Raw genomic sequence first — 139,043 nt, forward strand, 5'->3', positions numbered from 1 at the left:
AACTGTGCTTAATTTTGAGATGGGAATTATGAACTGGAGTAGGAGTGAAGAAGGATTTTAAGATGTTACTCCATAAACTTTTATACTGTATGAAACTTTCCGGGCAGGGTAGGGGAGAGGCTGGAATGTCAATCTGTATCTCTGAAGGAAAGTTGAAATGACTGAACTTTAAAGAGCTGCTAGTCATAAACAACACTTCTGGCACTTTGTGCCATCCAGACTGCAGGTTTTAAAAGATTTTTTTAATGATAATTTTATATATGAGCTATCAGTGTAGAATGATAATGTTGCAATATTGCTTCATAATCTGTTTTAAGTCAGTTAGCCTTACCATAGCAAAGTTCAGCTACCAATTTATTATGCTTTTGTTTACTTTCTCTAACCTTCCTTTTGTTTGAGAATTTGTAAGTACTTGATTCATCAGGACTTTATTATGTTGTGTTAATATAACCAGAGATTTTTTAAATAAATACTTAACAAAGAAAAGATGAACAAATGAGTACACTACTGGGAGGGGCTTATGTTATAAATACTGTGTTTAAATAAAAGCCTGAATTCTTCCTATAACTCCTGATGAGTCCACAAGAATTTAATAATTATTTTAGGGAAGGAATTTACCCTGAACTTTGTGTGAATGCTAAACTATAATTTAAGTTGCCTTCAGTTTTACAGAGTAGACATTATAAATGTTAAAAAAAAAAAAGAGGAAGAGGCAATTTTAAAACCATACAACAAGATTGTTTCTCAAACCACAATGTTGTGCAATTACCTTTAATTTTTTGCGTTTTTTTTGAAAGAAGTGTTGAGGACTCAAAGATAATGTGAAGGCAAGGTCACAAGTTTCTCAAGTAACGTATTTAGGGGAATTTGTTCTCTAAAGTGTTTTAAAGTAAAAAACCTATATATATTTAAATTACAAATGACCCTCTGTACTAGTTGGAGTCATAATCCTTTAAGTCATCACAGGATCTCATTTCTGGCCCCATTTTTTCACTGGCTTCTAATGACTGCTACATAAGATGACACAAAATTCAAAGTAACAAAACATAGCAAAAATATGTATACATTTAGGGAAACTCTCCAACATGGGAGGCACCTGATGAGAAAGAGAGCTGAGTTTGAGGAGCCATTAGGAGCCATTAGGTTTAACTTAAAACAAAAACAAAACCAAAAACACAAAATTAGGCGATAGGCTTCTTTTGCAATGTCCAGAGTGCCTAGTACAGCATTTGGCTTCACAAAAGACTCAGTAAGTACTTGTTGACTTCAGAAAAACTTACTCTGATATGTATCCTTAGAGACATTTTTCCCAGCCCTGATTCCCTGAGGTTCATGTAAAAATAGAACATGACCAAAATGTGAGGCAGAAAAGATTCTGGAAATATTCAGTACTGGGTCATGCTTTTTCACCCTCTCTACCAGTACTCACAGGATAGTTACATACATGGAATTGCAATTTCCCACTTTGTAATTTTTCACTAACATTCCTACAAACAAATAATCAGTTTAGGCATTTAAGTTTTATATTTGGATGTAAGAGTTTCTCACTTAGTAGTGCTTCCTTACAAAATAGTACTCTAGAGAGTCTGGGATCTGAAATTCAATCTCTACTAATATTAATAAGCAACAATTTTCAAAAGACTTTTTTTGTGTGTGGCAATGTGGGATCTTAGTTCCTGGATCAGTGATCAACTTGTGCCCTTGCATTGGAAGGATGGAGTCTTAAACACTGGACTGCCAGGAAAGTCTTCAGAAGATTTCTTTAGACATAGTTCTGTATATTCTCTACAAAAAAAAATACAGAATAATAATCACACTGATTTAGAGAATATTTTACTCATTCATTATTTGAAGATCTGACTCTTTAAAGGTTTTTAGCTTGAGTAAACACAATTTTCTTTCAGAATAGAACAAAGCACCATTTATTTATTTACTTATTTTGTTTCCAAGGCACTAGTATTTATATTTGTATAGCACTGTGGTTCAGAGATTGTGCTCTGTCAGACAACTCCCTTGTTTGAAACCCTGCTCACTGTGCTGTGAATTCAATTATCTCTACCTCAGTTTCCTTATTTCTAAAAAGGGGATAGTTAAATCTATCCTTAGAAGGTTATTGTCAGGATTATGTTACTATGCCTCTGACACAAACTAAATGCTATAAAAGTGTGTATTAAATTTTGACTGAGATACAAGAAAAAATGGCTCCAGTTTCCAAAGAGTTTGAAATCTTAAACTGACTTGCACTAGTATAACTAAGTGCTAAGTTAAGAGATAAAAATCTCTATGTTCAGAAGGAACACAGAGAAGGAAGAAATTTGCAACTAAAGTCCTTGGAGGGGATTTAATGGAGGAGTAGAACCTGTACTATTGGCTTTGAAGAATGAGTAAAGATTAAAAACTTAGGACCATGTTAGAATAGAAGCAAACTTTTTTTTTTTTTTAATTTGAGGATTTCTTGGCACTCATTTATATGAAACTATTTTGATTATTTTAAGCTGCTTAATTTCTTTATAAATGATAACACATAATCTAATTGGAGAAAATCCAATTAAATGTTAGGTACTTAATTACAGTTCCTTCAGATCTGAAGAACATGCTAATTTACTAGATACTAATGACTTTTCGGGCTTCCCTGGTGGCTCAGAGGTTAAAGCGTCTGCCTGCAATGCGGGAGACCCTAATGACTTTTCAGCATGGATATGCCTTTCTTTATTCATCTTTATGGAAAACTTGTATCTTTTCTACACCTAAAGAAAGTATAACTGACTGATCTGCTAGCACCAGACTTCACATCCGAATTACAGATGTTCAAAATCAATGAAGATATTGCTGCAAAGTTCTATTTAGCGTTTAGTTGGCAGTAACATATTACGATGGAGAAGGTAATGGCACCCACTCCAGTACTCTTGCCTGGAAAATCCTATGGACGGAGGAGCCTGGTAGGCTGCAGTCCATGGCGTTGCTAACAGTTGGGCACGACAGAGTGACTTCACTTTCACTTTTCACTTTCATGCATTAGAGAAGGAAATGGCAACCCACTCCAGTGTTCTTGCCTGGAGAATCCCAGGGACGGTGGAGCCTGGTGGGCTGCCCTCTATGGGGTCGCACAGAGTCGGACACGACTGAAGCGACTTAGCAGCAGCAGCAGCAGCAGCAGCAGCATATTACAAACCTTCAAAATATACTGTAATTTCCAAAAGGAGACATAGGAACCCAAAGCTAAAAATGACCTCTTAAAACGATTTAGACTGACTTCAGCCTTCTCTGTGTTAAAATCAGGAAACTAAGTCAAATTCTCCCATGGCCCTAAGTAAGCCAGAAAGCTGCACTAATTCTTCCAGGTACCCCTGGGGTACGATTTGATGCTGTTGCCTTCTTAGTCACCAAATCATTTACAAAGTGGGACGATAACATATGTCTTCAAACGTGATTCCTAGGATCAAGCCCATACAAGTTGAGAAACTAGGAAAGGATATTGCCACCACCTCTATCAAAACGCTCCAGCTTTTAAAGAACACACTCTTCCCTATTTACATTCCCCAGTGAGTTTATACAGCTGCCATAACCATCCCGTCCTCCCAAGCTTTTCTGCTATTCGGAGTACACTCATTCTTGTAACTCCTCCCCTCTACAAGTCGTGTTGTGTGCTTCACAGTTTCTGCTCAGCAATATTTACCTGTCGTTTTTCCTATTCCTGCGGGGTCTTGCTACACACATTATCTAATTTAATAAAATAACTGTAGTAGGAAATCAGTATAAAATCAGTATTTTATTGGAAAGTCTATTGCAAAGAGTATTCAAAACATTGAAAACCAAGAACACTATGTCATTCTTGGAGAGTTCTCTTCTAAATGTCAAATTTGATATGTTATTTTACTCCTAGTGAATCATGGGAGGAACAATCAACTTTATAAAGCACCAAAAGGCAATGGGGAGAAGAACAACCTAGGCGAAATTTAGACCTGTTGAAACTTATTTTCAGCTTAGAAATCTATGGTTAATTTGCACAACATGTTCTCAGGCAGAATGACTTCCTAAATTTGAACTTGAAGTTGACACAGAGAGAAGCAATCTGACACCTCTGTTGCAACCAGCCTATTTTCAACAGTCAGAAAAACAAACTCATATAAAACTTATCTCTGAAATTTTGGTAGGGTACCATTGAAAGAATGATGTCACTTTTCCTTTCTTGTGCTTTTAAGATCTATGAGGCTATTTCCTGGAAGATGTGTTCCTTTACTTATCATGAACATGGGCAGGCAAACAGATCTCATAAGATGCTTCAATGTCTGAAAATTTGCAGTTTCTGCTAAGAGCTGGAAATTTCTATTCTAAGTGAAGTCTTGGTAAGCAGCCCTGATAAATGTTTTCTCAATTGATTTAATTACTACTGATTTTCACATTCTGCTTTTGAGTTGAATCCTAAATATTTGACAGTTTTAGAATGTGGAATTCACAACCAGCAAATAAAGAAGCCACCTTTATAAATGTCTCCAACATTTTAAAAAACAGTAATAAGCATTTTGAATTTATACTAAGCACTTGTTCAACAAATTGGGCTGTTGTCTCAATGGAAAGAAGCTTTCTGCTAACTGGATGTCTTGGCTGTATCACTTTTATGATGAAAAATGGTATAGTGTTTTAGGTATCTTTTGCCAAGAAAAGAACTACTGAGTAATGATAAAATGGAATGGACTGTTTGGGAAACAATTCTTTAAAATACTTCTTACAGGGAGTATCCTTTTCATGAATTAACTGGCAAACAAGGAACACACACATCGCTGTGACTGAATAAGTGGCATAATTTTCAAGGTCCAAACAAGAAAATAAAAAAGAGATGAGTGAATATTATGTATTTGATGGTGGTGAACTAGAATGTATTATAAAAATAGTGAATGTATTTTTCATGTGCATATTTTAGCTCCTATCCCAGGAAAGCAGATATCAGCTGAGAATTAGAAGTGCAAGAGATTTATTATGGATAAGGCCTGTGAAAGATAAAGGAGGGAAAACAGAAGTCAGCCTGTGCCGAAGGTCTGACCTTTGAGAGGTGGGAGGGAAGAACTGAGAATCGGATGGGAAGAACTTTGGCTTATGGAGCAGCTCTGAGAAAGTCTTGGTCCTTGTAGTGGAGAGCTGCAACACGAAGACTGCCAACAGAGGAGTTCTGTTTCTGTTACTGAACCAAACAGGTCTGTTCACCTGATGTGCTGCCAATCTACTGACATTGGGTTGTGGTGAAGGAAAGCACAGAGTTTGCTGGAAGGTGCCCTCAGTTCAGTCGTTCAGTCATGGCCGACTGTTTGCAACCCTATGGACCGCGGCACTCCAGGCCTCCCTGTCCATCACCAACTCCCAGAACTTGCTCAAATCCATGTCCATAGAGTCCGTGATGCCATCCAGCAATCTCATCCTCTGTCGTCACCTTCTCCTCCTGCTTTCAATCTTTCCCAGTATCAGGGTCTTTACCAATGAGTCAGTTCTTTGCATCAGGGGCCAAAGTATTGGAGCTTCAGCTTCAGCATCAGTCCTTTCAATGAATATTCAGGACTGATTTCTTTTAGGATTGCCTGGTTTGATCTCCTTGCAGTCCAAGGGACTCTCAAGAGTTTTCTCGAACACCACCGTTCAAAAGTATCAATTCTTCAGAACTCAGCTTTCTGTATGGTCCAACTCTTACACCCACACATGACTACTGGAAAAACCATAGCTTTGACTAGATGGACCTTTGTTGGCTAAGTAATGTCTCTGTTTTTTAATATGCTGTCCAGGTTGGTCATAGCTTTTCTTTCAAGGAGAAGGTGCCCCATATTGAGTCAAATAAGGAGAACAGGCAGCTTAGGCTCAAAAGACAGGAACTACCCTATGGCTTTCAGGGAAGGGTATTTTTTTTTTGGACTGTGCTGAGTCTTTGTTGCAGCTCATGAGTTCTTTGTTGCTGCATGTAGGCTTTTCTTTAGTGCAGGGAGGGGGACTAGGACTTTGTTGCTGCAGTGGCTTTTCTTGTTGTACAGCACAAGTTCCAATAGTTGCAACTCGTGGGCTTCAGAGCACAGGCTCATTAGTTGTGGCACACAGGCTTAGTAGCTCCACTGCATGTGGAATCCTCACCGGTCAGGGATCGAACCCATGTCTCCTGCATTGGTATGTGGATACCATACCAGGGAAGTCCCAGGGATACAATTTAGAAAGAACCTTCTTATTATAAATCTTTGCATTTCTGAATGCCTTTAATCAAAGAACAACTCAAAGTTCCAAAGCATGCTGTTTAAAAAAATTAAACAAAAACAACCTATTATTCTCTATAGCCATATATTTGTGTGATAAGGAGTATTGTGATACTATGTAATCAAAACAAAGTATAAAAATTAATTGGAGGGCTTCCCTGGTGGCTCAGTGGTAAAGAATCCACCTGCCAATGCAGGAGACACAGGTTTGATCCCTGATCTAGGAGGATCCCACATACCACAGAGCAACTAGGCCCTTGTACCACACTACTGAGCCTGTGTTCTAGAGCCCAGGAGTTGCAATTACTGAGCCCAAATTCTGTAACTACTTAAGTCTATTTGCCCTAGAACCCATCCCCTGCAACAAGAGACGCCACCACAGTGAGAAGCCCATGAATGGCAACTAGAGAGTAGCCTCTGCTTGCTGCAACTGGAGCAAAACCTACTCAGCAAGAATGACCTAGTCCAATCAAAAATTTAAAAAATAAAAATAATAATTGGAGGAAAAGACAAATACAAGGGAAATGATTATACATAACTTCTGATTTCCATTTTTCACATTCGTCAAAATGGCTTCATTGTTCCTTTTGATTGACTTGATAAAAGTAAATGTAAATGAGCTTATAAAATAAATGTATGTCAAAATTAAATTTATTCTACGTGAAATATTGACCTAAAATGTGTTTTACAGTTTTAAAATTTGGAGAACACCTCTATTACACTGCAGATTAGAGGGAGGAATTTCTTGGGGGTGGAATAGAGAATAAAAGGGTTTTGAGGAGACAAAATTACTGAAAAATAAGAGGAGCACTCCACGAGGTGACCAGTTTTTTAAAGACTTTCCTTGTTCTTTCCAAGCCATCAGTTGCTGCTACGTCCCATCTTTAATTCAGCTGGATCCTCAGGTGGGTGGGAATTGTAACAGGTGATCTCTTTTGCAATCATCAAATTAATGTTATCAATTCTTTGTGAAATCAAAGGCATATCTTTTTTTTTTTTTTTTAAATACAGACCACTTCATGAATTTGTGTGTCATCCTTGTGCAGAGACCATGCTAATCTTTGCCGTATCATTCCAATTTTAGTACACGTGCTGCTGAAGCATGCAAAAAGGCATATCCTTTTAAGCAATTGCTTCAAAAGATGAAAAAGACTATACAATGAATAGTAAGTCTCTCTTCTTCTGGTCCCTACTTACCCAGGTAATTTTCTGGAGAGAGGACAAAAAGTGAAGACAAAAACACAAACACAACTATATAACCAAAACCTAAGCTATTAGCTTTCTTGGTACATATACAGTAACTACAAACAAAATTTTCATTTAGAAAATTTTTGTTTCTTATTTATTCCTTCAGAGATATTCTATATATTTGAGTATACTCATATACCCATAAATCTTTATCTTCCACATTAATCCTAAACAACAGTACAAAGAACATACTTACATATATATTATTTTAAAAATGTAAGAATATATCTCTAGGATAAATACTTTTGTGCTTTTATTCTATCAAGATTTCTAATGATTTGTTGGGAGCTGTATATTCATACAAAGGAAGCAAGTCTTCAATGTATGACTCCATAGTTTTTCAAAAGTGAAAGTGAAAGTTGCATTCGACTCTTTGCGACCCCATGGGCTGTATAGCCCTTGGAATTCTCCAGGCCAGAATACTGGAGTGGGTAGCCTTTCCCTTCTTCAGGGGATCTTACCGACCTAGGGATCAAACCCAGGTCTCCTGCATTGCAAGCAGATTCTTTACCAGCTGAGCCAAAGTTTATGTTAAAAGTGGACAGGGGATTTCCTGGCAATCCAGTGACTAGGAACTGGTGCTTTCACTGCCTGGTCCAGGTTCGATCCCTGGTCAGGGAACTAAGAAGCCAAGCTGCTGCTGCTGCTGCTGCTGCTAAGTTGCTTCAGTCGACCCTGTGCATGGCCAAAAAAAAAAAAAAAAAAACAAAAAACCTGGGTTGAAATCTCTATATATTGACTTTTCACTTTCTTATTATGAATGTGTGTAGTATAAGGGGAAAAGAGAATTGTATAGATCTTCAATAAGAATTCTTGGTTGAAGTTTCCTTATTTAAAATGATATTTTCCTTTACAGCACAGTGAATTGTGTGTCCTATTAATATAAGGACATACAAAATTTTTACAGTGATGAGGCTTCCCTGGTGGTCCAGTTGTTAAGAATCCACCTTGCAGTGCAAAGTACACTGGTTCGATCCTTGGTCTGGGAAGATTCCACATGCCGTGGAGAAACTGAGCCCGTGCACCACAACTACTGAGCCAACGTGCTGCAGCTGCTGAAGCCTGTGTGCCCAGAGCCTGTGCTCTGCAGGAAGAGAAGTCAGGGCAATGAGAAGCCTGCACGTGACAGCAAAGACAGCCCCTGCTGGCTGCAGCTAGAGAAAGCCCTTGTGCAGCAATGAAGACCCATCACAGCCAAAAATAAAATAAATAAATACTTTTTATAGTGATGAAATAAAATAACACTTTTAATATTTGTTTATTACCTGTGCACATCTCTTTTCTACTTAATATTTGTCACTTTGAGTAATTTGTCTCCTTCCTGAATGCCAGCCTTAACACTTGTTATATCAAGAACTTGAAAGCACCGAAACATAAAGTTTCTGTAAAGTTGGGCCTTTTGTAACATAATTCCCACAGACAGATGCAAAACTGTAATCTAACCCACTATTTCAGGAGTAGAGAGAATACTTCTGTGACATATGATAAGAGTTAAACCCTACTGAACTACAGATGTTTGTGTTGGCATTACAGCAGTTGTGATCTGTAAAATCTTAAAGCAAATTTCTATTGTAGCAAATTAAATAATATGTAAGGAGTTAGGTTAGTTTTGATCCTCTGACTCAAGATTTAAAATTAAAAAAAAAAAACACCTGTTTTCAGTGTTTACAAATTAACTTCCTTTAGCTTTCAGAATATTTTTCATCTTGACAAGAAAAGAATGACAAAAATGTCATGTATTAAATGGTGCCATCTTCCTATGATGCCAGTTTCGGAGAGCTCTTTAAAGAGCATGAACTTTTAGAAAGATGTTTACTATTTGTAAAGAATATAACCCCCAAGAGGTTTTCTGGACTGTTCCCTAATTTGTTGGATCTTTATCAAATTTCCTGCCTCTGCTCATGCACTCACACTTAATTTGTCATAATTCTCCTTTAGAAAAGGCTCATTTTAAGAGAAGCGCAACAACTGTGGTATCTTTGGAACTTATAAATACCTAGTCTGGGATTTCCTTAAGCCTGTCATCTGTTTCCTCATTTCAAAACTTGAAACAGTGTTAGGCTGTGTTTTTAAAATGTTGGGTTTGTTTTGCAAATACAGGAAAAGCAACACTTCCTAATTTGCTTAGATGAGTGCCCATGTAATTTGGAATTATATCAACTCATGTTAAGTACTGCTGTTGTAACAATAGGAATGATCAGGTTTTACGTGCCTGCATACACGTAGAAGCCTTTGTGTGTCTGTTGTATGAGTGTATATAATTAGTGCAATACAGGATTTTAGAGAATCAGTATGAAAGTCAATCCATTCTTTAAATATTGTGAGAGAGACTGAACTAAAGAGAACATACCCAGATCTGCTAAGCATACTTCCTCTCTTTTAGTCATTGATTAGCCTATTTCCCCTAACTGGAAAAGTGACAGTATTCTTCCATTCCTTAAATCCTTGAATTAGAATTCATTAACAACAGCATTTTTTGTGGAGCATGATATTTCCTAAAATTGTGCTTTTAAATGAGTCACATAATTGTTCAGTCTTTTAGATACTTAATAGTTGCTTATATCATTTATATTTTAATTATATTAAAAATTGGATGATAGATCTAGCTCAAAATTCTATTCTATACTGGAATTTCCCTTATAATTTCTGTGATAAATAGTTAATCAGTTTTTTGTTGTTCTGTTAGTTAAGAGAATGTATAGGAAAGCATCTAGTACTGTTTCTGGTACAATTAATTTTTTGCTAAAAATATTTTTTAAGTGAAGAAACTTTACCAGTAGATAATCATGTATTCAAAGGTTATCATAAGGTTATTTTTTTCTCCTGATTGGTTACATACTCTACTGATTATCTGAATAAAATATATTTATTTTTATAAACCCAAACAAAACAGAAAGTTAAAGTGTACTATAATCCCACTTCTCAGTCATAGTTACTATTAACAACAACCCAAAAGACAAATCTACACATAGACATCATCAGATGGTCAATAGCAGAATCAGATAGATTATCTTCTTTGCAGCCAAAGACAGAGAAGCTCTGTACAGTCAACACAAACAACAATTAGGGCTGACTCTGGCTCAGATCATGAGCTCCTTCCTGCAAAATTCACACTTAAATTGAAGAAAGTAGGGAAAACCACTAGGCCATTCAGGTATGACCTAAATCAAATCCCTTACAATTATACAGTGGAAGTGACAAATAGATTCAAGCGATTAGATTTGATAGAGTGCCTGAAGAACTGTGGATGGAGGTTCCTAACAGTGTATAGGAACTAGTGATCAAAACCATCCCCAAGAAAAAGAAATGCCAGAAGGAAAAGTGGTTGTCTGAGGAGGCCTTACAAATAGCCAAGAAAAGAGGAGAAATGAAAGGCAAGGGAGAAAGGGAAAGATATACCCATCTGAATTCAGAGTTCCAAAAAATAGCAAGGAGAGATAAGAAGGGGTTCTTAAATGAACAATGCAAAGCAAGAGAGGAAAACAATAGAATGGGAAAGACGAAAGATGTCTTCAAGAAAATTGGAGATATCAAGGGAATATTCCATGCAAAGATGTGCACAATAATGGACAGAAACAGTAAGAACCTAACTGAAGTAGAAGAGATTAAGAAGAGGTGGCAAGGATACACAGAAGAACTATGTAAAAAAAGGTCTTAATGACCTGGATAACCACAATAGTGTGGTCACTTATCTAGAGCCAGACATCCTGGAATGTGAAGTCAAGTGGGCCTTAGGAAGCATTACTACTAGCAAAACTAGTGAAGGTGATAGAATTCCAGCTGAGCTATTTCAAATCCTAAAAGTTGATGCTGTGAACGTGCCGCACTCAATATGCCAGCAAATTTGGAAAACCCAGTAGTGGCCACAGGGCTGGAAAAGGTCAGTTTTCATTCTAATCCTAAAGAAGGGCAATGTCAAAGAATGTTCAAAACTACCATACAAATGCACTTATTTCACAAGCTAGCAAAATTATACTCAAAATCCTTCAAGCTAGGCTTCAGCAATACATGAACTAACTTCCAGATGTACAAGCTGGATTCAGGAAAGGCAGAGGAACCAGAGATCAAATTGTCAATGTTCATTGGATCATGGAGAAAGCAAGGGAGTTCCAGGAAAACATCTACTTCTGCTTCATTGACTATGGTAAAGTTTTTGACTGTGTGGATCACAACAAACTATGGAAAATTCTTAAAGATATGGGAGTACCAGACCACCTTCCCTGTCTCCAGAGAAACCTGTATGTGGGTCGAGAAGTAAAAGTTAGAACCAAACATAGAACACCAGACTGGTTCAAAATTGGGAAATGAGTATGACAAGGCCGAAACAAGAAACACCTGGAGTAACAGGCAAACTTGGCTTTGGAGTACAGAATGAAGCAGGGCAAAGGCTAATAGAGTTTTGCCAAGAGAACGCACTGGTCATAGCAAACACCCTCTTCCAACAACACAAGAGAAGACTCTACACAATGACATCACCAGATGGTCAATATCAAGATCAGATTGATTATATTCTTTTCAGCCAAAGATGGAGAAGCTCTATACAGTCAGCAAAGCAAGACCGGGAGCTGACTTTGGCTCAGATCATGAACTCCTTATTGCCAAATTCAGACTTAAGTTGAAGAAAGAGGGAAAACCACTAGCTTGCATGGTGGCTCAGATGGTAAAGCATCTGCCTGCAATGTGGGAGACCCAGGTTCAATCCCTGGGTCAGGAAGATTCCCTGGAGAAGGAAATGGGAACCCACTCCAGTACTCTTGCCTAAAAAATTCCATGGACAGAGGAGCCCGTGGGCTACAGTCCATGGGGTCACAAAGAGTCAGACATGACTGAGTGATTTCACACTCACACTCACATTAGGGAAAACCACTAGACCGTTCAGGTATGACCTAAATCAAATCCCTTACGATTATACAGTGGAAGTGAGAAATATATTCAAGGGATTAGATCTGATAGAGAGCCTGAAGAACTATGGACAGAGGTTCATGACATTGTATAGGAGGCAGGGATCAAAATCATTCCCAAGAAATGCAAAGAAATGCAAAAAAGCAAAATGGCTGTCTGAGGAGGCCTTACAAATAGCTGGGAAAAGAAGAGAAGCGAAAAACAAAGGAGAAAAGGAAAGATATAGCCATTGGAATGCAGAGTTCCAAAGAATAGCAAGGAGAGATAAGAAAGCATTCCTTAGTGATCAGTGCAAAGAAATAGAGGAAAACAATAGAATTGGAAAGACTAGAGATCTCTTCAAGAAAATTAGAGATACCAAGGGAACATTTCATTCAAGGATGAGTATAATAAAGGTATGGACCTAACAGAAGCAGAAGATATTAAGAAGAGGTGGTAAGAATACACAGAAGAACTGTACAAAAAAGATCTTTACAACCCAGATAATCATGATGGTATGATCACTCACCTAGAGTCAGACATCCTGCAATCCAAAGTCAAGTGGGCCTTAGGAAGTATCACTACGAACAAGGCTAGTGGAGGTGATGGAATTCCAGTTGAGCTATTTCAAATCCTGAAAGATGATGCTGTGAAAGTGCTGTACTCAATATGCCAGCAAATTTGGAAAACGTAGCAGTGGCCACAGAACTGGAAAAGGTAAGTTTTCATTCCAATCCCAAAGAAAGGCAATGCCAAAGAATGTTCAAACTATCACACAATTACACTCATCTCACATGCTATCAACGTAATGCTCAAAATTCTCCAAGCCAGGCTTCAACAGTATGTGAACCATGAACTTTCAGATGTTCAAGCTGGATTTAGAAAAGGCAGAGGAACCAAAAATCAAATTGCCAACATCCACTGGATCATCGAAAAAGTGAAAAACATCTACTTCTGCTTTATTGACTATGCCAAAGCCTTTGTGTGGATCACAACAAACTGGAAAATTCTGAAAGAGATGGGAATACCAGACCAACGCACCTGCCTCTTGAGAAATCTGTATGAAGGTTAGGAAGCAACAGTTAGAACTGGACATGGAACAACAGACTGGTTCCAAATTGGGAAAGGAGTATGTCAAGGCTGTATATTGTCACCCTGCTTATTTAACTTATATGCATAGGACATCATGCGAAATGCTGGGCTGGATGAAGCACAAGCTGGAATGAAGATTGCCAGGAGAAATATCAATAACCTCAGATATGCAGATGACACCACACTATGGCAGAAAGCAAAGAAGAACTAAAGAGGCTCTTGATAAAAGTGAAAGAGGAGAGTGGAAAAGTTGGCTTAAAGCTCAACATTCAGAAAACTAAGATCATGGCCTCTGGTTCCATCACTTCATGGCAAATAGATGGGGAAACAGTGGAAACAGTGACAGACTTTATTTTTGGGGCTCCAAAATCACTGCAGATGGTGACTGCAGCCAGGAAATTAAAAGACGCTTGCTCCTTGAAAGAAAAGTTATGACTAGACAGCATATGAAAAAGCAGAGACATTACTTTGCCAACAAAGTCTGTCTAGTCAAAGCTATGGTTTTTCCAGTAGTCATGTGTGGGTGTGAGAATTAGACTATAAAGAAAGCTGAGTGCTGAAGAATTGATACTTTTGAACTGTGATGTTGGAGAAGACTCTTGAGAGTCCCTTGGAATGCAAAGAGATCAAACTAGTCAATCCTAAAGGAAATCAGTTCTGAATATTCATTGGAAGGACTGATGCTGAAGCTGAAACTCCCAATACTTTAGCCACCTGATGTGAAGAACGGACTCATTTGAAAAGACTCTGATGCTGAGGAAGATTGAAGGCAGGAGGAGAAGGGGACGACAGAGGATGAGATGGTTGGATGGCATCACTGACTCAATGGATATGAGGTTTAGTAAGTTCTGGGAGTTGGTGATGGACAGGGAGGCCTGGTGTGCTGCAGTCCATGGGGTCGCAAACAGCTGGACACGACTGAGCAACTGAACTGAACTGATGACAAGGCTATATATTGTCAGCCTGTTTATCTAATTTCTATGCAGAGTACATCATGCGAAGTGCTGGGCTGAATGAGTCACATGCAGGAATCAAGATTGCCACGAGAAGTATCAACAACCTCAGGTATGCAGATGATACCACTCTTGTGGCCAAAAGTGAAGAGGAACCAAAAAGCCTCTTGATGAGGGTCAAAGAGGAGAATGAAAAAGCTGGCTTAAAACTCAACATTTAAAAAACTAAGATCATGGCTTGGGTCCCATCACATCATGGCAAATATGAGGAGAAAAAGTAGAAGCAGTGACAGATTTATTTTCCTTGGCTGCAATATGGTGACTGCAGCCATAAAATTAAAAACACTTACTCCTTGGAGGGAAAGCTATGACAAGCCTACACAGCATATTTAAAAAACAGAAACATCACTTGCTAACAAAGGTCCGTATAGTCAAACTATGGTTTTTCCAGTAGATATGTACAGATATGAAAGTTGTTCTATAAAGAAGGCTGAGGGCCAAAGATTTGATGTTTTTGAATTGGGATGCTGGAGAAGGCTCTTGAGAGTCCCTTGGTCATTAAAGAGATCAAACCAGTCAATCCTAAAGGAAATCAACTCTGAATATTCATTGGAAAGACTGATACTGAAGCTGAAGCTCCAATACCTTAGCCACCTTATGTGAAGAGTCAACTTCTTGTAAAAGACCCTGATGCTGGGAAAGATTGAAGGCAAAAGGAGACGGGGATGTCAGAGGAATAGATGGTTAGAAGGCATCACTGACTCAATAGACATGAATCTAGCAAAATCCAGGAAATAGAGGAGGACAGAGGAGCCTGTTGTGCTGCAGTCCATGGGGTCAAAAAGAGTTGGAAAGGACTTAACAACTGAACAACAATAAAACATATATATTTGAGTACATATAAATGTTAATGTGTTATTTTTCACTTTACAGAAATAAACCAAATGTAACAACATTTTAAAGCAATGTATCTTAGACATCTTTCTCTGTAAATAAAAGTAGATCTATCTTATTATTATTATTTTTATAATGCTGCAGTTTCCATTGTATGGCTGTAGCAGAGTTATTTATCCAAGCTTTCTAAGACACATTTTTCTTTTCCACATTTTAGAATTTCTGAAATCAGGGTGGGGCTTATATTTTACAAATCCATGGCGCTACTCACAGCACATGGGCAGCAATTGTGTCCTGGTTGTTTCTGCCTAGTTGTTTTTGTGAGTTTAGTTATAATTGTTCAAACTGTCATCACTCTAATGCAGTTACATGCATTGCTGGTGCTATAGATGCTGAGTTTAATTGCTGCTTAAAATGGGAAAAGATGGCACTAATATTTTTCATTAAAAAATTTATTGTTTATACAGAAAGACACAGAGCAACAGGGCACAAATTTTATATTTAGTGAATATTTGTCATTCAGGAAATAATTGTAATTTCATTTTCTTTTTTTCAAAGGAATGATTTCAAATCCTGTATGAGATGGAAAAAAAGTACTGATAAATAATGAGGATATGTTTCACTTTATTATGAAGATGTATGCAAGAGGATTGCCTAGAAGCAGCCAAGCAATGCAAGTGAGAGCTGGAAAACATGCCAAACTACTCAAAATTGATAAAATATACTTCAAAGCAATGGGGAAATGGCATGCCCAATTCATTCTTCTCACAGGACCATTCTTAAGGCATTGTGTCATAATTTAATTGACAGCAATTTTTCTTTCTTGCTACCCTATAAAATAATAATGATTGTTTTTTACTATCAACAATGGCTAAGATTAGATAAACTACAGTATTTCAATGAATATTTGGTATTGTGCTGAAGACTTTATATACATTTCCTACATACTTTTCTAATTGAATTTTAAAAAATACTTTGTTTTTTAGAACAGCTTCAGATTTAACAGAAAATCAAAAATATATTACAAAAAGTTCTCATATATATTTCACATCCAGTTTCCCTTATTATTAATATTTTACTCTAGTATAGTACATTTGCTAGAATTAATGACTCAGTATTAATATATTATTATTAACTAAGGTTCATGGCCTGTTCAGATTCCTTTAGCTTTTACCTAATGTTTTTTCTGTTCCAAGATTCCACCCAGAATATCACAGTACATTAAGATGTACTGTGGTACATTTTACTATTTTATTTTAAAATATTCTATTCCTTTTTTTTAAAAAATAATTAATTTATTTAGCTGCTCTGGGTCTTAGTTGGTGGCATACAAGATCTTTAGTTGCCGCATGTGGGATCCAGTTCCCAGACCAGGGATGGAAAACCGTGCTCCTCGACACCCTCCCCAGTACCCACGCCCCCAGCCCCAAGAAAATGGACTGTAACTCCCCACTCCTTACAGGAGGGCTGCACATAATGACTTCCTTTAAAGTCAGTATTGAAAGGTGGGAGGGTAGGGAAGAGTGGGGCGTTACGGTCCATCGTCTTGACAATGGGATATCTACATACATGTTTTGAAATTCTTCTGCATGGGAGATTTGTCTCTTTTCTCCTATTTGTCTACTTATCCGGTCATTTGCTTGTATCATCATAGACTCACTTATCTGATACTCTGAGTTATGGTTCAACACTATTTCATTTGTTTTGTTGCTTAAAATGTCCCAGATGTATTCACTGAGAGCTCCTTTGGTTGCTTCCTGTGGCATTTGACATACCCCTCATAACTGTAGGGTTTTTTTTTTTAATTTTTTAAAGCACTTCCTTACTTATTGGCATTTAACTGAATTCTTATAATTCTATGAGGTAGGTATTACCACCTCCTTAGTTATAGAGGAAAAAATTGAGGCTTAAAGAGATTAGGTAGTTTTCCCAAGGTCACATAGGAAGCAAATGACATGATTTGAATTTTTCCCTGTTTGAAAGTTTTAATGACTTTTAATACATTATGCTGATACTTTAAATGGTAATAAATTACATATCCTTTTAAGAAAAAGAATTCTGCCATCATAATTCAATAGATGTGTGCATTACTATCTTTATTTTGGACTAAGAGGGGAGAAACATATCTACTTAAAGTCAAATACCTCTGGAGAAGGAAATGGCAACCCACTCCAGTATTCTTGCCTGAAAAGTCCCATGGACAGAGAGCCTGGTGGGTTACAGTTCATAGGGTTGCAAAGAATCAGATACAGCTAAGTGACTGAGCACAAAGTCAAGTATATAACTTTTGGAATCCCATAAGCCTATGAATGTCTACTCAGACTGTCAGAGTTCCAATTATCTATGGCTCACAGCTTGCCCACCCTCCTGTGGGAGTTGATTTGTTCTACGTGGAAGTTATCCAGGTGGCGCTAGTGGTAAAGAACCAGCCTGCCAATGCAAATTAGACATAAGAGGTTGGGTTTGATCCCTGGGTCAGGAAAATCCCCTGGAGGAGGGCATGGCAACTCCCTCCAGTATTCTTGCCTGGAGAATCCCACGGACAGAGGATCCTGGCGGGATACAGTCCACAGAGTCACACAGAGTTGGACACAACTGAAGCAACTTAGCACACAAGTACACAGAGGTTATAGCTCTTGTAGTAGAGTATGTTAGGCTGTAATGTTGTTGTGTGTTCTTAAAGGAATTTATTCCTTTCATTCATTTGACAAGGTTTACTGTTCTGGTGGAGGTTATACTCCAATGTTGTTTTTGCTGTTTAGTCATTAAGTGGTGTCCGATTCTTGCGATCCCATGGACTGTAGGCTGCCTGGCTCCTCTGTCTGTGGAATTTCCCAGGCAAGAATACTGGAGTGGATTGCCATTTCCTTCTCCAGCGAATCTTCCTGATCCAGGGATTGAACCTGTGTCTCCAGCTTGGCAGGCAAATTCTTTACCACTGAGCCACCTGGGAAGCCCTATACTCCAATAGGAGGAGACAAAATCAACAATTATGTAAGCAAATGAACTTGATATTTTTAGAGGGTAATAGCTGCTAGCTGAAAGCCAGTCTAACCAGAACTGCAGTGACTGAGGGGTATATGGGAGGGGATGAGATCAGAGAGGTAGGTCTGTAGCCCTTAGACAAAAGCATGTGTGTTATTCTCATTTTAATAGTTGGCTTATGAAGCGTTTAGGCAAGGAAGCTCCATGGTCTGCCTGACTACCCACAGATCTTCCTCATGCCACTCTGTCCCTGGTCCCTTCTCTCTGGTCACATTGGCCTGGCTCTTCCTGAAATATGCCAACTCTTTCCTGCCTTTGGGTCTTTAGAAGAAAGAAACAAAAGCTACTATTCCTCTACATTATGATGTGACTCCCTCCTTCACATTATTTAGGTTTCTGTTTAAAGCCATCTCTTTGGATATTCTATCTAAGAGAGCTTCATTCCCAACCCTATCAACATGTCTCCTCTCCAATCCTCAGGCTGCTTACATCTTTCTTCTTATTTTTCTTCAGAGCATTTATTGCTACCTGACTTTATTTATTTCTTGCTCACATTCTGTCAGCCTCACTAGAAAGTAAGTACCACATGAGGACACGGAGTTTGTTCTGTACATCATTACTTCATACCCAGTGCCTAGAAAATTGTCTAGAACATAATAGGTAATTTTACTATTTAGTTATCTATTGCTGGGGAACATATTACCCTAAATTTCAGTGGCTTAAAAGAGCAAGCATTTATTATCTCACAGTTTCTGTGGATCAGGAATTCAGGAAGGGCTAAACTTCCTGAAGGGTGGTTGTGCTCAGGGTCTTGTAGGGGCTAAAGTTATCTGAAGGTTGGACTGAGGCTGGAAAGACTGGCTTCCAAAGTCTTTCACGTGGTTTTTGACCATAGGCTTTAGTTCCTTGGTTCCTCTAAAATTGCTCTCAAGATAGCAGGGAAAGCCCCTATATCCTTTTGTGACCTAGTGTCTGAAGTTGCACACCATTATTTCTGCTTAATTCTATTTTTCAGAAAAGTTCAGCTCAGTTCAGTCACTCAGTCGCATCCGATTCTTTGCGACCCCATGGACTGCAGCACGCCAGGCTTCCCTGTCCATCACCAACTCCCAGAGCTTGCTCAAACTCATGTCCATTGAATCGGTGATGCCATCCAACCATCTCATCCTCTGTCATCCCCTTCTCCTCCTGCCTTCAATCTTTCCCAGCATCAGGGTCTTTTCCAATGAGTCATTTCTTTGCATCAAGTGGCCAAAGTATTAGAGTTTCAGCTTTAGCATCAGTCCTTCCAATGAATATTCAGGACTGATTTCCTTTAGGATTGACTGGTTAGATCTTGCAGTCCAAGGGACTCTCAAGTGTCATCTCCAAAACCACAGTTCAGAAGCATCAGTTCTTTGGTGCTCAGCTTTCTTTATGGACTTGTTTAAAAAAACAAGTCACCAGGTCCAACCTACATTGAAAAGGAGGGGAACTAGAATTCACTTATAAAAGAGAGGAGTATCAAATAACTTATGGACATATTTTTTAAAGTAATGCATGGATCAATTAATATTCATTGAATGTAGGGATATATAATTTGGGTTATGTTTTTATTCCGTTTCTTTTACAAATTTTTATTTTTTTATTTATTTTTGGCTGTGCTGGGTCTTCATTGCTGTGTGGGCTTTTCTTTAGTTGTGGCTAACTGGGGCTGTACTCTGGTTGTGGTGTGTAGGCTTCTCATTGCAGTGGCTTCTCTTGCTGCAGAGTACAGGCTCTAGGGCTCATAGGCTTCAGTAGTTGTGGCACAGGGGCTCAGGAGTTGTGGCTCCCAGGCTCTAGAAAAGTGAAAGTGAAAGTGTCAGTCATGTCCAACTCTTTGGGACCCCATGGACTGTAGCCCCCCAGGCTTCTCTGTCCATGGGATTCTCCAGGCAAGAACACTGGAGTGGGTTGCCATTTCCTCGTACAGGGGATCTTCCTGACCCAGGGATCGAACCTGGGTCTGCCACATTGCAAGCAGATTCTTTACAGTCTGAGCCACAGGGAAGCCAGGCTCTAGAGCACAGACTCAACAGCTGTGGCACAGGGGCTTGGTGTTCCATGGTATGTGGGATCTTCCCGGACCAGGGATTGAAACCACATCTCTTGTGTCTCCTTCACCGGCAGGCATTCTTTACCACTGAGCCACCAGGGAAGCCCCTGGTGTTTTAAGCCACAGGGATTATATTTTTAAACAATCATGCTGGCTGCTGTGTGGAGAATGGACATTAAGGGGGCGAGCTCAGAAGAAGCATTGAGACTGTAACAATGATGGCAGCTAACATTTATGAATTCTTTTTATGTGCCAGGAACTTTTCTAAGTACTTTACAGCTATTAATGCATTTACTCCTCAGAACACTCTTAGGAGCTGTGTATCATTCTGTTGTCTCCATTTTATGGATGAGGAAACTGAGGCACACAGATATAAGGAACGTAATATACGTGAAAGATGATCTGATGCGTTCAGTTCAGTCGCTCAGTTGTGTCTGACTCTTTGTGACCCCATAGACTGCAGCACGCCAGGCCTCCCTGTCCATCACCAACTCCCAGAACTTGCTCAAACTCATGTCCATCGAGTCGGTGATGCCATCCAACCATCTCATCCTCTGTTGTCCCCTTCTCCTCCCGCCTTCAATCTTTCCCAGCGTTAGGGTCTTTTCAAATGAGTCAGTTCTTCGCATCAGGTGGCTAAAGTATTGGAGTTTCAGCTTCAGCATCAGTCCTTCCAATGAATATTCAGGACTGATTTCCTTTAAGATGGGCTGGTTGGATCTCCTTGCTGTCCAAGCAACTCTCAAGAGTAATCTCCAACAACACAGTTCAAAAGTATCAATTCTTCAGCACTCAGCTTTCTTTATAGTTCAATTCTCACACCCACACACGACTACTGGAAAAACCATAGCTTTGACTAGACAGACCTTTGTTGGCAAAGTAATGTCTCTGCTTTTTCATATGCTGTCTAGGTTGGTCATAACTTTTCTTCCAAGGAGCAAGTGTCTTTTAATTTCATGGCTGCAGTCACCATCTGCAGTCATTTTGGAGCCCAAAAAATAAAGTCTGTCACTGTTTCCACTGTTTCCCCATCTATTTGCCATGAAGTGATGGGACCAGAGGCCATGATCTTAGTTTTCTGAATGTTGAGTTTTAAGCCAACTTTTCCACTCTCCTCTTTCACTTTCATCAAGAGGCTCTTTAGTTCTTCTTCGCTTTCTATATAGCAAAGCTTGTGCTATAGTTATACCAGCTCTGACTGTGAAGACTTTAAATGCCTCTATGTTCTCTAATTTGTGATTTCAACTCTTAAAAACTCTGAGCTCAATGTATCATAGGAATCATAATCATAAATTGCTTGAAGATAATACCACAGACATACAAAATAATACACTCAAAAATATGTACCATAGATTCTAAGTTTCTTCCAATGATATTAGAGTAGTCCATCTTTTCAATAACAGAAGTATATTGTTATGATGTGGAATTTATTTAATTACTGTGAAATTTATTTAAAATTTTTCTTTCATATATTTTTAGGGCAAGAAATAATAAATTTATAAATACAGGGGAGTCATGAGTGTATTTATCCTTTTGCAGTTTGTATAAAAGTTTTTTTTTTTAGTTTTTCAGATATTTAAATAAGTATATCTTAAGACTCAGAGCTTAGTATATAATTATCAAGCAACTGATTTTTTTTTACTGAATCTAGATTTGTGTGTGATACATGATTTCTTAACATATCAATTATATAAGAACTATATTAATATAGCATTATTTTAGTTCATTTATATTTTAAATAAAATAAACTATATATAAACAAAGTAGATTTTCCTTTACATGGTTTTGAAATATTCTGCTTCCCTGCTAGCTCAGCTGGTATAGAATCTGCCTGCAATGCAGGAGACCTCGGTTCAATTCCTTGGTTGGGAAGATCAGCTGGAGAAGGGATCGGCTACCCACTCCAGTGTTCTTGAGCTTCCCTGGTGGCTTAGCTGGTAAAGAACCCTCCTGCAATGCAGGAGACCTGAGTTTGATCCCCGAGTTGGGAAGATCCCCTGGAGAAGGGAAAAGGCTACCCACTCCAGTATTTTGGCCTGGAGAATTCCATGGAGTGTATAGTCCATGGTGTTGCAAAGAGTTGGACACGACTGAGTGACTTTCACTCATTCCTTATCATGCCAAGAATAAATGAAGTTCTATAGTCTGTAGATCAGGTATGAACATTACATAGTAATTCTCAGTATACTGATTAAAAATGAACATTTGTTTAGATTTTGTTGCACATTTCATTTTACTGCAACATGAACTGATTGAACTCTACATGAGAAAATATATCATTTTAATTTTTTGCTTCACATTTGATTGCTTCTTTCAAAATCTCATAAGCCTTTTAATAATTTTCCCTCTTTTTTTTCATTTTTTTCTTTCTGCAAATGTTTTTTTCTCTCATAAAAAAGAAAAAAAATGTTGCTGCATTAATCCCATCAGCAATTTTATGACTAATGTTTCCTTCGTTATTTCAAGGATGTGGGCCTAGGCCACATAAAAAACCTATAAAGCCTGAAAATACTTGAACAGAGTTTCCTGTTTAGAGAAAAAAGCAAGCTGCACCACAGCATTAATCTCACACATATTTAATAGCATACACTATCATCATGCTACATAGTGATTTAGACATTTGGGTAATGAGCAAGAGGCATAAATAACTATATAATTACTGAAGGCAAAGCAGACATTTTGGGGATCATTTGGGAATAAGGGAAGTGTGAACTTAATTTGAACAGAAATTTCAGTTGATATTTGATTATTAACTGACAGGAATCCATATAGGATTCTAAACTTTATGCTTGGGGCTTATCCCTAGGATAGACTTCAGAATTTTGCATTTAGGGCAAGGCAGTTCTCCTCTCTCAGGGAAAACTGCCCTTTTCAAAGTGGAACAAAACTTAAAAAGGATGGTTCAGACATAACACCGGATAATAAAAGGAGGAAGAGAGGTTTAAGCTTGAGAAAACTGGTTGGTCCTTGAAGTAGCAAAGAAGGGGAGGGAGGCAGAGAAAGGGGGTCTGGAGAAAGGTAAACATTGCCTTTTGTAGCTAAATCCTTCCCCATTTCTCCCTGACTTCTGTGGCTGATCTCAAAACGCAAATAGACCCAGAAATGTAACCCTGAATATCTTCTCCAAGTAGCCTGAAATTTTACTAATTAGACATTCTTAAACATTTAGATTCACCTTTTCAAAATTTTTTCTCCTAGCTTTATTGCTATATAATTGACACATAGCAGTGTGTACATTTAACAGCACTGTGTATATTTAACAGCACTATGTATGTTTATGGTGTGGACCATAATGATTTGACTTACATACATCATAAAGTGGTTATCACAGAAAATCTGGTGAATATCTACCATCTCATATAGATACAAAATAAAAGAAAAAAACTTTTTCCTTGTGATGAGAACTCTTAGGATTTACTCTCTCAACAGCTTTCATATATAATATAGAGCAGTGTTATTATATTTATCATGTTGTTCATCACTTCCCTAGTATGTATTTATCTTATAAATGGAAGTTTGCACATTTTGATTACCTTCATCTAAGGTGGTCACCTAATCTTCACATTGAGCCCACCATATATTGAGTTTGCACAATCTATGTCATTTAATCCTAAACTTGCTTGCAAGATGAATATTATATCAAATTTAAAGATTACGATAAAGACCTGGAAAGGTATGAAACACCCCCAGAGTCACACAGGCAACTTAGTCTCCTGATTACTTCTTGTCTAGTCTCCTTTTACCGCTTCCTATGAGGGACAGAGGACAAGAAAGGGAGGCTGTATCAGCAGGGCTGCTGGGGTGGGAAGGGTGGAGGGCATGAGACATACTGCAAACATCTCAGGTTTGTATGTTTATTAAGAAGTCTTTCAGACATATGGCAGAAAAGTGTGCTGCCTTAACAAAATCCTTATGATAGGACAATTTTCTGACAGACGGAAGCAAAACATCATGAGAAGTGCCTTTTTTAATTCCAGCAAAAGGCTTTGTTTAGGCTATTGGCTGCTTTAACTACTTTGAAACATAACATTTTAAAGGATGCTTTAAATAGAATGCTTTCCTTTCCTTAAGATTAAACTTGAATTTACTTGGGGGAATGGATATTTTCATCAAAGCAAGGAGTGACCCTGAAACCCCTGGGCAAATAACCAGAGAAAACCATAATTCAAAAAGATACATGCACTCCAATGTTCATTGCTGCACTGTTTACAATATGCAGGACATGGAAGCAACCTAAATGTCCATCAGCAGGGGAATGGATAATGATGTGGCACATATATGCAATGGAATATCACTCAGCTATTAAAAAGAATGAAAAATGCCATTTGCAGCAATATGGAGGGACCAACACGTTATCATGCTGAGCGAAAGTAAGTCAGACAAAGACAAATATCTATGGTGTCGCTTATATTCAAAATTTTTTTAAAAGGGAGTACAAACGAACTTATTTACAAAACAGAAATAGAGTCATGGATGTAGAAAACAAATTTATGGTTACCAGGGGATAAGGAAGGGTATGGATAAATTGGGAGATTGGGAGTGATATGTACACACTGCTGCTGCTGCTGCTAAGTTGAGTCAGTCGTGTCCGACTCTGTGCGACCCCATAGATGGCAGCCTACCAGGTTCCTCCATCCCTGGGATTCTCCAGGCAAGAACACTGGAGTGGGTTGCCATTTCCTTCTTCAATGCATGAAATTGAAAAGTGAAAGTGAAGTCGCTCAGTCGTGTCCGACTCTTAGCGACCCCATAGACTGCAGCCTACCAGGTTCCTCCATCCATGGATTTTCCAGGAGTGGGGTGCCATCACCTTCTCCAGAAAAACAGCTGCTGCTAAGTCACTTCAGTCGTGTCCGACTCTGTGCGACCCCATAGACGGCAGCCCACCAGGCTCTCCCATCCCTGGGATTCTCCAGGCAAGAACATATACACATTACTATATATAACACAGATAATTAACAAGAACCTGTTGTATAGCATAAGGAACCCTACTCAATACTCTGCAATGATACAAATGGGAAAAGACTCTAAGAGTGGATATATGTATATAACTGATTCACTTTGCTGTACACCGGAAACTAATGCAACATTGTAAATCAACTACACTCGTATAAAATTTTTAAAAATTAACAAAGAAAAAGAAAGAAAGAAGAAGTAATTTTGATGGTAGAGCTCTCTGGCTGCTTGGCAGCCAGAGCATAATCTGCAGTTTGTAGGGACTATCTTTGAAGAGAGGAATGGGAAGTCCAGGTGTGTAGGCGAATGTAATAGAAGGAGCATCACAAATAAGTAGGAGAAAAGCACCAAGGGAAAAAGGAGAGTACCAATTCGTACATAACCTTACCTAGAATCACTGCTGAAAAGTGTTAAAGGCACAGCTGTCCTTGAGTTGTCCCCCTTCATTTTCCATGCCAGTGCCCTGGGAGAGCAGTTCCCTATTTCTTGTCCCCTAGAAGAGCCAGACTGACACATACGTGGAGTAGGCTGTGATGTGGTTTGAGGACAGACCCTGACCAAGAGACTGTCTCCTTAAATGCCTGAAATCTCCTAACTCAGAGGAATATGGATTAGCACGCAGAGTTTTTATTGCAATTGTTACCTGGCTATGCATGATCGGCATTCCCACAGATTCTCCTGGATGTTTGTGGCATACTTCCTCACACATTCCACTAAGGCAACGGTGAGCTCAAAAAGGAAGGGTGGGTAATTTCTATTTTGGAGTCAGGTAGTCAATATTGAGTGTGGAGGAACTGAGCTGTTTCACTAGTTCAGGTATTAAAAGAGGAAAGAAGGAATTTAAGGATAAATCAAGGGGTTCCTGTTCTGGGAATAAAATCATTCTAATGAATCAGTTGGGATGACTGAGGCAAGAGGACTGGATGTGGATGGTCTTGGGTAAGGAATGAAACCTACCTGAGCCTCTCTTCTCCCCTATCTGAATCTCATCTCTGTTCTCTCATCTGGGAAAGGAGAATGTGGGCCATGATGAGCTTGGGTGACTCTTCTCTATCTATCATTTTAGAGAATTATAAAACTCTACTTTTTTTAAGAGTTTAATGTTTGTCATAGCCATGGTTTGATGCTGAGACTTGTCAGGAACACAGTTCTCAATGTGAACTTTTCCCAAAGTAAATTACAATTTCCTTTATTCCTACATGCTTTATAAAAACATTTTCAAGAATGCATTTAGTGAAAAATCTGTGATTGGGGTAGATGTTTAAGGACAGACAGCTTAATTACAAATCCAGCTCCCATTATTTACTGTGTTAACTTTGGACAAGCTTTTTCATCTCTCTGTGATTCCATTTCCTCATCTATAAAATGAAGACAGTAATAGTTATCCTTGAGTAATTAAATAAAAGCATTCAGAACAGTGTCTGGCAAGTGGTAGGATTTGAAAAATATTTGTGGGGAGCATATATGTCACTTAAGAATGGTATGTTCAATCAAAGCTTTTTGGAGGCATGAACATTTAACTTTGAAGGAAGGATGGGATTTTAATGATGAGAGGGCAAGCCTGATAAGCATGGAGAAATAAAAGGTTATCACTGGGGAAAGAGAAAAGCACACTTTGGTGGGATCACAGGGCATATAGGAAAAATGGACAGAAAGGTTTTATGGAATCCAAATGCAATGTCCTTCAACAGCCAAATTAAGAAATATGGGCAGTTTTAGTGGGTGACACGGTCAAAATGCTTGTTGAGTAGGGAAATGTCAAAATCAAAACAAGATCAATGGTTTATTTGCCTTCTTTGCATTTCCTCAGTTTAAACATCTCTTTTCTAATATAAAAGCTATGCTACTCTGTTAAATTGCATCATCAGTACATTTAACTTCCAAGAATTAAACTCCAGAAGCTCTGGAGAGAATGGAAAACGTAAACAGTGTGGGTGCTGGCAGCCCTTTTCTCTCTAGGAGCTGATGCAATGGATTCAATCAAACCTGAAGTAGAATGCAACTAGAGATTGTCACACTAAGTGAAGCCAGAAAGAGAAAGACAAACTCCATACGATATCACTTACATGTGGAATCTAAAATATGACACAAATGACCCTGTCTATGAAAACAGAAACAGGGTCTTTCCCTGGAGGCTCAGATGGTAAAGAATCCACCTGCAATGCAGGAGACCTGGGTTTGATACCTGGGTCAGGAAGATCCCCAGGAGAAGGGAATGGCAACCCACTCCAGTATTCTTGCCCAGGGAAATCCCATGGACGGAGGAGCCTGGCAGGTTATGGTTCATGGGGTAACAAAGAGTTGGACACAACTGAGCAACTGAACAGGCATGCTTGCAAGGTATGATACACATTTCTCTGTGTATATAATCCTGTACAATAATAAGTACATATTAATGATGTGCTACTTGTAAGTAGTCATAAAGTAAATGTTTCATGTGGTTCACCTCTTAGAGCACTTAAGAATATTAATGACGATTATAAACTGTAGGCTTTTCCAGTTTCATCATTTTAAGATGGAGTCCAGCAATCACTCTGTTTGTTACAGTTCTTCTGTTAAATCTTGAATTTCTTCCTCCAGGATGATGGACACACCCATTCACCTGACACCCAAATGGCATCTACGTGAGTGAAGAATCCTTAAAATCCATGGCACGTTATTTTCAGTTTTTGCCATTATACATTAGGGGCAATTTTTGTATTTTTCAAGGATGAATTTTATGAGATTTTTGCGCTGACTGTAGTACGAAGATCCTGAATTAAGATGAGATTTGTGAAGTTCCAGATTAAGATGAGGTTATTTTAATCTATAGTTAGAACCATTTTTTTTTTTTTTTAAAGAAAGGAAACAGATCTCTAGGCTACAAAGAGTTACTGGAGTGGGCCCTTCAGTCATGCAAATGTAGGTAGTCTTGAGACACTCCTGAACATTTTTTTCATCCTACCCACCCCTCCCTGAGGCCCAGGTGCACAAAGCCGATATCTAGAGGGAAAGTAGATTATTTGCATAAAGTGGCTGGGAGCTCCCAGGAGGGAGGAGACAGAGGCTCCCTGTTGCTGAACCTCTCTGCTTAGAGTCCACTTTCTGGTGGACTAAGTGCTCCTCCCCCCACATCCCACCAAGGCAGGACTGGAAACCTAGGGTCTGGAGGAAGTCAACAATAACAGCAACAAATCTCCAATTTCTTTGAGGAAGGGAATGTGGGTTGCTGACTCGGGCTCTGACAAAATCCCAAGATTTTTCTTTTGGAGAAGTGTCAGCCTCATTCCCTAGGCCTGTTGGATTTCTCCATTTTGGAACCTATAGGAGGTAAGTGAGGAAAAAGGGCAGTGATGAACACAAGGTAAGTGGGAGGAGGACTGTTCTCCTTTGTGTATGTGTCTGACTCTTTGTGACCCCTTGGACTGTAGCCCACCAAGCTCTTCTGTCCATAAAATTTTCCATGCAAGAATACGGGAGTGGGTTGCCATTTCCTCTTTCCGAGGCTCTTCCCCACCCAGGGATGGAAGCCATGTCTCCTGCGTCTCCTGCATTGCAGGCAGATTCTTTACCCACTGCTGCGCCATCTGGGAAGGTTGTTCCCCTTTTGATGAGTAATTTTGGGATCTGGGTGTTGGGTAAAGACCTAAGATAAAGAAAGAGGTCCTGGATTTCACATTTGGGTGTTTTGAACAACTGTGACAGTGGCAGTCTGAGTTTATGGAGTGTTTCATACTGCTTATACAGAAAAACTCATTTGTTCATTTTACAGGTATCGATTACATTACTTTTGTATGCCAGACAATGATCTAGGCTCTGGGAGTAATGCAGCCAACAAAACAAACAAAAATTCTTGCCCTCAGGAAGCTTCCTGTCTGGGTTGGGGTTCAGGGCGTGGGGGGTGGGGAGAGGCAGAAAAGCCGACAAAATAGTATCTTAGATGATGCTGAGACCTAAGGATAAAAATAAGGGTAAAAAAGGTGGGGGGGGGGAGTTATGTGTATAGATAGGTGTTATTGTTGAGGGAGGCTTCACAGACAATGTAAATTTGACTAACGATCTGAAAAGGAGGTGTGGACAGAGTGTGATCCAGATAGCTGAGGAGGGACAGTGACTGGAGTCTGTGAAACTGGGGCTGGAGTGAGACAAAGTGGGAGGCGAGTTCCTTGTGCGCTTTATACACCATTTTAGGTCCACTGCAAGGTTTTTTAGCTTTTAATCTGAATGAGACTGGAAGGAAAATTTGAAAAACACAGAAAAAAGCAAAGAAGTGATTGAAACATGGATTTGACATGGAAAGCCAATGGCTTCTTTGATCATGCTGAAAGTCACTCAGTCGTGTCTGACTTTGTGACCCCACGAACTATACAGTCCATGGAATTCTCCAGGCCAGAGCACTGGAGTGGGTAGCCTTTCCCTTCTCCAGGGGATCTTCCCAACCCAGGGATGGAACCCAGGTCTCCCGCATTGCAGGCAGATTCTTTACCAGCTGAGGCACAATGGGAGCCCAAGAACACTGGATTGGGTAGCCTATCCCTTCTCCAGCCGATCTTCCCGACCCAGGAATCAAACTGGGATTTCCTGCATTGCAGGTGGATTCTTTACCAACTGAGTTATCAGGGAAGGCCTGTGTCTCTGTTAAATCCTTCAACAGTTTCTTTTGCCAGCAGAATGAAGTCCTAGATGCTAATCTGGATCTTGCTTCTCCCTCTACTCTTATCTGCTTCTGATTTATCCTCACTCTGACTAAAAACAATGTTTCTCAAATTTCTGCTCTCTACCACATTTTTTTTCTATGACTTTTGCATGAATCTTATCTTCTGCTCTCAAGTGTTCTCTCTTTGTTAGGGCTAATTCCTATATCCTTTAGATCTTAACTTTAACTCAGCCTGTGTACTGGCACAAAGTCCTGTGCTTAGAAAGTTAACTTCGAGAGACAGTGAAGGACTGGGAAGACCGGTGTGCTGCAGTCCATGAGGTCACAAAGAGTAGGACACAACTGAGAGACTGAACAACAACGATTCGTTTAATGCTCTTTTGTCACCAACCTGAAATGCTTAATAATTTTGAACAAGGGGTCCCGCCTTTTCACTTTGCACTGGGCCCTGTATCCATACATACATGCCTAGTCCTGTTGATCCTCTACTATGCACCACTGCCTTGGTGCTGAACATACAAAGGAGTACCAGAAAAAGATGTCCTCCCTACTTTTGCAGAGCTTTCATACTGGTGGAAGAGGTAGACATTAATCAAACAATCAGAAAATAAACATAAAATTGCAATTGAGAAAAAAGCTACAGAGGAAGATATATGGAAATTTGGGTTAGTCAGAGAAGCCTGGAGATTCCCCAAGGAAGTAAGTATTCTATTTAGCCGAGTCCTGTGTGTTCAATAACTCAGCTGTGTCTGACTCTTTGTAGCCTCATGGACTGTAGCCTGCCAGCCAGGCTCCTCTGTCCATGGAATCTTCCAGGCAAGAATACTGGGGCAGGTTGCCATTTCCTACTCCAGGAGATCTCCCCTACCCAGGGACTGAACTCGCATCTCTTGGGTCTCTTGCATGGGTAGGCAGATTCTTTAGCAATAGTACCACTAACCAAGTCCTGGAGGATAAGAAATGAACCAGACTTCCCATGGCTTGCCCCTTTCCCTACATTTGATTAGGTTCCTGTTCTGGCCCCTCTTTGTGTCCTGTACTTTTCTTTTTGACTGCTATTATTACTAATTATTAGTATGATGGCCAACTTTTAGGGAGAATGTAAGCTCACACGGTGTCTCATTTTTCACACTGTATTCTCAGATACAGTGTATTCTCACTGTATTCTCAGCACAGTTCAGTCACTCAGTTGTGTCTGACTGTGACCTCATGGACTGCAGCACGCCAGGCTTCTCTGTCCTTCACTATATCCCAGAGTTTGCTCAAATTCATGCCCATTGAGTCAATGATGCCATCAAACCATCTCATTCTCTGTTGTGCCCTTTCTCCTCATGCCCTCAATCCTTCCCAGTATCAGGGTCTTTTCCAAGGAGTTGGCTCTTCGCGTCAGGTGGCCAAAGTATTGGAGCTTCAGCTTCAGCGTCAGTCCTTCCAATGAATATTCAGGACTGATTTCCTTTAGGATGGACTGATTTAATCTCCTTCCTATACAAGGGACTCTCAAGAGTCTTCTCCAACACCACAGTTCAAAAGTATTGATTCTTTGGTGCTCAGCCTTTTTTATTGTCTAGCTTTCACATCTGTACATGACGACCAGAAAAACCACAGGTTTGACTATATGACTGAGCAACTATCACTTGACTATACGGACCTTGGAAAGGCGATGGCACCCCACTCCAGTACTCTTGCCTGGAAAATCCCATGGATGGAGGAGCCTGGTAGGCTGCAGTCCATGGGGTCGCTAAGAGTCGGACACGACTGAGTGACTTCACTTTCACTTTTCACTTTCATATATTGGAGAGGGAAATGGCAACCCACTCCGGTGTTCTTGCCTGGAGAATCCCAGGGACGGGGGAGCCTGGTGGGTTGCTGTCTGTGGGGTCCCACAGAGTCAGACACGACTGAAGCAGCAGCAGCATACGGACCTTTGAAGGCAAAGTAACGTCTCTGCTTTTAAATACACTGTCTAGGTTTGTCATTGCCTTTCTTCCAAGTAGCAAGCATCTTTTAATTCTATGGCTGCAGTCACCGTCCACAGTGATTTTAGAGCTCAAGAAAATAACGCTAGTCACTATTTCCATTGTTTCCCCATCTATTTGCCATAAAGTAATGGGACTTGATGCCATGATCTTCGTTTTTTGAGTGTTGAGTTTTAGGCCACTTTTTTCACTCACTTTCACCTTCTTCAAGAGGCTCTTCAGTTCCTCTTTGCTTTCTGCCTTAAGGGTGGTATTATCTGCATATCTGAGGTTGTTATTTCTCCTTGCAATCTTGATTCCAACTTGTGCTTCATTCAGCCCAGCATTTCACATGATGTACTCTGCACAGAAGTTAAAGCAACATACGGCCTTAACTCCTTTTCCAATTTTGAACCAGTCTGTTGTTCCATGTCCAGTTCTACTGTTGTTTCTTGTTCTGCATACAGGTTTCTCAGGAGGCACGGAAGGTAGTCTGGTATTTCCATCTCTTTAAGAATAGCTTTGACTACATGGACCCTTGTTGACAAAGTGATGTCTCCGCTTTTTAATACGTTGTCTAGGTTTGTCACAGCTTATCTTCCAAGGAGCAAGTGATGTTTTTGAATTAAAATTTTTAGCAATATTTTTGAACTAAAGGATTATTTTTTGGCTATAAGCTTTTTACACATAAACTTTTTTCATGTACAATTTAGTAGTCTGCATTTTAAAAAGAACTTAATTCTATGAGACATTTTCCATTTTCTAAAACAAATTTCATGAACTGGCTAAATCAGGGGCTTTGAATTATATGGAGGTTGGTGTTCTGAGAGCTTCCCTGGTGGTTCAGACGGTAAAGCGTCTGCCCGCAATGCGGGAGACCCAGGTTCGATTCCTGGGTCAGGAAGATCCCCTGGAGAAGGAAATGGCAATCCACTCCAGCACTCTTGCCTGGAAAATCCCATGGATGGAGGAGCCTGATAGGCTACAGTCCATGGGGTTGCAAAGAGACGGACAGACTGAGCGACTTGACTTTCTTTCTTGGTGTTCTGAATGGATAAGAGAGGGAGAGACTGGAGGTAAACAGATTAAGAGACAATACATACAAACTAAGTGTTCATTTACTTATTCAGCTACACTTACTAAGGACTTATTATAAATGAGCTAGTGTAATAGGCATTCACAAAACAATCATTTTTTCTTTTTTAAATGATAGGATCTGCTCCTTGAACTTACAGTGTACTGAGTATCAGTGACAGGGCTAGAAAGGAAAAAAAAAAAAATCCTTCCCCTTTTCAGCTTCCTTCATAGATGTAGCAATGCTGTAATAGACAGAATAGAAGCCTTCCATTAGCAGTGACCCAGAGAAATGTTTTGCAAGAATTCTGAAAGTTTGAAGTTCTAGTGGAATATTTTTCTTGTTTCACTGATAGATTTTTCTATTATTGTAACTTTCTCCTTTGAGTCATGCTTTTATCCTTTTTTGGTTCTTTTGACTACTACTTTTTAAAAAAAATCAAAAGTAACTAAATACTAAGTAAAAAGGAATGGCTAATATGCTGCTATCTGAGAGACGGTCAGTGTTTTGTTTTTCTATTTTGGAAACCTTTGCAACTGGTTATCCTCCCTAACTTGAAAACTCTTTCCAAAATGTTATTTCCTACCGCCCAGGGCATACTATCCTTTTCTCTTTTAAAGGCATCCTTCAAAATACTCTTCTCCCAGTTGGAAAAGCAGCAGGGAGTCAAGGTGTGGAGTTAAGACCGGCAGCAAGTTGCCACTCCCCTTGCCCTGCCTCAGTTACTGCAAGAGCATACATCTGGGGATAAACCCTTGTGTGGTAGAGTCAATCCTCCTAGTGAAGATTATGAAGGGAACAAAGAGAGGGCCCTTCCACGCTTCAGAGAAAGGTGTTCTCACAAACACTAATTCAGGATAAAAAGAAACAGAGGAAATGAACATTTAAAAAGATTAACTCTGAATGATACCTATAAGTTGTTCAATAAGGAAAAGGAGGAGCCAGGGAGTACAGACCAGCACTCGGCTGGATAATCTTGGGTAGGTCACCTAAACTTCTTTGAATCCCTGCTCTACTTAAACAGAGTTTGGACCAAGGATCTCTTAAGGTTCTTTCATCTATAAAATTCTATGGTTCTAGGATGGAACCATCCTAGAAGGGCCATTCTGTTGATTTCCTAGTCTCCAAGAGAGAGATAACTAGTTTCTGGGAGAGGAACTGACTGCCTTGATGGAGAATTATCAATGCAAAGGTGGGTGAACTTCTTATTTACGGGGGTTCGGAGCGTAGCGATGCTTTTGGAGAATTTCCACGAGGGCCTTTTCCTCGTTCTTTAACCTGATTTTACAATTCTCTTGACGCTTTAGGATGGCGGAGCAGGAAGAACCTATTCAGACTGGGATTGTTCACTTCAAGCATTTTCCCCTTCCTTATTATTAGACCTTAAAAAAAAAACAAAAAAACCCGCCAAGAAACAGATCCGAAAGGGATGGCAGGGCAAACTATGATTACGGGATCTCGAAAGGCCTGTAAAATGCGCTTCCGCATTTTCATCTTTTCTTTGGCATTAGGACCTTTTTGAAAAACAGATTTTTGGCGGAGTGGGCCCAAGAATGAGGTTCAGAACAGTAGAGGGGGTGCTGGCGTGGGGCAGCTCCGGATCGGACTCGAGCCGGCCGCCTGGCGGGCTAGAAGCTACAAGGGCGCGGCCGCGGGCGGGCGGGCCCCGGGGAGGGGCTTTGCGGAGGCGCCGCGGCCCGAGCCGAGCGGGGCGGCCGGGGCTCGGCGCGCAGAGCGGCCGGGCGGGCGGTGGCGCTGCGGAGGCGGCGACCGAGGCGGCGGGCGCGGAGGAGGGGCCCGAGACTGGGGCGGCCGGCGGCAGCCGCCTCGGTGACGACTCCCGGCAGCGCGGCGACCAGAGGAGACCGAGCCCCGGGCCCCGCCGTCGCCGCCGCTCCAGGCTGTCTTCCTTCTCCTCCAGTCTCGGCGGGGGCGTCAGGAATGGGCCCCAACCGCCGCGGGCCCCGCACGCTGCGCCGTCCGTAGGCCCCCCAGCAATCGGAGGTCGGCCGGCCGGCCTCTCACCACCCCTCACCCCAGCCGAACCGTCCCCACCCCAAATCCCCGGGAAGGAAGATGAGGGAAAAGGGCCCGGCGCTCAGCAGCCAGAGCAGCAGCAGCAGCAGCAGTGGTCGGGGGAGGGTGTTTCGCCGTTTCCTCTCAGCCGCCAGGACAAGATGGCAGCGGCCGCGGAGAGGGGCTGAGCCCGGGCTGGGTGGTGCCGCCTGCTGAAGCGCCTGGCTCCCTGTCCCCGGCACGGCCCCGCACCCACCCCGGACATGCTCAGGGCTGCGGCCGCCCGAAGAGGGGAGAGCGCAGGCCTCTAGGAAGGTAAGGGACTAGGGTAAGGGGGCGCCCCCACCCCGCGGCGGGGGTTGGCGGTGGGGGGGCGGAACGGCTCCACCAGCCGCGCCTGCGTTCGGAGGGCCAGCGGGCCCCTCCTCCAGACCCTCCCTGGGCCCGACGCCCCCTAAGCGGTTCGCACCCGTAGCGCGTTCCGCACCCGGATCCGCATCTCCTGTGCGCTCGTGCTCCGCGTTTCCGCCTGGCCCCCTTGGGGTGGCGGATCCAGGCGTCTCCCTCGAGGCCGAGGCGCCCCAGGCCCGAGGCCGCCGGACGCGGGGGGCCGCGCGTGGTTCCTGCGCGCGGTGGCGCAGCCTCCGGGAAGCCGCGCTGGGGCTGGGCCGGGCGGCCCCCGCCGCCCCCTGCCAGGGTTGCGCAACGGCTCTTCCCAGCAACCGAAGTTTTGTTTAGTCCCACTGGTGGGGCGGTGGGGGGGGGGCTCTTCCCTCCCCGCAGCCCGGGCCGTCACTACGGAGACCTCTTGTCTTTCATTAAGGGGAACAAACACAAACACACGCACGCACGCAACTTGAGCTCCGCGGCCGATGGCTGCGTCCCTGGCTTTGTGGCCCAGTCCCCAGCGTCGTCGGGCGGCGGGTCCGGAGGGTGTCAACTCGAGGGACGTGAGTGCGTGTGATTGTTGGGGAGGAGAAATGTGATCCGCCGCTCCGCGTCCCCCGCCGCGGCCGGAGGAAGGCGTGGCGGCCGCGCGGCAGGTCTGTTGCCGGCGTCTCTCGTTACGGTGGCGGCCGCCCGCTTCCCTTCGCGGCGCTGGGAGAACTCGCGGAAAGACTTCGGAGGAGAGAATGTCTGTTTTCCTGTCGGGAGGGAGACGGCTGTTTTAACATGGTATGTAGCTCTCGGCGAAGCCTGTTGTTTCCCAGTCTTATCTCTGCTTGAGGAATTGCGCTGAAGGGTGTGTGCGTAAATTACCTTGGACCTGTTACAGAGCAGTCACAACACGTTCAGTCCTTGAACCGTGTTTTCACAACCTCTTGCTGCCTTGTTAGAATTTATTTTTCCACCTGTCGGTCTCTGCTTCTCATTAAAAGGAGCTTCTGTTAGCAGTAGAGAAGTTTTTCAGATTATCGTCCAGTTTACAGGCAAAGCTCATGGTTGATTCCATTGTCAACTTTGATGTCTGTCTGGTCTAGGGCCAAAAAAGTTAGCTGGTAAACCAGCCTTTGCCTCTGTTTAGTAGTTTGGTGATCATTATTATTATTATTATTTTCTATTTTAGGTATTTGCTTGTTAGCTGTAGCTTCTGAAGATGAAGGATTTATATTTAAACCGTTTCTGTTTATTTCTAAATTTTAATTACTGGGCGCTATAAAATTTTAAGAGGTTCTCTTAATCAAATTTTTGATGAGAACTTTTAAGCAGGATCGGTGAGTTTTGTTACCCAACTAAAAACATTTTAATCCTGCATTTTCAATTTTTCAGAAGCTAGGCAAGCCTCACCATATGTTTGATAAGTCTAAATTCTGCTTATGCTTGCAAGTGCGGTGCTAATTTTATACAATGAGCCATGATAAGATTTTGATAGGTCATGATTAAACTTAGGATTTAAGTAAACAAAATACGACTGGCCCTTTTTGTTTTCTTTAAAAAAATTAGTTTTTATAGTTTTGTTGGTTACCTCATGCCTTCATGCCACTTAAGAGTAATTGAGATGTACCAACCAGGTAAAGTTCCGTGCTTTTTAATCAACAAGCTGTTTCTTGGTATATTTATGGGTGTATTCGTGAAGTATAGGGTACTTATTTGTGAAATACAATGGTTGAGGTTTATTTTTTTTCACATTTCTGAAACGTTTTTAATTTGTGTAAAGGTAAAGATGTGCTGATACATTTGTATTTTGGATATTTCATTGTGTGCGGTTCTTTTTTGTATTTATGGGAAAAATGAATAATTTAATTTGCTCCTTAATTTTTTATACTCTAGGGACTATATTTAAAAATTTTTTTGTAGAGAGTGTTAGCTTAAAACTATGTTTTAGAAAGATAAAATGAGCTTGAACTCTTGAACAGAGCCAGCCATTAAATGTTTCAGATTTATATTTGGACACTGCTGACTATAGTAGCTAAACATACATATTAGGCAGGCAGATCATAACCTGGTGAGCCAGTCTTAGTTTACTGTCATAATACCTTTTCCATTGAACTTGTCATTATCTTGCTTATAAACCAGTCATTGGCTTCTGGGCATGGAGTTTTAGAGTCACATAAAAGTGGATGATTTTTATGGAATAATTCTTCTTGTAAACATGCTTGAAAAGAAGCTTCAGATCATACTATTTTAATTTTTTGGATGTTCTGTCATGGGTATCATAAAACAAGGTGCAAATTACAGAGGTGGGTTTCTGTAGCTAGTAAGGCAGGGCATGTAAGTATTTGTTGAATGCAGATTATTGAAAGCCCCACCCCCCTTTTTTTTCTTGCAACTTAAAATAGCAGCAGCTGTCAAATGAACTTTTTCATTGAGCTTTGTTTTAAATATTTGATATATCAACATTGAGGGCATCTCTATGGAAGGGCAGATGAAGAAAATGTAAATTTCAGAGTGCTAAAATGCTGTTTCCCAATCCTGTTTCACATCCATTGAATGGAATACTTGTTTGAGTGTTTCCATTTGAATGTTAATTTATTCTGGTAACTTTCGAAGTTAATGTTCTTAATATGATGATATGGTAGATTAGAATTGCATTATTGGGGGTTAGTTAATTCAAAGTCTTTAAAAATATATAGTTTTCCATTGTAACTTTATGTTTGAATTTGGAGATGAAAATATCATGGCACTATTTAGATTTAAGGGTGTTTTAAGGACCTTTGAATTTTTCCACATTTAAAGTATCTGTCCAGAATTATTCTTGCTTCTTAACTATTAAAGGATATGAGATGCTTTGCTGCATGATAATATTGTTGGTACCGAAAGAGATCTTCATGTGAAGTTTCTGTGTTTGCAGCTGTCCTAGCTTCCTAATGTCTGAAGTTGAGACTCCCAGTGTGGTATGTTTAACTTGGAAGTTACTTTTGATGACAAACCCTAGAACTTTGTAAAAATCAAGGAACCTATCAGTGTATTTTATTTTAAAAGAACCCCTCCCGGCTCCCTCGTTCCCCCCCCTCCCCCCGATTTGCTGAAACCTTTGTGGTGGGTATAACCTTTTCTGTGTAATACGAATGTAAGTCTAAATGAGTTATTTGAGATGTCCTTTCTGATTCTGGATTCAGCTGCTTAAAAAATTTATATGTACACACACACACGCATATATATATATATATATTTGTCTAATACGTTAAAGCATACACTATAAGTTGAATATAGGGCTATAGATTTGGAATAGAAGTTTTAAATTAGTGGAGGATTTTAGGATTAGCCAAAAGTCCACTCCTTTTAGTTTGGTTGGTATAATTAAGAATGATTTGGGGAAGATCAGTTTAATATTAGTGCGCTGCTTCTGTAGCTTTGTCACAGCTGTCCTTTTTTTAAAAATCTTAATCACTGTCAGGACAGAACAGATATTTGGAGGATGTATGTTACACATTTTACCCAAATATTTGTTGAATTAGACCTTGACCAATTTAGTGGATCAGGCTGTTCTCCACAGTTGCTACTTAGGCCATGTGTCGCTACATAAAGGCAACATGTTGTCTGGATTTTGAAGCATACCACTGAATGCTAGGGTGTTAGAGCTTCTGTTCTCACCACTCCTGTGGAAATTAAAAGAGCTGGATGAGTATTGGAAATACTATATTTTTAGGGTGGCATTTATAGTTTGTGGACAGTTAAGCTGATTTACTTTTCTCTTTCATATTTAGTAGTTAATGGCAAGAAAGCTGTCTTTTTTTTTCTTTGAAAGCTGTCTTTTTCTAATGTAAAAGTCTTTGAAATGAAACAAACCAAGATAATATTTTTTTACCTTAAGTGCATTTTATTTTGATCCAAACAATTTGTCTAATTTTCTGAGTGAGCATTTTTGACTCCTAAGGGAGACTGAGGGGTAGGGAAGGTAGAGGGGAGATGGGAGATACTTCAGAGAAAGCTGGGCTGTGGTGGGGGTGATGGTGAGGCGTGGGTTTCATTGGATTTGGGAGACTTAAGAAATCTGTTTTAAATGTTCAAGTTGCTAGAAACCAGAGTTCTCTTAGTTGTAAAGTCAATGAAATATTGTGGTAGCTTGGAGGAAAGATTATGAATATGGCATTGGCACCTGCCGAATGATCATTCTTGTGAAATAATATGTTTATCATCCTTGACCAGTTTTTAAATCCTCCCCAGCCCCCAATTTATTTTCCTTAAAGTATAATTTAGGGAAGATAAACTTTTTATACAATTTAAAAACAAAGAACGTTACAGGCCTATCTTGAAATTAGAGGTGTGACGAGAAGAGAACATACTGCCATTATGATGAGTTTGATTTAGGGGAATATTTTTAGTTTTTGGAGATCCTTAAAAATAAAACTGAAGTGCACTTAATAAGCAAATCTAGGTTTTTCAAAACACAGGCTTCTTTGTCACATGTTTCATTTTTACATTCTAAGAGGAACATCTCTTTTAAAGATTAGACTTCCAGATACTTTTTCGTGTTGCATTTTCTTTCTTGCTTTGTCTTTTTTGTTTGTTTTGTTTTTTTTTAAATGAAAAGGTGGTTACACCTTGTTTGTGGAATAGGGAAAAATAGTACTTGGCTCCTCTAAACTATACCTTTTCCTTGATCTAAGTGAAGTGAAGTTACTCAGTCGTGTCCGATTCTGCGACCTCATGAACTGTAGTCAGCCAGTCTCCTCCATCCATTGGATTTTCCAGGCAAGAATATTGGAGTGGGTTGCCATTTCCTTCTCCAGAGGGAATCGAACCTGGGTCTCCTCCAATGCGGGCAGTCTCTTTACAGTCTGAGCCACTAGGGAAGTGAGCATCTAAATTGTGAAAAACTGGTTATTTAGTATAACTCTTTGGTCACATTCAAAATAAGAGATTGCCAAGGGTGGTCAGATTTAGTTCTTTTTCGTGTAATTATTAATGCTGGAGTACCCTTTCTCATTGGAAAAACATTGTTTTAAGTTTGATAGATATTGAAATAATCAAATCAGCAGACTATGAATCATTCTCTCCCTCTTTTAAAATTTTGTAATCATTATAAATTATATTTGATTACATATGGATTACCAGGAAATTGTCTTTAGGATTTGATAGAAAATATAAAGCTTGGCTTATTAATTGGCTAGTATCTGACTAGCCAGTTAATCCATTTTAGAAATTTTAAAAAGTATTTGATTTACTAAAAAAGCATTTATATTAACTTCAAACTCTTTAATTTCTTCTTGCTTTGTTGCATATTGTTCATAAATAAAATGTTACAGTTTTTGAAAAACAGAAGGTAAACTTTGCAGAAAATAACTTGTTTAAAAAATGTTTCCTCCCCTATAAAGCTATTATTTTAAAGGCGTAAAAACTTCATTACCGTATATATTGACTGTGTGTTATCTGTTTAATAATACATCAAGAGTCTTGTAGGTCTGGTAAACGATGCTACTTTAGATAAATAATGCTCGGTCTTACATAGTTAATAAGTTAGATGGACTGATAACACTGAAAATTGAACCCGACTTTCTAGAGACATTTTTTTTTAAAGAGTATAATACTTCTGAGGACTTTAAATCTGTAATTTATTGTAACTTTTAATGAGATTAAATAGGGTACAGTGACATAAAACCACAATGAAAATTAGAGGTTATGTGCTAGATAGCCTATAGCTATGATGCTGTTTTTCACTACATTCTCAAAACATGTTTTGGGCCAGTTTCAGTGGAGACAGTACAGGTATCTCTATAGTATATTAGTTATAGTTTTATATTTTAAGTTAGATAAGAGTAGTATTGGGTTCAAAAGTATTAGGTTTTTAATCGGGTTAGTATACTTTAAATCTTTTTTTGTAGCTGGATCATTGACTCTGACCACAAATAAATGAAATTTTATTATGATAGGTAAAACAATGATAAATAAGTATATGAAAATTAGTACATGTTTGAGTGCCCATTAACTGCAGATTACTGTCTATGGATGAAGAGTAAGACATGATAATCTCTGCTTTGAGGAAGTAGATTCTATGAATTTTATTTTTGTGATAATCTTTCCATCAAGTCTAGCCAATTTAGTAGTATAATAGCCTTATATTGCCTAACAGAGATGTGTTGTGTTATTTAGTCGCTAAGTCGTGTCCAACTATTATGTGACCCGTAAACTGTAGCCTACCAGGTTTCTCTATCCATGGGATTTTCCGGGCAAGAATACAGGAGTGGGTTGTCATTTCCTCATCCGGGGAATCTTCCCAACCTAGGTATTAAACTTGCGTTTCCTGCATTGGCAGGCGGGTTGTTTATCATTGAGCCACCAGGGAAGTGGTTGAGTAGTGTAATTGCTTTCATTGCCTTATGGAGACATGCGTATGTTAATTTAAATGAAGGAGAGGGTCATTTCTCAAATACGGTTAATCTCATTCTCTTAATCTCTAGTGTTTCATTCTGGACTTGCCCCATTCTTGTATTGCCTGAGCAAGTTATTAAAAGATTGCCTCTTCTAATTATATTATTACTTTCTCAGTTTGGAGTAGGGCTCTCCAAATCTTATTCTTATGCCATCTGTGGGAAGAAAACAGGTGAAAACTGGGTACAGATAGAATTTCGTTTTCAGTCAGTTCAGTTCAGTCGCTCAGTCGTGTCCGACTCTTTGTGACTCCATGAATTGCAGCACGCCAGGCCTCCCTGTCCATCACCAACTCCTGGAGTTCACTCAAACTCACGTCCATCGAGTCTGTGATGCCATCCAGCCATCTCATCCTCTGTTGTCCCCTTTTCCTCCTGCCCCCAATCCCTCCCAGCATCAGAGACTTTACCAATGAGTCAACTCTTCGCATGAGGTGGCCAAAGTACTGGAGTTTCAGCTTTAGCATCATTCCTTCCAAAGAACACCCAGGGCTGATTTCCTTTAGAATGGACTGGTTGGATCTTCTTGCAGTCCAAGAGACTCTCAAGAGTCTTCTCCAACACCACAGTTCAAAAGCATCAATTCTTTGGCGCTCAACTTTCTTCACAGTCCAACTCTCACATCCATACATGACCACTGGAAAAACCATAGCCTTGACTAGACGGACCTTTGTTGGCAAAGTAATATCTCTGCTTTTGAATATGCTATCTAGGTTGGTCATAACTTTCCTTCCAAGGAGTAAGCATCTTTTAATTTCATTTTAAGGTACTTTTAAAAATATTGAAATTTCTGGCTATAACTCATTTTGAAACCACTCTTCAGAAGGGATATTATTTGTGTACTTAATTTGTGTAAATCAAGTCTGTCTTATGTTGAGGTCCTTAAAACTAGTCATGCAAAAGGCAAGTGTTGTATTGTGTTTCTCCTATTACGATTGTGTATGATAAATTCTTAATGAACTTTGACAATTTGGTAACATTTTGATATTTTATACATGTGTATTTAAAATGGAATTCGTTTTCTTTTTGGCCACACTGTATATCTTGCAGGATCTTAGTTCCCCGACTAGGGATTGAACCCAGGCCCCCGCAGTGAAAGTTGTGAGTCCTAACCCCTGGACCACCAGGGAATTCTCTAAAACTGTTTTCTGTATGGAAACCTACTCAGAGTGTTAGGGACTAGAGCATAATTGGTTTCCTAATAGCTTTTGAGTAGAAAATAGTTGGAATGCTTGCCTTGTCAGTTGCCCTAAGCCTAGTGTGACAGTGCTGGAAGTATTTCTAGTGGCTGCTTTGAAACTTGCAAAATCACTTTAAAAATATCTCATATCTGAAGGTATATCTAGCTTGAAATTGTTTCCTATTATCTGATTGGAAGAAAATGAAATACCTCAATTTATAACCTATTTTTATAAAATAACAATGTATTCCATTGTAGGGGAAAGGTTACATTAAAAAAATATAAAATCATATCTAAACTGTTCTTTGGTCAGAGACCATGTCTCAAAGGTTTTTATATCTCCTCAACTGCCTGCTTGACATGGGGGAGTCAAATATAATTATCATTGATAGTGTGATAGTGAAGTCACTCAGTCATCTCCAACTTTTGTGACCCCATGGACTGTAGTCTAGCAGGCTCCTCTGTCCATGGGATTTTTCCAGCCAAGAGTACTGGAATGGATTGCCATTTCCTTCTCCAATAAAAGTAGTCATAAACCATAAAAGTAGTCAAATACTGGCATACTTTATTGAGTAGCTTGACTGGTACCTGACGAAGCAATTGTGAATGTATCAAAGACCCATTTGACTTCTCAAAACACTACTTTTCCCCTCACCTTCTTAATTCTAGCAAATGAGTTTGTTTCTTAGGTAGAGGTCAAACAGATATCAACTTTCTGCAGATTTCCAACCCTTTACTTCAGAGTATAACTTATACCATTACCCATGTTGTTTTTCTACTACTCTCTCAAGAAAAGAAATACCTCTTTTCCTCCAAGACTACTCCCTATTCTCTTTTGTGGATTTCATCCTAAAATGTTTTTCAGCATCTTGAACCTATCCAGTAACTTCAGTCTCTCTCTTTTTCTTGACCTCTTTTCTTCAGCCTTAAACGGGCATCTTTTAATTGTGCCTCCACAGGTCTGTGGACCTATCTTCCCTACTCTATTTCTTCCGCATTTCTTAATGTGTACTCTAGCCTCTACTTGACATTGTAGCTCTCTGTCCATGCCACTCTAGTGAAGTTACTCCCACTAAGCTCTCCAGTAGTTTTCTCTTATTCATGTGTATCCCTCCAGATGATTGCATCCAGTCACTATTCAGTTCTGAGCTTCTTGTAGCTCATCTTCTGAATTGTCTCCTGAACTCCCTATTTTTCCTGTACAGGTAGCTCAAACTTAATTGATAATCTTATTTCCAAATTTGTTCCTTTTTCTGCATTTCCTTTTTGGTATTCATATTCATTTTCTATTGTGGTTTTAATGTTTGAAACTTTAAGTCTTAAACTATTTTTTTTTCTGATGAGTGCATTAAAAAAAATACTACTAAAAACAAGACACACAGCCAAAACTGTGCTTTGCAAAACAAAATCTTTCAGTTCTTATCAAGTCTCTTTTTTGGAAATTCATATTAAGAAAATAAAGTATGTATAAAAGCTATATGAAAATATTTACAACTTTATAAATGTGAAAAAACTGGAAAAAAAGCAGTCTAGCAACTTAGATATGCATATGTGGTAGAATATTATGCTGCTGTTTAAAATAAGAGTAAAGATATCCTGTACGAGAACAAATTGACATCAGGTTATACATGTATTATGATTATAAGCATGTAATAAAGCATACATTAGAATGACTGAAGGAAATGTTTTTGTGCAAAATGTTAAATGTCACAGATTAGTCCACTCATTCTAGCCATCTGATTTCAAGTAACGATAAGGCTTGGTGATAATTTCTACTCTTTGAATTTGCAAGGCTTCTATGAATAAATAACATTTAAGTTATAACGTTGTAATATGACCATTTTGGCATATTCATCATGTATAGTTAATATGTAATCATTAGTTTTACATCTGAGATTCTATCTAGCCTCTTACGCAATTACCTGAAAAATGGCATGAGGTCAGTTTTGGCCAATAAGAAATTTTTAGTTATTATCTGGAGGATAAATTTCTCATCAGTAAGCTATAACTACTTTGTGGTCATTTTCAAATGATTAGTGTGTTTTTGTTTTATGTCATGGAATCAGTAGCTAGCCTTAATTTTGAACTTAAAAATTAGGGGGCTTTCCTGGTGGTTCAGTGGTAAAGAATCCGTGCACCTTTACAGGAGACTCAAGTTTGATCCCTGATCCAGGAAGATCCCACATGCAGCAGAGCAACTCAGCCCCTTGGCCACAGCTATTGAGCTTGTGCTCTAGAGCTTGGGAAACGCGACTTTTGAGCCCATGTGCTGCAGCCAGGGAAGCCAGCTTTCCTCAAGCCTGTACTCCACAACAAAAGCCACTGCAAATAAGAAGCCTGCCCAATGCAAAGGCGAGTAGCCCCTGCTCGCTTTAGCACAGCCAAAAATAAATAAAATATTTAGGCAAAAATGTGTTAGATATTACAGAAACTTCAATCTGAATTACTTTCTTTTTTAAAAAATTTATTTTATTGAAGTATAGTTGATGAACAGTGTTGTGTTAATTCTGATGTATAGCAAAATGATTTGTTTATACGTATATATATACATACATATATCATTTTTTCATATTTTCCGTTATGATTTATTATAGGATGTTGAATATAGATGTTGAATATACTGTATACCCTGTGGTATATAGTAGGACCTTTCTGTTTACCAATGCTATGTGTAATAGTTTGCACTGCAGTCCCCACTCTCAATTCATTGCCCCTGCCCACTTAACAACCACAAATCTGTTATATTTGTGAGTCTGTTTCTTTGAATTAAACATTTTTTGAATTAAACTTTCTTAATCATGTTTTTATCTTTTAATGCATTAGTGTTGTTAAGAAAACTCTTTAGCCAGATAAATCTTGAGTTTTTCTTATCATTATAATTCTGATACATATAGTTATATGGTATCCTATATGACAGTGTGGCTTTTTACACTGATATAACACATTTTTTTCAATGTTTCTGTGAGCTTGTTGTGGAAGAAATAAATGTTTATGTGACCCTTGCCAAATGGATATAAATCTGCAGTTTTAGTTCACAGCTTATTACATGCAGCCCAACAACGTGTCACTTTAAGAAGTTAGTGGTTAGAGGTAGTCAGAGCCAAACAGAAGCAGTTGTAATAGTTCTAAGAATTCAGCGTCCTCTAAGAGTACTTTTGAGAAGCTGATTGTTTTTCCTCTGTAGGGCTTTATGAATTGCTTTGTTCTTTAGTTTTTTTCTGGCTTTCTTAAGGATATCCATTGTAAATTTCTGCCCTGTCCTCTTCCTCAGATTTGTCATGAGAATAAGAGTGAGATCTTTGTTTTTCTTAATATAGTCTCATTTCTGTTCCTTCTATTGTTTCTCACTTGATACCATAGAGATTCCAGAAGCGCAGGATTTCCTGATGCCATGGTGAAAGATCATCTTCACAAGATGTATATGACATTTAAAATTTGAAACTAAAGTTTCTTTACTTAGAAAAGTATTTGAAGGTACTTCACTAATTTCCTCAAAAAGGACTTTTCTATAAAATGGCTTATCTGGCAACCAGCTATGAAGAGAGAGAACATAATTATAGGGAGAAAAAAAACTATGAATTTAGCAGTGTAGGTCACATCAGGAACATACAGGGTCTTAACATAATTTGGAAAGAACAAGGAATTGACTTTTTTGTTCCAGTTTATTTTTTCAAGCCCTAAAATGTCTTTCATAAGATTTTTCAAAACCAAAAGTACTAAAATCAAGCTTATGCAACTGTAAATATTTGTCTCTTCAGCTCTTAGAAATACAAAACTGTTATTAGTGTGTGCATGGTGGTGGGCAGCTACTGTTCTCACTTCACACTAGTTTTTAGACTTGCAGCTCATGTAGTATATATAACTCTTGAGTGATAGTACTCTTAGTTATGTATGAAGAACACTGTACAGAAAGAGAGTCTTAAAACTGTTTATTTAGCATAGCCCATAATTTAGAAGATTTTTGTAGAACTTGACCTTTAATTCTATAAATGTTCATTTAGAACTTTGAACTCTTATCTCTTATAAAAGTCTTAACTTGTCAGCAGCATTTTTTTTTCTTTATTTTGGTTGATCAGCAGTGGATGTTCGATCAAATTATTAATCTATGATTCACCTTCCTCTGAATTGTTTCAGAGGTGTTTTAGGTTAGGAGATATTCATGCTTTAACAGTTGGTTACATGGATTTTTGTTTTAATAAGAAAAGTTTCGTAGTGATTCTTTTGGGACAGACTTTCCTACAAAGTAGAAAACAATTCATTTGGCTTTCTAGAAGAGAGTTATTTTATACATAACCTAAAGATGTAAGGCTGTTTAATTTTTCTAATAATCCATTGGTAGGTACTGGCATTAGTAGATATTGTGTGATGAATTTAAGGAAATTTTCTTTTGTACTTGTTTTATAAACTAGATTTGAATTATGAATCTTAAAGTTTATTTCAATAAAAAGATTTCTTCAGAGGAACTTTTCACTTTTAGTCAGCTTTTCTGTCAATATTTCCATTTCTGAGTTTTGATTTTTACATAGCTTCAAAAAAATCTAGAGATTTATATGCTTTAGAAAATGTAGTTCTTAAATACTGTTTTTCATTAACTCTCTTCTAGCCTTTCTAAAGACTTGTATTGGCAGGGTGAATTCTAGCAGCTTTGAAATGTCCACCGGATCACTTTCTGTTCCAAAAGTTGGAATGTTTTGCTAAGTCAGATGAAGCTTGTTATTTAACATGCTGATTTGTGTTATAGTCAACACATTCCCTAGATGCTTTGTTCACAATACTGCTGGAAAATACCCAAGACTTTAGTGTTTTCAAATAAATGTTTTGTAGGTACCTGAGACAGCAGGTTTATTTTATGAAGCTTTACAATTTGAAGTGGTTCATGTATATGCATTTTCTTACATGAAATATTTTAGCGTCAGTAATCTCCTGGATATAATAGGCACAGTGATCTCTTTAATAATATAGATATTAAAAATGGCCAGTGAAGAGTTAAACTTACTATTCACACTGAAAACTTATTTTCTGGCATACCCTGTCTTTTATTTTTAAGAAGACTTGTTGTTTTGTTTTTTATAAATATGTACTTTAAACAAAGTAATTGAAAAATGAAAGCGTGACTAGATACTACTTTTTATTGACTAAATATTGCTAGTCATATAGTTTGATTTTCTAATTCCTGTTGTAGAACCTTGTTTAGACTAGTACTAAGGTTCTCTGTCTTTGAAGAATAAAAAGACTCTTTTATTGTCAATTTATTGGACCACATAGTGAAATACTAAATAGTTTTAGTCTCTGTTGAATGAAGAAGTTACATAATGACCCAAAGCTTGAAAAGCAAGTGTGAATTAAGTAATATATTTTAATGAAAAGATTTCCTGTCACTGCTTATGAATACTTTTTTATTAATGGGGGCACATGATCCCAGGGACTTGCTCTGTGCCTGACAATTCTAGGTGATCTAGGCCATACGCTAGTAAAGTAATGCTCAGAATTTTCCAAGCCAGGATTCAGCAAGTAAACCGTGAACTTCCAGATGTTCAAGCTGGTTTTAGGAAAGGCAGAGGAACCAGAGATCAAATTGACAACATCCGCTGGATCATCAAAAAAGCAAGAGTGTTCCAGAAAAACATCGATTTCTGCTTTATTGACTATGCCAAAGCCTTTGACTGTGTGGATCACAATAAACTGTGGAAAAGTCTGAAAGAGATGGAAATACCAGACCACCTGACGTGCCTCTTGAGAAACCTATATGCAGGTCAGGAAGCAACAGTTAGAACTGGACATGGAACAACAGACTGGTTCCAAATAGGAAAAGGAGTATGTCAAGGCTGTATATTGTCACCCTGCTTATTTAACTTAGATGCAGAGTACATCATGAGAAACGCTGGACTGGAAGAAGCACAAGCTGGAATCAAGATGCCGGGAGAAATATCGATAACCTCAGGTATGCAGATGACACCACCCTTATGGGAGAAAGTGAAGAGGAACTCAAAAGCCTCTTGATGAAAGTGAAAGAGTGAAAAAGTTGGCTTAAAGCTCAACATTCAGAAAACTAAGATCATGATATCTGGTCCCATCACTTCATGGGAAATAGATGGGGTAACAGTGGAAACAGTGTCAGACTTAATTTTTTTGGGCTCCAAAATCACTGCAAATGGTGACTGCAGCCATGAAATTAAAAGACGCTTACTTCTTGGAAGGAAAGTTATGACCAACCTAGATAGCATGTTCAAAAGCAGAGACATTACTTTGCCAACAAAGGTTCGTCTAGTCAAGGTTTTTCCAGTGGTCATGTATGGATGTGAGAGTTGGACTGTGAAGAAAACTGAGCGCCGAAGAATTGATGCTTTTGAACTGTGGTGTTGGAGAAGACTCTTGAGAGTCCTTTGGACTGCAAGGAGATCCAACCAGTCCATTCTAAAGGTGATCAGTCATGGGTGTTCGTTGGAAGGACTGATGCTGAAGCTGAAGGTCCAATACTTTGACTACCTCATGCGAAGAGTTGACTCATTGGAAAAGACTGATGCTGGGAGGGATTAGGGGCAGGAGGAGAAGGGGACGACAGAGGATGAAATGGCTGGATGGCATCACCAACTCGATGGACGTGAGTCTGAGTGAACTCCGGGAGTTGGTGATAGACAGGGAGGCCTGGTGTGCTGCGATTCATGGGGTCACAAAGAGTTGGACATGACTGAGCAACTGAACTGAGGCCATACCTAAGATATTCAGCAGTTCATTCTCAAATGAGTAACGCTTGAAGAGCAGCCTTGTGCAAGAAAAGCATTGTCAATTGACAAAAATTCAGACCTACAGAAAATTTGCAAGAATAGTACAAAGAATTCCTGTGTAGTTTTTCACGTGGATGCTTCAAATGTTAACACTTTTACCCCATTTGCATTTACCTTTTCCTCTCTATATCTGTGGTTTTTTTTCCCCTGAACTTTTTGAGAGTACGTTGCAAACTTGATGTCCATATACCCCTAATTTCTCTTCCATAAAAGCAAAGGCTGTTTTGTTTTATATCTGTTTTCTGTAATCTGGAAAGTTTCTCAGTCTTTGTGTTGTTTCCTGATACTGACATTTTGAAGAATACTGCTAGTTGTTTTGTAGAATGGCCGTCAGCTTGGATGTTTGTTTTCTTGTGCTTAGAAGTAGCACAGTGAAATATATTCCTCTCAATACATCATACATGGAGTCACTGATGGCGATATAGCCCATTACTAGAGATTTTAACATTGATCACCCGGTTAACGTGACATCTGCCCGTTTCTTCTTTTTGATTAATACGTATCTTGTGGGAATGTACTTTAAAAATACGTGATTGTCAAGAACTATGAAAGGTCTTGCAAACTAACAGATTAGGAATGGCTGCTGCAGGAGACAGACTCTGAGGTAAGAGATAAAGGACTTTCTTATTTCTCACTTACTGAGCAATAGTAGTAGTCAGTGGGTCAGTATTTCCTCTGTTTCCCCAGTTCAGTTCTCACAGGGTGATGCACACAGGGCCAGGTGACTCAGGCACAAGAGGAGTTGCACTGCAGGAGTGGCACCCCAGGTTTGGAAAACTCAAATCTTTTGTAAGGGGCAGTGAACCTGCCTGACATGCGCGCAGGAGGGAGTCATTATCTTGGCGTGAAGCAACCTGCCCTTTGCTCAGGAAGACGCTATCTCTACTTTCCAAGGCTGTTCAGTATACAAATATCCTTGAGAAGAGACTCCGAAACAAAGGCATTCAGTGTCCCTGCTTACAAGACTCGGAGAAGCATGAGAGATCCATGGTGAATTGTCTCCCAAGAATAATATCCTGTTATTCTTGAAACTTTCACCATTTTTTTTTAATTTTATTGGAGTATAGTTGATTTACAGCATTGGGTTAGTTTAAGGTATATAGCAAAGTGATTCAGTTATACATATATTCATTCTTTTTCTTACCCACTAGTTTTTGCACCCATTGATAATTCTTGTTTGAATCAATTATTATGGTTGTTGCCAAGTAGTTAATTTTTAATTCCATCATTCCTTTACATTTATTGCTTTTCCCTCTTTCCTGACTAATTATCCCTTGTCGCTTACTTGTGCCCCATGGGAAAGCTTCCTAAGTAAACTACTCGAATGTAGGCCTTTTTGTAAGAATCTGCATTTAATTGGGCTCAGTCTTAAGGTACCTCAAACTCAGTGTATCTAAAATTGAATTCAGTTTTTCCTCTCTCATTTATGCTTTAAAAGAATTTTTTGGTTCACATTTAGTTATCATTTTTTCAAGTCAGAAGCATGATTGTGACACTTCCTTCATTCCTCACCAAGTTCTGTGGCTCTTACCTCCTAGTCACCTATCACTATCGGTGATCAGCACTGTCTCATTCCGTTACTTCTGCCTTTGCTCAGACTCTGATCAGCTATTATCTGGATTATTAGGGTAGTCTTTCAACTGTTATTTCCGTTATCGTCTCTTTCCAGTTTATTGTTCACAAATTTTCCTGAGTTATCTTTCTAAAATACAAATAAGATTAAAAAAGCGCAAATATGATTATATTGATTTCCTATTTAAAACATTTCAGAGACACCTCATCACCCATAGCTTCTTAGTATGGAAGATGAAGTTCTTTGTGATTTTTCTTTTTAAAGTTGTCTTTCTTCTTCTCAAGAGAATCTTTTTCTCCAGCTGCCCCTGGCAGCAAGTATGTTCTAGAGCAGAGGTTGGCAAATTTCTTAAAGGGCTTAATGGGAAATAATTTAGGCTTTACAAGTGGCATATGATCCCGGTTGCATGCATTTTTTCTCTTTTTTTAAACCTTTAAAAATATAAAAGACATTCTTAGCTTGTGGGCCATACAAAAATAGTCTGGGTGGAATTTGGCTGACTGTAATTTATGGGCCCCTGTTCTAGCCACACAAAGCCAATGTGTCATATTTTTCATTAGTCTCTTCTCTTACACGAGCTATTGGTTTGTGCTATTGGAATATCCTTCCTAAGTAGCAGACTTCTTTCCATCATCCTTCAAAATCTAGCTCAGGTTAACTTCTTAGTGAATCCTGTGTTCTTTCAGGCATAGGTTAATCATCCCCTTTTTTTGCTACCTGTGTGCACCATATATCCTTGTTACTGCCCTCATTAGTAATGTAGCTATATGTATACATGTGTTTGCCTTTTCCCAGAAGGAGCTCATTGATGAAAAAACATGCTTCATTGTTAAATCTTCCTCCTCCTAAATATTTTTACTTGAATTGAAAGAAAAATTTAAAAATTGAAAGAATGAGATGAAATAGTGTACGGCTGACTAATAAGCTAATAAAATATATCTAAAATCGTTATATATGTTCTAGCTCTTAAAATTAAAGAGGATATCCTCTTCTCTGGTACATTTTTTCCCTTCTGTATTTAAAATTAATGTACATTTAGGCTATGAAAGTATAGAGAGTAAAAGAACCAGTTCCTGTGCAGCTGCCACCCTGGGTACAAAACAGTTCCTGCAGTTGAAGTCTCTCCTTTTCCCTTTCTTCTTGGCCTGTTATAATTTCTGTGCATGATTTTATACTTTTGCCACATACTTAATGTATCTAAAAACACAATATAGGTTTGTTTGCTATTGACTTTAAATAAATAATACATGTTTTTCTGCAACTTGTTTCTTGTTTTACATTGTTCTGAGATTTATCCATGTTGATATGTGTAATTTACATTAATTCGCTTTGCTGCATGTCTTTCATTCTAACATGCACAATTTTCCCCACGTTTTCACATCTTTGAAATTGTGATAGTATCTTAATTAGTGTCTTAACCTTATAATTGTTTTCTTTTTGCAGTACAGAAATATATGATGATTGTGCTATAAGCCACAGTTGTGTGTTGTATGAAAAAGTCAAAACAACTATATCCATTCCTTTTCTGACGGTTGCTTCAAAATTTTGTTCCTGTGCAGCAGTGAACATTATTTTACCTGTTTTTGTTTGTTTGATTAGTGCTTTTACCTTCTTATTTTTAATTTTTTTTAAATACTAAAAATGTTTTTTATTGGGGTGTAGCCAGTTAACAGTGTTGTGATAGTTTGAGGTGAACAGTGAAGGGTCTCGGCCGTACATAGTCATGTATCCATTCTCCCCCAGACCCCCTTCCCATCCAGGCTGGCACATAACATTGAGCAGAGTTCCATGTGCTAAACAACAGGTTTTTGTTGGTTATCCACTTTAAATATAGCAGTGTGTACATGACCTTCCCAAAGTCCTTAACTGTCCCTTCCGCCTGGCAACCGTGAGTTAGTTTTCTGTGAGTCTCTTTCTGTTTTGTAAGTAAGTTCATTTGTATCACTTCTTTTTAGTCCACATGTAAGGGATGAGATGTGATGTTTTTCCTTCTCTGTATGACTTACTTCTCTCAGTATGACACTCTCTGGATCCATCCATATTGCTGCAAATGGCCTTATTTCATTCTTTTTACTGACTGAGTAGTATTCCGTTGTGTGTGTGTATATGTGTGTGCATATGTATATATATACACTGCATCTTCTCTATCCCTTCCTGTAGATGGACATTTAAGTTGTTTCTGTGTCTTGGCCATTGTAAACAGTGCTGCAGTGAACACCGTGCATGTATCTTTTGGGGCCATGTTTTTCACTGGATATATGTGAATTAATTAATCTCTGCGAGTTTTTTAGACATTAAAATACTCTCATAGATTATTAACTCATATATCATTTGAAATATATGTTGACAATTAGGTCAGTTAACAGGAATTCAAACTTCCGCCCAAATAATACAGTGTTTGGAAAAGGTTTTCATTTGTGGTATCATCATCATTATTTCAGGGGGTGATGTTTTAGAAAATCTATACAATAAACTAATATTAATTTTAAAGTTACATTTATGAGCTAATCCAAGATAAGATGGTTAAAGTGGCATTACAATAATAAATAGTTGTGCAGTTAATAGCTTTTTTCAGTCACTCTAAGTCAAGTTGTGTGATACTTGTCTTTAGCATTCTTCTCTATGTTTGATATCTTGTCCTTCAGCTTTAAAGCTCTTAAGAAGAAGGTCCTTTTATCCCTCAATAAAATGTTGACAAATTCTCAGTTGAAACAGAAATGAAGTTCTGATATTGATTGCATGGTGTCCAGTTACAAATATCATAAAAATGTTTCTGAATGAAAATATTTTAAAAATGGAAAAAAATGGAAACCTTTTCTAAGTATATTTATGAAAACAAAGCTTTTAAGTCTGTGCATGAACCAAACTGGAACAATTTATTATTTACATGGAACTAGATTAGAAGACAGTATTGTTACCTTGAAGACTTCTGTCTCATTTGATCTCTTTGTCAGACCCAATGAATCAGTCATTTGTACAAAAATTAGAGTTGTGATAAAACTAGTGTTTGCAATATCATATAAAAAAATAAGTGAAAATGTGTGAAACTGTAGAACACCTTGAGTCTATTCGTTTAACTCTGTGCTAGACTTTGTGAAGAATGCAGAAGTAGTATAAGACTCTGATAACAAAGTCTTGCAGAGATGTTGGTACATTCATGTTCACAGCAGCATTATTCACAGTAGTTGAAAGGTAGAAGCAACCCATGTATCTTTAGATGACTGAATGGATAAAAATATGGCATAAACATCAGTGGGATATTAGCTTTAAAAAGAAAATTCTGACACATGCTGCAACATGGATGAACCTCGTGGACATTACGCTAAATGGAATAAGCCAGTCATCACTGACTTGATGGATGTGAGTCTCGGTGAACCCCGGGAGTTGGTGATGGACAGGGAGGAGGCCTGGCGTGCTGCGATTCATGGGGTCGCAAAGAGTCGGATACGACTGAGTGACTGATCTGATCTCATCTGATCTGAAAAGGATAAATGTATAACTAAACTCATGGGTAGTCAGAATTGTAGATGTAGAGTATAGAATGCTGGTTGCCAGGGGCTAGTGAGAGGGGACAATGGACAGTTGTTTAATGGGTAGAATTTTAGTTCAGAAGAGGGAAAAAAGTTCTGGATATGGATGATGGTAATGGTTGCACAATAGTGGGAATAACTTTAATGCCACTGAGCTGTACACTTAAAAATGGTAAATTTTATGTTATGTATATTTTACCACAGTTTAAGGAAAAAAAATTAATGAAGTTTGAATAAGTAGAAGAAGAAAGTTGAGTAAGGAGAATGCAAGGCATTAAATATATTTTTGATAGAATATTTTAAATAAGAACCTTATTACATAGTACCATGTTTAAGTTTGGCAGAAAATGACCCAGAATTTTCATATTGGCTCAGTGGGTAAAGAATCCACCTGCAATGCAGGAGACTCAGGAGATGCGGGTTTGATTCCTGGGTCAGGAAGATCCCCTGGAGGAGGACATGGCAACCCACTCCAGTATCCTTGCCTGGAGAACCCCATGGTCAGAGGAGCCTAAGGGGTACAGTCCATTGAGTTGTGAAGAGTCAGACATGACTGAAGTGACATGAGCACACAAGATGTTCAAAGTATTTCTATCTCTGCTCCCTCCCTCCCTTTTCAGAAGGTCTGATATTGTATAATAATATTATTATATTATAATGTATTATTATAAGAAAAAAGAAACTATCTCTTTATGGTTAGTGGTGGTTTGGTTATCAACATTGGTTACATTGCTGTTTCAGTAATTGTAAAAGGATGTGAAGAATTTAGATAGATATCAGATGAGTCTTAAAATTTTTTTTAGAGGAATGGGAAAATAAGGCCTGTTCAAGTACCCGAGATTATTAAACCTGAGGAATGGAAGCTTAATGGTTGCTCTACCAGGAGGCTTGACTGTCCTCAGAGTGCCTGTACAGGTAGCTTCAGCTTTCAAAAGGGTAATATTCCAAAACTTCATTTCTTAGTCAGATGGTAAGAACAAATGACAGAGTTTATGAAATACAGCTGCAGAGGTGTAACCGTATGTATAGCAATGAAAAATAATAGGAAATATGTAGTAGTGAACTAAATCAGTGTTTGGAACCTAAGCAGCTTCTGGGAGTAATGACTATACTCAGTAAAATTCATGAACACCAAGGATGAGAGACTCCTCTCAGGTTATGAGTTAATGTGATGGTGGGTGGGAGAAGGGAAAGACTTAATACCTGTGGTCAGTTTGATTAGTAATTTAGAGTTCCTTTCTTGTGGTCTATTATAACAACTATCTCCAGCGTTACCCCTCCCCCCTTTTTCTTATGTGCTGTGTAAATTATGTGACACTTCTACCTTGTGTCTTAGAAAGAATTTTCTAAAATGCTTTTCAAGATTGGTACCCCAGCGCACAGTGTTGGTGAGAGGTAATTACTTTTTCTAAGCTTCCTTTAGTTGGCCCTTGGATTAAGCTGATTGTCTGCCTTCTGGCTTGGAATGTTGGAAAAGGAAAAGTAGTGACAGCTGGATTCAGAAATTGCATTAGTTTCTTTAACATCTCCAGGTAAATTATCTGGCTTTTGGCTGTTGTCCATGTTCAGTTTAGTCACTCAGTCGTGTCCGACTCTTTGCAACCCCATGGATTGCAGCACGCCAGGCTTCCCTGCTCCCCTGTGTATCACCAGCTTCTGGAGCTTGCTCAGACTCGGGTCCATCGAGTTGATGATGCCATCCAACCATCTCATACTCTGTCGTCCCGTTCTCCTGCCTTCAGTCTTTCCCAGCATCAGGGTCTTTTGCAGTGAGTCAGTTCTTCACATCAGGTGGCCAAAGTATTGGAGTTTTAGCTACATCATCAGTCCTTCCAATGAATATTCAGGACTGATTTCTTTTAGGATTGACTAGTTGGATCTCCTTGCAGCCCAAGGGACTCTCGAGTCTTCTCCAACACCACAGTTCAAAAGCATCAATTCTTCGGCCCTTAGCTTTTTTTATAGTCCACCTCTCACATCCATACATGACTACTGGAAAAATCACAACTTTGACTAGACTGACCTTTGTTGGCAAAGTAATGTCTCTGCTTTTTCATATGCTGTCTAGGTTGGTCATAACTTTTCTTCCAAGGAGCAAGCGTCTTTTAATTTCATAGCTGCAGTCACCATCTGCAGTGATTTTGGAGCCCCCAAAATAAAGTCTGTCACTGTTGCCATTGTTTTCCCATCTGTTTGTCATGAAGTGATGGGACCGGATGCCATGATCTTAGTTTTCTGATTGTTGAGCTTTAAGCCAACTTTTTCACTTTCATCAAGAGGATCTCTGGTTCTTCTTGGCTTTGCTGATCTCACACGCTAGCAAAGTAATGCTCAAAATTCTCCAAGCCAGGCTTCAACAGTACGTGAACTGTAAACTTCCAGATGTTCAAGCTGGATTTAGAAAAGCCAGAGAAACCAGAGATTAGATTGCCAACATCCGGTTGGATCATATTAAAAGCAAGAGAGTTCCAGAAAAACATCTACTTCTGCTTTATTGACTGTGCCAAAGCCTTTGACTGTGTGGATCACAACAAACTATGGAAAATTCTTAAAGAGATGGGAATACCAGACTACTTGACCTGCATCCTGAGAAATCTGTATGCAGGTCAAGAAGCAACAGTTAGAACCGGACATGGAACAACAGACTGGTTCCAAATTGGGAAAGGAGTGCGTCAAGGCTGTATATTGTCACCCTGCTTATTTAACTTATATGCAGAGTACATCATGTGAAATGCTGGGCTGGATGAAGCACAAGCTGGCATCAAGATTGCCAGGAGAAATATCAATAACCTCAGATATGCAGATGGTACCACCCTTATGGCATAAAGTTGTCCATGTAACACCTTGGTTTAACATGGCATGGATTGGCCTAGGAGGGTATATCTTTTATTCTCTAGAACTTCAACCTGATGTTTCAGACTTGAGGGCCCTGAATTGGTCAGACTTGAATTTGCCTAGGTTTTTGTACAGACTAGATCATTGATTCTCAGATGTTAGTGTGAATCTAAATGGCCTTGGGAACTTGTACACATATAGGTACTTGAACCTCACTGCAGACTTATTGAACCAGAATCTTTCTGGAATTTTAAATATATTTTTACTGAACTTTGTATTAAGGAAAAATGTAAGCATTCAAAAGGAGACAGGATAGTATGATGACCCCTTTTTACTTAGAATTAAGCTCCTTTGATAGTTTATGGCTAATCTGATTTTACCTATATCCCCATCCACTTTCTCTTCTCTATTAGTTTGAAGCATATCCCAGGTATATTATTTCATGTTGAAATTTTTTTTTTTTCGTTTCATACATGACATTTCACATGTTTCAATGCCATTCTCCCAAATCTTCCCACCCTCTCCCTCTTGAAATTTTTTTTATGTATATATTTTATTAGGTTTCCAGATGTTTAAAAAACTTTTGAACAGTTAATACATGTACAAAGTAAAAAATAAGGTGGTTAAAAGAACATATAAAGTAAATCTTTCTCATTGCCCCCAGTAGTCTTACTATTCTCTAAGGCAAAGCAGCCTATAACTTATTTATGTTTGTATAGATACTAATATATTTGCAAAAATATAGATATATAATTCCCCCTTTAATTAAACATATATGGTAATATCTATTGTAAAGTACACATTTTCCTAAATTTTGCCTTTTTCATATTACAGTATTGGGAATCAGGTTGCAGCAGGTTAAATAGGTTGTTTTCATTCTTTATCAAGAAGATTCTAGTTGGTCTGTGTATCAGAGTGGATGTCACTCACGCCTTTTGCATGGGTGTTTAGGTTTCCAGTGTTGTGTCTCTGCACATAGTGCTCCGTGAATACCTTGCACCATATCTGAATTGTCAGATTCTTGATCAGAGAACATGCATGCATGTGTGCTAAATCACTTCAGTCGTGTCAGAGTCGTGACCCAATGGACTGTAGCCCACCAGGCTCCTCTGTCCATGGGATTATCCAGGCTCACTAGTTCCATTTAAAAAATTATTTTCCTGTCTCTCCTGTTTATGTTCATGCTTTTCTCTAAATCTATTAGTATATTTTACACGTGCTACTTTAGGAATTTTGTTTATTGACTGTCATTCTGTGTGTTTCTGTGATTGTGGGTTACAGAAGGGATTTGAAATAAGAATGGTAATGTTAAGTTATTGAAGATGAGGGTGGGGAGCTTCACAGTGTCATGTGAGCTTGATATGTTCAGAAGGAGTTATTGATGTGGCTTTGCATCATTAAAAAGATGATAAATTGGTGGAGTTTGAAAAACTCCCCTGAGTAACAGCATAGAACAGATGCCAACAAGAATTTAAGAAAATGGATGAAAAGGTTTAGATCTAGGATTTCAATTTACAATTTCTCATATATGTTGAACCATAAATCTTAATTTGTGTAATAAGTTTTTGTAGCTGATTGCTTACTAAAGCCCGGTCAACTTAAGAAAGTGGTAGTAACAAGAATTGTTTAGGAAGTTGAAAGAGGCATAAATTTATGCCTTTTACCTGAAGGGGCAGTGTATCTTCCTGTTTTTACTTCACCTTAGGTATATGACCTTGAACCAATTAACTAGTCCCTTTGGGCTTCCCAGGTGGCGATAGTGGTAAAGAACCTGCCTGCCGATGCAGGAGACATAAGAGATGCAGGTTCGATTCCTGTGTTGGGAAGATCCCCTGGAGGAGGGCATGACAACCCACTCCAGTATTTTTGCCTGGAGAATCCCATGGATAGAGGAGCTTGGTGGGCTGAAGTCTGTAGGGTCACAGAGAGTTGGACATGACTGAAGCAACTTAGCGTGCATGCATTGAGCTTTAATTTTCTTAACAGCAAACTTGGACTACATAAAATACTGCAAATAAAGCATTTGTCAAACTGTTGCATAGTAGGTGGTAGCTCTTATTATTTTAAGTGCTGCATATATTACATATTGTAATGGCAATCTGTTGGTTATTTTATTTATTTATTTGACTGTTCTGGGTCTTAGTTGCCACATATGGGATCTAGTTCCCCAGCCAGGAACCAAACCCACATCCCCGGCATTGGGAGCAAGGAGTCTTAATCACTGGGCCACCAGGAAAGTCCCGTTTTTTAGAAGAATGGAAATATTTTGAAATCAATTCCCAAACAACATTTATTAAAAACCAACTTTATATTCTGAGTACTTTGTTTTAGATCTCGTGAGAAAGACTGTTTTATACACTGACAATTATAATGTCAGTCATGTCATATCATGCCTGGAGCATGAGCGGTGAGTATATGTGTTCTAGGAAAGGCTTCATCAGGAAGGTATTGTATTAGGAATTCCCTGGTGATCCAGTTGTTACGACTCAGTGTTTTCACTGCAGAGGACTGGACCAAAAAAAAAAAAAAAAGGAAGGACAACCACTGTATCACTTTGATTTGAATGTAAAGGAATTTACTGTTAATACGTGTTCAGGGATGATATGAAAAGGACTTTAAAGAGAACATCATGAAAATGACTTACATACTTATTTTTACAATTGGTTTTTTTTTTTTTTCCAAGGTAGTTCTTGAGCTTTAAGTTTAAGGAATATGACATTTGTGTAATATATATTTTCTGGTCTGATCATTGGTTCATAAATGATATATTGGTAATAGAATGCTTACTTTTGCTAGATGTATACAGCTTAAGGATCTGTACATTTTCTTTTGGAGGGAAAATAGTTGGTACAGTTCCTTGGGCATATCTTAGCCATTGTAGCTTGTCAATAAAATATTGATTCAATGAAGGTTCTCAACTATTTAGTCCCAACCTTTCATACAATGCACAAAATATCTGAAACACTAACTAAAATGGAGACGGTGAAAATGTTTATCTTCTCCAAGGTGAAGAAAATCTTCATGGAACTTAACTGTTTTTATAAATTATGGACTTGACTCGTTAAAAGTTTTCTTCACGAGAGTTAAAAAATTGAACTTTTGTAGCTAATGTGACCCTTTTGTTTGTTTGTTTGTTTTTGTAGGTATGGCCTCACAAGTCTTGGTCTACCCACCGTATATTTATCAAACTCAGTCAAGTGCCTTTTGTAGTGTGAAGAAACTCAGAGTAGAGCCAAGCAGTTGTGTATTCCAGGAAAGAAACTATCCACGGACCTATGTGAATGGTAGAAACGTTGGGAATTCTCATCCTCCCACGAAGGGTAGTGCTTTTCAGACAAAGATACCATTTAACAGACCTCGGGGACACAACCTTTCTTTGCAGACAAGTGCTGTTGTTATAAAAAACCCTGCGGGTGCTACAAAGGTTATAGCAGCTCAGGCGCCACAAACTCAAGTGGAGGCACCTCAGATCGGGGCGTGGCGGCACAGGTTCAGTTTCCTAGAAGGCCCCCAGCGATGTGGATTGAAGCGCAAGAGTGAGGAGTTGGATAATCATAGCAGCGCAATGCAGATTGTCGATGAGGTGTCCATACTTCCTGCAATGTTGCAAACCAACATGGGAAATCCAGTGACAGTTGTGACAACTACCACAGGAACCAAACAGAACTGTACCACTGGAGAAGGTGACTATCAGTTAGTGCAGCATGAAGTCTTATGCTCCATGAAAAATACTTACGAAGTCCTTGATTTCCTTGGTCGAGGCACTTTTGGCCAGGTAGTCAAATGCTGGAAAAGAGGGACAAATGAAATTGTAGCAATCAAAATTTTGAAGAACCACCCTTCGTATGCACGTCAAGGTCAGATAGAAGTGAGCATATTAGCAAGGCTCAGTACTGAAAATGCTGATGAATATAACTTTGTACGAGCTTACGAATGCTTTCAGCACCGTAACCATACTTGTTTAGTCTTTGAGATGCTGGAACAAAATTTGTATGACTTTCTGAAACAAAATAAGTTCAGTCCCCTGCCACTAAAAGTCATTCGACCCATTCTTCAGCAAGTGGCTACTGCACTGAAAAAATTGAAAAGTCTTGGATTAATTCATGCAGACCTCAAACCAGAGAATATTATGTTGGTGGATCCTGTTCGACAGCCATACAGGGTTAAAGTAATAGACTTTGGGTCAGCCAGTCACGTGTCAAAGACTGTTTGTTCAACATATCTGCAATCTCGGTACTACAGGTAGGTGATAATTATTTTTTGGTTATTTGATAAGTGTTGAATTTTTGCTGAATGAAATAATTTTGTGTGTGTATGTGGTGAAAAAGACTGCTTTGGATACATAGATATCAAGATACTTTAGGCATAAAATCTGTTCAGGCAGAATAGAAATTTCTACTGCAAATTTCTGTGCTAAAGACAGTTATTTTTATTGTTAATAGAAGACCTGAAGGATTGGTAGGTGGTTAATGATGATTAAACGGAAGTCTAAATATTGAGAAAGGGTTTATAGTAAATTTTGTACAGTTCTTTGGAGAAGGAAATGGCAACCCACTCCAGTACTCTTGCCTGGAGAATTCTATGGACAGAGGAGCCTGGTAGGCTGCAGTCCATGGGGTCGCACAGAGTCAGGCATGACTGAGCAACAGTCATTTTCTTGGGCATTTTTCAGTGCTTAAGAAAACTAGCTTTTTAAAGATACATCTGATATAACTGAACATTTAGAAAGTTTTAAAAATACAGAAAATCACTTTGATTAGTAATTTTAAGATTTAAACTTACTTCCATGGCTACCACAAATGTTAAAGCTGCTCTTTTGTAACAAGTTTGATTATATTTTTTACATATATGTTTTAGGTAATGTTATTTTGATGTTTGTACTATGGTTGGAATTTAAAGAAGAAAATAATTTCCATGCAATGTCATGATTAATATAATGCTAGCCTGGAGTACAATAAATGGTCTTGAGGTTAGCTAATCATTACCAAGATTCAGAGTATCTTAAGTTTGTAAGTGTTTTTAAATTCATAGTTGTATAATTTTGAGAAATTCTTTTCATTTCAGCTTAAATGAGTTTTATGGTCTTGGTGTATTCTGGAGCCCCACAAGCCCCAACTCAGCAGGCAAATAAAAGATCTGACAATATTGGCCATTATTAATAAGTTCATAAATAGACAAAAACATGAAGTTTATTGTTGGAAACTGTTAGAACAGGAGAAAGGAAACCCACATTTATGTCACTTGGTTGATAATTAAGTTTACTAAAATATATATTAGAAATCAGAAGTATAGCCTAAATTACCCTTTATATTCCTAATGTTATAATTTTTAGTCTGAGAGTACTAGGTACTGTTCTTAAAATCTTTTAGATGGCTTAAAAGGTATTGTAGTTGTAGCAGTGTCATGAGTCTTAATTGATATCTCCTATAATTGGATTTATTTGACCCTCTGTGCTCCTGACCAAAAACAAATTTTTTCCCCCAATTTAATGTAACACAAGATTAACTTTTAGTTAATTTTTCTCTGGAAAAATTACTTTAATATCTGATATAACAGCATGAGAGGAATAGCATTTCCCCTTTCCCTTGTGTTCTGTGGATTCTGTCTTTTTATGAGTTTTGAGCAGTCAGCTAGCATATTATATAAACCCCCCGGCTCCAGCTGCTTGGGCTCTATATTTAGTTCACTTGTTAGTAAATGTCTTCATTATATTTGGGTCCTGCATTATTCGGCATATCAGATTTAGTTATGTGTAATACCTTGACTCCTTTTCTTTATTTGAAATCTTTTCTTTTGGATGAGAGTAAAAAAAGAGCTTTATTTTTATACTTGAGATGATCTGTTTAGTAAATGTTTCAAGAGAGTAAAAGAAATCCTTTAAAAAGCAGTCTAAAATACTAAATATTTTATGATATTGGTTTTTAACATTAGGCTTTTGCACAAATAGCCTCTTTTGGGAATGGAAAAATAAGGTATGAATAATTGCTGAGTACAGCTAGTAGTTTCTAATTTGTTTTTATACATAAATTTCTAGTAAATAATTTACCTGAATTTCAGAAGCTATATAGGTGCTGGACTTACAGTGTTTAGAGTTTAAACAAAAAAAGTTTCTTAATTATAAAAAGATGTGTTATTTAGCATTTTGGTTGTTGTTACGTGGATAAAATTTAAAAATGGAGTTTCTGTTAGTTGGATTCAAGGTTAAAAGAGTTAGGAAATATTATGGTAAATTAGTGAAAATGTAATGTAGTCCTTAATCAGGTACTGTTTTAATGTTTTGTATAATTTTGCATAAAAATAGCAGGTAACCATTATTTTTCAGCATTGGTGTGTACTTTATCAATTCTACCTTGCTTTGACTGAGTTTACTTATAAACCTGATGAGGCAATAAGCAAAAGTGTCTCATACTTGATTTTTTACTCTTTGTTTAAAATATATTGTACTTAAAAAATGAAAGCAGGAAGTGGCAACTTACCAAATTAAATATTTTTGAACCAATCACAGTGGGAACACGTAGCCCAAGTTCCAAAGTAAACGATTTGTGTTTAAACACAGGTTCATGTGTTACTGTTTCTTTGAACCGCGCAGCACAGAAACATAGTAGGGATATCTTAAAATAGACAGAGGACGGTGGCCAGAAATTGTTGACTGCTATAGATGGTGAGGCTGTCTAGCTCTTGTAGTGATATAAGCCAGAAGTACATGCTAAGGGCATTGATTTGCTCAAGGTCAGCATGTTCTAAATTCAGCTGCTTGAGTATGGTTTCTGTCAAGAACACGTAGGGCTCCTCAATGCATAAAAGGTTTTAGCAGCAGAAGGGGCTGTATTTATGAGGTGTGGTGGCAACATTCAGGTCATAAATATCTTTTTCTTCTTTTTTTAAATACAGAATTTTAGCCTGTGGTTCTGAGTCATTTCAGAACATAGACAGGAAAGTGGGCTGGAAAGTAACCTGTATAGCGGTTGTATTCTTTGCTACTTGACTGAATAATTTAGCATTAATTTTTAACATTAGTGGTTGTTGAAGTAAATGCTGCTTTTTTGGCATATAATAGTTGACAAAGAGATATGTAAGGTAAAAAAAACAATTCAGGCTTACCAGCTTTTGTTTAGCTTGTTCCTAACCCCTCATGCCTTTTTTAAACCCTAAGTATCAAAGACAGTTTCTGTAACAAAATTAAAACACACAGGATGACCTATTAATAAAATAACCAGTATTTTATATAGGGAACTTTTTTCAAGTGCTTTTAAATAAAATTCCTAGTTTGTTTTTCCTATCTCAATTTCTGTGTTCTTAGATAAAACGCTTGGTGGAATTCCTGTTTAAAAAGTAGAAAACAGGCTTATACAAGTGAGACAGGTCCAAGTTCACAGTGCAAGCTTATCAGAATTTTTGTTGAGCCCTTTCTGTATGCTTGTGCTAGATGCTAGGGATACAGAGGTGATAAAAACAGTTTCCTCATTTAATGCAGGAGAAAAAATAGTTTGTGTCAAGAAGTTCTAGGGCAGAACCCTGTGTAGGGTGTTTTGGGAACCCAGAGGAGAGCACTGCCTAATCCGAGAGTTTAGAGAGGGATCTGGGGAGAGATGACTCTTGACTTGAATGAGCCTTCAAAGGAGAGAAGGGGTTGTAGTCAATTAGTCTTTTTTTCTTTTTGGCTTGTGGGATTTTAGTTCCCTGACCAGGGACTGAACCTGGGCCATAGCAGTGAAAGCTCTGAGTCTTAACCATTGGACCTCCAGGGAATCCCAAGGATGGACTAGTCTTAAGGAGTGTTCTCTGTCCCACAGCCACCCTTACCTAAGAGCTCAATATTGGCTGAAATTGCTGGTAGCTTCTTGTCTGTATCAAAGAACTTGTTTTGTTTGGGAATCTTTATTAGACAAACATAAAGTTGTCATTTGGGTTTAGTTTTAACAGATGTTTTAATAGACGATTCCAAAAGTCTATAATGTGATTTTCAATGCCATAGATTGTGGTCACAGACATAAATTACTCCATATATTACGCCTTCAAATAAAAATTTTGACAGCGCTCTTAAAAGTTTTTTTTTTAAACAGCTTTATTGAGCTATAATTCCCATACTATTAATTTTATCCATTTAAAGTGCACATTCATTGTCCCTGTTCACAGTTGTGCACCATCACCGCACTTTTAGAACATTTTCTTTACCCCCTAAGAACCCCCGCTCCTGCTCCCTAGCATGCTTTAGGCATCTTTCCCCGATCTTCCCACCCTTCTAGCCCTAGGCAACCAAAAATCTACTTTCTGTCTCTACAGATTTGCATATTCCAAACATCTCATATGAATGTAATCATACAATATGTTGTTCTTTTTAACTGGCTTTTTCCGCCCACTTAGCATAATGTTTTCAAGATTCATCTATATTGTAGCAGGTATCAGCACTTAATTTTTTTGTTGTTGACAAATAATTCCATTTATAGATATACCACATTTTATATATCCATTCATCAGCTGGTGGAGGCCTCAGTGAAAAGATAATGTGAATAGAAAACTCTAATCTGGCCCATGTTTAAGTCTTTCATTCAAAATACTTAGTGCCTATAAAGTGTAAAGTATTTCCTGGGTGCCAGTTATTCATTGAGGAGCAAAAATAAAGACCCTACTATTATGATGCTAACAATCTAATGTGTAGATAACCAGAAAAGTAAAGTATTCTAATTGGAAAAGAACAGGGAGAGAGACTAACAAGATAAACTTATTTTTTTGTTTTGTCTTAATTATTTTAGTCAATAAAAAGTTGCAAAAATTGTGAGAAGAATTTTTTTTATGCCCTTGATAAGTGTTTCAAATTTACCACCCCGGTTTCATCCTCATTCTTTTTCTGTGTGCGTCATACACAGATACACATGTACATTTGTTGTTACAGTGTTTGAGAGCAAGTTTTAGATGTAAAACCCCTTTGCCTCTAAATACTTAATGATGTATAAGAGGTTGTGTGTATTCCTAAACCTAAGGACATCCTCTTGCATAACCCCAGTGCAATAATCAGAATCATTGTTGGTTGACATCAGTATTATTGATTTGATGAACTGAACTGCTCAATACTATTTGGTTTAAGGGAATTAAAATCAATTCAGCACTAGTAGCTTTACAGACTTAATTCAGATTTTACCAGTTGTCATGTTTTGCCGTATATACACAATAGAATACTACTTAGCCATAAAAGAGAATGAAACTTTGCCATTTGCAATAATATGGATGTACTTGGAGGGTATAATGCTAAGTGAAATAAGTCAGTCAGAGAAAAACAAATACTGTATGATAACGTATGAAATCTAAAAAATAAAACAAACTAGTGAGTGTAACAAAAGAGAAACAGATAGATCTAGAGAACAAACTAGTTCTCATTGGGGAGAGGAAAGAGGAGAGAGGAGAAGCAAGATAAGGGTAAGGAGTTAAGAGGCACAAACTATGACATATAAAATAAATAAGATACAAGCATATATTGTAAAACACAGGGAATATAGTTAATATTCTATAACAACTGTAAATGGAGTATAACCTTTAAAAATTGTGAATCACTGTGTTGTACTTATATACTAAAACTTACATACTTAAGTATATATGTGCTTATATACTTAAAACATACACTATTGTATTTCAACTATATGACGCTTTTGAAGAGTACAGACCAGTTATTTTGTACAATGTTGTCAGTTTGAGTTTGTCAAACATGTTGATGTTTTCAGGTTAAGTATTTTAACTTATAGAAATGATGCTTTGTCCTCAAATATTGGGAGGCATATGCTGTCAGTTTGTCTCATTACTAGTAATGCTAACTTTGATCACTTGATTGAGGGGGTGACTGCCAGATTTTTCCCCCATAAGGTTTATTTTTGTATCTTGTGATACTTTGAGACTATTCACAGTTGCTGTTTCTTATCTTAATTTCACAGGCCAGTTTTAGCGTCCATTGATGAATATGGCCTTTAACAGTTATTAACTTAGGGGCTGCAAAAATGATGACTTTCAGGCTCTATCATTTAAGGAATTCTCCTATGAGGAAGAGCTTTCTTTTACTCTGTTTGTTGTTGTATAGACTTACAGGTTCATATGCAGTGGGTTGGAATTCATTACTTGTCATTTGCTTTACTGCACAGTTGTCCTGAATTGTCTAGCAAGAGCCTTTTAATTTTTTAAAAAATTTAATTCCTTTATTTATTTTTGGCTGTGCTGGGTCTTCGTTGCTGTGTGAGCTTTCTCTAGTTGGGGTGAGCGGGGGCTGCTCTCCAGCTGTGGTGCACCCGGCTTCTCATTGTGGTGGCTTTTCTTGTTGCAGAGCATGGGGTCCAGAGCACAGGTTCCGCACTTGCAGCACACAGGCTTAGTTGCTCTGCAGCATGTGGGATCTTTCTGGATCAGGGATTGAACCCGGGTCTCCTGCATTGGCAGGCGGATTCTTTACTGCTGAGCCACCAGGGAAGCCCTAGGAAGAGCCTTTTGAAGTTTGCTCTTGTGTACCTTTGACATGGCCCCGTCCTTCCTTGAGAGCTTACTTGCTGGCGTCTCGAGCTGTTCCAGGTTTACTCTGTACTTTTCTTGTTCCATACTTTGTATTGGCTATTTTTCTACAGGACTCTGGTTCCTTTTGTTGGAGATGATAGTAAAGCAGTGAATTCATACTGACATGTTTATTTCCGTCACCTCAGAGTTCATTCTCTCCTTCTTCCTTTATTTATGATCTCTTCTCTTATATCGAGAAACTTGGCTCTCATTATCCACAGTGTTACTTATTTGCTCAATTTCAGAATACACTTCAAGTAGTTTTGGAATTGCTAACCCATACCACTGCTAATTTACTAACAAGAGTGCACATTTATTTATAATTTTTATTCTTAGCCTTAGACTTGGAGAATGTGTTCAAAGTACTATATTCCAAAGTTAATTAGGTTAGTTCTTCCTCAGCCCCCTTCCCCCATCTTCAATGTGATTGTTTTTTATTTGAAATATAATAAGTTCATTTCATTATATTCCATTTTGGGTCCTCTGTGTTCTTATTTATTAGACCATATGAAATATTAAAATAGTTAATGTTACTTAGTATATATGACTTGTGAGGTTGATACTTTATATATTTGCACATTAATAGGTTTTAAAGTAAGTTTTATGATACTCTTGGTATATAGGTATGATATTAGTTTATAAGATAACAATACATAATACATGTGCTAAGTAACATAGTTAGGTATTGGTGGGCTGCCATCTACGGGGTCATACAGAGTCGGACACAACTGAAGCGACTTAGCAGCACCAGCAGCAGGACAAAATTATTTTGTAAAAGCTTGGTCACAGAGTGAGTTTGTTAATTCTGTTGATTATAGATGTAAAATATGTAATAAATGTAATGCCATATAAACAGCTGATCGGTATTTTATGTCAGATTGGAATGACTATATTCTAGAACTGCATATAACTGTTAGTTATTCACAGGTTAAAATGAAAACTTTTGTGATGGTTTATAAAATTAAGTTGAATGAAAGTCTTCAATTTCTAAGGTTTTATTAGTTTTTCCTCTTGTGCTACATAGCTTTGTTTCAGAGGTGTGTGTAGTCTCATGGATGTACTGTAATAGACTGTGATGACATCATGGATTAGATGTCAGTCCTGACCACACACACCTCAGGATGCATGTGCCTATTTGTTTCTGAGTCTTTAGCATTTTGCTGTGAATGGAATTCAGCTCCCGGGATGTTATTAGCAGAGTGCCTGCTGCCACAGAAGAGTACCAGTTCAGTGGCCAGTGAATAATTTAGGCATCAGTTGGTGTGGTGAGATTGTGTTACTTAGGAGAGAATCTAATACATGTGCTAAACTTTGACATTAAAAAGAACAAATGTGTTTTTTCCTTTTTTGAGAGAACAGTGAATTACAGAAAGTTTTAGATTTATTTATCTAAAACCAGTGTACTAATTAAAATTTTTTTGATTTAATGTTTTAAAAATTATATTAGTTATGGATGCTCTGTCAGAAAAAAATTCAATAATAGAGAAGGCCAAGAAGCAAAACAGGAACAATTTCCCCCTTTATTGTGACTCTGCCTTGTAATTTTTATAATTTGTTTTATACTTTATAAGCCCTTCCCTGTGGTGTATGTTTCGTTTGTTTTCTGATATTGCTATAGGGAACCTTCTTGTAAGTCCTTGGACACTTGTAGTAGGTTTATTTCCACTACATTTCTAGAAGGAGACGTGTTGGGTCAAAGGATATTAACATTGTGCTATCGGACGCTGCCAAGTTTCCTTTCAGAAATGTTGTCTTGTTCCAGTTTACATACAGTCTTGCCAATAACGTGTGAAAATGTCCTTTTCTTCACATTCTTGTCATCACAAGGGCATTTTTTTTTTGATTGGTAGCTGTAAATAGGCAAAAAAGAAAATCATTTAAATTTTATCTTCACTCTTCACTACGTTTTAAAAAGTTTTATGTGTGTCTTCTGGAGAAGGCAGTGGCACCCCACTCCAGTATTCGTGCCTGGAGAATCCCAGGGACGGGGAGCCTGGTGGGCTGCCGTCTGGGGTTGCACAGAGTCGGACACGACTGAAGCGACTCAGCAGCAGCAGCAGCATGTATGTCGTCTTTGTCATGTGTTATACTGGTAGATACTCTTTTATATGGAGAATGAGAATGTCAAAATAAACAGAGTTCATATAAAAACAATGTTTATTGATGGCTTAGTACCAGCCACTGTGCGGAAAACTTTTACCCTTTACCCTCGTAGCAGTCATGGTAAGTGGTAGTGTTGTCTTTATTTGACAGATAGGGGATTTGAGATTCAGATATGTTAAGCAACTTGCCCAGTGGTACACAGTTAACTGCAGAGCTGTGATCTGAGCACCGTTCAGCCTATCTGTTTGCTGGGCTCCTTCTCCAGAGATTTCCCTTCATCTTCCTGAAACTCCTGTGCTAAAGGACACTGATGACTTGTTTGTTAACCACCATATTTGAGAGTTTTTTTTTCTTTTTAGAAGTCCACATCTGGCTGGACCTCTGTCTTTCAATGCTGTTAGTGCTTTATTTTATTGAAATGTTCTCTGCTAGTTTCCTAAACATCATAACCCTCAGATTCTTCTTTCACTTTGCTAGCTTTTTTGTTCTTTTTTACAGCTCTTACATGAGTACACCCCCCCAGGGTTCAGTCTGGGCCACTTCTCATTCAATATACTTGCCTTTTGGAGACCTTACTCTCTCCCATGACTCCAGTTTGTTTGTTGTATGGTAAAATTTCAAATACCTTCCTGTAGCCCTGATCTCCCTTTGAATACCTAATTTGTTTCCAGTTATATCCTTGCACAGTCTCTGGGTTTTACTAACTCATGTTCAAATGATTCGTCTTTATCCCAAGGCTTCTCATCTCCCTTATTACATATCAGAATTATTAAAAGAATCATTTCCATTGGATGTTTCTGTCCTATGTATCTAATCATTTTATGACCAAATCCTACTGATTTTACCTCTGAAATATCTTCATATGTTAATTTTTCCATGTTCTTCTCACTGCTTTGTTCTGGTCTGGACTTTGGTACTAGATTAGTCATTGATTTTTTTTTAAACCCGTAGTCTCTGCCTCTTACTCTTCTTAATCCTCAATTGTTAGAGATGTGTTGTGGGTTGGTTTGAGAGATCACAGGACTGTGTACACACAGATATGCTAGAAGAGTTTTTTTGTTTTTAAAACTGCTTTGCGCTTTTTTACTCCTTCAGTTCTGATCAGCAAATGTGACAAAATAGTGACCTTTTGGAAACCTAATTTCAGTGACATCAAGATTATGGCATGAATTTTCCTGGTAGTACAGTGGATAAGAATCTGCCTGCCAATGCAGGGGACCATGGGTTTGATCCTGGTCCAGAAAGATCCCATATACTGTGGAGCAGTTAAACCCGTGCACCACAGATGCTGGAGCCTGTGCCACGACAACTGGAGCCTGTGCACCCTGGAAGCCGCTTGGCCTCTCCTGTGCAGAGCACGTGCTCTGGGCTGCGCACCGCGACCATGAGTGGTCCTTGCTCACCACAACTAGAGAAAGCCCATGCGCAGCAATGAAGACCCTGTGCAGTACCCCCGCCAAAAAAAAAAAAGTTTATGGAATGCGTTTGGCCTTGAAATAGTTGTACACAATTGGACGCCACTGATAAAATAATCAAAAAAGGGATCAGAATACTTAAAAAATGTGTTAGTAGAATGTTGTGCTTAGGAAGCATTTGGTAACTTTCAATAGGTTCATAGTATACCCCCTGGTAACATGAGCCCTGTATCTCTGTTATGTCAGGAGTCTCTCTGTGGTTGGGAGCTATTTCATATTGTAGCCGAATGCTCCCTGGGATTATACAGTAAATGTGGATTTTCCCCTTTCCTTCCTCTAAAGCTAAATTAATCATCTGTAGTTCATAAAGATAAAAATATTTGTATTAAGATGTTGGATGTATAAGCAAATAGAGATGGAAACAGCTGTATAGACATTTAGTCTATCTTACTTTATAGAAGAGACCAGTGAAATCCAATATACCTAAATGAGAATTGTCATATCAACATTTATAAATAACTATTATATATATGTAATAGGGTTATATTTGATTTTGAGAAATAACAAAGTAATAGTAAATTATCCTTGTAAACAGTAAAACTTAATGGTAGAAGTTGACAGTGACTGCAAAAGCCATCTGAAAACAGGTATCATTTTCAAACAAAATACTCTTAGAAGTATTTAAAAGGAATAAACTCACTGAATAAACTCATTTGAAGAATATGATGGTGAAACTGTAATATGACAGAAATGTGTGTTTGAATCTTTTAAAGATTTTATTTGCTCTAACTTGCTTTTCGTTAACATAAGTCCTTCAGAGAGAATGTCATTGAATTAGTAACAAGATTCTAAACACAATGTATATTTTAGATAGGATGGTCTTTCTTTTTAGGGCTTATGAGGAAATACTTTTTAGTGGTTCATATGAGGCATTAACAGAGTGTTTCAAGGAATGACAGAATTTTAGTAAAAAAAAAACCAAATGAAACATTATATTTATGTCTGCTAAATAATGCCAAATTATTTATTCATAGGTTCATAACTTCAGCTCTGCTACTTTATTGTATCACTTAGAGCAAGTTATTTAACCTTTCTGAGCCTAGTTTACTTATATGTAAAATATTAGCTACCTCAAAGAGTCTTATGAAAGTTAAACTCCATAATGCATGTAAAGCAATTAATACAGTCTTAGGACAATTTTATAAGTAGAAGCCACTTTTAAAAACAGTGTGTGGTTTAAAGAAAATGTGTAGTGGTAACAAGGTAATAAGGAGTCTCCCATAATTATCCCCTGTGGGCCTGCATTGGGTATATGTGCTGCTTTATTCTTTGAGGCAAAGCCTGTGAAATCTTAGAAAAAGTAGCTGAATTTGTGTTCATAATGGTCAATTCAGCCATTGTTTGGGGTAGTGGGAAAATTAATGTACATTTTTCTCCACATGGCTGTCCCGTAAGTGAGCCACATTTATTATTCCGCTACATGGAAGGGGCAGTTTTGTCACAAACCAGGAGACCTTATATGAGTGCGTCTGTTTTTGGACTCATTGTTCTTCTGTCTTTTCTTGGGCCAGTGTCATGGTGTCATTACCGCACTTGGCACTGTGTGTCCTCCTGCTGTTCTTTAAAGGCTTCTAGATGAATTGCAGAATGTGTCAGTCCTACAAAAGACACTTTCATTTTTGAAGTATAGATATATTTCCTGGGAATGCTTGGGGAGTTATTTTCTTTCAGAGCTTTAAAGATGTTATAATCTGGTGACTGTTATTACTATAGGGAATTGGCTCCTTGATGATAGTATGTCCTTCATACCATACATGATGGTATGTACCCAGAGGGGTACACTTACGGATTTTTCTTTGGTTTAAGCAATTGACATGTGTGTGTGTGTATAATTCTGCCTGGCCTTATTTAAATCCCCTTTCTTCTCCATATTTTACTGTTAAAACTTCTCAGACTTACGAATAGTATGAAAGGGTTTACAGTGAACATGCATATGCTTACTACTTGGATTCTGTAATTAAGATTTTGCTACATAGTTTTATCACAGATATTCCCTCTGTCCATTTATCATTCCATCCTTTTCTCATGAGACAATTCAAAATTATAGATGTTCCCACACACTGTACCATTATACACTTATGCATGCTACTCATAAAATAGCTCAGTATTTATTTGTGGTTCCTTTTTTGTAATGACATTTTATATGTAGTATAATGCACAAATCTAAGCATTATATCCCATTGAGTTTTGACAGATGCATACACGTGTGTAACCCAGATTCACGTGTGTCATCCCAGAAAATTCTCTCATGTCTCTCTCCATTCATTGTCTGTCCCTCCATCTTGACTTTTCATTTTTTCACAGCACATTAGTTTTTCTCTTCTAGAACTTCCTGTCAGTGGAACACACCTTTTGTTTATTTTACTCAAGGATTTTGTGATTTTTGGTATTTTTTCTTGTATCAGTAGATCATTTCTTTTTATTGATAAGTAATTTTTCTGGCACAAGAAGTTTTCCAAGCTTACCTTATACTTTGCCTCTCAGTTTTGGAATCAGCCATTTCTCTAACGGTCCCTACTTCCTTTTAGGTATGGGAATGGTATTTAGATGTCAAGAATTTGTTGTTTTAACAAGTAGATTCCAGGTTTTTTTTGGTGAAACTATCATTTAATTCATTCTCTTGAACAGTTTTTATCATTAAAGTACCTATTATTATTTCAATAACTTGATAATTAGGGCTGCCTCTATTAATTTTTCCTCTTTCTGTTTCTTTGCATTTGATTATAGTTCCTATTAGGCTGGTAACTTTTTGTTTGTTTGCTTGTTTCTTTAGCACTGGACCTTGGGTATTATTAAGTGTTAGATAGCATCACTCTTGTGGTATTCCTGCTGAAAATAGATAACTTGAACCTCCTTGTGAGGAAACATTAACTGAACACAAATCGTGGGACAGTCTACAAAATAGCTAGTTTGTATTCTTAAAAAATGAGTCTCATGAGGACCACAGAAATGCTGAGGAATTATCCCAGGTAAAGGGAATTAAAGAGACATGGGTCTAGGATTTATTTTTAAAAATTGTTTATTGTGAAAGAAGGCATTATTGAGACAGTTGGCAAAATCTGAATAGTAGTGTCACATGAGTATTAGTTTCCTGGTTTGACAGGAATTACATGCTGTAGCTATGTAAGAGCCTGCCCTTGCTTTAGGAGGTAAGCACTGAAAGAAGCGTGTAAGGGTAGAGGGGTTCAGCGCTTGCATCTTAACTGTCAGATGATTTATAAAAATCATATTTGTATGTGTATATAAAAGATAATACAAATGTGATAAAATGTTAATGTTTAGAAATCTGATTGCAAGTGTATAAGAATTCTTTGTATTTGTAACCTTTCTCTAAATCTAAAAGTATGTCAACTTAAAAAGTTGTAACGGAAAAAATACGAGAAAAATAGTGATATATTTGCTGAGTTAAGTGAAATTTAAGAATTTCACCTTTAAGAAATGTGCCACCAGATTAAGAGATTGCTCACTTGTGAATCAGTATCTAATCTTCTACCTGCTTGTTACTGCCTGGTCTTATGATTGAATAATGCATTTGCAGTAGTTCACAAAATAAAATGATCTATATAATGGTGTTGAGGAACTTGGATTTTCACTGAGACTCCGTGGTCTCAGTCATGTTTATAAGCCCTCCTACTTACTTAGAGAACTTGGAAAGTTACTTCTGTGCTTTATTTTCCTCATGCCTACAATGGGATAATACAGTGCCGACTTCAGAGGATTTTGTTAGAATTAATGAGATAATGAGCATAAAACATTTAGTACAAAATCTGATTACTCATTAGAGCTCACTAAACATATTTTTGTTATTTTCAATATTTTTGAAAAATTGCAAATTAAATAATTTCAATTAAATAATTTTTGTTGTCTGATTTAAACACATCATATAGGTTATGAACTTCTGTTGGCATCCACTGATGGTACATTATAATTTTAAATATATCTCATAGTCAAATAAATTTGAGAAGTTTGGTACTTCCCTCCTCATCACCTGTAGTATAGTACCAACTCAGCTCCTTAGCTTTTCTCTCTTGATATGTATTAACAACAGTGTTCTCAGTTTTCTCTTCCGTAAAATGGAATTTTGAGATCTTGCCTACAGTTCTTGATAGGTAAAACACAAAACATGGACTTCCCTGGTGGTCCAGCAGTTAGGACTCCATGTTTCCACTGCAAGGGGCTCAGGTTCAATCCCTGGTTGGGGATTTAAGATCCCGCTCATGCCTGAAGGTGCTGCCGAAGAGTTTAAAAAAAAAAAAAAAAGCGAGAAAAAAAAAAAACCAACCCATGAAAAATAGTACTGTCTGATACATTTCTGACTCTACTTTTATAAAATATTATCTCTTGATCAGCCATAGGTTTGCAAATCATTGATGTATACATCTTTTTGGATGTTGGGGTCTAAGTGATATATTTGGCATATTGGTAATGGCTATTAAATCTTTACCGTCTCCTATCCTCTACCTCTGAGGTTTTACATTTAATGTATTTTGAAGACACTTATTATTACTGCAGGCCTTTGTACTTGGCGCTTTGATCTAGAGCATTGTGCAGCATACTTAGAAGATTAAGTGCCCTTGCAGTAAGGATATTTTTAATTGTGGTATTTTTAGCCTACGACTCAAGCTACATTTGAATGAGTGTCTATTCTAAGAGCTTGTACTTTTGATTACATTTCATCATGTTATTGAATAGTTGTGGTTACAATCATAAAAGCAATCTGTTGAATATCGGATATTCTCTAGCCTTGTTATTGCCTATAGCAACAAGTTTCTTATCATGGTAAACATTCGTGACTTCAAAAAGAAAATATTTCTGGAAGTGATTGATTGGTTCTTTTAAAACTTATTTGCCTTTCTGTCTGGAGAAGGCAATGGCACTCCACTCCAGTACTGTTGCCCGGAAAATCCCATGGACGGAGGAGCCTGGTAGGCTGCAGTCCATGGGATCGCTAAGAGTCGGACACGACAGCGATTTCACTTTCACTTTTCACTTTAATGCATTGGAGAAGGACATGGCAACCCACTCCAGTGTTCTTGCCTGGAGAATCCCAGGGACGGGAGAGCCTGGTGGGCTGCTGTCTGTGGGGTCAAACAGAGTCGCACACGACTGATGCAACTTAGCAGCAGCAGCCTTTTTCTGTCAGTGTTGAGGTTTTGTTGGTGGTTTTTCTTTTTAAAAAGCACCATTCTGCACAATATTGAATTGAGTGCTGATTAAGCTAGAAACCAGCTCCCTAATACATTTTAAGTCTTCTTTCTGTTAAAGGTCTGGTTATACAAATGTTCTTTCATATTTTCATAAATTTTAGTTGCGTTATGATTTGAAAGATTCTTGGAGATCTTCCAGTTCCCCTGTTGTACTTAGAGGCATCTTCTCCATGGTGTCCCCTGCAGACGGTATAGAGCCTCTCAGGGCCATCTCCAGTGATCCTCCCTCCCGAGACTCTGTGTTCCCAGCTTCAGAGAGTCACACTTGGAAGTTATTCCTGATAATAAAAGGAAATAAACTGGCTTAACACTGACTATGTGATTACTTTGATGGTAGTGCAGTTAGAAGAAAACATAAAATTCCTATAAAATTTAGCTGACTGACAATTTTTAAACATTAGTCTTTTATTGTATAGTGGGAGACGCTTGTTTTAGAAACCAGTGTTGTGGAAGTGTGTACTTCTGTCTCCTTTTCAGGTTGATTCGTGAAAGATAACTGCTGTTAAAACTTGGGTGTGTATCCTTTGCTAGATATGTTGTGTTTGTATAAATACATGTTTATTAGTACCGATATTTTATAACCACTTTAGGTCTTTGCTGTCTTTTTTTTTTTTTCTTTGCTGTCTTTTGCCAAGTATAAAACTTTGCCTGTTGAGTGCATGATGTTATATTGATTAGTAATCACACCTACTGGATGGTCACATCTATAACACTATTGAGCTCATTTCCTAATAGCTTTTGTAAAAGATTGTTGTAGTCATCTTTTGGAACACAGCATCTGCCAAAATAAGAGCCTTATTTTAACTGAGAAGTGTCCTGCAGATATCTATGTATTTAACATGAAAGATTATTTATGGATAAGATGAGCAAATGCTTAAAGATCAGGAAGAGGACTTAGTAAAATGTCAACTGTAGTTCTTTTCACATAAGTATATATCTCACATTTCCCAGTTAGTCTAAAAATCAAAGGTGACATGTTGAAAGAGAAAAAAGAACACATTAATGATAAGTATAGCATCTGAGTGGGAAGACTTTGAGCACGATAAAAGTCTGATAGTTTTAGTAATCTTGGGAATTATTTATTTTAACATGCAGCACTTACGGATCCTGAAGCCATAAAACCTGGCTTTGAATTCTGGCTACACTTCAAAATAGCTGTATGAGCCTTAGGCAAGTTCCTTATGCTTGTGTCTGTTTCTTTGTCTGTTAAAAGGATTAGCCTATCAAATGGGCTAATAATACTTATAAAGTGCTTAGAGCATTGCCTTGTTCTTAGTGCTAAGTACCTGTTTGATGTTCAGTCAGTTCAGTCGCTCAGTTGTGTCCGACTCTTTGCGACCCCATGGACTGTGGCACGCCAGGCTTCCCTGTCCTTCACCAACTTCTGGAATTACTCAAACTCATGTCCATTGAGTCAGTGATGCCATCCAACCATCTCATCCTCTGTCATCCCCTTCTCCTCCCGCCTTCTATCTTTCCCAGCATCAGGGTCTATTCCAATGAGTCAGTTCTTCACATCAGGTGACCAAAGTATTGGAGCTTCAGCATCAGTCCTTCCAATGAATATTCAGGACGGATTTCCTTTAGGATGGATTGGTTGAATCGCCTTGCTGCTCAAGGGACTCTCAAGGAACTCTCCAACACCACAGTTCAAAAGCATCAATTTTTTGGTGCTCAGCTTTCTTTATAATCCAACTCTCACATCCATACATGACTACCTGAAAGACCAAAGCTTTGACTAGACAGACCTTTGTTGGCAAAGTAATGTCTCTGCTTTTTCATATGCTGTCTAGGTTGGTCATAACTTTTCTTCGAAGGAGCAAGTGCTTTTTAATTTCATGGCTGCAGTCACCCTCTGCAGTGATTTTGGAGCCCCCAAAATAAAATCTGTCACTGTTTCCATTGTTTCCCCATCTATTTGCCATGAAGTGATGGGGCCAGAGGCCATGATCTTAGTTTTCTGCATGTTGAGAAGTTTTAAGCCAACTTTTTCACTCTCCTCTTTCACTTGACATCAAGAGGCTGTTCAGTTCTTTGCTTTCTGCCATAAGTGTGGTATCATCTGCATATCTGAGGTTATTGATACTTTTCTTGGCAATCTTGATTCCAGCTTGTGCTTCATCCAGCCCAGCATTTCTCATGATGTACTCTGCATATAAGTTAATTAATTAAGCAGGGTGACAATATACAGCCTTGAAGTACTCCTTGCCCGATTTGGAACCATTCTGTTGTTCGATGTCCAGTTCTAACTGTTGCTTCTTGACCTGCATACAGATTTCTCAGGAGACAGATCAGGTAGTTTGGTATTCCCATCTCTTTAAGAATTTTCCACAGTTTGTTGTGATCCAAACAGTCAAAGGCTTTGGCATAGTCAATAAAGCAGAAGTAGAAGTTTTTCGCTTTTTCGATGATCCGACGGATGTTGTCAATTTGATATCTGGTTCCTCTGCCTTTTCTAAATCCAGCTTGAACATCTGGAAGTTCATGGTTCATGTACTGTTGAAGCCTGGCTTGAAGAATTTTGAGCATTACTTTACTAGCGTGTGAGAGGAGTGCAATGGTGTGGTAGTTTGAGCATTCTTTGGCATTGCCTTTCTTTGGGATTGAAATGAAGACTGACCTTTTCCAGTCCTGTGGCCACTGCTGAGTATTCCAAATTTGCTGGCATATTGAGTGCAACACTTTCACAGCATCACCTTTTAAGATTTGAAATAGCTCAACTGGAATTCCATCACCTCCACTAGCTTTGTTCGTGGTAATGCTTCCTAAGGCTCACTTGACTTCACATTCCAGGATGTCTGGCTCTAGGTGAGTGATCACACCATCGTGATTATCTTGGTCATGAAGGTCTTTTTTGTATAGTTCTTCTGTGTATTCTTGCCACCTCTTCTTAATACCTTCTGATTCTGTTAGGTCCAATTTCTGTCCTTTATTGTGCCCATCTTTGCATGAAATGTTCCTTTGGTATCTCTGATTTTCTTGAAGAGATCTCTGGTCTCTCATTCTGTTGTTTTCCTCTATTTCTTTGCTTTGATCACTAAGGAAGGCTTTCTTATCTCTCCTTGCTATTCTTTGGAACTCTGCATTCAAATGGGAACTCTGCAGTCATCTGATGCTAAGAACTGACTCATTGGAAAGGACCCTGATGCTGGGAAAGATTGAAGGTGGGAGGAGAAGGGGACAGCAGAGGATGAGATGGTTGGATGGCTTCACCAAGTCAATGGACATGAGTTTGAGTAAACTCCAGGAGTTGGTGACGGACAGGGAGGCCTGGCGTGCTGCAGTCCATGGCGTCACAAAGAGTTGGACACAACGACTGAACTGAATGGGTATATCTTGCCTTTTCTCCTTTGCCTTTTGCTTCTCTTCCTTTCACAGCTTTCTGTAAGGCCTCCTCAGACAACCATTTTGTCTGTTTTCATTTCTCTTCCTTCAGGATGGTCTTGATCACTGCCTTTTGTACAATATCATGAACCTCCATCCATAGTTCTTCAGGCACTCTCTGTTAGATCTAATCCCTTGAATCTATTTGTCACTTCCACTGTTATAATCGTAAAGGATTTGATTTAGGTTATACCTGAATGGTCTAGTGGTTTCCCCTACTTTGTTCAATTAAAGTCTGAATTCAGCAATAAGGAGTTCATGATTTGAGCCACAGGCAACTCCCAGTCTTCTTTTTGCTGATGTTTTTGCTTGATGTTACTGCTGTCCTTATATGTATTTTAAAGGATTTATGCTGTTTAAAGGATTTATACTGAGTGAAAACTGGGTTTAGAAAATGGCAGCATAATACTTCTTAAATTAGATTGTCCTAGAAAGCTAAAGACTAATCAAAAAAGGCATAGAACTATTAGAAAACATAGGTCAGTTAGTATATTCTTAGAAAGAAAGTGAAGTCATTCAGTTGTGTCTGACTTTTTGTGACCCCATGGACTTAGCCTGCCAGGCTCCTCCATCCATGGGATTTTCCAGGCAAGAGTACTGGAGTGGGTTGCCATTGCCTTCTCCAGGCTATATTCCTGACCCAGGGATTGAACCCAGGTCTCCTGAATTGCAGGCAGACCTTTTACCTTTTGAGCCACCAGGAAATCCTAGTATCCTCTTATTTTGTGGAAAATAAAGCTGGAACATAACTTCAGTTGAATTGTTAAAAGTAGCTTTGGTGTCTGTTTCTAGGTTTCCTGTTTGGCTTTCTGTGTTTCTTTCAGTCACAAAATTTTATCATTGAGATGGTATAGTATAGAGAAAGGTTTTTGGAATAAGGCATTTGAAGTCTCAATTCCATTGCTTTCTGGGTAACTTTGGGTACTGTGTCAGTTATCTGTTTCTGGGTGACGGCTCCAAAACTTAATTGCTTCAAAAACGATTTATTATTTCTCATGATTCTGTGGATTAACTGTACTCAGTTGAGGGGTTCTTTTGTTTTATGTGGAACATTTTGTTTACCGCATTTTTGATCTTGAAACAGAACAAGGCAGAAATCTATTTTTAGAACATCTTCTTTAAGTGAGATAATGTTTTTAAAAATTATTTAAGTGAGATAATGTTTTTAAAAATTATTTCTGTGATGTTGGCCGCTATTAAAGCTCAGTAAATGGTGTTGACTTTTATTTTATAATCAAAACATTTCAATTGTCCCTAATGTGAAGTGGCTAGCATGTCAGAGTCTCTTGGTTGATACCTCTTTGGCTCATGTATTTAATAAAGATATTTATAACAGAATGCTAACAGCTTCCACTGTTTGATCAATTAATTCATTGAACAAATGGATAAGTGAATTCCTGCTATATGCCAGGCAGTATTCTCAGTGCTGGGAATGTAGCATCGAAAGAATTAAAGTTGTTTCCCTCATGGTTTTATATTCTAGTAGGGGAGGGGAAGACGTAATAAGGAAGCCTATCAGTTGGGGGCAGGTGCTATAGAGAACAGTAAAGCAAGATAAAGGAGGAGCGGGAAGTATGCGTGCTGGCAGGGGCTTACCCTTCTGTTTAAGGTGGTAAAGGAAAGCCTTCCTATCAGGTCTTTGGACAGAAACACAAAATAAGAATGCAGAGATCGCGTCTTGCGTTCCCCTCTGCCAGGAACCTTCTCCTAGATAAATGTAAAGATTTGGAGGCAGCAACTATGATTAGAATCAGTAAGGAGGCCTGTACAGGTGGATCAGGGCAAGCAAATGGGATAATGGTAGGAAATGTTAAATAGATTTCCTGAGGGCAGAATCCCGTCTGACCTTGTATAGATCATTGTGAAGAATTTGGCCTTACTGTGAGGCAGGAAGAAGCTGCTAGGAGGTCTGAGGCGAAGCGTGATGTGGCATGACTTGTGTACTAAGTGGATCACTCTGGCTGCTAAGTTGAGAGTAGGTGGTAGAGGACAGGGCAGAAGCAAGAACAGTTAGGAAGCTTGCAGCAAGAGATGCTGGTGGCTTGGATTGTGGTTTTAGCAGTAAAGGTGGGGCAAAATGGTCCAATTCTGAATCTGTTTTGAAGATAAAGTCAGTGGGCTTTGCTGATAGTTGTGAAAAGTGAGAGTCAGATTTGATTCTTACACCAGTTATGTGCCTGAGAAATTAGGATAGAGTTGTCATTTCCTGAGATTGGGAAGGCTGGAGGAAGAGTGGATTGGAGGGAATTGTGCAGATGTTTTGAACATGTTCAGTTTGAGATATCTAATAATTGACAGTAAGAGATATTGAGTAGACAGTTGGATAGGGAAGTCTAAAGTTGGGGGAGAGACATCTGGTTTGGAGATGCACATTTGGGTTTAAGAATAAAGGTGATATTTAAAACCGTGTGATTGTATGAGGTCACCTAAGGGAAGTGAATGTAGGTAGAGAAGACAGGTATCTAAAGGCAGCCTTGGGACAGCCCAGAATTTAAAGGCTGTGGAAGTGAGATGGAACTGGAAAGGAATCTGAGAAGGGAGTGCTGGTGAGGTAAAGAGAGCAGAGTGGTGTCCTGGCAGTCAACTGCAGACTGTTTAATGCAGGAGAGCACAGTCAACTGTGTCAGATGCTGCAAGCCAAATAAATCAAGGATGTGGCAATGCAGTGGATGATGGTGACTTTGACAAGAGCTATTTTGGTGGAATGATGGGGTAATGAAAGCCTGATTAGAGTTGAGTTCAAGACAGGGGCAGAGTTGGAGGCAGCTTTTCTTAATAATGCTTTTAAGAAGGCCTGGTTTAAGGGGGAACAGAGAAATGGATGATGGCTGAAGGAGGGTATGTAAACAAGAACGTTTTTTCTTTTTTCTCAAAATGGGAGATATGGGAACAGTCATATCTTTATGTTGGGGGTTGGGGAGAGGGAGGGAGGGAAGAAGGGAGGGAGAGATTGGTGATGAGAGAGACTGGGAAATTGGTGGAATGGTGTACTTCAGTGAGTGAGCATGGCTGCCTTAGATAAAAGTGCTGACAGATGCAAGTGGGCTAGTAGATGTGGTGGTGAGAATGTAGAAGTTTCTTTCAGATATCCCCCCACCCCCGCCAAATAAAGTTGGATGCAAGGACAACAGTCAGGAATGGGGATAGGGAGGAGGTGATGGTTTGAGAAGAGAGGAGGTGTGAATTAGGACAGTGGGAGTATGAATAAATTTGTAAATGTATATGCTGTTTTACATTTTACACAGATTCTTTTACCTAGTCCTTTAGATAATTTTCAGAGTATGCTGCATCAGTAAAACCCATTTCAAAAATGAAAATACTAAGGCTTGGGTAAATGGTGGGATTGCTAGGTGTCTAAAGTGTTTAAAATCTAGCTCTCTCTGGATGATTTTCATTGTTTGAAATCATGCATCCTTACCAGACTCAAAGACTTGTCTTCCCAGAACTTTCTGCATAGTAGCACTATAGCAAAACAGTCTTATGAAATTTACCCTTAAATTTACCCATGACCCCATGCTCTTTTTATATTGGGTTCCCAGCAGATGGTCAAGAAGTTGTTACTGTTATTATTTTTCAGTGCCCTAGAGGTTTGAAAAAGAGGTGTAGCACAAGATTAGCTCAGTTGTAAAGCCTGCTGCACTGAAAAATCAGCAGTTTCTTTAACACTAGCCCCCTGTTTCCCCTTTTGGATATATATTTCATCAAAGGCATTTTCTTCCTGTACCATTCAGTTCTCTGAGAAAGTGATTGTTTTTGGTGTATAGCTTTTCTGCTCTGACCTTCTTCAGCCCTGGAGTACATTCTTGCTCAATAGCCTGGTGAGGTGGCATGGCTTTTCCTGGTTAACTTTTCATTTTTCATATAGCTGGAAACTGGAAACAACCCAAATATCCATGAATGGATAAGTAAGTTTGGTATACCCATACAATGGAACATCATTCTGCAATAAAAAAGGAGTGCTGGTACATGAGCAACATGGTTGAACCCCGAATGAAAGAAGCTCGCCATAAGACATCACAGGTTGTACCATTCCATTTGTGTGATATGTCCAGAAAGGCAGATCTAAAGAGACAAAGGAGATTTGTGGTGGTCAGTGGCACCCCACTCCAGTACTCTTGCCTGGAAAATCCCATGGACAGAGGAGCCTGGCAGGCTACAGTCCATGGGGTCTCAAGAGTCGGACACGACTTAGTGACTAAACCACCACCACCAGAGAAGTATCATCGAAAGAAGCCAGGATAACTGTAGCTCTCATTTTTACTGAGTGATATCCCTGACAGCATCATTAGAGTCTGGCCCTTAGTTTTGTCATTTCAGAAATTACTTGATCAGTGTTCTAGACTTAACTAGACCTGGGTTGTTCCTGTCACTAAACTCTCAAGAAACTGAAATATATCAGCATTATGCTAGTTTTATTAACTTTAGTGAGAAACATTAGGCAGGCTAAATAATCAAGTTGGCCTAACTATTGTATTTTCTGTATTTGAAAAAATAGGTTAAGAGCCATATCATGGTCACCACTTTATTGACGGCCTTGAAATCATCACATGATCATAGCCTAATGGCATTTGCCAGGATAATCCAGGGCATCTTTCTCTTATAAGAATATATAACTGTTCCTCAAACTTGACATATTGAGTTCCTGAACTGAGACATTCTTTTTCCCAACAGGGCTAGGTTTCTCTGCCAGTAATTGAATTTTCAACTTAAATAAAAATGAAATAAAGTAAAGTGTTCAATTAATAGTCATCTTTTCTGAGTGACAGTATTTCACCATGTTCTTATTTGAACTATCTACTGCTAACATTCTTTCTGAGTTCTCTAGCAAAAGACCCACAGATCATTCAGAGTTTAGTTTACCCACTTAAAAAAAAATTTTTTTTTAGCTTACCCACTTTACCTAGATTTCATATCAGTATTTCAGGGCTTTAGAAAAGTAAAAAGGACTTGGTTTTAATGAATATTGATAAGTTTTATTAGTCACATAGCAAAAAAGGAAACATGGCATTTTATGCATAGCCTTTCTTACCGTATAACCTAAATGTTTGAGTTTGTGGATTTGACACTCGCCTTCTAATTGTGTTACTATTTATAGAGTGGTGAAGTGGTTTAGTTGTGCTCTCCACCCAGTGGACGTGTTTAGTGTGCGCCTGGCCTGTCTACAGAAGTACACATGTGTCTGTTCCCTGCTGTACCCTTGGCACACCACTCACATTACAGGTGCTCAGAAGGGAGTTAAGGTGGATAAGAAAAGAAGTGGAAGAATTTCCTTTAGGTGTAGAACACAAGGTTTATTTTGAGAGTCGTCCATAAATCAGACTTTCTGCTATGGTCATTTATATTTAAAAGTATATTTAGCCCAGAGAAATAATTTGAGAGCCAGTTAAGATATATTCAGAAAACTAAGCTTTATTCATTAAGTTACAAATGGGTATATTATTGTTTTGTGCATAATTTGATTTTTAAAGTTTATTGTATTGTAAGACTGGCTGGCTGAGCTCTGATATCTCTGGCAGTTTCATCTAGATTGTAAATGCTTGAAGGTGTTGTTTCCTCACTTTTTCACATGTGATGATGCATACAGAAAATATAACATTCTGTGGTATGCTGTGGTAAACTGGAGAGAATTTGTACGTTTGACTCAGACTTGGTGAAGAAATATATTGCATTTTCTTTATGGTATTTATGTTTTACAAAATAAAATACAAAAGCTTTGGGGAAGATGGCTGTGGCAGCGTTCAGATCCACTTCAAGAGAACCTGCTGTGAAGAGCAGTTAGCTGCCAGCCTCCACCTGTTGTGCCTGTTAGATAACGCAGCAGTGCTGGGCAGAGGCCCATTCCTCTGGGCTGCTCCCAGCCAGTGACCAAACACTGGGGGCCCTAGAGCTACGCTGTTCTAGTTTGATGGGGACCTACTCCAGCAGATAATTTTTGCCTCGAGACTCCCCATTGACCCTGCCAAGACTCTTCTCTTAACAGCACTGCAGTCGGATAGAAGTTCTAATTCTTCCTTTGCCCCTCTTTCACAGCTGTCAGAACTGCTTGAGGTCTGAGGCTCTCTTCACCTACTCCTGCTTCATCTCCCTCTGTATCCTTCAAAGACATTTTCTCCCCAAGAAATTTTTTTTTTGCACATCTCATCTGCTTCTCAGGATTTTAAACTGATCCAATAATACATAATGAATTTGTATAAAATTTGCAATTAAAATTCTTTTTAAAAAATGAGATATTTGAGTTTGCTTCCCTAAATATAACTTTTGAATCTTAGATTTTGTGTTTGAAATGGTTTTATACAATTTGTAATCAAGATTTTTAAAAAGATAAGTCTGTATTCTTATCACGGTCAAAGTGGCTCACTCTCTGTTGCTGCTGCTGCTGCTAAGTCGCTTCAGTCGTGTCCAACTCTGTGCGACCCCAGAGACGGCAGCCCACCAGGCTCCCCCATCCCTGGGATTCTCCAGGCAAGAATACTGGAGTGGGTTGCCATTTCCTTCTCCAATGCATGAAGGTGAAAAGTGAAAGTGAAGTTGCTCAGTCGTGTCTGACTCTTAGCAACCCCATGGACTGAAACCAGGCTCCTCTGTCCATGGGATTTTCCAGGCAAGAGTACTGGAGTCGGGTGCCATTGCCTTCTCCAGCTCACTCACTAAATGGTAGCAAATGGCAGAAAGAATTCATCACTCTTCGTCCACAAGACAGAACTCTAATTGTTGACCAGATTTCAAGCAGTTTTTGTCTCTTTAAGTTGTATGTCCTAAATAGTATCATTTTGTTAGTTTTCTTGCATTACCAAATACATTGTTGAAATTTTCTATAGTAGTCCATTTCAAGTCTTGTGAATTTTTGTATTAATTATTTCAAAATAACTATGAAGCCCTTACACACAGCTATAGCTCTATTAGCCTTACTGGCAAGTCTTTAGGATTCAAATTAATACATGATTAACTATTACTAGTTGATCTCATTTACTCCATACTTTTTGAAACTAGCTGCCTTTTGCTTTGAACCTTTTGAAGTATAGATTAGTATATACTTTATAAACTCTTGTGTTCATTTCTCTCTCTTTCTGCCTAGACCTTTATTCTTCCGATGCCTAGTTCAGACCCACATTTCACACTGATGCTTTCTTTCCTTTGTGTGAATCAACCTGTGTTGGCATGACTTACTTAAGAAATGTTTATTGAGTGCATATTTTCTGCTATGTTCTGTGTATAAACTAGTGAACAAAAAAAGGATAAAATCTTGTGAATATGATAATAAATATAATTTAGGGTAAACCTTTCTTTCTGTAGTAGTTTAGCATTTGATTATATCTGAATATAATTTACATGTATATATCTACACAGTTACAGAGTTAAGTAGTCAGAAGAGTGCAGGCTTTTTATAACTATGTTTTAAGGTTCTTTTTGGAGAAGGCAATGGCACCCCACTCCAGTACTCTTGCCTGGAAAATCCCATGGACAGGGGAGCCTGGAAGGCTGCAGTCCATGGGGTCGCTAAGAGTCAGACACAACTGAGCGACTTCACTTTCACTTTTCACTTTCATGCATTGGAGAAGGAAATGGCAACCCACTCCAGTGTTCTTGCGTGGAGAGTCCCAGGGATGGGGGAGCCTGGTCAGCTGCCGCCTCTGGGGTCACACAGAGTCAGACACGACTGAAGCGACTTAGCAGCAGCAGCAGCAGCAAGGTTCTTTTATTCCTCTTAGCATCTCCCCATGACACTTACATGTTTTTAACAAGTACTGTGGATTAAGAATCTATTGAATTTTAAATATTAATTACAGCAGAGATATTCAGGAGTAGAGTCAATAGATTCTAAATCTATGGTAGCAAACAATTTATCTTTTGAACTTATTTCGAACAGAAGAACTGTAGGGAGGAGATGGAATCGTCTTTCCATTGGGTTTAACTATCGAGTCTTAGGGCTTTGGTTCTTGACTTGTGTCATGTATTGGAATCAGCTGGAGAGGTTTAAAAACCACTGATGCCTTTGTCCCATCCTCAGAGTTTCTGATTTAATTGGTATGGGTGTGGCCAGCACAAAAATTGTAATGTGCAGCCAAGATCTAGAACCACTGCATTAGGAGATATAACAATCAGTACTCTTAAGTTTAAAAAAAAACTGGCAGAAGGAATTTTTTAAACTGTATTAAATAAGTATACTGAGAGATCCTGGGAACAGTGCCACCACATTAGTAATGAGGACCTGTGTTGTTCATTGAAGGAGTTCCGACTGGTCAAGTCTGGGAAACTTAGAGCATCAGAATAAGTAATAATAGTAATGAATTATAACCCATTGAATAAAATAGGAATCCATTATACTTACATAGGTAAATACATGGATAAATTGAAATTGGATTCCAGCCTCAAAGTGAAGCCCCACAAAAAACTTGATTACAAAGGGGAAAGAAGAAACTTGATAGTGAAGAAATCTATCAGATACCGTGTTATCAAGTAATCAAAGTGAACATTATCAATAGTGCTGCAAAGTTTTGTACCACCTGATAGCATATAATGAGGAAAACTGTCACTTTGCAAACATTTCTCCCAAAGATTTATAACCTGGATCTAATGATGAGAAGATGTCAGACAGACCCATACTAAGGGATATTCTACAAATAACTGGCCTGTAATATCTTATGCCAGGGTCCTAGAATCAAGGAAAGACTTGAGGGACTCTTCAATGTTGGAAAAGCCTTAAAGAGATATGACAGCTAAATGCAGTACATGATTCAGAATTGGGTTCTTTTGCCATGAAGGACATTATCTGTGCAGTTGGCCCAACTTGCAGTCTAAGGCTTAGCTGGTGAAAATGTATCAGTATTTATTTCCTGACTTTGATGATTATATTGTGATTATTAGGAGAGTAATCTTGTATGTACGAAATACAAAACATGCCATTATTTGGCAAATTACTCTCAAGTGGACTAGGAAAAAGTATTTATTGTACTGTTTTTATAACTTCTCTGTACCATTGAAATTGTTCAGGATAACCATGATTGTATGACTTTGGAATTAGAGAACTGTATGTGAAACTTCTCTTAGAATGTTAATTTTCTTATGGGAAAGTCATGGAAGTAGCAATATAATTTATCTGAGAATTGTATCTTTCATGGAATACATTTTCCAGTTAATCAAAGCTCTTTTAAGTGCCAAAATGCTTTTTAACTGTTTTGACGTACTCTGTATTTTTCTGCCCTTTAAGGCAGAATATAGTGAACTTGGTCTTGTCTGTTTTGGAGAACAAATAACCCAGTTTTATTATTATCTTCTGAAGTAATACCTCGGTCTAGATCCCTGGTTAGTCTTTGGGGTTTGGTCTGGTTTGGTTTGAGTCTTATCTTCAGTGTCTGGTTTTCAGTTCTGATGTCATGGTGTGTGCGTTTAATCATCTGTCAGTTCTCTTTCTAGTGTGGTACTTCTGCTGTCATCTCAAAAAACAAGATCTATGCTTTTCCTTTTTTTCTTTTCTTTTACTGTCATGTTAATAAAACTTAGATATTTCATCATAGCAGTGTTGTTCTCATGTTGTTGTTGATTCGTTGCTAAGTTGTGTCCAACTCTTTGTGACCCCATGGACTGTAGCCCGCCAGGCTCCTCTGTCTGTGGGATTTTCTAGGCGAGAATACTGGAGTGGGTTGCCATTTCCTTTTCCAGGGGATCTTCCCAACTCAGGGATCAAACCTGGATCTCCTGTGGGTGAATTCTTTACTGCTGAGCCACCAAGGAAGCTCCCCATTGTACTCATAGCATCCCTTTAAGTTTAATTCAGGATTATGGTTAGGTTTGAAAGAGTTATGAAAAATGATGAATTACTGTGAATAGATGATTTCTCTCTGATTTTATGAGCTTTTCTTTGAATACCAGATGAATTGGATAATTTTACAATCATTTTTTAAATTTTTGAATTTCAGAGCTCCGGAGATTATATTGGGGTTGCCATTTTGTGAAGCCATAGACATGTGGTCACTGGGATGTGTGATTGCAGAATTATTCCTTGGATGGCCTCTCTACCCAGGAGCCTTGGAGTACGACCAGGTAACAGAACTGTCATGATAATCCAGTGGAGTTGGTAGAATGTAAAGGAAAACAATAGACTTATAGGAATGCATTTCCCCAGGCATACAGCACATGTGAAGCTCTTGTTGGAATAAAATGGCAAAACCAGGGATCTTATGGAATTGAAATTTAAGATCTCAAAACAGAATTTGATTTTTAAAGTGTTTTCATGAACAAAGTTGTAATTTCATAAAGTTGTAATCCACATGCCTGAAAACCAGTTTTGTAAACCTCTTGGGAGAATTTTTTTAGTCCCAATTTTTATATTGTAGGTATATATACACAAGGCTGGACTATGTCCATTTAAATAATAATGCTTTGCCTGGGGGACAGATTTTGGTGATGGATGAAATGTCAGCCTGTCCCAAGAAATAAAAGGTGTCGTAACTACTGGTCTTAAGCCAGCACCTTTTGTTGGTCTTAAATAACTCAGTCACCTGACCCTCTTTAGTATTTTTCACTGTTTTTGATGGTGCTGAAAGTCTCGCTTAAGATTATTTGAAATGATTCTCCATAGAATCCATCGAGGCGCCTCATTACACACTTTTCATGGTGGTTTTCAGGTATGTTCATTAGTCTTTTTAAGCTAATAGACAATATTGGTTGCTATTCTCTTGGTTTTTATTACCAAGATTGTCGTTTGAAGTACTTTTCTTCACTTTTTGAAAGGGTTTTATAGCATGCCTCCCTTATTAGAAAGAGATACATACTCAACTCCTATTTTAGTGAAAAATGTTAGTCAGAATTAACAAGGGTTACATAAATTTTGTTTGGCTTATATTTTTATTTAAATGATATACTAGTTAACTTTTAGATACGAAAAAATAGGAAGTAGAACATTTTAAAAGCACACCTGGCGTAACCAGCAAGATAGCTGATTTCTAGGGTTTAGCTTTCTACATAAAAGGGGATATGAGAGGTAGTTAATTTAGTGACTTAAATGTTGCTGAGACTCTAAAAATCATTTAATATTAATTATTAGATGTTATTGTTAACTTTAATCTCATCCTCTTCCAAAGACTTTCTACCCATGAAACTTCCTTTAGGCCAGGTTTTTTTTGTTGTTTTTGTTTTTACTACTCTAACTTTCCCTCTCCCTGTTCAACATACCTCTTAAAAGACCATTTCTGTAAAAATTTCCATAGATTTTTACCTTCTTTCATCTTTTAACCCAGTCATTAACTTTGGTTCAGATGCCAAGCTAACTAGTTTTGAGAGAATTAATGATCTGATTGAGAAGTCCCGAAACGCCTTAGCTGCTGACGTCCTGAGGAACCTGTCAGATGCTGGAAATACACCTTTGACTTTGTGGACCATAATTTATGGCACGCGTAGTCCTCTGAAACAGTACACAGCTAGTGGAAGTAAAAAGATGGATTTGCTATTTTACTCTGAATTTGGACCTTATAGTTAGTTGTCTTGGACAACTCATGTTGATACTGAAAAGGACCCTATAAATTCAGTTTTTCTAAAATCAATAATAAACTTAAAAAAGCCAAAAGTGAGAAAAAAAATTGTTATCTGATCCAGATTAACAATATTTTCAGAATGTGTATTATTTTAATTCCAAAAGGTCATAATAATTGAAAAAAGTTATTAGCATGCAGCATCAATAGTTACACAGTTATCAACCTAGTATTTTAAAAGTTATTTTCCAAAATAAATGTATGCAAACCAATAAGAATGATGGTTTTGTTGTTGTTGTTCCAGTCTTAGACTTCATACTCATTTTCAAATATGATGCTTGCTTGGTTTTGATAAATGCCTGTTTTCAGGGCTATCCCTTGTCTTCCTAATTTGAAGTTTTATTTTTTATTTTTTATCCTAAATTGGTTTTGGACTCTGAAATGCATTTTTGCATTAAAATGTTCACGTGAGTGGCATTTTTGTTGTTGTTGTTTTGGTTGTTTTTTTTTTTTACTTTATGTGGTTGAATTTCATAAAATTTCCTCAACTCCCTGGATTATGGTCATCTAATCAGGATGTGGGAGAAGGCAATGGCAACCAACTCCATCCATGCAGTCCATGGGGTCGCTAAGAGTCGGACACTTTTCACTTTGATGCATTGGAGAAGGAAATGGCAACCCACTCCAGTGTTCTTGCCTGGAGAATCCCAGGGACAGAGGAGCCTGGTGGGCTGCCGTCTATGGGGTTGCACAGAGTCGGACACGACTGAAGCGACTTAGCAGCATCAGCAATCAGGATGTGAAAGGGCATTGCTTCTCTCTGTTACCTGTTTCCTGTTCTAGGCATCAGCTACTGTGATATACTTGGATACCCAATTGAGGCACTGTTGCTATTTTTTTTTTTTTTTTTACTTATTTTTTGCCTTTCAGTGGCAGTGCAGTGGGCAGTAGTAGTAACATTACTAACTAATACTTATTGAATTCTTTTATGTGCCAGAAACTGTCAACACTTTAACTCATTTAATATTTACAACAACCCTATGAAGTTTTATAGATGAGGAAGCCAAGGTGTGGGGAAGTTTAATAACTTGCAGGTTTAATAACAGGTAGTCTGAATCCAGAAGCTATGCTGTTAGCAGTCGACTGCCTCTACACTACTTCATGGATAATGATACTTTCAGGGCAGTAAGAGTCCAGCTGAACCCTGCTCCAGTCTGCCCTGACTCCCTGGCACTAGCTCTCTTCCGGACTCCACCTCCACCCCGCCACTGCCAATCTGTTCTCGCTCAAAGAGGGTTTTCACTGTCTTTATATTAGTTTCTCAAATTCATCAACCTCCACTGGTATTCTGTCTCCAGGTTTGAGTTCTAGGGAAGGAGCCAGCAGCCTCTGCTAGTTTATGATTTTTCCCTGTGATAACATTTTGTACAAATATTTCTCTCTCAAATTGTATGTTGTACTAGATATTCTTCTTCTGTTTTGCTTTTAATCATAACATTGCTTTTAACAGCAGGAGTGTTCTTATATTACAAATATTATCAGTATTGATTATAAAGAGCAGAAGCCCAGCCAATTAATTTGGAAATTCAATTCATCACAAACACAGAAATTCTATATTTTATATCCCTTGCAACAGCTTCAAAATATTATAAGTCAAAGTTGATAGAACCAAAAAAATGGAGACAAACCCATAATCATAAGTAGAGATTTACAGTGCATTTCTTTCTGTAATTGATAGAGAACATAGATAGAAAAAATCGGTGAGAATATGAATGATTTGAACACATGATTAACCAAGCTGACCTGCTAATACAGGCGTAGAGCACTATGCCCAATACAGCATGCAAAAGTGTAGGTTACATGTATTTTAAGTGCATGTGAAACATTTACACAAATAAAGACTTCTCTGAAATGTGTTGTAATATCTCTCTTAACCCTTGTTGATGTGTCTTTTGTGTAATCTTTATTTAACATTCTAACCCAAAGTTTTTTCCCAGAGGTGAAAGAGAGTTAACATTTTACCTATAGTTATATACTTCAAGGCCAGATTTGAGTCACTAGGAAAAACTATTCAGATTATTTTAATTCTTTATTATGAGCTTTCTGTTCTGTTCCTTTGATCATCTGTGTCATCTCTTGAAGTCTTCCAAAGGCAATTACTTCTTTGAATTTTGGATTATACAGCTTGCCACTGACCATTTTTTACATTATATTTTTCTCATATGCATTTATTTCTGTTCGTACACAATTGTATGTACTGTGTTTGTTTAGAGACCGCTGCCTCATGAATTGGTACTGTGCTTTGGATCCCTTCCTGTGTTTATTGTAAGCGTACTGTCTCATTCGTGCTATATGTACTGAATTTGACTTTTATTTACTGGGAAAATGTCAATATCGTTCAGGACATTAAATAATATTTTAATGGATGAATGGCAGTATTTACTTGATAAATGTTGATTGGTCTTGCAGAATGTTTGTTAGAGTTTAGATAGAACCATATCCACAATGGCTAAAAGCCTGAATTTATATTCAAATTTTATTACGCTTGGTAATATCAAATTATATCTTACGTAAGAAAAATAAAGCTCCCTATTTCAATTCCAGGGTGGGGTGAGAATCTTCAGGGAATTCTATTTCATCACGCTATTCAGATCTCAAAGAGCCTTTCTCGAGTAGCCTCAAATAGAGTGCATTTATTTATGTGTGGTGGTGGTGGTTTAGTCACTAAGTCGTGTCTGACTGTTGTGACCCCATGGACTGTAGCTGCCAGGCTCCTCTGTCCATGGGATTCTCCAGGCAAGAATACTGGATTGGGTTGATATTTCCTTCTCCAGGGGATCTTCTCAACCCAGGGATTGAACCCTAGTCTCCTGCATTGCAGGCAGATTCTTCACCAGCTGAGCTGTGAAGGCAGCCCCATTTATGTGTGGACTGTCACATAAATCCAAGAATGAGCTTTACTGTGACTGGATTTTTTGAAGTCTGGAGTTGAAGGTGGTTTTGGATTCACAGCAACACTTAGAAGAATTAGTAGGCATTGGTAGAATCTCACTTTGGTGCTAGATCATGAGTATAATTTAGCTGCTCTGTAAGTGCTTTTATCTGTTCTGATTCTGACTTGCTGCTCAGATTTTCTGCTTACTCTGGTTACGTTAGCATAGTCATCAAACTCTAGCTCTGCTTTATGCCCTTCAGCTCATCCGCCAACGGTGTCTGGAGTTTCTTAGTTTATGTTTCTGACATTGTAAATCTAATTTGCTTAGCTTAATTCTAGTTGAGTTTACAAGGCAAATTGCTTCTAAGTCTAGTCCCTGCCCTTCATCCACTGGGGATGGGAGGGGCAGATAGGTGGAACACGTTCTCTCTCTTCAAATGACTGTCAGGCATTAGGACCAAAAATAACTTGCAGGTTTGTTTGCTGTTTTTTCAGTGCTATCTCTACCTCTAAGGTATATTAACTGCTCTATTGGGTTCTTCTAGCACTTTATTTTCTTCTTTATAATGGCACGTCCTAGTTTAATTGCATGTTATGGGCTTAAGTATTTATCTCTTTTACTGAATTAATGCTGTTGAAGAGTGACACCATATTCTATTAATCTGCATGTCTTTGTCGTAATAAATGCCCTGTGTATGTTTGTTGAAATTGATATGTTGAGCACCTTCCCTACTTTGAGAGACTCTGATGCAGCATCCGGGCACTTCCCATTTTCTCGTTCCGTAAAACAAGGAACTCAGGCACTTGGGATGCCGAGTGAGGGAAAGGCACTGCGCTTTAATGAAAGGAAACTAACTTGTAAGGTGAAGATTTTAATGACCATTTCTTGTGAAATTGGAGATACAAAGAAAGATACATGAACATAGACTGTCAGGAGGCACATAGTCTAGCAGGGAAAACTGACGTGTAAAAGTAATTGTTTTGTGTTATGAGTACATTAAAATTGCTATATTCTAGGTGTGGTGGTAGCACAGAAGATGACGATGGCCTCTGTTTTGGTTAGGGAGAGCTTTACAAAGGAGAGTTTCTTGAATTGAGTCTTGAAGAAGGAACAGTAAAAGATTAGCACGTTGGCTTGGTCAAGTGGCAAGGAGGGAGAGGGACAGGGACGTGATAAGTAGGAGTTAGAGAGCAATCTCGGCAAGACAGACTGGCTCATGCAGGGTTCAGCAGGTGCTGGAGAGGGCAGGAATACGGAATGTGTGAAGAGCTGGGAAGAGAGAAAGTGGGGTGGGGTCAGGGGGGCTTGTATGCCACAATTAGAGATTTGGAATCCAGCCTGTAGGCAGTAAAGTAATTTTATACAGAGAGTAACAATCAGATTTGCATTTTACCAAAGTGGCTGTTAGCAATTTCTTGTTCTTGGCAATGTGAATAATGAATCGGGGATGAGTGGATGGGGTTGGGGACTGCATGGACTGTAGCCCACCAGGCTCGTCTGTCCATAGGATTCTCCAGGCAAGAATACTGGAGTGGGTTGCCATTTCCTTCTCCAGGGGATCTCCCTGACCCAGGGATCGAACGCATGTCTCCTGCATTGGCAGGCAGATTCTCTACCGCTGAGCCACCCGAGAAGCCCATTAGGGAGGCATGTAGACTAATTAGGAGGCTGTAGACTGTGAGACTGTATAACTAGAATTGAAGAAGACCTGAAAGAGGAATGGAGAGGAGGGATAGTTATGAAAAATACAAATGAGATAAAATGGTTAAGAGTTTTGGTTGTTGGAAAGAGGGTGATGTGGGAGAGGTACTTGTCAGGCCTCAATTCCAGGTTTCTGTCAATTTCAGGTTTCTGATTCAGGCATTGTGATAGTGATCACCAAAGGGGAAGTACCTGAGGTTTTAACAGATTTAAGAAAAATCAGTTTAGAATGTATTCACTTTGAGGTACCGAAAGGCGTTCCAGATGGAAAGTTTCACTTAAGCAGTTAAATCTCCAGAGCTAGAGATAAATATTTAGACATAGAATTAGAGATAAAGCTATGGGGGAAGGCAATTAAAGAGTGCCAAGAAGTAGGAAGACAACTAGAAAAGAATGATGTGGAAATGAAAGGAACAGTTTTTTAAGTGAAAAGATAATAGCTAATAGTGTTAAAGTAAGATAAGGTTTAATATTCAACTATTAAATGTTTCAGTTAATGACAGGACATCACTTACCTTTATCGTTTTGTGAGAGTAATAGAATTCTAATTGTTGTGTGTTGAGCTTAGAATGAAAAGGAAACTATAGATTATTAAGACTTACTCAATTAAATGTTTCAAATAGTTAAGAGAGTTTTTTGTTTTTAGGCTGGAAGATATTAAACATTTTTGTAGGTTGAGGGCAAAAATCTCATAGAGAAGAAGTAATAGAAGATGCAGAAGAGGATAGAGTAGTTGTCTTCTAGGTTTAAAGAAAGAACCCTGTGTTTTCAAACACAATTTCAAGGGGTTAAGCCTCTGTTTATTTCCTGTGCTGCCCAGTTGTTGAGTTGGGGAACAGATATTTGAGGGGAACAGTTATTTTAGGGCCAACTATGTATCAGACACTGTCATGGGTGTATATGTAAGGAAACAGAACAGACTCCTTCCTACTTCTACTGCAGAATGGATAAGGAAGTACAAGGTAAATGTGCAGAATGTCAGATGGTAAAAAGCACTGTGGAGAAAAAGACAACAGAGAAGGGGAGGTAGGGGTACTGAAGAGGGGAGAGCTTGTCCTTATTTATTGGTGGGTCATAGAAGGCCTCATGAATAAGGTGACATTTGAGCTGAGAGCTGAAGGAAGCAAAACACAGCCATACAGATGCGTGGGGAAGAGTGTTCAAACAGAATGGTATTAACTTCAGAGGCCCTGAGGCTGGAGCTTTTCAGTGTCCTCCTGAGAGAGCTCATCTGTGCTTGTGTCTCTTCCCCTACTGACCCAAGCACACATAGGTCATGTCATAGATGCATGCACGCCCTCCAGTGTTCCCATAGTCCTGATTTACCCAGTCAGGTTAACTTGTCACTGAGTCAAGTAGCTTGTCAATTTCCTGTGTAGATTTCTTCAGTTTCTCCAGTGGTTTCCCAGTATTACCTCTGAGATTAAAATCAAGCTTCTTAACCTATCGATAAAACCCTTTGCCTACAAGATCAATTTCGTCTCTTGCCATTTCGCCCTTTGTGAACCTCAGTCTCTCAGTGTGTGGATATATTCTTTTTATTTTCCATATTATAACCTTGAAAATGTTATTTGCTCAGTTGTGTCTGACTCTTTGTGATCCCATGGACTATAGCTGCCAGTCTCCTCTGTCTATGAGATTTCCCAGTCAAGAATACTGGAGTAGGTTGCCATTTCCTTCTCCAGGGTATCGTCCGGACCCAGGAATTGAACCCGCATCTCCTGCATTAGCAGGTGGATTCTTTGCTGTCTGAGCCACTAGGGAAGCCTTGTATCATAATAGATCATATTTCTCCACTCCTTCAGGACTAACAAACTATTTATTCTTTACTGCCCGATTTGAGCAGAACTTTATATGACTACCATTATTTTATGTGTCTCTTCTTTGCCTTCTCATGATGCATGCCTTTATTATACCTATATTACATATATTACACTGCCTTATGATTGCTTACTTGTATCTTCTCCACTAGAGTAAGAGACAGGGGTTCACTTCCTGGGTTGGGAGGATCCCCTGGAGGAGGGCAAGGCAACCTACTCCAGTATTCTTGCCTGGAGAATCCCATGGACAGGGGAGCCTGGCAGGCTACAGTCCATAGGGTCACACGACTGAAGTGACTTAGCACACACGCAGACTGATTTATTAGGGCACACACACTACCTCATTTAATTCTTGACCTAACATCTAGCTTAGTGTCTGATATATTATAGCTATGTAATTAATGTCTTAATGCAATAAAAGAATAATTTTTCTCTTTTGTAAATTATCTTTCAGATTCGATACATTTCTCAGACTCAAGGTTTACCAGGAGAACAGTTGTTAAATGTGGGTACAAAATCCACAAGATTTTTTTGCAGAGAAACAGATCTCTCCCATTCTGGTTGGAGATTAAAGGTAACTCACTTACACTTGATCTTAGCCAAAAGGCCGAGAAGTGATCTCACTTAAAAAAATATTTAGAAAAACAGTTTTCTAAGATGCCTTATGTTCATGGATAATACTCTTTATTTTTACTTTATTACATTTGTTTCTTTTGAGTTTTCTTTTTTACCATCCCCCAATCCCACTTTGAATAAGCAGAGTCTTTTCTGAATAGCTTAGCTCATTCTCTAACCTGGCAACACAATTAGTAATGTGTTTTAAATAGTTTAAAAAATTTTGTGTGTGTCATTTTGAGTTCTTCCCTACCATTTATCAAGCTTTATGGGACAGGGTTGAACTTAACCACTTATGGTGTAACCCAAGTATGTAATTTATTCCCAGGATCAGTAAATCCTTAATGATTAACATTAGTAATTTTGTTAGGGAATTTATCTATGTGTGTGATTTTATCTGTATATTTTTGACCTCAACCTGAATGTCTCATTTTCTGTATGCTTTTAAAAATTATATTTTGATAGTTATTCTTTTGAAACTACTACTTGCCTTAGAATATTCAGTATATTAGACTAAATGTGCCAGAATTGAAGAAATAAAGAATTTACAAGTGGTAGTAATAAGATGTTTTTCTTCTCTGATGTATTCAATAAGACACTGGAAGAACATGAGGCAGAGACAGGAATGAAGTCTAAAGAAGCCAGAAAGTACATATTCAACAGCCTGGATGATATAGTGCATGTGAGTACCACAGTCACATTTGTCAATGTTTCATGCATATAAATTGGTGCACTTGAATGCCAAGAATGCCAAAGCACGTTAATCATTTTCTACGTGACACAGTGCTTGCTGTTTTTAAGCTCTTCAAATGAAATTGATTCTAAGGTTTAAGAAACTAAATTTCATTCATCTTTATCAAATATTTGATTTGTATTATCCTGTTCTTCAGTATTTTCTTTAAAAAGGAAAACCCTGGCAAACATATTTCTTCTACTTACATCTCTCTAGAATTGAATGTTTAGTTAAAGCAGTTTTTTCCCACTGTTTTGAATGCTTTTTGATACCTCAAAATATTTTTGAGATGTGTTCTTTCTTATTTGAAAATACTTGTAGTTCTTGGTTCTTTCCTGTTTGAGGTTTTTTTTGAATTGTTAGACTTTAACATATACTACAGTGTATGGCTTATTTTTATTTGATGTCTTGAAATGTTGATATTGCAGGTGAACACAGTGATGGATTTGGAAGGAAGTGATCTTTTGGCTGAGAAAGCTGATAGAAGAGAGTTTGTTGGTCTGTTGAAAAAAATGTTGCTGATTGATGCAGATTTAAGAATTACTCCAGCTGAGACTTTGAACCATGCTTTTGTTAATATGAAGCATCTTCTTGATTTCCCTCATAGCAACCAGTATGTTACTTTAAAATCTTTTAAAATGATTCTGAAGAAATGATAGTGCTGTCTGTAGTAAACCAGTTTGTTAGAAAAATGATTCAGTTTCTTCATTAAATATAAGTAAACTGAGTCAAAAGAGGTTAATCTAACTTGAGCAAGTTCACATAGACAGTAAATTGCAGAGTAGAACTAGAATGCAAATCTAAATCACAGTCCAGTGTTCTTTTTCCAAAATAGCATACCAAAAATGACTGAGTGATATCACTTTTACATAATATTCTTACCTTAATGACTGGACATATTTATAATTAAAGAAAGTGTTAAGTTTTTCCTCCTTCAACTTTGAGTCCTGCAAACTCCAAATTGAAAAACTCCTTTTTTCAGTTTCCCTTCACACCATTTGCTTTTCTCCTCCATTCCCCTGCCCCCGTTTCCTCTCTTCTTTGTGGAAGGAGGTTTTTTAATGGGTTGGTGGAGAAGAATATATGCCCAAATTGAAATGGGGGTCACAAATTATAGTGTGCTCACCAAAATGTGCTCACTGTTGCTTTACTGTCTCAAGAAAATGTCTCAGATAGAAGCATATGCTGCTTCTTGCTTCAGACTTCCATCTTACAGGATTTCCTGGTAGACATAGTATTGGAAATCGGCAGATTAAGTGCAAGCCATAGACTGTATTTTTCTTTTAAAAATAATTTTTAATCTTAAACTATTCTAAACATTTAAAAAATAATATGACCATTACTGTTCACTTTTTCTTTTGCAGTGTAAAGTCCTGTTTTCATATTATGGATATTTGTAAGTCCCATCCAAATTCATGTGATGCAAATAATCACAATAAAACTTCACTTTTAAGACCAGTTGCTCCAAGCAGTACTACTAATCTGGCAGCAAATTTTACTAAAATTGGCACATTAAGAAGTCAGGTAAGAACTTAGAGTATTTGGTCATTTTTGCTTCTCTTTTAACAATTAATCATTTTGCTTTTGAAATATACATAAGTTTCCATATCAGCACTTCCAGTGCTGATGAGGTCTTACTATGGCTGTTCTACTAAATCTCTAATATTTCAGGGTAACAGTTGGAATGTATCTACTTAAATTTATTTTTTTCCTTCACCTTTTATTCTTTCAATGCAATCTACTGGCTCTCCTATATCTCAAGTCTACAAAAACTAGACTTCAGTAAGATCAATTTCTGGGTCCATCTTTATCATAGAATTATGGTTTTTTAAAATGCATTTGACTTCTACTTATAAAGCATGTGTACACAATTATTAGCGTACTCTGTATAATGAATGCCATGTCCATCAATTGTTCTAGGCATTAACCACATCTGCCCATTCAGTTGTGCACCATGGGATTCCTCTGCAGGCCGGAACCGCTCATTTTGGTTGTGGTGATGCTTTTCAGCAGACACTGATTATCTGTCCCCCAGCTATTCAAGGTATTCTTTTATTTAAATTACACTTTGAGTTTTGGCATGCATTATTTTAAAATAAGTTTAGGCATCTATTCATTAGATATACTGCATGGGTTTTGTTACATTTAATGCTACATTTGCATTTAATTTAAGCTGGTCAGTAGCCTTTAAACCACTGATACTCATTAACTGACTGGAGTTCCATTGTAGTCATCATTAACAAAATGGCTCATATGACAGTTGTATTTCCTGTAGAGTCTAGCATGATAAAATACTTTAGTAGGAATTAATGAACTGGGAAAGCTGTGGATTGTCCTATGCTGGGTAAAACTGCTCCAGATATTCAGGTTAAATACTTAACATCTGCGTGTCATCTCTAGACATGACCGTGACTGAAAGCTCAGATCTTTGTTTTGGTCAAAGGATTTCTTTCCTAAAATATTGTAGTCTTGTTCTTTACCCATAGCTTAGTCTTTTGTTTTTTTAAATATTGATTTTTATCAAATTGCCCTTATTTAGTTAAAAATATCAAATCCTCAAATGAGATAATGACAGAATACCTTTGAAGAGGCATAAATTCTCACACTGAGGAACTACTTTGTGGTAAGAGAATGATAGCAGTGAACTTTTTGACTGGAATAACTAGAATAAAGTCCTCTTTCCTAGGTCCTTTACTAGCATCTTGTTCCTGCTAGGCTGTGATGTCTAAATCTTAAAATCAAGGGATTGATTTCAAATGGGCCTGAAAGGACTGTTTGAAGTGTTGTAATGCTGTTAATAATAAGTGAGAGCTCTTGGTGCTCAGTCAGGATGCCTGGGACCTAGTTCTTGTTTCCTCTATTTGCTCTGCCATCCCAGACATGTTTGTTATCTTGCTTCAACCTTAGTCAAAGAAAATGGATGGAATGGCTACTCTCTTGATCATTTCCAGTTCTAATATTTCTGGATTCTGAAGGTGATATTTAAAATATTTATTTGATTTAAGGATATGAGCAACTTTTTGAAGTTTTTATTTTAATCTCCTGCACAGTATCTAAAAAGCACCAAGAATATGTTTGTTGACTTGCTTAACTAGTAATGAGAGGTGTGAAAACCTGGCAGCTCTTCAGCCGCTTTGATTCTACCAGGGTGGCTTTGGTCTGTTATCTGTGACAGTGACCCGTGGCTTATCTGATAATAAAAATACCTATAGCATATTGTCAGCACTCTTAAAGATGCTGTTGTGTTTCTTTGTTTTTCTTCAACTGTTATTATAAAAATTTTGAACATATAGGGAAATTCAAATAATAATAATACCTTCTACTCTAGATTCAACAAGTATTAACATGTTATATTTATTCTCCCTATTACACATACACACACTGTTAATAGTAAGTCATAGATGTTTTACTTCTAAATACTTGAGCACACAAAACTGCTGCTTTTTTAATTTAATCAGTTACTATTTAAGTGGTATCGTGACAAATACATTTTCATATAGATGTGTTTAATCTGTACTAATAGATTGTTGCCTCCTTGATGACTCAGTGGTAAAGGATCCACCGGCAGTGCAGGAGACATGGGTTTGATCCCTAGATTGGGAAGATGCCCTGGAGGAGGAAATGGCAGAAATCCTTGGACAGAGGAGCCTGATGGGCTACAGTCAGACAGGACTTAGTGACTAAACAACAAAAAATAAATTGTTAGGTTCTTTCTCTTTCTTGCATGTACCAAAATTAATTTGGGGATTGCCTTCTACCTACAGTGTGGTGTATTTCATCCAAATTTGGAGTAGCAAGAAATTCCCTGGGGGTCCATGGTTAGAATTCTGGGCTTTCACTTCTTCTTCTTTTTTTTTTTTTTAATTTTTTTTAAAAATTTTCTTTAATTTTTAAACTTTACATAATTGTATTAGTTTTGCCAAATATCAAAATGAATCCACCACAGGTATACATGTGTTCCCCATCCTGAACCCTTCTCCCTCCTCCCTCCCCATACCATCCCTCTGGGTCGTCCCAGTGCACTAGCCCCAAGGGTCCAGTATTGTGCATCGAACCTGGACTGGCATCTCGTTTCATACATGATATTTTACATGTTTCAATGCCATTCTCCCAAATCTTCCCACCCTCTCCCTCTCCCACAGAGTCCATAAGACTGTTCTATACATCATTGTCTCTTTTGCTATCTTGTTCACAGGGTTATCGTTACCATCTTTCTAAATTCCATATATATGCATTAGTATACTGTATTGGTGTTTTTCCTTCTGGCTTACTTCACTCTGTATAATAGGCTCCAGTTTCATCCACCTCATTAGAACTGATTCAAATGTATTCTTTTTAATAGCTGAGTAATACTCCATTGTGTAAATGTACCACAGCTTTCTTATCCATTCATCTGCTGATGGGCATCTAGGTTGCTTCCATGTCCTGGCTATTATAAACAGTGCTGCAGTGAACATTGGGGTACACGTGTCTCTTTCCCTTCTGGTTTCCTCAGTGTGTATGCCTAGCAGTGGGATTGCTGGATCATAAGGCAGTTCTATTTCCAGTTTTTTAAGGAATCTCCACACTGTTCTCCATAGTGGCTGTACTAGTTTGCATTCCCACCAACAGTGTAAGAGGGTTCCCTTTTCTCCACATCCTCTCCAGCATTTATTATTCGTAGACTTTTTTGGATCTCAGCCATTCTGACTGGTGTGAAATGGTACCTCATAGTGGTTTTGATTTGCATTTCTCTGATAATGAGTGATGTTGAGCATCTTTTCATGTGTTTGTTAGCCATCTGTATGTCTTCTTTGGAGAAATGTTTATTTAGTTCTTTGGCCCATTTTTTGATTGGGTCATTTATTTTTCTGGAGTTGAGCTGTAGGAGTTGCTTGTATATTTTTGAGATTAGTTGTTTGTTAGTTGCTTCATTTGCTATTATTTTCTCCCATTCTGAAGGCTGTCTTTTCACCTTGCTAATACTTTCACTCCTTGTGGGCCCTAGTTTGATCCTTGGTGGGTAAATTAAGATCCTGCAAGCCATAATACGTTAACAGCTGTGGTTGGTTCATAACAAGGGTAACAGAAGGAAAAGGAGATATTCTCAGACTCGTTAACTCATCAGATGTCAAGAACAATAGTTTTGGAATTAATAACAAGACAAAGCGAAATACTTGTTCACTTACTGAACTAACAGGTGTGGTTGCAGCAGCGTAACAGGCAGGCTTTATAATATGTTGTCTCATTATTTCTTATCTTAGTATAGTGGCTGCTTAGAAAGGAGTTTTCCCTCTAATCCATTTTGGCATCTCTGTAGAAAATCCCAGTGTTGGTCTTCCTACCCCTTTATCTCATAATGTGCCAGTCTATTTTGAAGATATGAGTGCAGTTGTACAGTAGTTTGAGCATTCTTTGGCATTGCCTTCCTTTGGGATTGGAATGAAAACTGACCTTTTCCAGTCCTGTGGCCACTGTTGAGTTTTCCAAATTTTCTTATGTATTGAGTGCAGTACTTTAACAACATCATCTTTTAGGATTTTAGATAGTTCAGCTGGAATTCCATCACCTCTGCTAGCTTTGTTCATATTAATGCTTCCCAAGGTCCACTTGACTTCACACTCCCAAGATGTCTGGCTTTAGGTGAGTGACCACACCACTGTGATTATCATGGTCATTAAGGCCTTTTTTGTATAGTTCTGTGTATTCTTGCCATCTCTTCTTAATATCTTCAGCTTCTGTTAGGTCCTTGCTATTTCTGTCCTTTATTGTGCCCATCTCTGCATGAAATGTTCCCTTGATATCTCCAGTTTTCTTGAAGAGATCTCTGGTCTTTCCCATTCTGTTGTTTTCCTCTATTTCTTTGTGCTCATTTCACATGCTAGCAAGGTAATGCTCAAAATCCTTCAAGCTAGGCTTCAGCAGTATGTGAACGAAGAACTTCCAGGTGGATAAGCTGGATTTTAAAGAGGGAGAGGAACCAAAGATCAAATTGCCAGTATCGTTTGGATCATAGAGAAAGCAAGGGAATTCCAGGAAAACATCTGTCTGTGTGCTTCATTGACTACGTGGAAGCCTTTGTGTGGATCACAACAGACTATGGAAAATTCTTAAAGAGATGGGAATACCAGACCACTTTACCTGTCTCCTGAGAAACTTGTATGCAGGTCAAGAAGCAACAGTTAGAACAGGACATGGAACAACAGACTGGTTCAAAATTGGGAAAGGCTGTAGCTTATTTAACTTCTTTACGGAGTACATCATGCAAAATGCCAGGCTGGGTGAATCAAAAGCTGGAATCAAGATTACCAAGAGAAATATTGACAGCCTCAGATATGCAGATGATACCATGCTATTGGCAGAAAGGGAAGAGGAACTAAAGAGTTTCTTGATGAGGCTGAAAAGGAGAGTAAAAAGCTAACTTAAAACACAGTGTTTAAAAAATTAAGATCATAGTATCTGGTGCCATCACATCATGGCAAGTAGATGGGGAAAACGGGGAAACAGTGACAGATTTTATTTTCTTGGGCTCCTGAATCACTGTGTACGGGGACTGCAGCCATGAAATTAAAAGACACTTGCTCCTTGGAAGGAAAACTATGACAAACCTGGACAGTGTATTAAAAAGCAGAGACATCACTTTGTCAACAAAGGTCCATACAGTCAAAGCTGTGGTTTTTACGGTAGTCATGAACAGATGTGAGCATTGGACCATAAAGAAAGCTGAATGTCGAAGAACTGATTGATGCTTTTGCATTGTGGTGCTGGGGAAGACTCTTGAGAAGTCCCTTGGACAGTAAGGAGATAAAACCAGCCAATCCTAAAGGAAATCAACCCTGAATATTCATCGGAAGGACTGACGCTGAAGCTGAAGCACCAATTCTTTGGCCACGTGATGTGAAGAGCTGGAAAAGATTCTCGACGCTGGGAAAGATTGAAGGCAGGAGGAGAAGGGGATGACGGTGGATGAGATAGTTGGGTGGCATCACCAACACAATGGATGGAGTTTGAGCAAACTCTGGGAGATAGTGAAGGACAGGGAAGCCTGGTGTGCTGCAGCCCATGGGGTCGCAAAGAGTCGGATGTGACTTTATGACTGAATGACAACAACATTTCGATGAAACATTTTAAAATCATTATTGAGTAGCAGTTATGGTACCCTTATAGTTTGTATTTTAAAGTACAATTTATGTTTGTTGTACTTCATATTTTTTACTTTGGAGCTATGTTGTGTAAGCATGTGTTTCATGTATTTTAGAGACTATAGACATAATATGTAGGTGTAGCTAAATAGGCACCACGTCCCTAATACTGTGCTGTTTTTATGTACAGAAGACTTAGACAAGCTTTTACTTAACATATCTGAGTATAGGCTGTATATAGGGAACAAGCATTTCACATTACTCCATGATCTGAAAAGCCAGTTAATCCATCCCTTTTTGATGAAACTGCTATTTCAGAATCAAATACATTCCAGCAAAATTCTCCTCTGTTGTCCTAGAATAGGCTTTGAGCTCTTTGTATCATGCTTTCCAGATATCAAGCAAATCTGGTCATTAAAGTTTTAGCTTATAACCATACAGAAAATTGGAATTTTAACCTACTTTTGAATGATTTTCAAAAAAGATTCAACCTCTTGATAGGAGAATCTTGGTAGGAGAATTCTTCTCATCTTAAGGCTTTGATTATGAGGAGAATTTAAGAGCAACCTGATTTGGGGGAAGGGATTTAAGAATTTGCTCTGTGATTTCATCCATATCAAAGTGAATTCTGCTTTTTTCTCTGATGAGAGTCTCTATTGCTGCAATATATCTACACAGCCTGGGTGTACTTAGATTCCATTTCTTGGAGAATTTGCTGTTCCAGACATGATTTTTGGAAAGGGTAAGAAGGTCAGTTTTAAAAAATAACTCATAGATCTTTCTGAAACTTAATTCACATTTAGCTCTTTAGGTGGAGCTCAGAGGGTAGAGCACCCTTAGCAATAGGATAAAAGGCTCTGAAGAAAATAAACACAATAAAATTAACTTCCTTCTATAAGCTACTGTGTATTCATGCAATAAATAATGTAAGGTTATTTTTCAATAGGAAAAGAAAACAATTGTTTTTTTTTAAATGGCTGATCACCCAAGATCACTTTTATCCAAAAACTAATAATCTTTAAATAATCTGCCAGCCCATATTGAAAGTAAATGCTACAATAGACCGGAATTATGAAATGATGAATTTATTTTAGTAACTGAGCTTTCTCATCTCAGGAGATATCCCTACTATCTTGTCAGTTAAAGTTCTTAGTTGAGTAACACTTCTTTACGCTTTTAAAGTTTAGTGCTGTGGGTCTTAATGTTTGTAAGGTGCTCTTGCAATGTATGACAGACATACTAACATTAACAGTATTAGCCTGGGTAGTAACCCTGCCTCTAATTTTCCTAGGGGGTAAGCAAAATGGAATGTGTTTCTCCTGGAGTTCCAATAGCTCTCCACTAGAAATAATAGTTAATTAAATCACAATGATCAAAGCTCAGTTGCATCATCATATTAGGCAGAAGAGTTTACTTTTTGCTTTTCCTTAGGAGACGGAAATGAGTGTGCCATCCTGAGTTTTATTGACTCCTGTAAACTGTCATGGCCATTGAAGCTGTGATACAGTCCCCCTTTGGTGACTCAGGTGTAAGATCCTATTACAGTTTTAAGGAAGAGAATACCAAGCACAGCTTGAAGTTTGTACAAAAAGATGAACATTTATCTGCTAGAGGATAAGGATTTTGAGTCAGGTTCATCTTTTTGTGTCTTATCAGTGGCAGAACTTTTAAAAAAGGAAAATAAAGTATAATAGCAAACTTTAAAAGGAATGAGAAATTTAAAAAACAATAAATGATTCAACTGTATGTATTGTAAAATAGAAAGAGTAGCTTTATAACGATTTTTGGAATGATGTACCACAAGGTAGATAGAGTATTATGCAGGGGTTTTTTTATAATCCTAAGAAGAATTTTAGCAATTCATAAATTTATAAGAGTTTTGTCAGTTAACTCAGAGAGAAGTTTTTCTTTTATTTGAAAACTATTCTTTTCTATTTCATAGGTATTCCTGCGACACATGGTAAACCCACTAGTTATTCAATAAGGGTAGATAATACAGTTCCCCTTGTAACTCAGGCCCCAGCCGTGCAGCCACTACAGATACGACCAGGAGTTCTTTCTCAGGTTGGTGATAATAATTCATTATTTTTGCTTATGTGCTGTCCTTCTCATACTCAAGTAGAGGCCTTAATCCATTGGTAATACATAGGCTTGTGCTATTGGAAATAATGAAAATGACCTAGACAGGAATTCTGTCCTTATAGATTATTGAATTTAACTTTTGTAATTATTAGGTGATTGTTACTTTGAGTTACTTGTAACATACTGGTTTTTCTTTTGCTTTTGTTGTTTTTGCTGCAGCAGACATGGTCTGGTAGGACACAGCAGATGTTGATACCTGCCTGGCAACAGGTAACACCCCTGGCTCCTGCTACTACTGCATTAGCTTCGGAGGGTGTGGCTGGTTCACAAAGGCTCGGAGACTGGGGGTAAGTTAAAAACAGCAATCCTTCTTTGTAAGTCATTTGCAAAATACATATGGTAACGTAGGGATTCAATTTTTCTAAATTTTCTCCATAGGAAAATGATTTCACACAGCAATCATTATAGCTCCATGATGCCACAACCTCTTCTAACTAATCAGATCACTCTATCGGCCCCTCAGCCAATTAGTGTGGGCATTGCACATGTTGTTTGGCCTCAGCCAGCCACTACCAAGAAAAATAAACTGTGCCAGAACAGGTTGGTATTGATATTTTAACTTTTCCTCTGCATTTTGAAAATGAATCATTAAAATAAATTTTGCATGCACACCAAAGGGTCACCCTGTTGTATTCAAAATGACCTCTTTGATAGATTTGCAACAAATACTAAGCCAAGCTCCCTTCTCAATTTCTCAGAGGTATTTTGGTAAAACTAATGGAATGGGAGCCAGGAAGAGAGGAAATAAATGCTTTCAGTTGGTAAGATTGTCTTTATTGCCCTTTTGATTTATTATCTACCTATAGTGTTAGACAATTCTAGACACTCAGATATCACATTTGCGCCCCCCCCCCCCCCAAAAGACCATTAGAATATAAGTAAATGCAGTCTACACTTCGTTTCTAGAAATTTTATGTATCACAAACTCATGATCTGTGTGTTGGTGTGTCATATACATAATCTTGAACAAGTGAAGGTTCGTATTGTTACTTATAACATGGTATCTTAGAAAAATGTCATGTATATATTTTGATTATAGAAATGACACATTATTCCTTTGATTGCAGGAGTAATTCATTGCAGAATACCAATATCCCACAATCAGCATTTATCTCCCCAAAGACAGTAACTGGGAAAGATGTCCAGGAAGTAAGTTGTATAGAAACACAGGACAATCGTAACTCAGAAGGAGAGCCAGAAAATTGTTGTGACACGTCTATCAGGCAAGACTCTGATTCATCAGTTTCAGATAAACAGCGGCAAACCATCATCATTGCCGACTCCCCGAGTCCTGCAGTGAGCGTGATCACCATCAGCAGTGACACCGACGAGGAAGAGACGTCCTCGCAGAGACATTCCCTCCGAGAGTAAGTGCCGAAAGCAGATGCCTGCATTTTTGCGACATTCTTAAATAACGATGATGGTATCCTCTGCTGTGGTGGAAAAAAACTTTGTGATTTATTATTGTGATTTATTATTGTCTGTTCATGTCCTTCGGAGTAAACTTCCTGAGTAGTATTTAGCATGATTGAAAGCGAAAGTCACTTAGTGGTGTCTGACTCTTTGTGACCCCATGGACTATACAGTCCATGGAATTCTCCAGGCCAGAATACTGGAGTGGGTAGCCTATCCCTTCTCCAGGGGATCTTCCCGACCCAGGAGTCGAACTGGGGTCTCCTGCATTGCAGGTGGATTCTTTGCCAACTGAACTACCAGGGAAGCCCATTCAGCATGATTACTATAGCATTTTTCCTGTATTTATGAGCTTTAGATTTTTATCCATGTAGGTCTTTCTTAACTGTTTCATATCTGGGGAGTAGGTTCTCATTTTTGACCTGTTTTCTCCTTCCCCCTTCACTAGATGTAAAGGTAATCTGGACTGTGAAGCTTGCCAGAGCACTTTGAACATAGATCGGATGTGTTCATTAAGTAGTCCAGATAGTACTCTGAGCACCAGCTCCTCGGGGCAGTCCAGCCCATCCCCTTGCAAGAGACCGAACAGGTAAAGGAATTTTAACAGTAGTGTGTTATAAACATTAAGTCTGCTAAAAAGCCTATGTTATTTTTCATTGTTTAAATTAGTAAGTACCTGCCAGTTTACCACAGTGGCTCTCTCTCGTTGATAAGTTTTGAACTAGATCACCTTTTTATGAACTCAGGTTTTAAGTAGGAATTTTCTTTATTATTACAGAACAGATCTAAATGAAAAATTGAGGTTCTAATAAATGGTTTTTAAAAAATCATTTGTTTTTGAAAGGGTAAAAAAGTCACATTCTCAGCTCTAGCTTTACAGACTACCATTGTAACTTAAATTTAGAATAAGAACATATACGTTAACAATACAAAAAGGAATGTTTTACATTATAAAGTAATGACCCACTGTCAGAGTATTTGCTGTGATTTTTTTTCTCTCTTAGTGATTGATTTGCCTGGTTTTATCTGTATTTCCTTTCGGCCAGGGATATGCATTGCCACTGAAGTAGTGAATGACTGCTAACCTGCATGATGTACTATCTCATTAAGAGATGAGCTGTAAAAATGTCAGTGAAATATGTTTGATTTCCGCTGACATTCTTTTTATAGTGGAAAAATTTTTCAGTCATAATTTTATTCTTTTTTTTTCTTAGGAAATATAGTTTTTAATACTTATAGCCAAATCTCTGTGGAAAATATAAAACAGTATCAACACATCTTCTTCTTAAAGTTGTTTATAATGTGATTTGCAAGTTGATACTGTGCATTTGTTGTTGTTTCATTGCTAAGTCCTGTCCAACTCTTTTTGTGACCCCCATGGACTATATATATAGCCCGCCAGGCTTCTTTGTCCATGGCGTTTCCTAGGCAAGAATACTGGAGTGGGTTTCCATTTTCTTCTCCAGGGTATATTCCTGACCCAGGGATTGAACCCACATCTCCTGCTTTGGCAGGCTGATTCTTTACCACTGAGCCACCTGGGAAGCCCCATGAGATGTGTGTGTGTGCGCGCGCATGCGTGCATCACACACACATATATAAGATATAAAAATATATTTAAGTAAAATATACATATAAAAAGATATGTTTCAAATTTTAAGTATGAAATGAGTGGTTAAAACAGAATAAATGCAATAAAAATCCCAAGGTGAGAGGGGGACCAGGGCCCAAGGATCAGGACGAGAAGAGAAATTTGGGCTCTGGGTGGTTAGACTTTCAGAGAGGTAGGAAAGGCCTTTTGAATAACTGGTTAGTTAAAAAGACCCAAATTATCACTAAATTATTAGTGATTACTCTAATATTACAATATTATTAATAATTCTAATTTATTAGAATTTGATCTCAAATATCCAAGTTGCCTGCTTATATATTTGTACATTTCATTTCAGTTGTCCAGAACAGTACTTCTTTTGTAGTATCTTGATGAAATCTTCTGTAATTTATAATAGGGGATTTTATGAACTGCTACTGAGGATCAAGTGAAAAGAGACAGGAAGGAAAATTAAATGCCAAGAGGGTGTTCCTAAACAGAGAGAATTAGCATTAGCAGTCCCAATAGAGAATTAATGTGGGAGTCTAGGGAATCTATGAAGAATGTGTTTGGGGTAAGGAAGAAGTTATAATTAGGTATGAAATAATTTAATAAGATCTTATCAATTTGGTGGAGTTTGGAAAGTATTTAACTTTAGATTTAAGATCGAAAAACATTGTTGATACAGATATTTTCTTTTAGTATGTCAGATGAAGAACAAGAAAGTGGTTGTGATACTGTGGATGGCTCTCCAACATCAGACTCCTCAGGACATGACAGTCCATTTGCAGAGAGCAGCTTTGTGGAGGACACTCATCAAAACGCAGAATTGGTAACTTCTACTGACACAGAAACCAAACCAGCTGTTTGTACTGTTGTGGTGCCACCAATGGGACTGGAAAACGGATTAAATGCCGATGAGCATATGGCAAACACAGGTAAACTGAGTCCCCTCTATTTCCCTGATTGTCCCTTAAAAGGTCTTGATTTGGGAACATCAGAACCAAAAGTCATCTCTGAATTTCTGACTTGTCCCTGCCAAATCTATTGTACCAAAGAAATACTTTCTAATATTATCCAGTGCTTGGAAACTAGGAGATCTTTACTTTTTATTTAATTTTAAGGTTCTCAAATCACTGTTGTGTAAAATATCTAAAGACCTTTCATAATTTTTATATGAGAAGGAAAAAGTACCTACTCTCTAATATTTTGTTGTTGCCAGATTCTATATGCCAGCCATTAATAAAAGGACGATCTGCCCCTGGAAGATTAAACCAGCCTTCCACAGTTGGTAATCGTCAGCAAAAATCGACATCAGCATTCCAGCAGCAGCATTTGAATTTTAGTCAGGTATGTTTGTGAATTTATGAGTCTTTGGGATTCAAAATCAGCAGTTTTTTAATTGGGAGAAAAAGATTCTCAAACTATATAAAATCTTAATTAAACACTTCCATTTTCATTATTCCAAGTGACTGAAAAGTAATTGGCTTAATAATAGGATAATTATCAGATTATCCATGGAACTTGAATTTTTTAGAAAGATTAGATTCTTAAGAGAACCTGAGAGAATTCTTCTCTATCCTTAATGTAAGCTAAGATCTGAGAGATCCCTTATGGGTTTTTAGTCACAGTATCTTTTAATTTCCCTTTTTTTCTTCTTTGTGACTTGTAAAATATGTAATTAGTCTTTTGTTTTGTTTTTGAATAGGTTCAGCACTTTGGGTCTGGGCATCAGGAGTGGAATGGAAACTTCGGACATAGAAGGCAGCAAGCTTATATCCCTACTAGCGTTACCAGTAATCCTTTCACTCTTTCTCATGGAAGTCCTAATCACACAGCTGTACACGCCCATCTGGCTGCAAGTGCGCACCTCGGAGGACAGCCTACTCTACTTCCATACCCATCATCAGCTCCCCTCAGTAGTGCTGCACCAGTGGCCCACCTCTTAGCCTCTCCATGTACCTCAAGACCTATGTTACAGCATCCGACTTACAATATCTCCCATCCCAGTGGCATAGTTCACCAAGTCCCAGTGGGCATAAACCCCCGTCTGTTACCATCCCCAACCATTCATCAGACTCAGTACAAACCAATCTTCCCACCACATTCTTACATTGCAGCATCACCTGCGTATACTGGATTTCCATTGAGTCCAACCAAACTCAGCCAGTATCCATATATGTGAAAACTCATAAGAGTATATTGAGGAAGCTCAATGATATAAACATTTGATTAAAAATAAAACATGGTATTTAATAAATATTAGCCATGGCACAAGAAAATTATTTTTGAATCATGTAGACTTGGGTGCAATTTAAACAACTTTGAGCTTTAAAAAAGAAACTCACTTTTAATGTGTTTTGCACATTTGGTATAACTTGTCTTTGGTCATGTTATCTTCTTATGTTGTAACTCTAGACAGGTGACTTATGGGAGCAGAAGTCCAGTTTTTGCTCCCGCTATTTTTTATAAAATTGCCTTCTAACTAGTGCAAGACACGTCCATATTTGGGAAGCCATTCTGTGTACAGACTTAGAGCAACAGATGCACATATGTCAGAATTACAGCATACAAGTGAATTGTATTATCTGTGTCTTAGTGTATAAATGTTGGGTCACTTACCTAAGAAATTGAGCTATTGTTCTTTACATTTGCATGTGTCTTTGCATGGGCAAGATGTTGCCTAGACTTTGCTCTTCAATGTTGTTCTAATAATCTCAGCTGCATTGTAAACCGTTCCCACACATAGTGCCTTAAATATTTGAGGTTGTTAATGTTATTACTATATATAAATGTTGAGGACTGCAGCACTTAAAATTCAGACTTACTCCTTAGTTTCCTTTGATAGAGTAATGTTCATTTTTGGTTTTGTGTGGTATGATTTCAGGTTGTAGCTATTTTTCCTTACTAAGAGGGCAGCATGTTTGCAATAGCTGAATTCTGCTGTCTGACTTTTTCAGAATGATCTAGCTTCAAGAAAAGCAAGCAGGTAGTAGTGCTTAAGAAAAATTGATTCAGTATCTAATGAATAGTTGATATCTGTCACAACACAGCATTTTATATACTGTTAAGTGAAACTGCAATACAATCTAAGTTTATTTTGGGAGTGTTTGCTGTATAATTGGATTTAATAAAATGTTTAGAGATGCAGTAGGCATGACTTTGAGTAGATAATGAAAGAAAATGCAAAATGCTCATTGATTCATGATGTGGTTTCATCCTAGCTTGGGCAAACCATGCAGTATTTAATAAATAGTAGCAGAATATTTACTATTGAAGCTTGAAAAGATGTGAGTTCTTTGTGTGCAATTTCTCATTTATGCATGTGAGAGGGTTTTTTTTTTTTTTTTTTTTTTTAGTATTTTTACATTGTAGTACTTGTTTTGCTTGTTGGTGGTGTTTGCTTATTTAATACATTCCGTCAGGGACAGAAATTACATGCTTTTTTTTCCTAGGAAGTATGTCTTGGGTTTTTCCCTCTTTATTCTTTACTTTTTTTTGGTGGTGGTGGTGGTGATGTTTAAATGAAGTTGCTTTTACAGCACCAAAGACTTAATCATCCATTTCCTATATAAAAGGTAGCTACTTTTTGCATAGACCTCAAGTATATTGTAGTGTAGAGGTGGAATTTAAAGGAAGGTATTAAACAGGCTGTGTTTTAGCTTATGGGCAAGTAATAAATTGTATCATTTATCTTGAATGTATCATAGATAAGCTGCTATATAACGATTGCCACTTCAGATAGCTGTGAAATTAGGTGATTAACTAGTTGTTATTTAGCCTTCTAATTTCTGTATAAGTCTAATTACATGAAATAGAAGTTGGGGTTTTGATTTTTTACTTTGCTTTTCTGTTTGGAGTGTCATTGTAACTACTGTATTGTAAATGATGGAAAATAATTGCGTATGTTATTTTGGGGTGTGTTATTTGCATCAGTATTTTATCTCTATTAATGTTTGTGCTCATCACTGCATATAAAAAAACTTGGATGTATCAATGTAACTTAATTTTTTATTTTCATACTGGCATTGTAGACACTTGAGAGAGCTGTATCTTGCAGGCTTGACTTAACTTTTTTTCCTTAAAAATCTGGAATATAATCTTATACCATTTACTGGAAGAAACAGGACAAAGCATTTGAGTGTAAAACTCTCCAAATGTTTTGGATTTACAGCATTTCTTTGATAAATGAACTGCATACCACTAGTACAGGTCTAGTACAGCGTTGACAATAAGCTAATAATGGATGAACTTTTCTTTACTCCATTAATACAAGCAGTGTTTTATTTAATAATCATCGATGAAATAAATGTGCCTGATATTAATTTTAAAAATTACAGTATTAGATCATAAAATAAAAACCAGCAGTACGTTTTTAGTCACACTGAAAATGAAGGACTTAATTTTCCCCACAAGTTTCAGTGTTTTTAGTAATCAATTCTATGCATTTTATATAAATAGAAATATGTATATATATTACACATAAAAAGGAATAGCCTAAGATTAATTTAAAAGATTATTTACAGATGGCAAATTTATGGAGTCACTATTTAAGTAAACTTGCTGCCCTCCACAGCCTTCTAATTTTATTTATCCGGTCCAGCAGTTTACTGGTATCTGCTCGCTTGTTGGAGAAGAATCAGTGCTGGAAGCTCATGTTTAAGAAACACCAAGGGCAAAAGATTGATGTTTGTACCAGGTACAAAACTGGCACAGTTTTCTTTTTCTTCAGGGCCATGTTTACTACCCTGAAATGTCATATTTTCTGTATTTCAGTTCCAAGACTGTGATGTCTTGTTAAATTGACAGTAAATGATAAACTTCAGTGTTTTCATAATATAACAGTCCTTTTTGATAAAGGCGTACCCGAGTTAAGTACATTGCTCTTAGCTGATTCTAATCATGGGCTTTTTAACAAGGAAAAAAAAAAATTCCAAGATCCTGCTAAAATCTAAATTTAGCATATTGACAAAAGAATCTGGATTTATACCCTCTTTAAAACCTTTTTTTACCAGTTTTCTTTTGTGTTAATGCTTTCTTAAATAAAACACTGCATGAATTCCAAGTTGCATATTTGCATACTATTTTAATTTACAAATTGTTTTTTAATCAAATATCCTGGTATTTTGTTTCTTTTTCTTTCAGGGTGTTTGAGTATGTTACTGTAGTAGCAAAACTTTTTCATTTAAGAAATCTCTACTACTACTTCTAAAGTTGGTTTGTGTTAAGTAAAAGTTAAATCATACACTGCAAGGTGTAGGAAGATTTGTTTTAAAGAACCCAATGATATAGGTTTGATTACTAAGTTTGAGCTATTAACTGTTTAACAATTTTAGACTTGTGGCTTTCTTTGGTTTGTTTGTTTTTGCTTTTACTTCTATGCTACACTAGTTTGCCATGTAGCAGTTGCACTGTGCAATATTACAATAAGGACTGGGAAAATTTTTATGGATGTAATGTCTATTACGGTTTGCGATAGTATTTCTCTCTAGTTCTCAGTGATTTAAATGTGACCAAGCCTTCTGTACTTTGTCACAAAAAGCGGGTTTTCCAGGTGACTATTTTGGTGAGTGTCAAAATAAGAATTTATGGTGTATTACTGTCGATTCACTTTGAATTAAAATATATATATTGCAGCAAACAGCTTGTTGACTTTTTTTCCACCCAAGTACTACTTCCAGAGTAGGGAAGGAAGAGGTTAGGAAGTTTGAGTTACCCAACTTACATCTCATTTAATTTTCAAGACCACCTGTGAGACAGGTATACAATTATCTTTATTATGTTAATGAAGAAATAGGCTCTCAAATAGCTAGGTAAGTTGTCCAAAGCCCAAGCGCTAATGAGTGGTGAATCTGAGATGGGAACAGGCTGCCTAACCCCTAACTGTAACCAAACTACCAACTGCTGTCCGGCAGTTCGTTTAAATCCTGAGGGAGTGTACCAGAGTACTGTAACCACAGGACAGTGTGTTAGTCACTCAGTCGTGTCGACTCTTTGCAACCCCACGGACTGTAGCCCACCAGGCTCCTCTATCCATAGAATTCTCCAGGCAAGAATACGAGCGGGTAGCCATTCCCTTCTCCAGGGAATCTTACCAGCTCAGGCATCGAACTCCGGTCTCCTGCATTGCAGGCAGTTGTTTTTTTTTTTTTCTTTCCCATCTGAGCCACCAGGGAAGCCCAGATCACAAGATAACCAGGGCCCGTTTTCCTTGAATATTTTTTGAGGTAAATATTTCTGTTCATTGTAGATGAGTGAAGAATATGGAACTCACATGTGTTTTTAAGACATAAAACATGAGACTTCAAAGGGACGTGGTTGTAGTAAGCCAGTTTAGGTTGCCTTCAAATACCATCTTATACTAAAAGTTTAGGTTTAGAGAAACATCCATAGGAAAGTTTGTTGAGGAGCGCCCCCCCAGCACACACCGGTGAAAATACATACTTGCAATCTCAGTGAACTTTACTTGCCATATATAAGATACACACACTTTGTTATATGTTTATTATATGTTCGGTGTCTGGCTTCCTTTCATTCAACATTTTATTTCTAAGAGTCACCCGTGTTTATGTAGTTATGGATCATTTATCCCCATTACTGTGTAGTATTCATCTTTGTGCATATATAATCATTTATCTTTTGTTGATAGACATTTGTGTTGTTTTTACTTTTTGACTATTAGGGCTAGTGCTGCTACAGACATTTTTGTTCACATTTTTGGCGGACATGTATGCATGTCCTTTGAGCATATATGTAAGTATGGAATTCCTGGGTCACGGGGTGTACAGATGTTTTCCATTATTAGATACTGCCAGCAGTATTTCAAAGCGATTAATTTACACCCAACAGCAGTGTATGAGTTCTAGTTACTTTACATCCTCACACACTGTATATAGTTTTTCTTTCAATTTAGTCATTCTTATGGCCATGAATTGTTAAAAATTACGTGAACATCCTGATCCTACATGTAGGTAAAATCCAGATTTTGCAATTCACTTGAAGGTAAATTGGCTTCTTGAGAGTTAGGAAATGTTCAACTATTTAAATGGATTCGTGTATGGATGTGAAAGTTGGACTATAAAGAAAGCTGAGTGCAGAAGAATTGATGCTTTTAAACTGTGGTGTTGGAGAAGATTCTTGAGAGTCCCTTGGACTGCAAGGAGATCCAACCAGTCTATCCTAAAGGAAATCAGTCCTGGGTGTTCATTGGAAGGATTGATGTTGAAGCTGAAATTCCAATATTTTGGCCACCTCATGCGAAGAACTGACTCATATGAGAAGACCCTGATGCTGGGAAAGATTGAAGGTGGGAGGAGAAGGGGACGACAGAGGATGAGATGGTTGGATGGCATCACCAACTCAATGGACATGAGTTTGGGCAGGCTCTGGAAGTTGGTGATGGACAGGGAGGCCTGGCGTGCTGCTGTCCATGGCATTGCAAAGAGTCGGATATGACTGAGTGACTGAACTGAACTGAGGAGTATAAAATATTTGAGCAACATGTGTAAACCATTAAGCCAGTGCCTAGCACATAGCAGTGCCTGTCACATGGCAGGTATGTCATGAGTCATTCAGTGATCTATGAAGCGTCTACCATTTCCCAGCATTCTATGCTAGGGATATGTCAGTGGACAAAGCAGAAGATTCTTTTGCTCTTACAGATCTTTCCTTTTTGAGGGCGAGGAAGCTTTAAAGTAAGTAAGTTTAGGTAGGCTAAGCAGAATGAAAAAAATAGAGGAACCTGGTTAAGTGACTGGAGGGTGTGTGTCAGGGAATGCCTCAGTGAGAAGATGACATCTGAATTGTGGCAAGAAGAATGCTAGTCAGCCACGTGAGGGAAAAGTTTTTGGCAGAGAGAACAGCAAGTACAAAGGTGCTAAGCGGGAATGAGACTTAATACGGGCAGGATAGAAAAGTGGCCTGTGAGGTCCAAGTTCAGTGTAAATGGAGCAGGAACTAGAGGACAGAACCAGAGGGGTGGGAATGCAGGCCTTTTGCCAAAGGTCTGGATTTTCAGTGTATTTCAGTGTATGTTCACTGAAAGCAGACACCGTGAACTGACTATTGCAGCGAACAGGTGTGCAGCCAGAGCACTGAAGACCAGAGAAGAGGTTTTGAAGTAGCCCTTGACCCCTAAATACTTAGGCAAGCAAGCATCGCTTTCTAAGAATAACATTGTTCAATCAATCACAAAACTGTATAACACCTGGCAAAATTAGGTGTTATATCTAATTTCCAGTCCATATTCAAAATTTCCCAAATGTTTCAATAATGTCTTTTATAGCCATCTTCCCATTCCCCCTGTCTACGTGCCAGTCAAGATTCACTCATCGAATTTTGGTTATGGTGGCTCAGACGGTTAAGCATCTGCCTACAATGCGGGAGACCTGGTGGAAAAGCCCATGGACGGAGGAGCCTAGTAGGCTACAGTCCATGGAGTCGAAAAGAGTTGGACACGACTGAATGACTTCACTTGTCTCTATTTTAAATTCAGAACAGTCTTTTTTTTAATGACACATCTTTTTTTTTTTTTAAGAGTTCAGGCTAGAATAGCCTTCATTCTCCCTCTGATTGTTTCTTCATGCTAATTGTAGCATGGATTTCTGTTAAGTACAAGTTGGGGCTGCTGCTGCTGCTGCTAAGTTGCTTCAGTCATGTCCGACTCTGTGCGACCCCATAGACGGCAGCCCACCAGGCTCCCCCGTCCCTGGGATTCTCCAGGCAAGAACACTGGAGTGGGTTGCCATTTCCTTCTCCAATGCATGAAAGTGAAAAGTGAAAGTGAAGTTGCTCAGTCGTGTCTGACTCTTAGTGACCCCATGGACTGAAGCCTACCAGGCTCCTCCATCCATGGGATTTTCCAGGCAAGAGTACTGGAGTGGGGTGCCATTTGGTGGCTTGATTAGACTCGGTGCTCCTCTGCAAGTATCGTAGGAGTAGTTGTGCCTTATTGCTTCACATTAAGGGGTGCACGCATAATGTCAGGTCACCCAGTATCAGCTATGCCACTAAGATAAAGAGATTCCTAGCGTATTTCTCCTTTTGTCATCTGTGGGGTTGGTACTGTGGCAGTATCAGTAATATTTTGCTCACTGGCTTTAGGGTCCATTCATGATTGTTGTCAGAATCAATTACTACACTGGGTTTTTCAATTCCATCATTCCTTCTACATTCTTTACCTGGCATCATATTCTTCTATAAAGGCTTTCTGCCTTTCTCCCTGTGCTCCCTCCAGCTTCTTTCTCTGTCTCTGTCTCTCTCACCATTATGGATTCATGGATCAAGACTGGAATTTGTTGACATTACCACATTCGTGTCTGAATGTTTCCTCGCCTTCTGGCCTCCAAAGGTGTCTTAGGCTCACCTTGTATTTTTTCTGCCTTGGATCTGGAATTAGTCATTTCTCCCAGGTTTCAAAGGACCCAGGTGAGTAATGTTTACGAGACAGAGGTAGTTTCTTTGTCTTTTGTAGTTCTGTCACACATTTACGGTATCATGGTGTCATGGGTGTTGTTGACAGATCTTTTCTCTTAGTTTTAATCCTGCATCCCCATTACTCAAGCTCATTTCTGGTTCTTGTTTTTTTAAAAATACTTTAAAAATTTAAATAAAAATTTAAAATTAAAACTCATTTTTGGCTGCACTGGGTCTTTGTTGCGGCATGTGGGCTTTCTCTAGTTGCAGTGCACCAGGCTTCGTTGCCCCTGAGCAGGGGTCGAACCAGTCCTCTGCTTTGGAAGGTGGAGTCTTAATCACTGGACTGCCAGGGAAGTCCCTGACTCCTGTTTCTGCAGAGAGATGTTTGCCCAGCGACTACTACTCACCTTCTTTAACCATCTTGTGGCTCTCAGTTTCACACACTGATTGCAGTTGACCAGGGAGAAGGATGAGGGCGTGCCTGAGAAAATTCATCTAATAAATGCATGTTTACTGCTGTTTCTCCATTGTTCAGCAGTTATGTCCAATGAAGGTCGAATAAGTGTGGAGCCTAGAGTTTGGGGACATTATTTAGTAAACCGTAGAAATAATTGTATTATATTATGATAATGATTAACTTAAAGGAGGTGATAAAGTGAGAACAGGAACTCTGCTCCAGCCTCACTATTGTAGTCTTCATATTCTTCCATCATTTTTATCATATTTCTTGTAATTATCTTGTCTGCTTTTCCCACTAACTAAAACTCTGAATGCAAAGGACATTTTTGTCTTGTGTGTACCATTTCTTTGGATCTATGTGCCTGGCCATAGCAGGCACTAAAACATTGGTTAAATAAATGAATGAGATCAATAAAAATATGTTTATCAGAATTTAGGAAGCACAGTTTTATTATCTGCTTTGCTAATAATTTAGGTGGTCATTTTCAAGCAAGTTTGGGCTTCCTTGGTAATAGTTTAGGGTGGCAAATATTCAAAAGCAGCGAGGGCTGAGCAGACAACAGAGTAAGTAGAGCAGACTGAGTGGGAGTGGCGGCCAAGTGGGGTGTTAGGTCCAAAGGGAGCAGAACACACATGGGGTTTTCTGAGAAAATGAGTATGGAAGTCAGTGAGATATTGGCAATCAATTAAACTTAAATTTTTTGTTTTAAATATTGTGTAAGCCAAACACAAATCATCTGCAGGCCAGAGTTGGTGTGTGGGTAGCCAGTTTGCTGGAATAATTATTCTTTTTTGAGTTCCCTGGAATTTTGATCGTTCCCTTCATTTCATTATTGCTATATTGTAACATGGCCAGCAGGGGGCGTAAGAGTTCTCTAGTAATTTTTCTTTCCGGTTTCATCCCATGACAACATTAAAGAACATTAGAGATGGGGCAATGTAGGCTATGTCCCATGAACACTGATAATATAAAGTGAGATGTTTCTGACTTTTGCAAATAGAATTTGAGAAAGTTAGAAAGGATTTCCAGTCTCGATGAATCCTTAAGTTATTAGATGTGTTGGTTTATCATGGAATCAAAAGGAGATGTCCATTCATCCATCCATTCCTCTGCTGCCTTGTCTACCTGCCACGTGGTCCAAAAATGTGTGAATTACTTCATTTCCAGCAAAGTAAATCAGCCTTGGAGGATTTGCAACCAGAAGGGGAAGGAAATGATAACAGGACAAAGCAAGAGTCGTTCAGTATCTAGTTTGTGCCAAAGCCTTTTAATGTTCCTTGTCTTCCTCATGGCCACCCTTTCCTGTGCCAAATCCCTCTTTATTTTTTGTTGTTTTTCAGAAGAAGGAAAAGGGCTGGAGTGGCTCAGTAACTTACTTATAAAGCAACACAGAAAGAAACAGAAACAATGCTGAAATGCACATCCCTGTTTGACTCCAAAGCTGTGGACGTTTCATCTCATTACTTTGACTAAACACAATGTTGGTAAATATTTTACAGCTGCCTGTGGTAGGAGGCAGGGTGTAGGGCTTGTGTGTATATGTACAGACGTAAGTTTGTTATAAACTTTATAATATAAAGAATATGCAGCACATAACTGACAAGTGATAAAATAGACAATGAAAGTGAAAATGCTGGTCACTCAGTCACGTCCAAACCTGTGACCCCTGGACTGTAGCCCACCAGGCTCCTCTGTTCATGGAATTCTCCAGGCAAGAATACTGGAGTGGGTTGCCATTTCCTACCCCAGGGGATCTTCCCAACCCAGGAAACAAATCCATGTCCCCTGCATTTGCAGGCAGATTCTTTATCATCTGAGCCACCAGGGAAGCCCAAATATACAATAATTTTTATTATAAATTTCATTTATTCTGTTGATTCTTACAGAAGGCTTTCACTGAGTTTTGCCAAACTCTTATATGGTTATAATTTCAGCCGCAATTTGACAAAATCAGGCTATGAATAACTATATTACTACTATCTGATTTAGCAAAGAATTGCTTATATTATTGGTGAACAAGGGCAGTTCTGACCTGAATATTCATTGCTATTTTCTTTTACATTTAAGACCAAAGTGAAATAAGAAAGATATATGTTGGAACTTCACTTATTCATCAACAACATGAGTGAATTCTTGGCCCAGTCTGGTGATAGTTTTCCAGTATTAATACATGGAAGAATATGCTTTCCCTCAGTTTTTTGGCGCTATTTATAATGTACAGCTACACACATGATACACTTTTAACTGCAGTAACATTTTCTTCATCACTTAAGTCTTGGAAGTCAACAAAACAATAAAAAGTCTAAATTTTAGTGTTTGCAAGTTTCCATGGTATAAATATTCCCATCATAGCATTTCAAGCTACTTGCATGAATGATGTCATAATGTTGGGAAGAGATGTGCACCATTAGCTAGTATGTCCATCAGATGGTTACAATAGATGTAAATTCAATAGACCTAAATAACTTCAAGAACACAGATAACAGTAAAATGTAGTGAAATAATTAGAGGTAAGTTTTGAAGACAAGCGGTTCTCCTTTTGGACAGTTGTGGGGGACCATAAAAATGACCATGCAAGTTGAAACCACGCAAAGTGATCTTAATACTCAGTAGGAAGAATTATGTAATTGTTACCTGATCTTGAGTATCTTTTGTTAAAGCATTAAAAATTCTCTTGCTGTTGGTTATAAATGTACCTAGGGAAAGGAAAAAATAGTAAGGCTAATATTTATAGTACCAAGGGTAATATTTATACTAGTATACTAATTTAAGACATTAGAAGGATTGAGAATTAGAGTTTTAAAGTTTTATTTCTTTGTAAAACACTAACACGTTTAAATGGTGCTTGCACTCTTCTCATTGTAGAACTTATGATGCGTCTTCCTATATCTTAGTGAAATGTCACGCTCCTTTCTAATTTTAGATCAGCTTCCACATTTTATCCTTGTGCTTTGAATGTCATGAAATATCTCTGAGAATTCCTCTAATATGAATTATTTCACTGGCATCACTTCCTCTCTGGGATATCTTCATCTTTTTTGTCACAACCACTTTGCTGTTTGTGTTGATGAGTTTGTTTTCACTAAGTTCCTCTGGCCGTATGTACGGTCTCTTAAACAGCAGCATGTCAGCCTTCTCACAATTAGCTTTGTCTTCTGTGACTCCATTTACATTTGATTCAAATTTGACTTTTAGCATTGTCATGTTTCATTTCTCTGCTACGCTTTCCTCTTTTTTGGGGCCAATTCCCTCTTTCCATTATCCATTTTTATAAAATGTCACATGGGCGTATTGCAGAAAGACAAGAAGCTAACACGACTACATACTCTGCTGTTGGCATGAACTGCTGAACAGATGAGCAGTGGTCAATTACCAAGTCTTTGGAAGGGGCAATGTGATTGGTCACTGATCATGAAGCGCATTCTTTATTAACCTAGTGATTATGGACTGAGTCACCATCGGTGAAGTTTGTACTTTACGCAATCACTGATAGCAAATATACTGTGGTAACTAAAATTCAAACACGTTGTTGACAGACTGGTGTTATTTAACTAAACTGTGGTAACTGAAATTTGTGCATATTGGAACTGCTCATGTTATTTGTGTGTATGAGAGCTGCTGATGTTATTACTTTTGTTTTTAGTATAATGTAACCATAACTTTATCAAATTCAATTTTTAGTATAAGGAATGTATTTAACAACTGGTTCACAAAATAGCTGCAACTTTCAGAGTTGACTCTTGTACAAACCAGATCCAGCACATCACTACAAAGTTCCATAAAGGGACTTCCCTGTGGTCCAGTGGCTAAGACTGTGGACTCCCAGTGCAGGGGGCCCAGGTTCAATCCCTGATCAGGGAACTAGATCCCACATGCCTCATTTAAGACATAGTACATTGGTAAAGAATGTAAAGAATCCACCTGCAATGCAGGAAGGAGACCCTGGTTGATTCCTGAGTCAGGAAGATGTGCTGGAGAAGGGATAGGCTAACCACTCCAGTATTCTTGGGCTTCCCTTGCGGCTCAGCTGGTAAAGAATCTGCCTGCAATGTGGGAGACCTGGGTTCGACCCCTGGGTATCCTGGCCTGGAGAATTCCATGGACTATATAATCCATGGGGTCCCAAAGAGTTGGAAATGACTGAGCGACTTTCACTTTCACTTTTCACAGCCAAATAAGTAAATAAATGAATATTTATAAAACCCCACAAAGCATTTAGTACTTCTGCTTCCCTCATTTGTATGAACAGCAGAGGGGCTGTTACTTGTTCGAGTTTAAAGGCAAAATGACACATCCAAGGCTAATATTCTTTAAACTCTCCTGATAATTTGCATTCATATAATCTCAAGTGTTACTGTAAGCCTACAACCTCATTATATGTCTTCTTGGTATCCATAAAGAAGAGATCTAAGAAAGTTTAATAATTAAAAAAGTGGAATATTTGTTTTAGCTATTCTATTTCCTTCCTAGCCTTGTATTTTTCATTAATAGCAGAGAGACACTATTATTAGTCAACTTTCACTAGGTTATACTGCAGTAACAAATGACTCCCAAAACCTCAGCAGCTAAGAGCAACACAGCCTTATCTCTTGCTCTTATTTGATGTTGGTCCAGACTGGTGGCAGCTCTGCTCCCAGCCACAGGCTCTGTATAGTCCATGCATTTTCTTCATTTTTGTATCTGGACTGAAGGAGTAGTGAACATTGGCCATGCTCTTTTAATGGAAGAGGGAAAAGACCCAGAGTTGGACCTTGGAGTTGTTCCCAAAGCTTATGAATGGAACTGGTGCACTCACTACTGCCATATGCCATTAACCAAAGAAGTCATATGGCCAAGTCTCATATCAGTGGGGAGGGAAAAGTAAGCAGGACCGGAAAGAAAGTGAAAGTGTTAGTTGCTCAGTCCTGTTTGTCTCTTTGGTGCTCCATGGACTGTAACCCTCCAGGCTTCTCTGTCCAGGGAATTCTTCAGGCAAGAATACTGGAGTGGGTAGCCATTCACTTCTCTAGGGAATCTTCTGGACCTAGGGATCAAACCCGTGTCTCCCTCACTACAGGAAGATTCTTTACCGCCTAAGCCACCAGGGAAGCCCATAAGACACTGCAAGTCACATAGTAATGGGTGGGGAGGTATAACCTTCTTCAGTTCAGTTCAGTCGCTCAGTCGTGTCCGACTCTTTGCAACCCCATGAATCTCAGCACGCCAGGCCTCCCTGTCCATCACCAACTCCCAGAGTTCACTCAGACTCATGTCCATCGAGTCAGTGATGCCATCCAGCCATCTCATGCTCTGTCGTCCCCTTCTCCTCCTGCCCCCAATCCCTCCCAGCATCAGACTCTTTTCCAATGAGTCAACTCTTTGCATGAGGTGGCCAAAGTACTGGAGTTTCAGCTTTAGTATTATTCCTTCCAAAGAAATCCCAGGGCTGATCTCCTTCAGAATGGACTGGTTGGATCTCTTTGCAGTCCAAGGGACTCTCAAGAGTCTTCTCCAACACCACAGTTCAAAAGCATCAATTCTTCGGAACTCAGCCTTCTTCATAGTCCAACTCTCACATCCATACATGACCACAGGAAAAACCATAGCCTTGACTAGACAGACCTTTGTTGGCAAAGTAATGTCTCTGCTTTTCAATATGCTATCTAGGTTGGTCATAACTTTCCTTCCAAGGAGTAAGCATCTTTTAATTTCATGGCTGCAGTCACCATCTGTAGTGATTTTGGAGCCCAGAAAAATAAAGTCTGACACTGTTTCCACTATTTCTCCATCTGTTTCCCATGAAATGATGGGACCAGATGCCATGATCTTTGTTTTCTGAATGTTGAGCTTTAGGCCAACTTTTTCACTCTCCACTTTCACTTTCATCAAGAGGCTTTTTAGTTCCTCTTCACTTTCTGCCATAAAGGTGGTGTCATGTGCATATCTGAGGTTATTGATATTTCTCCTGGCAATCTTGATTCCAGCTTGTGCTTCTTCCAGTCCAGCGTTTCTCATGATGTACTCTGCATAGAAGTTAAATAAACAGGGTGACAATATACAGCCTTGACGTACTCCTTTTCCTATTTGGAACCAGTCTGTTGTTCCATGGCCAGTTCTAACTGTTGCTTCCTGACCTGCATACAGATTTCTCAAGAGGCAGATCAGGTGGTTTGGTATTCCCATCTCTTTCAGAATTTTCCACAGTTTTTTGTGATCCACACAGTCAAAGGCTTTGGCATAGTCAATAAAGCAGAAATAGATGTTTTTCTGGAACTCTCTTGCTTTTTCCATGATCCAGTGGATGTTGGCAATTTGATCTCTGGTTCCTCTGGCTTTTCTAAAACCAGCTTGAACATCAGGAAGTTCATGGTTCACGTATTGCTGAAGCCTGGCTTGGAGAATTTTGAGCATTACTTTACTAGCGTGTGAGATGAGTGCAATTGTGTGGTAGTTTGAGCTTTCTTTGTCATTGCCTTTCTTTGGGATTGGAATGAAAATTGACCTTTTCCAGTCCTGTGACCACTGCTGAGTTTTCCAAATTTGCTGGCATATTGAGTGCAAAACTTTCACAGCATCATCTTTTAGGATTTGGAATAGCTCAACTGGAATTCCATCACCTCCACTAGCTTTGTTCGTAGTGATGCTTCCTAAGGCCCACTTGACTTCACATTCCAGGATGTCTGGCTCTAGGTCAGTGATCACATCATCGTGATATTCTGGGTTGTGAAGATCTTTTTGTACAGTTCTTCCATGTATTCTTGCCACCTCTTCTTAATATCTTCTGCTTCTGTTAGGTCCATACCATTTCTGTCCTTTATCGAGCCCATCTTTGCATGAAATGTTCCCTTGGTATCTCTAATTTTCTTGAAGAGATCTCTAGTCTCTCCCATTCTGTTGTTTTCCTCTATTTCTTTGCATTGATCGCTGAGGAAGGCTTTCTTATCTCTTCTTGCTATTCTTTGAAACTCTGCATTCAGATGCTTATATCTTTCCTTTTCTCCTTTGCTTTTCACTTCTCTTCTTTTCACAGCTATTTGTAAGGCCTCCTCAGACAGCCATTTTGCTTGTTTGCATTTCTTTTCCATGGGGATGGTCTTGATCCCTGTCTCCTGTATAGTGTCACGAACCTCCATCCATAGTTCATCAGGCACTCTATCTATCAGATCTAGGCCCTTAAATCTATTTCTCACTTCCAGTGTATCATCATAAGGGATTTGATTTAGGTCATACCTGAATGGTCTAGTGGTTTTCCCCATTTTCTTCAATTTAAGTCTGAATTTGGCAATAAGGAGTTCATGATCTGAGCCATAGTCAGCTCCCGGTCTTGTTTTTGCTGACTGTATAGAGTTTCTCCATCTTTGGCTGCAAAGAATATAGTCAATCTGATTTTGGTGTTGACCATCTGGTGATGTCCATGTGTAGAGTCTTCTCTTGTGTTGTTGGAAGAGGGTGTTTGCTATGATCAGTGCATTTTCTTGGCAAAGCTCTATTAGTCTTTGCCCTGCTTCATTCCACATTCCAAGGCCAAATTTGCGTGTTACTCCAGGTGTTTCTTGACTTCCTACTTTTGCATTCCAGTCCCCTATAATGAAAAGGACATCTTTTTTGGGTGTTAGTTCTAAAAGGTCTTGTAGGTCTTCATAGAACCGTTCAACTTCAGCTTCTTCAGCATTACTGGTTGGGGCATAGACTTGGATTACTGTGATATTGAATGGTTTGCCTTGGAAACGAATAGAGATCATTCTGTCGTTTTTAAGATTGCATCCAAGTACTGTATTATGGACTCTTTTGTTGACCATGATGGCTACTCCATTTCTTCTGAGGGATTCCTGTCCGCAGTAGTAGATATAATGGCCATCTGAGTTAAATTCACCCATTCCAGTCCATTTGAGTTCACTGATTCCTAGAATGTCGACATTCACTCTTGCCATCTCTTGTTTGACCACTTGCAATTTCCCTTGATTCATGGACCTGACATTCCAGGTTCCTATGCAATATTGCTCTTTACAGCATCGGACCTTGCTTCTATCACCAGTCACATCCACAGCTGGGTATTATTTTTGCTTTGGCTCCATCCCTTCATTTTTTCTGGAGTTATTTCTCCACTGATCTCCAGTAGCATATTGGGCACCTACTGACCTGGGGAGTTCCTCTTTCAGTATCCTATCATTTTGCTTTTTCATACTGTTCATGGGGTTCTCAAGGCAAGAATACTGAAGTGGTTTGCCATTCCCTTCTCCAGTGGACCACATTCTGTCAGATCTCATGGAAGTAAAAAACTGAAACAAAGCTGGTTTTTGTTTTAACTGATGGGAAGGTGGACTATTTTCTCAAAACTACCAAAGATCAGGAATTTGTTTTCTAAAAATTCATTTGTTGAGATAGGATATAAGCTCTGTGTTCAACGACCTAATCTTCTGTTAAGTGGGATCTATTGATTAGGATGAGTATCACTTCATCACTTCGGAATGTTTTAGAAATGCAGGGACTTCCCTGGTGGTCTAGTGGTTAAGACTTTGCTTTCCAAAGGGGGTGTGGGTTCAGTTCCTGATCAGTTAGCTAAGATACCACTTGCCTCGTGGCCAAAAAAAAAAAAAAAAATATATATATATATATATATATATATATATATATATATATATATATAAACAGAGGCAATATTGTAACAAATTCAATAAAAACTTTAAAAATGATCCACATTAAAAAAAAAGAAATTCAGCCTCTTGGGTGGCCTCAGATCTAGTTAATCAAATCTTCTTTTTTAACAAGATCTATAAATTTATATATCCATTAAAATGTGTGAAAATTGGGCCTAATGGACATCTCTTTCTAGATGCCCTTTCTAGCTCTTGTTTTCTGACCCCCCATCCCGCCCCCCTCCCTCCCCCGCCAAACCTCCTTTTCTGATATTCCCAGATCTTGGTTAATGAAATCTCCTTTCACTCCAGTCCAAAACTGAATGTTTTCTTCGGTTTCTACCGCCCTCCTCCTCCTGTCAGTTACCCCTGTTAGATCTACTTCAGCCTAGTGTTAGACACTCGGTTGTGTGTGACTCTTTTCAAGTCCATGGACTGTAGTCTGCCAGACTCCTCTGTTCACGGAATTCTCCAGGCAAGAATACTGGAGTCAGTTGTCATTTCCTACTCCAGGGGATCTTCCTGACCCAGGGATCGAACTTAGGTCTCTGCATTGGCGGGCGGACTCTTTACCATCTGAGCCACTAGAGAAGCCCAAGGAACTTGTCTAAGCTAACACTCTTATCTGACTTCCTTGCCTCCAGCTCACCCTCCTCTCTCAACTCCAGCCAACCTCCTTATTACTTGCTGTGTGGTCTTATTAAAATTCAGTTCTGATTAAGACAGCAGCTTTGGAGATAACAAGGAGATGCTTGGGGCAAGGGAGGCAGTGCAAGTAAATACGAGTCTAACAACACAATGAAAAGGAACTATTCATCGGTCAAAAGGGGCAAAGTTCTGAAAGCAGAGTTCTACCCATCAAATACAGGTTCAGGTCAAGTCCTTGACTATTTCCCCACAAGCTCCTCACGTGGAAACCTTAGATTTGCCTTTGGATGCTGCTGCTGCTGCTAAGTCACATCAGTCGTGTCCAACTCTGTGCGAACCCATAGACGGCAGCCCACCAGGCTCCCCCATCCCTGGGATTCTCCAGGCAAGAACACTGGAGTGGGTTGCCATTTCCTTCTCCAGTGCATGAAAGTGAAAAGTGAAAGTGAAGTCACTCAGTCGTGTCCGACTCTTAGCGACCCCATGGACTGTAGCCTACCAGGCTCCTCCATCCATGGGATTTCCTGCTTTAAAATTGTAATGATCACTTTCAGGATAACGTCCAAGTCTCTTAGGAGGAGATTCTCTGTGATATATCCTCTGTCTGCCTCACCAATAGAATCCCTCTTGGCTTTCCTTCTCATACTAAGCAGCCGTATCAGCAGATTGGTCTTGTGGGAAGGTACCTGTTGGCTTGTACTTCCGTACTTGGGCATGGCTCAGATGCCCTCTCTCTCACTCCATTCTTGTCTACCGGATGTGTCCCAGCTCAAGTGTCACCTCCTCTGCCAGCCTTCCTCGACTCAGGAAGAGATTTCATATGTGCTACTTTATGTCATTTTCACCTATGTCATCGATGTTTTGTAACTTAATTTATCCATTGCTGTGTCCTGAGACCTTGAGGGTGAGGGATTCTTACTCATTTTCATAGTCCCAGTGAGTACCGTGTTGGACACATGATAGACCTCAGTAAAGGTTTATTGAATGAATAGAGAAGTAAAGAAAAAATGGTGGCTTAAATTAGAGATTGTGAAGAATGTTAGATGTGATTTTGTTAACATACAGAAAGTATCCGCTCTCATTCCTGTAATAGGTACTCACGAATGGGAGATGTTATTTTTATGCATATCGCCTCTATTATTATTATTATTTGGCCTCACTGTGCAGCATGTGGTATCTTAGTTCCCCTAACCAGGAATTGAACCCATGCCCTCTGCAGTGGAAGCATAGAGTCCTAACCACTGGATTGCCGTGAAATTCCCACATATTGCCTCTAAAGGGATGCTGGTGTCACCTGGTCTGAAGATGCACTTGATTGGAATTTCTAATAAAATAGAAGTGCTTTTGGCAAAAAAGCACATTGGTTGGTTGGAGGAGCTGGCATTTATTGCTAGCAGGCTAATATCCATGTTAGAATATGTACTGTTTATATTATACTTCTTATAGACCTTTCAAAAATGATAGAACTTTAAAATAAAATTTGAAATATAAATATTCTTTTATATATAAAAATAACATCAAAGATTTATTGAGTACTTTGTGCCAAGCTTAGTCTTTTTTTCAAAACAGCTTTATTGAGATATGACTTACATAGCATCAAATTCACTAGATTTAAGTGTACAAGTTTAATGAATTTTGGTATATTTACAGAGTTATATCGGAGAAGGCGATGGCACCCACTCCAGTACTCTTGCCTGGAAAATCCCATGGACAGAGGAGCCTGGGGGGCTGCAGTCCATGGGGTCTCTAAGAGTTGGACACGACTGAGTGACTTCACTTTCACTTTTCACTTTCATGCACTGGAGAAGGAAATGGCAACCCACTCCAGTGGTCTTGCCTGGAGAATCCCAGGGACGGGGGAGCCTGGTGGGCTGCCATCTCTGGGGTCTCGAAGAGTCGGACATGACTGAAGCGACTTAGCAGCAGCGGCCGCACAGAGTTATATATCCATCACTGTGATCCAATTTTAGAACATCTCTATCATCAAAGAAAGTTTGTGCCCTTCGCAGTTAGTCACACCCCTCAGCCCTGAGTAACCACTGTGCTACTTTCTGTCTCTTTGAATTTGCCTTTTCTGGACATTACATACCTGGAATCATATAATGTGTGGCCCTTTATGACTGACTCCTTTCATTTACATCTTATTTGCAAGGTTCATCCATGCTGTAGTATGTTTCAGAACTTCGTTCCTTTATTTTATTTTGTTTTATTTCATTTTATTATTGGGGTCTAATTGCTTTACAATGCTGTATTAGTTTCTGGTCTACAACAAAGTGAATCAGCTATAGTGCATTCATGCTCAGTCATGTCCGCCTTTGTGACCCTGTGGACTGTAGCCATGTAGCCCACCGGGCTTTTCTGTCCATGGAATTTTCCAGGCAAGAATAGTGGAGCTGGTTACCATTTCCTACTCCAGAGGATCCTCCCGACACAGGGATCAAACCTGTGTTTCTTGTGTCTCCTGCTTGGAGGCAGGTTCTTTACCATTTGCCACCTGGCTATATGTATACATGTATCCCCTTCCTCTTGAGCCTCCCTTCCACCCAACCCCTCCTTTATCCCTTTTTATTGATGAATAGCAGGTTTTTGGAGCACATTTTGTTTATCCGTTCACCAATTCATAGAGATTTCGGTTGTTTCCTCTTCTTGGCTACTGTGAATATGCTGCTATAAATACTGGTATTTGTGTGGACATGGTTTTATTTATGTTAGATAGATACCTTGATATATCTTGTGTAGATATCTCCAGTTTTCTGAAAGAGGAATGCTGAGGCACAGAGAGTTTAAAATTTTTCCCCTAGGTCACCAGTTATTAGGTGATAGAGTTAGGACTGAAACCCAGGTTGTGAATCAGTGAGATTACCAATGGCCAATCCCAGTTCCCACCCCACAGGGCTGGAGGAAAGGGCTCAATGTAGCTAAGCTGGAACATGAAGGCAAAGTGTATGGGAAAATGAGCCGGCCTCCCAGAGCCAATGCCTGGAATGGATCCCTGCTCTGTGATTGGACGAGCCCTATAAACAAGAGGAATACTAACAAGATGAATTAACCTTTGATGGTTAAAAAACTACTTTTCTCCTCCCACTGGAGGACTTGGAGAACCATTAGCCAGAACCTGGGGAGTTGAAATGTCATTAATGGGAAACTGGGTCAGATCGACAAACACTGAATCTCCAGGCTGCTGTTAGGAGCCATGTCGAGGACCACGATCAGCCTGCCCAACCTGGGCCCCTGGACTGGTGCTGATGCATGCTGGCTCCACCTTGTTGGGCCTGCTGTGCTGGGCCTTAGAGTGAACTTTGGGAACTTCTTTTAGAAAAATAGGTTGAGCAACAGGGGAAACTGAGATGATCCATATTTCTGCAACGGCCTCCTTCCCAGTGGCCCTTTCTCTCTTGTCTCATTCTCCTCTAGTCCATTCTACCAAGTTATTCCTTTCTTAGCTCCCTTCTGTGTGTGCCTACAGCACCCACCCTGTCTGACAGCACTTGCCAGGCGAGGCAGAATCATGTAAGACTTGACTCCTTCACTCGAGGGTGGGGGCAGGGCCTTGCACAACGCAGGGATCTAGGACTTTGTGTACATGAAAGAAGGACTTCGGTGTAGACCTGGGTTTTGTACCTACAGGGAGTGTCAGTAACAGAGATTTGAAAGAGGAGAAATATCTGTTTGTTGCAAAAAAAAAAAAAATGAACCCGGCCCAGGCATTACCCTCCATAGCAATGGTGGAAATGTCAAGTTGAGGGCCTAAAACCACTACCAGAGATTGATTCCCCACCCCTCCCCACCATCTTGCTTTGTAAATACTTTGCACAAAAGATACTGACTTTATAAAGCCATGTAGCAATAAATACACACATAAGGAAAGTCTCAAAGCCCTGTTTAAATAGATGAAAATTAACAAAAGGGTTTATGGTTTAAGAAGGTTGCAGTTGTCATATGCTTTTGAAATGTGGTATTGGAGAAGACTCTTGAGAGTCCCTTGAGCAGCCTGGAGATCAAACCAGTCAGTCCTAAAGGAAATCAACTCCGAATACTCATCGCCTAAAGGACTGGTGCTGAAGTTGAAGCTCCAATACTTTGGCCACCTGATTCGAAGAGCTGACTCATTAGAAAAGGCCCTAATGCTGGGAAAGATTGAAAGCAGGAGAAAGGGACCACAGAGGATGAGGTGGTTGGATGGCATCACTGACTCAATGGACATGAGTTTGAGCAAACTCCAGGAGGTAGTGAAGGATAGGGAAGCCTGGTGTGCTGTGGTTCATGGGGTTGCAAAGAGTCGGACACGACTTTGCCCAGTAACAGTGAGTGCTTATTGTGTGTACTCTGATTATTAAGAGTAAATGCTTGGCATGTATCAACTAGATTCTTAAAAGTGGATAGGTACCACCTACCCAAAAAGATAGGTCCTCTTACTATTTCCAGTGTTACAGATGAGATCTACAGAGATTATAACTTTTCTAGTAGTTGTGTATGGATGTGAGAGTTGGACTATACAGAAAGCTGAGCGCCAAAGAATTGATGCTTTTGAACTGTGGTGTTGAAGAAGACTCTTGAGAGTCCCTTGGACTGCAAGGAGATCAAACCAGTCCATCCTAAAGGAGATCAGTCCTGAGTGTTCATTGGAAGGACTGATGCTGAAGCCAAAACTTCAGTACTTTGGCCACCTGATGCGAAGAACTGACTCATTGGAAAAGACCCTGATGCTGGGAAAGATTGAAGGCAGGAGGAGAAGAGGACGACAGAGAATGAGATGGTTGGATGGCGTCACAGACTCAATGGACATGAGTTTGAGCAAGCTCTGGGAGTTGGTGATGGACAGGGAAGCCTCGCATGCTGCAGTCCATGGGCTCGCAAAGAGTCTAGACATGACTGAGTGACTGAACTGACTGACTGACTGACAGAGATTATATGATTTGCCCAAAGTTATACAGCTAGTAAAATGGTACAGCAGATTTTTTTTTAATTAAAATTTTTTTTAAAACTGATTTTTACTATGGCTTCCTAGGGGATCCTTTAAGTTCATGGCTTTATTTATTTATGGTGGCACTCTTTGTTACTTTTCCTGGGCTTTCTTTAGTTGTGGCAAGTGGGGGCTACTCTTGGTTGTGGTGCACAGCCCTCTTACTGAGGTGGCTTCTCTTGTTGGGGAGCACAGGCTTGAGAGTGTGCAGATACGCCTGTGGCTCACAGGCTCGACAGTGCGGGCCCAGGAGCTGTGGCGCGTGGGCTGACTTGCTCCGTGGCATGTAGAATCTTCCCAGACCAGGAATCAAACTATGTCCCGTGCATCAGCAGGTGGATTCGTATCCATTGTGCCACCAAGGAAGTCCTAGAGTGGAATTTAAATATAAGAAGTCAAGGGTCAGTCTGTACCCTCAATCAAGGACGGGGATCTCATCAATCTTCCTGTGCCAGGAGCAAGCTTCTCTGGAGTTGTTCCTACTGGATAAGGAAAAGGTACAAACCCAGCCTCCCTACATCTGCCTCCAGCTTAGGTCTCCGGCCTTGAAGCAGGATCTCCCAAGGTCCTTTCTGTGCCACCCTCGTAGATGCTTAACCCTCCCTTGCAAAATCCTGCAGACCCCCCTGCTTTTCCAGGTTGCCCTTTGCGGTGCTGGCAAATGCCTCCTTTCCCTTTTTCACCTCTCCTCTCTCTCCTCTTCCTCCAGGCAGAAATAGCCAGCCACCCCCCACATGCCCACATCATGGATGTTGTGCATACATGCCTCTAGCTCACACTTGCTGCATCTCTCTGAAGCTAACACTTTATGTGTTGCCCTCTCTCACTAGACTCTAGACCGTGGGGTTTTTTTTTGTTGTTGTTATTGTTGTTTTTGGTATGCAGGTTCTTAGTTCCCCACCCAGGAATGGAACTCGTGCTCCCTGTAGTGAAAGCTCAGAGTCTTAACCACTGGATTGCCAGGGAAGACCCTCGACTGCGGGCTTCTGGAGGACAGGATTGTGTCTGCTCTCGAGGCCAGTATCATCAGGGAGAAAAATTCAATAAAACACCAGTCTAACCACCAAAACCACTGACAAGTAATTGATACCTTGTCCAACTGTGGTAAATACTGTTGAAAGGAAAATTCCATGTACAACACAGAAGATATACTTTGCTATCTCTCAACCCAAATCTCTGTTCCCCAAATCTCTCCACTGTCTCTCAATGCTTGTGGAGAACCAGCTTTGGTTGGGTCTTGCCTCTCTTGTCTCACCGCCTCTCCCCTTCTGGATCTTTTCTGTCTCAGGCCAACAACGTTCTGTACCTTTCCATGCAAATTCAGTCAGCTCTCAAGCTTCCTCAGTTTACATTAAAGGATTGGGGGTAGAGTAGCTGAGGCTATGACTACTAAAGGATTTATATTTCCCCCCATAGCTCAGTTGGTAAAGAATTCACCTGGAATGGAGGAGACCGCAGTTCGATTCCTGGGTCAGGAAGATCCCCTGGAGAAGGGACAAGCTACCCACTCCAGTATTATTGGGCTTCCCTTGTAGCTTAGCTGGTAAAGAATCCGCCTGCAATGTGGGAGACCTGGGTTTGATTCCTAGGTTGGGAAGATCCCTTGGAGAAGGGATAGGCTACCCACTCCAGTATTCTGGCCTGGAGAATTCCATGGACTACAGTCCATGGGGTCGCAAAGAGTCAGACACAACTGAGCGACTTTTACTTTCATCACTCTGGCTTTTATGTCCTCAGCTACTCACAGATAGCCTGGCACATGACCTGTGCTTCTGTGAGTGACTTCCCCCTCTCCTCCCCCTCTCTTTGGGGAAAAGCCCAAATGTGTCTGAAGTCTTCCACTAATTGGTCTCCATATTCCTTTCCCCCTCTACCTCCCATTTCTCCCTATTAGAGTTCTTTGCGTCAAATAAGTGGCCCCAGGGCCCCACGTATGCATATTTCTACTTCCCAACTTTGCTCTCTTTTCCCTGCTCCCTGCTCCTAAACACCTCTGCTGCTCCAAACCTTGGCATCTTTCCGTCCAACTCTGCCTGGACCGCCTGCACCATCTCCCCTACCTCCTATCCCTGGGATCACCCCTTGTGGCCAGCACTGTGCCTCCTATCTTATGTTGTCTGAATCATGGCTTTCTCATTAGTGGCTCAAATTGATTTTTGGAGTTGTTTTATTGCCTCATGGAATGAAATGCTCAGTTACTTAGTCATGTCTGACCCTTTGTGACCCTATGGACTATAGCCAGCCAGCTTTCTCTGTCCATGGAATTTCCTAGGCAAGAATATTGGGGTGGGTTGCCATTTCCTACTCCAGTGGATCTTCCTGATCCAGGGATCTAACCTATGTCTTGTGTATCCTGCATTGAAGGCAGATTCTTTACCACTGCCACCTGGGAAGCCCTTTATTGCCTCAATTAGACTGCAACTTTTAAAAAAACAGTAGAACTGATTTAATTGAATAGCAACCTTCAATAATAATAATACAAACAAGGTATTACTGTGTCTCAGCATATCTTAGGTGGATGATAAGACGTATCTGACTTCTGAAAAGATAATATGTGAAGAAATGTGAGACTACGATGAAATATTGTGTGATTTCTATCCTACAGATGCACAATAAGTGAGAGTTAACACTTTCCAGGCCTTGAGTACCCCCAGCTGGTGCTGCCCCTGGTTTTCACCCTTGTTGTCCCTGGATTTTCACCCTTGCCAAAGTCTTTGAGTGTGTGGATCACAACAAACTGTGGAAAATTCTTAAAGAGATGGGAATACCAAACTACCTGACCTGCCTCCTGAGAAAGCTGTATGGAGGTCAAGAAGCAACAGAACTGTACATGGAACAACAGACTGGTTCCAAATCAGGAAAGAAGTATGTCAAGGCTGTATATTGTCACCCTGCTTATTTAACTTATATGTAGAGTACATCATGCAAAATGCAGGACTGGATGAAACACAAGATGGAATCAAGATTGCTGGGAGAAATAACAACCTC

The 139,043-nt window shown here is 38.7% G+C and overlaps 1 protein-coding gene and 1 non-coding gene across 9 annotated transcripts; one reads left to right on the forward strand and one right to left on the reverse strand.

Moving 5' to 3' along the window:
• Positions 1 to 7,228: 7,228 nt before the first annotated feature.
• On the reverse strand, positions 7,229 to 7,331 carry LOC133227226 (U6 spliceosomal RNA). Its single transcript, XR_009729778.1, has one exon. It is a non-coding gene; the product is annotated as a U6 spliceosomal RNA (small nuclear RNA).
• Positions 7,332 to 34,118: 26,787 nt separating this feature from the next.
• HIPK3 (homeodomain interacting protein kinase 3) lies at positions 34,119 to 117,593 on the forward strand. Of its 8 annotated transcripts, none has more exons than XM_061381079.1 (17): positions 34,119 to 34,174; positions 60,857 to 61,955; positions 90,330 to 90,453; positions 98,792 to 98,911; positions 99,548 to 99,634; positions 100,114 to 100,298; positions 101,050 to 101,209; positions 101,606 to 101,729; positions 108,749 to 108,870; positions 109,108 to 109,235; positions 109,327 to 109,488; positions 109,647 to 109,709; positions 110,016 to 110,315; positions 110,810 to 110,950; positions 112,655 to 112,890; positions 113,175 to 113,302; positions 113,661 to 117,593. In XM_061381079.1, the coding sequence occupies exons 1-17, from the start codon at positions 34,153 to 34,155 to the stop codon at positions 114,135 to 114,137; spliced, it is 3,678 nt and encodes a 1,225-aa protein (XP_061237063.1). In that variant the 5' UTR covers positions 34,119 to 34,152; the 3' UTR covers positions 114,138 to 117,593. The 8 variants fall into 8 exon arrangements, with proteins under 8 accessions (XP_061237063.1, XP_061237067.1, XP_061237068.1 ...); XM_061381083.1 differs by lacking the exon at positions 34,119 to 34,174 and adding an exon at positions 34,853 to 35,313; XM_061381084.1 differs by lacking the exon at positions 34,119 to 34,174 and adding an exon at positions 35,606 to 36,174.
• Positions 117,594 to 139,043: the final 21,450 nt, after the last annotated feature.

The sequence above is a fragment of the Bos javanicus genome, chromosome 15 (assembly GCF_032452875.1).
Source record: "Bos javanicus breed banteng chromosome 15, ARS-OSU_banteng_1.0, whole genome shotgun sequence".
Taxonomy (NCBI): domain Eukaryota; kingdom Metazoa; phylum Chordata; class Mammalia; order Artiodactyla; family Bovidae; genus Bos; species Bos javanicus.

Excerpts from the sequence above, each read along its gene's own strand:
- HIPK3 (XM_061381078.1), top strand. The coding sequence starts at position 36,968 with ATGCCTTCATGCCACTTAAGAGTAATTGAGATGTACCAACCAG. Across the intron at positions 101,730-108,748 it reads CTGTCCCCCAGCTATTCAAG|GTATTCCTGCGACACATGGT; the intron begins GTATTCTTTTAT and ends TCTATTTCATAG. Across the intron at positions 113,303-113,660 it reads AGCATTTGAATTTTAGTCAG|GTTCAGCACTTTGGGTCTGG; the intron begins GTATGTTTGTGA and ends GTTTTTGAATAG.